Here is a 139,483-nt window from a genome sequence, read left to right as displayed (position 1 = left end):
GAAAATTCATTTCAGAAGCAAATGCATGCATGAAACGCATATGATTTTTCACAGTTTGATTCATACATAGAACATACAGTGCTGTACGTTCTGGCTTTGTTTCCTGACTGCCAACTGCATGACCACCAATTATTCTACACTCCAAGTTGAAGTTAATTTGCCTGTCACAGGGACATCACACTAGCTATTTCAGTTTGGTGCTAAAACCGCCAAGACAGGCAAAACAAAACTTGAACCCAGAAGGGCCTCTGGAATCTGATTGTTTACTCAAGACACAAGCTTCAAGCACAAAGAGACTATTTCCTTACAACTCATGACCTCTTGTCTGGTGTTGGGTAGAAAAAAATATGCACCATAAAATTGTTTGGGCTCTTTGTTGTCCCCACTACTACCACCAACTTAGTTAACCTTTTTCTCTCAAATGACCTCAACTTCTACTAATGGAATGCCTCTTCTAGAAGGAAATGTGTAAGGAAGGAGGAGCAGTGCCAGCAGTTGCTGCTGGACACATACAATTATAGCTCATTCTTCCTCCAAGGAATTTAAGGCAATATATATAATTCACTCCTCCCAGTTTATCCTCACCACATCTCTCTGAGTTAAGTCAAGCTGAAGGATAGTGATGGACCCAGTGACACCCACTAAGTTTTAATGACTAAGTGGAGGTTTGAAGCTGGGTCTTCCAAATTTAGTCCAGCACTTTGCTGTTGTTTTGGTTGTTGTTGATTCATTCACCCATATTCCTACATTGGGAAAGTTTACAAAAATAAAAACAAATACAGTCGGAATCATTTACAAAGAGAGACATAAAATCATAGAAAAAATATTCTTAAAATATAATTAAACAACCCATATCATTGAAGAGAAGCAATGTGGAGTGGTGGCTTAATCTTTGGATTACTACTCTGGGGAACAGGGCTCAAACCCTCATTTGGCCATGAAATTCACAGATCTAATTGAAATGAACTGTCAAAGCCACCTCTGAGTATTCCTTGATTAAGAAAACCCCATACAATTCATGGGGTGGTCATAAGGCAACAGGCAACTTGAAGACACCTTATAAACAGAATTAAAGCCTTTTCAAATTGATTCATTAAAATTAGAGATAAAAATCAGCAAAACAACAAATCATTAAAACATTGTGCCATTGAAAATCCCTGTAATGCATTACTAAACACTTGTCACAACTTTCCCTTGCCAAAGGAAAGACCATAAGGAGGAAACCACCCCTCTCTCCTTTAATTTGCCATACCATAGGATGAATGTATGCATGCATGCGGTCATAAGTTAACGTAAGATGTTTTCATTGAAGTCCATCGGAATATTATACACATTGAGTATCTCTTATCCAAAATGTTTGGGATCAGATGTGTTTTGTATTTCAAGATTTTGTTTTTTTAAAAAATGGGAACATTTGTATTTTATGTGTATCCATAATGAGATATCTGGGAGATGGGACCTATGTCTAAACATGGAATTCATTCATGTTTCACATATCCCTTTATATATAATATTTTAATAATGTCATGTACGAAAAATATAGGTGTATACTGAACTATCAGAAAGCAAAGGTGTCACTGTCTCAGCATCCTATGTGGACAGTTTTGGATTATTTCAGGTTTCGGAATTCCAGGTAAGGGATGCTCAGCCTGTAGTAATTCTGCGTAATGACAGGCAAATCAATGGGTGAGTGTGATCTAAACTGATGTAACAATAGTAGGAGGCAAGTGGGGTGACTGGAGGATTTACTCTAGGCAGAGCCAAAGAAGTAGTCCTCAGATGCTATAAAATATGCTGACCATTATAATAAAAAAGCACCAACAACCAAACCTTCTTCATATTCCTTCAAAAGTTAAGTCCTGCTGTGTTGTCTGAGACTTGTTCTCAGCAGAGTGATGAGAGGGGTCAACTTAAATGATGTGTTTATAAATGGAATCATTTAGTAAATTTTCAGAATGGCAAATCAAAAGTCAAACATTAATTTGCGAGGGGCGGGGGGGGGGGGTACAGACCAAGAATAAAAAGCCGATTGCAGCTTCTCTTTGGAGCTGTGCTACAGTAAATCCTTTTGAGAACTGAATACCCCAGGAAAGTGAGGATAAAAATCAAGATTTCTCCTGATGGTTCGTGCTCTTAAAAGACCACAGCAATTCTTAACTAATCATCTTTCCCCCAGAGTTGATTAGAGGTGCATCTGAAATAAGCTGAAATAAGGAGACCTAGCTACTCCAGCATCCTATTCGTCACACTAGCTAATGTCACTTGAACATGAGGTAAGACATTTAAAAAACAAATTGCATATAATCTCCCAAACTGTGGAGCTGGAAAGAAAGTGTGTGTCCGGGTTAACTGAATGTATCTCCTTCTATGAACCATCTTGGAGTTTAAAGTCATCTGGGGAGGCCCTGCTCTTGCTCCTGCCTCCTTCGCAGGTGCGACTGGTGGAGACAAGAGACAGGGCCTTCTCAGTGGTGGCTCCTTGGCTGTGAGATTCCCTCCCTAGGGATGTTAGATCAGCCCCTTCCCTCCTGACCTTCTGTAAGAAAGTGAAAGCATGGCTTTGTGATCAAGCCTTTGCAGAACTTGTGCAATAGATAAATATGGAATTACATGCAATGACTAATGATTATGAATAGCATGATTAATAGTGAAGGTATTGTTTTAAATGGTTTAATGTATTTTATAATTCTATTTTGAAATGTTTATTTTAATTTTACATTGTTTTAAGGCATCAAATAGGTGCCTAAGTGTAAAGATGCCTTGAGTCCTCTCTGGGGTTGAGAATGGCGGGGTAGAAATGTCATAAATAAATAAATAAATAAATAAATAGCACCTGCAAAATTAATTTCTTCATATGGCCTGTCATCCTCATTATCCCCGTCTCCAAGTAATTTGGTTCATAAATAAAGCACTCATTCCTAATAATTATCTTAAAAAAGTACATGGGGTTACATAATGAATGCTAATAAGATTAATCTTTTGACACTTAAATGTTTAAAAAATGTCAAGGACTGTTCATATCTTAATATACTTAAGATACACTATTTTAGGAATTTGAGAAGGAAGAAAAGAGACTTAGGCCTTACCTAGCAGAAGTAAGCCAAACTATGGTATTTTTGGACTATTTATTTGTCGTGTCAGGGCAACCAGTCAATTACATTTTACATTTTACATTTCTAACAGAACAAAACAAACAAACAGACAAAATACAAAATTTGTGAGTTTGGTAGTTGATTAAACGTCCTTTGTCCAGTAAGTGGCCACTTGGAGTGCCTCTGGTGTTGCTGCAAGAAGGTGGCAGGGCTCAGGTTGCATGGCAGCAGGTGGTCAGTGGTTTGCTCTTCTCCACACTCGCATGTCATGGATTCCACTTTGTGGCCCCATTTCTTAAGATTGGCTCTGCATCTCGTGGTGCCAGAGCGCAGTCTGTTCAGTGCCTTCCAAGTCGCCCAGTCTTCTGTGTGCCCAGGGGGGAGTCTCTCATTTAGTATCAGCCATTGGTTGAGGTTCTGTGTTTGAGCCTGCCACTTTTGGACTCTCGCTTGCTGAGGTGTTCCAGCGAGTGTCTCTGTAGATCTTAGAAAACTATTTCTAGATTTAAGTCATTGACGTGCTGGCTGATACCCAAACGGGATGAACTGGAGATGTCTCTGCCTTGGTCCTTTCACTATTGGCTGCTACTTCCCAGGTGGTGGACTAGAACACCTTCATTTCCTGGGCCCTCTAAAATCGTACTAGCACAGCCCGGACTTTTAAACTGCCTTGAACAGGCAGGATTATTTTAAATATCTATGCTATTGTGTGTGTGTGTGTGTTTTTTTTTTTAAAAAAGGGGGAGCGGGAAAGGTGTTTGGAAAGGGGGAAGGTAAGGGAGGTTGTAACGATAGGGGAGGGATAGGTGTTTACCTACATTTGGAAAACCATCATGGATAGAACTGGGGTGGAAAGGGAATTAGAGTGTGGGGGTGGAGGGTAAGGGGGTGATGGCTGTATAAGGGTCTTGACTTCCCATTCTACTTCACTGCATGCTCCCAGCAAGCTAAGTAATGCCGAGCCGGTTGTGAGTTAAATTTCTTTCTTTGTCTTCGGCTTTTCTCCATTTTTAATGTCTCTTTCTCTATTTCCTACTTCTAGCTATTATTTTCTTTCTGAGTTTCAGTTAGGTGTTTGATCAGGTATTGGTAGTATTTTTTCCAATCTGTTCTCTTAATGGGTTTTCCTTTGGAGTTCCTAAGGTGGAAAGTAAAAATATCCATATCCCTTACTTCGCTAACTTTGTTTACCCATTCTTTTTTGGTTGGTATCTCTTTTAATTTCCACTTTTTTGCATAAACCATTCTGGCCGCTGTTACCAGGTATGTGAGCAAGAAGTCCTTATTTTGGTTGTCCTTATTAAGTTGGCCAATTGAAACCTTCACACCTAGTTCCAACAGACAGGAGTTCATTCTCCCAACCTGGACTTTCCACAGATATATAAACCCAATTTTCCTTGTTTTCAACAGATCTCACAATTTCTGAGGATGCCTGCCACAGATGCAGGTGAAACATCAGGAGAGAATGCTTCTAGAACATGACCATACAGCCCGAAAAACATACAACAACCCAGATTGTGAATGGCTATACATTCTCTCCAGGCTAAGAGCGATTGTGTTCCAATTGGGGAGAAACACTGTCTGAAGAGGGAGGGATTTTGAGGAAACATCCCAATCTTCCCTATCATTGCATGCAAGGAAGCAGCCACTTCCCTAAACAGGTGCTAATAGATAGGAAGTTAGAGAAAATCACTGTTTGCTCAACACAATCTGTCCTGCACCTCCAAGTTGGTTGTTTACCCTCATGAGCAGTAGAGGATTCTGTTAGTGAAGTAATTTAATCAGCATTTTTACATGGAATTGTGGGAACAATATCTTGTCCCCAGGGAGATAAACAAATCTCTTGGTTCATCCCTATTTGGCCACTGTTGAACTAGAATCCCGGACAAGAGAGACTGATTGATTGATCAGATGCACTTGCACCCTGCCCTTTAGCCATAAAGCTCCCAGAATGGATTGCAAATAGTTAATTTGATAGACATTGCCCTCAGGCATATAAGCTAAATAATCCATGGCGTATCAGTGGAAAGGGATGAAAAGGGGAAATGAAGTTCAGATGCAGCTGCGTCCCAGGCACATAGTTTGCCTACTATGCAAACTATTCCAACCTAACAAATTAATCATTGCATTTTTCTTCCACTATAAATGCCATACCATTTTAATTATTGCAGTTGGCATCACTAAGGTTGATGTCACCCCAGTGCAGTAACTCATGGTGTTACCCCACAACTCTGTGCTAATTAGGAGTCACTGGTAAGGAAGAAATCCGACCCTAGTTGCTCTCTCCTCTCCCATAGCAAACAGGAGAATCCATCCCTAGAGATGGGGAGAGGGAGGGGTGCAGAAGAAGAGGAGAAAATTGTTTATGCCTTGCCTCATGCCTTGAACCCCTCCCTGCAGCGGGCATCCCCCCACCACAACAATCAGGATGCTCAATGCGTGGTGGAAAGTGAAGCAACAGTAGAAGCAGGTGCTGAGATGCTTGCACTATTTTACGTTATTTACAGTATTTATATTCCGCCCTTCTCACCCCGCAGGCGACTCAGGGCAGATTACAATGTACATATACATGGCAAACATTCAGTGCCACAGACACACAACATATATAGACAGACACACAGAGGCTATTTAACATTCCAGCTTTTTCATGAGGGTATTCTGGCCACCAGGGGAGCTGTCGCTTCACCGTCCATTTGTGACACTGATGAAGTACTTCCTCATTCTTTGCATGCTTGCTGGAGATTTTTATGGCATCGTAAATTAGCCTCCCCGCATATGCGATACCTAAATTTCCTGTTTGACAGATGCAGCTGTCTTTTGGGCTGCAAAGGTTGGCAACCAGTTACACAAATTGGTTGGGAGCTCACTCCAACCCAGGTTGGCTTCGAACTCATGACCTTTTGGTCAGTAGTGATCTTAATTCAGCTGACTCCCAGCAAGCTGCACCACAGTCCCGGTGCTTCCATCTCTCTTACTTTCATTCTTCCATCTCTCTTACTACCTCCCTCACCTTTCCTTCTGCTCTCAGAGTTCATCCCCCCCCCCTTACTTCTTGCACTTGCTGTCCTTTCCCTTGCACCCAAAAAGTGAGGATGGACTTGTTTCTTGCAAAACAATTTCAGCGAAGATTGCCCTCACAGTTTGCACCATATCTCAGTTCCTACATGGGTTACAGGTTTACTTTTTAGAAAATGAAAATTTGGGTGGTTTTCAAAGACTTTGAGAAAGAAGAGGAAATGCCAGCCAAGAAGATTAAAAACCTTTGGCTGCTTGGTGGAACAGCAGCTGCTTACTTGAAGGTTTTACACAGGTCAAGTCTTTGGATAGAAAGGGAGTTCCCAGCCATATGTTTGTCATCCCAAAGTGATGTCCGGCAACCAGACTGCATTATGCACTGTGGATCATTTACTAGCAAACCTATAAGCAGCTCCAACCAATGAAGGTGTAGCCTATTTCTAATCTTGACATGCTCCTTCCTTAAAAAGTTCAGCTTCCAAGGATGAAGCATAACCACCTGAAAAGATAACTTTAGCTTGAAATTCAACCAAGCTATTATCCAGAGCAACAAGATTATCTGCAGCAACAGCAAGTGGAATATTTCCAGGGACTTTTTCCTTTCTGGGTGAATCCAGAGATGGAGTGAATAGGGAACACAAAGAAAAAGGGGAAAAAAAACAAAGATCTAAAGACGTGGATTTTCCGCTGTGCTCTTGAATAGACAAAACCCTAGATAGCTGGCCCCACCTAGGACCCAAAATCTTGTCCTCACATTTTACTATTGTTTTGTACCCAAAGCTATGATGACCTAGTTTATATGGCTCTTATCCTTACTGCTGCCATATGAACCATGCACTTTATTCACTAGCCCTATCCTCTAAATTGTTGTTGCACCAATCCACCTACCCACAACAAGAAACTGAATTTTATTATTGGTTGTTGGTTTGATGCCTGTTTTATCTGTTGTTACAATGGGGTTGCTTTATTTTGTTTTATACTGTTGTTACACATTTTAATGTGTTACATTTTAACTGTGTTGATTGGGCTTGGCCCCATGTAAGCTGCCCAAGTCCCTTCAGGAAAATGGAGTTGTTGTCGTTATTATTATTATTATTATTATTATTATTATTATTGGAACAGACTTATAGCTTCATGCAGAAATGAAAGATAATCTAAAAGGGAGAGAGATGTGGAGGATACAAAAGATAAAAGGTGAAGGAAATGACACAGGACAACAGAGAAGGACAGAAACAAGAATGCATATGGACAGCACAAGAATTTCTAGAAAGAATGGAGAAGAAAAGAGAGACAGAAAGAAAGTGCACAAAGCTGGCAAGAAAGGGGTGGCAGAGATGAGATTTTGTGCCATGTAACTAATTTACAGCATTTTACTATATATATATATATTGGCCAGAAATTGAGAACTGTGTATTAAAAGACTATATTACAATTGTTTTTTAAATTATTTTTATTGCATTTATTCAATTTAACATAAACATTAAGTAAACATACCTTTATCACTAAATTATTCCTATACTCTATAACTACTACAAATTCTTAACTAACTATAAGTCAATTCAGACTTCTCTCAATTTACAAAACAAAATAATAATAATTAGAATCTGACCAATCCTTATAATCAAGTCACTCATTCACTCTCCAAATACAATATGATAGTAACATATATGCAACATGCAAATTCTAGACATGTCCCATCATTCAATCTTTTTTGTTTTGGAAACATAATGATGAGCGCTCTTTGGATATTGACCATGGTCCACTCCTGTTGTTTCTCTTTGATACTTTTTTTCCCCCTCTTCCCCTTACCCTTAGTTTTATATTACAATTGTAAAGAGGAAAGTTCGACTTTATACTTTTTAACAAGTATCCATATTTCTAAGAAGCAGAATTGCTACATCATAAAAATGTTTAAACTATTTCTATGACCAATTACAGTTATTAGATTAATAATAAGATTTCTTTTTAATTGCCTTTTCCATGTATATTTATCTGCATAATTTACAATCCAAATCCTCAACATAGTTGTTTGTTCCCATGGCAACAGGCCAACTAGAAAGATACAAAAAAGGACAATAAAAATAGAAAATCTTAAAATAAAGCCATTACACTGTGAAGGATTCATGTACTTCATGTTAGCATTAACAACTGATAACATCATTTAGATAGCACTTTATATTACTTAAAAGTGCTTCACATACTTTAAGTGTTTCCAGATGGAAAGCTGCTCATACTAGCAACTAGAAGGCACCTTGTATGTTTTATTCTTATATGATTTCTCAAGAACAAATAAAAAGACTGCAGAAACAAGGACCGGTTATAACTAGAGGACAAGGTTGTGTGAACCTGTTGCAAATTTCCACAAACAAGTCATGGTGATAGCATGATAAAGGCTATTTCTAGAACTTCTCATTTCAGTAGCAAAAAGCTGATGCTAAGAGAGTGGCCTTTGTAAAGAAACATCTTTAATGGGGAACCTCTATGTATGTCCTTCCTTCCCAGAGGTTATAAGATTTGCTACTCAAGTCTCTTAGGACCTCATCACATTAGCCTTGGACTCCATCCTAGGATGTTTCCAGGATGAAGCCAAGGCGGAGCCCACCAGAGCCCATCACATGACTCTTAGGGCTACTTCCAGCAGGGCTCCATCCTGATTCCATTCTGGAAGCATCCTAGGATGAAGCCCAGAGAACATGGGAGGCCAGTACAAGGGGGAAACTGGGCAGCAACACTTTCTCCCATGTGCTTTGGAAAACGGCAGGGCAACAGTTTTCCTCACTGCCCCAAGGATTTGCAATGCTGCTCAGCAAATCCCCCCCGGCTGTCGCCTGGCTTGAGGACCTCAATGTCATGAGGTCTTTAAACACTATGATTCACTTTCTTTAAAAATCCAATACAATGTTCCCTCGCTACTTTGTGGTTCGCTTTTTGTAGAGTCGCTGTTTCGCTTTAAAAGAAAGAATTTAAAATATACAGTACAAGTAGCGAGGGAACACTGAGCAGAAAGGCCCCGCCAATGTGCTCTGCATGCAGATCTGGATGCAGATCCGGGAGCCTCCTCACCCTCCCTTCCTGCCAACAGGCCCGGCCCAGGCGCCGCATCTGCTGCTGCTCCAGAAGTGGTGGAGGAGAGAGAGAGAGGTACCTCGTCACCTCCTGGGCCTCTTGCCGCTGCTTGGGCTCCACAACACCTTCACTGCCTCCTCAAATGAGGTGCCTCTCTCAGTCTCACTCACTCTCACTCACTCACTCAATTGGCTCTTCTTCTCTCCAAAGGCGGCTCTTCTTCCCTCCTCACCCTCTTTACCTTCCTCCTCCTCCTCAGCACCTCCCTTCCCACCAACAGGCCCGGCCCAGACACCGTGGCTGCTGCTACTCCAGAAGTGACAGAGGAGGTACTTTTTTGCCACCTGGGCCTCTTGCTGCTGCTTGGGCCCCAAAATGCCTCCACCTTCTCCTCCAGAAGTGGTGCCTCTTCTGCTGGGGCTATCTGCTTCTAGAGCAATTGAGGCGGCAGAGACATCACGGAGCCCAAGTGGCGGCAAGAGGACCAGGCGGTACGAGGTGCCCCTCTCTCTCTCCTCCACTGCTTCTGGAGCAGCAGTAGCCATGGTGCCCAAACTGGGCCTGTTGGCAGGAAGGGAGGTGCCAGGAAGAAGGAGGAGGAAGGTAAAGAGGGTGAAGAGGAAAGAAGAGAGAGAGGGAAGAGAGCGTCATGGAACATAACACTCGCGATAAGTGAGGGAACACTGTAGTTGGTGACTTCCTATCAACCTTTCCTACCATTTTAATAATATTTTAATAGGTACTTTCCTGTATGTTTTTAAAATGAAGGAATATCTAGATAAATAGGGAAAAGGGAACAAAAAGAAAGAGCAACAAATATTGGATAAAAAGGAATGTACATTTGACTTCCAACTTTCTTAATAATGGTTACATATTTTTGCTATATAAAATAACCTTCCCAATGATGAGTTCTATGCATACACTTATTCAGGATAAATCAACCTATTATCAAAACCCAGTTAATAAGTTATTCTGGGGGTTTTTTTCTGCAAGAAGTCAACAACAACAAAAAACTCCATAGCCCTTTGGAAATATTTCCAATAACCTTTCTGTAATAAGAGTTTATAATTGTTCAATTGAACTAGGTCAGTTAATTTCAATAGCCATTCGTCATATGTTGACAATATAGAGGACAAACATTCTTACCTTTTGCCTTTGTGCATATAACATAGTTTTGTTAACTCACAAAGATTTGTATGTTCTATGTGCCTTGATCCAAGCAATGAAATTGTCACTAAAACTCAGCATTTCAGAAACAATGAATAAAATATTCAAATTGTCAAATACTTTTTCTGCATCTAAAAATGTAAGTGCCATCTGTTTCTCATCATATATTTCTAAATATTTCAAAATATCTAAAAAGCCTCTAATATTATGACATAACAGTTTAAAAAACAGATTTGTCTCTATTAATAAAAGTCTATAAAATCATCTTTAATCTTTCTGCCAAGGTCATTGTGAGAATCTAATAGTGAAAATAGGTCTGTAATTCTAATAAAATAGGTTTGTAATTCTAATATTATGACATAACAGTTTAAAAAACCAGATTTGTCTCTATTAATAAAAGTCTATAAAATTATCTTTAATCTTTCTGCCAAGGTCATTGTGAAAATCTAATAGTGAAAATAGGTCTGTAATTCTTTGTCATTATCAACTCCTAGCACTCTTTCAGAATTTTAATTATAGTTGCCTTCTTCCATGTTTAAAGAATATTTCATTTCCAAGAACTGAATACAGAGTTTTCTGTAAAAGTAGTAAAAACTCTTCCACAAAACATTTAAAATAGACAACATAGGCCATCTGGCCAATGTGCTTTACTATTTTTCATATTCTTAATAGATTCAGATCTCTCTCTTACAGTTATGGAAGCATTCAACACCCGTTTCTTCAAGTCTGGAGTCACAACTATTTTTGTTTAGCTCAGATGTAGGCCTTCCGGGTATTTTGGACTTCAACTCCCAAAAATCCCAGCCAGTTTACAGGGTGTTAGGAATTGTGGGAGTTGAAGTTCCAAAAACCTGGGGGGGGGGGGTGAAGTTTACCCATACCTGGTTTAGCTAAACATTCCTCTATCTTTATCTTTTTCCCCCATTGTGGATCAAAGCAGCTTTATCTGTGTTGTTCTTTATATTATATGTGCAATGTGTAATATCAATGAAATGACTCCCAAATGTTTACATTGCCAATGATCAACTATTTTCCCCTTGCATTTTTAAATTTTAAAATAAAAATGGATGTGGTGATTTGATCACCGGCAGTGGGACTTAAAGACCTCATTCATTATCCTCCAGGATCCCTTTTTCAAGGGAGATACTTAAATAAGTATATTGACAAGTACCCAGAAAAGGGTGCTCAAAGAGATCTGGAAGCCAAGACATATGAGGAACAGCTGAGGGAGCTGGGTATGTTTAGTCTGGATAAAAGAAAGTTGAGAGGAAAATGATAGTCATTTTTAAATATTTGAAAGGATGTCACATTGTGGAGGGGACAAACTTGTTTTCCGCTGCTCTGAAGACTAGGATATGTAGCAATGGATTCAAATTGCAGGAAATAAGGTTCCACCTAAACATTTTAGTAAGAACTTCCTGATGTTAAAAGCCATTTGATAGTGGAATATGCTGCTTTGGAGCATGGAGGAATCTCCTCCTCTGAACTTTTAAAGCAGAAGCTGGATCTGTCAAGGGTGCTTTGATTGTGTTTTACTGTATGGCAGGGGGTTGGATTGGGTGGCTCTTGTGGTCTCGTCCAACTCTATGACATTAATTTTTGCTGGTGATCAGTGCACAAAGCATCTTCCCTGCTGTGGATCACTTACAGGGAATGACTGCTAGCCATCATTTTCCAGCCTGGAAGTCCAACCTTTCTAGCCGTTAGGCTAGTAGAGCTGTTCTAAGGATGCTCTTCAGAACTCTTCCACTTAATCATAAATTGCCCTCAGGTCCTATAACATCGAATGAGAATCTGGCTGCAAATTGCGATTTCTCTTGTTGAAAATAGCACCTCAAGTCTCCTGCCCAAAAGGTATCCAAATATCAAGGAAAGCTGGAGTAGTCTGTGATGTGGTGACTTAGCTCTCCCCTTTTTCCTGTTGTTTTTAGATACAGAAAGAATTCCCATGCTACAAAAGAGCAAGAAGAGGGTCTTCATGGATTTTGTTTTTAAAAAAATAGTCATATCACTGACTTCTTTTTAACTGCCCACCTGCAGTGTTCTGGTATGTATTGAAAACTGATTTGTTGCCAGGAATATCCAATTAGTAACATGACTTTTTCTAAGAAATAAGATACTATTTCTGTCTGCTTCTTTGATCTTTGGCTTTTCCTCTTTGTCTTTAAAGCAAAGGAAGCCAAGGAGCAAACTTGTGCTTCAGGCTATTCTGGATTTTCTTGCCTCTTGAGATCTTTGTGGGAAGGAAGCATTCTGGGATCTAAAGTTAAAACCAGCTGTTTCCTGTGTGCGCAGCTTTTTAAATTTAGGTCACTTTCTTAGAGGTTTCCCCCATTGTGGGTCAAAGCAGCTTGAGGAATGTGATTTAAGGACTGTCAGACACTATGTGACAACACTGGCCTCTGAAACTTCAGAGCATCAGATCCCATGACAGTTAGTGTCTGTGCCCATTGACGAGGCTAACAAAGACCCACCGAAGTATCAGAGGCTTGCATCAGAGTTTGGTTCAGAGGCAACTGGGCGCTGTTTATGCTCTAGATTGTAATCCAAACTTTCATTGAACTATTCAAGGTTCTGAATATGTTTTCGAGCTAGGGGTCAGCAACTTGGATAGTTCTTTTGCAGTTCAGACTGAATAGATTCAACTGCCACACAGACATGAAAACCACTAATCACCAATGGTTTTGTTTGCTCTAAGAGAACAATAATATTTTATTTGGTCTTGTCAGCCAGAATTGGACTAAGTAAGAGCCAAAACAGGATGGATGTATTAGGCCAGGCCATGATATTTTATCACTTGATGAAAAGGAATGTATACTGCCCTCCCCTGATCTGTATTTTTTTTAAAAAAAAAAAAACCCTGCTAGACTGGAAGTTAGAATCATAAAACTAATTAATCATGGGGTTAGAGGACACCACAACACCCATCCAGTCCATCCCCGCATCCATCTAGGATCTTCCTTCCACATTGAGTGCCTGAATACAGCAGACTAGTTTTAGATCCCAAAGAGCAGGCCTATGGACCCAGGCTGTGCTGTTTCAGACCTTACCATCATTTTGCTATGCAGTATCTACTGCCTGAGGCAACTACCTTTTTCTGAGTATACAGTCTTGTGGCTGGCTGAACAGCAGTGTAAGAAAAGAAGTGCAAAGAGGGTTCAACAAAGCCTTGACATATTATATTGTTGATGGGCCCTCAGGCAGTTATTATGATATACAGCTTTAAAAACCCAGTGTTGGGTTATTATCTATTTGCAAAATTATGCTGATAAAGGTTGTCACATGCCTTGGAGCATAGTGACAGGCTTGTAAACCAGTACCATGTTTTGGTGAATGACTGCTGTTTTGAAGGGATTGACAGCTTCTTAGAATGCCCAAGGCCCCCACCATGGCAACAGGGGAAATGTCATCAAAGAACAGATCTGTTGAACATGTTGCCTGTATCCACAATGAGGAGATTAAGATCTCCCTCCAGGCACTTCCTTTGAGCCCTTCCCCCTGCCTCTGTTCCCTCTCACAGCGGTGGTTGTGGTGGGACAGAGAGCCTGACAAGCGTGACAGAGGAAGCGTCTGCGGGTCAACTCAAAAGACACAACTGGAGAGGGCTTGAACCACAAGCAAAGTGCAAGGCAAAGGAAGCTTGTAGAAATGAAGATTCCCCAACATGTCAGTACAGAAAATACCCTTGGGAAAGTGAAGTTATTACTCTGCCCTCTGGTGTCCAGACCAAAATGCTTGCAGTATTTTGCTAAGATGCAAATCCCATTGCAGTAATATAGCTGCATTCTGTTGGCAAATGGATGAATCCCATCCAAATTCTGCTGAAAAGAGCACAAAATAGTATTGCCTAGCTAGCACATTGCATCTTTTCTCTCTCTCCTGAGATTAGTTCTGTCCTTTAAAATGACTAGTGGATTTTGTTGCTGTTGTTGTTTTGAAAGCCATAGCTATTTAGAGCAAACACAGTCAGAGTCCTTGGAATCGCTGCTGGAATTCAGTTCTTCTGCAGAAGCCAAAATGAAATAAATGAGAGACCCAAGAAAATGGTGCTTTTGGTCAGTTCTGGATACTTAAAGAGCAAACATGCTGTATTTCTTCTGCTTCCCTTAATTTTAGTGGGGCAGGCACAAGTTAACCTTCCAATAGACTGTGTGGTCTTCAAAATTATAAAATTAGAGGAAAATGTGACTAAGCAATATTATCTATATTTTCCTAAAACAAAAGGCTTCGTTAAGGTTCTAAAAGTATTTGGACAAATGTTTCAGGTAGTGTATGTTAGTGGGAATGTAGATGCTGTGTCTTCTGGTCACTTTCCAATTCAGACAATCCACATAGAAGAAAGGAGCCAGTTAGTTGCCAGTTTTGTCTACATCCTCTGCTTTCTGACTTCCCTGTAGGTACAAATCCATTGGGTGAACATTCCTTTTAAAAACCATTATTTCCATGTATTTGCCGTGCTTCCGGTTTAGTGCCAACCGCATAGTGTGGAAGACAGCCATGCAGAAATATCACCAGATGTCAACAAGAGCTTTGCCATTGTATTAATTGTCTTTAGTTAATGGGACAAACTACACCCTGCTGGCATGTGTTTCTTGCTTTAAGAAGAGTTACTGCATTCAATGTATGTTATAGCCAAGGACCACCCAGCATCAATTTAAGAAAATGTCCTGTTTGTAATATATTGTAGGCAAGGACCACACATGGATGTATAAATGATGCCCATTCTTGTGATTCTTAAAATGTCACACCAGCCTTATTAATGAGGTGAGAGCAATTGCCAAGGGAGAGGGGCTATCCTTTATGACTCCTAAACTAAACATTTGTGGAGGCTCTCACTGACATGAAGTTCAACCCCACTTCTTCTTCCACATCTCCTGAGGACCAGAGATTGTTTTTCTGATGTTGCTTTCTGTTAATAATGCTGTATAATCAGGTATAGCCTTTTTTTATCTTTACTGTATTTTCTTATCCAGAGCTGCCTGCATCTAAGGCTCCTGAAGGGATTCGATGTACCTTTTCCGCACTGGGCTTTGAATGCGAATGAAAGAGCTGGCAGACAATTATTCTGGCAGGTAACTATGACACACAACCTAGTGTATTTCAGTTCTTTTGAACATTCACTTCTGTGCCCAAGCTGGCTGAACCTTCAAAAAGAGTGGATTTTCTGGAACTACAAGCAGGGATATTGTTGGGGGCAGGGTGAGGAAGGAGAGAACATAACCTCTCCCACAAGAATCTCACCCCCCCGCCCCAAATTATAATTTTCCTTCAATTCCCAATTTTCTCACATTACAATAACTGAACATTTCAGTTGAACCTTTAAAAATACATTTGGAGGCATCTAAAAAGGAGGAAGACAAAGTTACCAAAGGAATATGTTCAGACCAATTATAAGGTCTGAATTATTTTCAGCCTCTTTCTTTGAAATCTTAAAAACTGGGATACTGAAGGAAAATTACAGAGGGACAAGAATTCTTACTTGAGCGGCAATGCTCTTCTTTTGCTTAGACCAGGCATCCTCAAACTGTGGCCCTCCATCTGTTTGGGCCTTCAACTCTCAGAATTCCTGACAATTGAACGAGCTTGTTTAGGACTTCTGGAAGTTGGAGGCCAAAACAGCTGGAGGGCCGCAGTTTGAGGATGCCCGATTAGACCTTTGGCTGCAAGGCATCCTGAATGTTTATTTATTATTTTAATTATTTACTCCATTTATATATTTTCTCCCCCTAAGGCAGTGGTTCCCAACCTTTTTTTGACCAGGGACCACTTGGCCAGGGAACACTCTCCAACATTAGTACTATAAGGGTTACAAATCAGTTTTTGATCAACTTTAGATTTGGTTTGGTTATTTGGGGTACTGATTCAGAAAATTGCATTGGATAGACCACATCAGCACTAGTTTCTGATACAGAACATATGCCATACAGTAGTCAGCATCTGCTCGCCCACAGAAAACCATATTTAATAATCTAGAGCTGATGTGGTCTATCCAAGGGAGCAGGGCTGGTCAGTGACAGGGAAGGAGTGGCGGGCATTGTGAAAGGAGCAGAAATAAAATAAAATATAAAGATGAAGGAGGCTCGTGGACCAGATTTTCATCCTCATGGCCCATAGGTTAAGAACCACTGCCCTAAGGAAATTCAAATCAGTTTCTAACATTATAAAGGCAAATTTCAATGCCATACATCCATGTGAAAACCAAAAGATAATAGCAAGACAGTAACATATAACTATAAATTAGCCTAACCAAATTAAAACATAAACATAAAAGAACATTAGAACATTTAGACATAAAGCATAAAGTCAAGCATGTTGCCATCTTTTCTGCTCTTAAACTGCTTTGTGCCCTGTTTCCATGTTTCTGACCTTCGGGTGGAAAAGTCAGATTACTTTAAGAAATGCCCATCATCTTGTGGTTTCTGCATTATTTGCAAGTTGACTGGCTGAACAAGACCATGTTGGGATTTCCTTTCATGAGCTCCATTGCACATTATTGTGGTGCTATGTGATTTTTTTAAATTTTTTTTTGCTTGCATGCTGCTCCCACTTCTGAGATACATTGATATCCTTCCATTGTCTGTTGCTTGTTTAAATAGCTGGTTGGTGCTCTGACATGAAGGCTTAGTTCTTCCTCATTGTTGCTTTTATCTGATCTTGATATTTTCCAGATCTGATGCTGCTGCTTGCATTCTTCTTTCTTTCATTTCATCATCAGTGAAGCATATCTTTATGAGCCTGTTCAGCTGCCGCATTGCAAACAGCTTGCCACATGCATCTGATTATACCCACTTTGCAAATCAAATTATCCCTTTGCCATTAAAGTGGCTGCTTCAATAAACTCAGACAGAAGCAAGTTCTAATGATGCCAAAATGAAGTGAAACTCCCCAAACTTTACAAATGATTCTGCAGTTTATAATATGCAGATGTTCATGTCATTTATAATAACATGAACATCTGTTTTCCTCTCAATTTCAGATCTTCCAGTGGCACCTCACTTATTTATATATCCACTGTTTTCTTTTTCATTTCCTAATTGCTCTCCCAACTCCAGCAGCACACTTTTATTTCAACGTGTGACTTATTTTTCCTCTATTCAAAAGAAAATCTAGCAACCAGCACTATTTATCCTCTTTTAAAAAGTACTAGCTTTGGTTCAGTGCTCTCATGTGAATACAGTGGAACTAAAATGTGCTGTGTGAAAGCAAGAGTTGGATTGTGTAAGATGCAATATAATAAGTTCATCCATGGAAGACATTTAAGTATCAAACTCATTCAGATATAGCCCCCAAATGGCCCTATTTGTATTACATAACAACATTTAAGGGGCAATGAAATATTCAACTAGACAGAATGGGAGCTACACAAGGAAGGTCAAGCTCATAGCAAACCAGATTCCTGGATACACAATTTACTTCAGCTTGCTTCTGTAACTCAGTGAATGGGGAAACCTGAAGGAAGGGTTGGGTTCAGGAAGGAGAGAGCTGGAGAGGAATTACTAGAGATACAGAGCTGGAATTACTAGAGATACAGAGAAAACCCTTAACAAATTGTGCCAAGAAAACCCTGTGACAGTATTGCCATGTGTTGGAAGCAACTTGAAGGTACACAACAACAACCAATTTTCAGTTTGATGCGTTGTTGAAGGCTTTCATGGCTGGAATCACTGGATTGCTGTGCGTTTTCCAGGCTGTATGGCCATGTTCCAGAAGCATTCTCTCTTGATGTTTCACCCACATCTATGACAGGCATCTTCAAAGGTTGTGAGGTCTGTTGGAAACTGGGCAAGTGGGATTTATATATCTGTGGAATGTCCAGGGTGGGACATTCAAATTTCAGTTGTGTATTTAGAAAGGAATAAAAGAATTCTTTGCAATGTAATTTCTTTATAGAATTTGTTTCCATTTTGTATTTAGGGCTTTAGGATTTTCATCCAAATATTGCAGTGCAACTGAGCAAATGCAAAAGTCAAGTCCTGCACAGGCATCTCACTGGATTCATGGAATTTTGAGGGCAGTGCTTATTTCTCAAATTTAATATACAGTTTGTTGTACTGTTGTTAAATATGTTTTACCACTTAAATTGTGTCTGTGTTTGCAATATTCACTATAGTTGGTCCCATAAAGCCCAGAAAAAGGTGCAACTCCATCCTCCAAACTTCACAGGAGAAAGACAAAGTATAAATCCAATCACCCAACCAGTTCAACAGTCAGTCCACAAAGCCATATGACCTAGAATATTGAGGCAGATAATCCACAATATTTGCTTTGAACTGGATTATCTGAGTCCACACTGACAAATAATCCAGTTCAATGTGGATTTTATACAGCTGTGTGGATGGGGCCTGAGATGACTATGTTAAGCAACAATGCTCTCTGTTTTTGTTTGGATGAATTCACAAAGAATAAATACAATATTCCAAGTTTTATACTCACATTGTATATTACTATATTTATTCATTTCATTCTTCCGTTCATAAAAGATACTCAACAGGGTCCTTCCCTGCCTATTCTATCTTCACAATAAGCATGCAAGGTAAGTTAGGTTTAAGACAGAAAGAACCTAAGATATTCTAGTGTTGGCTATGAGAAACCAGTAACCTCATTACTTATTCTGATTGTGAATATTAAGAGATTTGGCTAAACTATATTCCCTCTCTCTTTCATTTCTCTTTCTCATCCTCTACCATCATGACTATCAGCTTAGGGCCCATCCAGACAGGCCTAAAATGTGGGACCTGTCTCGGAGGCATCCAAACGATGACACTAATAAAAGCGAATTAATGCAGAGTAAACTGAGGTTTCCTTGGCTTATTCTGCATTAATTAAACACCTTTATGAAAGATCCATATTTAATGAAGTACTAGATGAGTCTCCACAGCCACCTTGCTTCTTCAAGCTTTGAAAATCCCAGAGAAGTGGGATGGTGCCCACCCCCTCCCCCCCAAGCCATTAATTCATCCTCAAAAACTACTGAAAATGGTCCCTGGCTGCCATAGAACCTCTCCTTGTGTCCTCGTGGCATGAGAAAATGACACCTGAGGAGATGCTCATCTCCTCAGACATTATTTTCTCATGCCATGATGACACAAGGAGATGCTCTATGGCGGCCAGGGACCATTTTCAGAAAGTTTTGGGGGTAAATTGGGTAGTTTCAGGGTGGCTTCATGCTATCCCAGTTTCAGTTGGGAGGGAAATCCTGGGGTTGTGGGAGGGGGTGGGGACTAGCACCCATGCCAAAGTGGGTTACTTTAACTCATTTGGGAGCAAGTTTTGGTGCTGTCTGGAAGCACCCTTAATTTTCATTACTTGTTGGGGATTAAGTGCTTTTTCTCCTCTCCCTCAAGCATGGGACTCATACATAGGGAAAGCAGGGGCATTTGGCCATGAAAATAGTAGAAATGTATTAACTTCCACTCTCCTTTTATTGTTCTTCTGATCAAAATCAGAGCTGACTAGACTGCATTTTCAAGCAAAACATCAGAACAACAAAAGATCCAACAACAAATCTGTTTTGCAGTATGTAGATTAGTCTTCACTTGGGATAGAAACCCAATTTCTGCCTGGCAGATACATTTGCTGGAAGGTAAGCCTGCTTGGCAACATTAGAATTTTCAGTGGAGCTTGCAAATGGTGGTAGGTGGAAGACTTAACAGATATTCCAACCTTTTCCCCAGAAACACCTTGAATACATACAAATAACTCCATAACCTTCCTTTGCTAGAATTCCAGTCATCATTGATAGGCAAAAAAAAATGTTGCTAACAGACTAAGAGCTATTGGGCCACAATGTGCAGACTGAGTTGGATGATGTTTTAACTTGCCGAATTGGTTTATATGTATTTTAAACTTATATGTATTTTAACTTATTGTATTTGTATGTTTTCTAAATTGTTATTTATTATCTAGCATTTAATTTTTGCTGTTAGCTGTTCTGAGTCCCTTCACCGAGGTAGAGAAGAACGGGATAAAAAAGTTCTAAATAAATAAATAACTTTTTGGATCATTTTTAAAAGGATTAACTAACCTATCTAAAGCAATTTTCAGTTAAGTATCTTTTCAGCTGCTGGGAAATATATTATTGTAATTATTTGAAAGAATTCGTTAATGCTTTTTCTATCCATCAGGGCCCCAGAGTGACATGTAATAAAATAGATGAAAGTAAAGTATGTAAAAATAAAATTAAACAAATGTTGATACCCGAAGGCCAGATAAAAGAATATGGTTTAGGTTTGCTCTTGTTGTTTATTCATTCAGTCACTTCCGACTCTTCGTGACCTCATGGACCAGCTCACACCAGAGCTCCCTGTCAGTCGTCACCACCCCCAGCTCCTTCAGAGTCAAGTCAGTCACTTCAAGGATACTATCCATCCATCTTGTCCTTGGTCAGCCTCTCTTCCTTTTTCCTTCCATTCCCAAGCATTATTGCCTTCTCTAAGCTTTCCTGTCTTCTCATGATAGTCTGTTAGATATCTGCAAATCTATTGCTGAATGGCTTTCAGAAAGAGGCACAACATGGAAGAAAACAAGAGGCTATTAATGATTATCTCTTGACTTATGTTATGTGCAGGATTGAAGACAATGTGAGAGCAACTAGTTACAAATAACTAACTGAAATTAAATTATAACTTTACAATTGCAATATAATAAGGGACTTTGTTTGTTTTGGGGGTTACCAAAAGTTTTATTTATAAGGATTATAAGGATGCGGACTTTCTATAGAGTAGAGGAGAAATGTCATAAAATTTGAGAAACAAACATGTAATAATCTACTTTCCAAAAACATTGCAAAAGCCACAGAAGTGCTGGGGGCCTTAGAACTATAACCTTAATTACATATTCAAACTAATTACCAGACTCTTGCCTGGAAGTGAATCTTTTCTGATACATCAAAGGAGTCAGGATGGTTATATTTTGCCTCTCACATCCTGTTTTGTGGTGCACCTGAGTCAAACAAAGGTAATTTATTTCACAATGTCTGTAAGGCCACTTAACTCACCCCTCCTAATAACTTGACATTAAGAGGAAGAATCACGAGGTTTCTTTCTGTGACAACTCAATTAACACTGTAAATGTGGTTAACTCTCTTCTGGGGGAACCAAACGCCTGAGAAGACCAAAAGGAACAAGTGACTCAATTAGAAATGCAATACATAAACATGCCATTTGTTTGAGCAACTTACAAAATGCTGTTGTTTTTTTGCCCTAGGTGTCTCTACAAAGCTGCATAGCCAGGCAAAGCAGTATAGTTGCTCTGTCTCTTCCTGTTTGAACAGAGGTTATTCAAATTCTCTGCATGGTATCATCACAAAAGCTGAACTGGACATTAATTTTTTGATGCAAGGTCATATACACTGTAGAATTAATGTAGTTTGACACCACACCATGGCTCAGTGGTATGAAATCCTGGAAGTTGTTGTGAGGCACCAGCCCTCATTGGCAGAGAAGGCTAAAGACCTTGTAAATCTAAAACTCCCATGTTCATTATTCAATAGCATTGAGTTATGGCACTTAAAGAGGTTTCAAACTGCATTAATTCTACAGTGTAGATGCACCCCTGACCTTACACAGTTGGGGGTCTCTTGCTCCCTTGAAGGGTAATTTCCTCAGGTGGTCTTTCTTATTTCAGGATTTCAAGAACGATTAACAACAAATTGCCAGCCAGCTGCTTCTCATTAATTTCTTTTACAATTACATCTGGAAACAAAAGGTGTGTCTGCACAGGACTTAATACAAAATGTATTCTTTGCACGTCCAGAGTCCTCGAGAAAGGAATAGAAAATAGGTCCACATAAGGAAATGTATTTCTAGCATGTATTAGCTAAGCTCCATTTGTATTATGTATGGCATTTTCATTTTTGCATTGCAGTGTAAAACATCCACCCTCAAACTATATATAAATATAAACAATACCTTCTGTCTCTCTTGATCAAGAAGAGAGTCTCCTTTTAGGGATGGTAATATTCAACATTTCTGTCCTCCCAAAAAAAGACTAATAATTTCTAGTTTTCTTCCCATGACTGAGAAAACGGGAGTATTTCAGGAAATGATTCTGTGCAGAAAGATATATCTGTATCTATATATATAATAAAAGTCAAAGTTTGTATGTGTGGGAGGACAGAGGGAGGATGGAGGTAGGACGGAGGGAGGACGTAGGGAGGACGTAGGGCAGAAGAGTTTGTGCTAGCTTTCTGATTGGCTGCCGCTGTGGTGCTATTTGCATATGGTCTCAGATTGGCCAGCTTCAATAGGAGCCCCTGGTGGAGAAGAGGGTTCATGGCAGAAACGGGGCATGACAGAAGGAAATTTGCATATGGTCTCTGATTGGCCAGCCTCAAATCCAACATTCCGAGATGAGAAAGAGAGGAAAGGAAAGGCCGGGGGCTAGGTCAGAACACTCCCAATACAGACCGAAATAGGCACACAGAGCCCCCATCACCCACTCTACATCCTACTGCAGTTTGGAGGAGTATGAACCATGGATGATGGGACTTGCAGTACCACCACTCACATTCTGAGACCGCTGTTAACCTTATCCAATGACTGATCAGGACCAAACTTCGCACATAGACGTCTCATGACCCACTTTACGTCCTGGTGTGGTTTGGCCGGGGATGGACCGTGGATTATGGGACTTGCAGTACCATTGCTCAATTCTTCAGACCACTGCAACCCTCATCCAATTACCAATAAATACCAAAGTTGGCACACTGAATCTCCATGACGCACTCTACATCCAGGTGCAGTTTGAAGGAGAATGCACCATGGACGATGGGACTTGCAATACCTGCACTCCCTTCCTAAGACCATTACAACTGCCAACGATGATGGATCAGGACCACGATTTACACAGAGACCCAGCATGACCCACTCTACATCCTGGTGCGGTTTGGAAGAATTTAACAATGGATCATGGGACTTGCAGTCACTTCACTCACTTCCTGAGACCACTGAGACCCTCGCCAATGACTCATCAAGACTAAACTTGGCACATGGAGCTTCAATGACCCACTCTACATCCTGGAGCAGTTTGGAGGACGACAGACCATGGAAGATGGGACTTCAAGTACCTACACTACCCAAGACTGCTGCAAAACTCATCTAATGATCAATCAAAACCAAAGTTGGCACACGGAGCCCCCATGACCCACTCTACATCCTGCTACAGTTTTGGAGAAGGGTGGACCATGGATGATGGAACTTCCAGTACCTTCACTCACATTCTGAGACCTCTGCAAACCTCATCCAATGACGGATCAAGACCCAACTTGGCACATAGACCTCTCATGACCCACGTTACGTCCTGGTGTTGTTTGGAACACTTTGGAGATGGATGATGGGACTTGCAGTATCTTTGCTCACTTCCTGAGACCACTGAGACCCTCGCCAATGACTAATCAAGAATACATTTGGCACATGGAGCTCCAATGACCCACTCTACATCCTGGTGCAGTTTGGAGGAGGACAGACCATGGATGATGGGACTTCAAGTACCTCCACTCCCTTCCGAAGATTGCTGCAAACCTCTTCTAATGACCAATCAAGACCACACTTGGCACACAGAGCCCCCATGATCCACTCTACATCCTGCTGCAGTTTGAAGGGGGATGGACTTTGGATGATGGGACTTGCACTACCTTCACTCATTTACTGACACCACTGCCACCCTCATCTAATGACTGATAAAGACCAAACTTGGCACACAGAGCCCCCATGACCCACTCTATATCCTGCTGCTGTTTGTAGGAGGATGGGCCATGGATGATGGGACTTCAACTACCTTCACTCGCTTCCTGAAAATAATGCAGCCGTTATCCGAAGACCAATAAAGACCAAACTTGGCATACAGAACCGCCATTACCCACTTTCTCTAATAACCCGGGCAACGCCGGGTCCCCAAGCTAGTATATAATAAAGAAGAGTGTTTGTATGGGAAGGACAGAGGAAGTGTGGAGGGCGGAAGGGGTATGTGGCAGCGTTCTGATTGGCTGCCGCTGTGGTGCTATTTGCATATGGTCTCTGATTGGGCAGCTTCAATAGGAGCCCCTGGTGGAGAAGAGGGTTCATGACAGAAACGGGGCATGACAGAAGGAAAGTTGCATATGGTCTCTGATTGGCCAGCCTCAAATCCAACATTCCGAGATGAGAAAGAGAGGAAAGGAAAGGCCGGGGGCTGGGTCACAACACTACCCATACAGAGCAGACTTGGCAGAGCCCCCATCACCCACTCTACATCCTACTGCAGTTTGGAGGACTATGAACCATGGATGATGGGACTTGCAGTACCACCACTCACATTCTGAGACCGCTGTTAACCTTATCCAATGACTGATCAGGACCAAACTTCACACAGAGACCTCTCATGACCCACTTTACGTCCTGGTGTGGTTTGGCTGGGGATGGACCGTGGATTATGGGACTTGCAGTACCATTGCTCATTCTTCAGACCACTGCAACCCTCATCCAATTACCAAAAAATACCAAACTTGGCACACTGAGTCTCCATGACACACTCTACATCCAGGTGCAGTTTGAAGGAGGATGCACCATGGACGATGGGACTTGCAATACCTGCACTCCCTTCCTAAGACCATTATAACTGCCAACAATGATGGATCAGGACCACAATTTACACAGAGAGCCCGCATAACTCACTCTACATCCTGGTGCGGTTTGGAAGAATTTGACAATGGATGATGGGACTTGCAGTCACTTCACTCACTTCCTGAGACCACTGAGACCCACGCCAATGACTCATCAAGACTAAACTTGGCACATGGAGCTTCAATGACCCACTCTACATCCTGGAGCAGTTTGGAGGACGACAGACCATGGATGATGGGACTTCAAGTACCTCCACTACCCAAGACTGCTGCAAAACTCATCTAATGACCAATCAAGACGAAAGTTGGCACACAGAGCCCCCATGACCCACTCTACATCCTGCTGCAGTTTTGGAGAAGGGTGGACCATGGATGATGGAACTTCCAGTACCTTCACTCACATTCTGAGACCTCTGCAAACCTCATCCAATGACGGATCAAGACCAAACTTGGCACATAGACCTCTCATGACCCACTTTACGTCCTGGTGTTGTTTGGAACACTTTGGAGATGGATGATGGGACTTGCAGTATCTTTGCTCACTTCCTGAGACCACTGAGACCCTCGCCAATGACTAATCAAGAATACATTTGGCACATGGAGCTCCAATGACCCACTCTACATCCTGGTGCAGTTTGGAGGAGGACAGACCATGGATGATGGGACTTCAAGTACCTCCACTCCCTTCCGAAGATTGCTGCAAACCTCTTCTAATGACCAATCAAGACCACACTTGGCACACAGAGCCCCCATGATCCACTCTACATCCTGCTGCAGTTTGAAGGGGGATGGACTTTGGATGATGGGACTTGCACTACCTTCACTCATTTACTGACACCACTGCCACCCTCATCTAATGACTGATAAAGACCAAACTTGGCACACAGAGCCCCCATGACCCACTCTATATCCTGCTGCTGTTTGTAGGAGGATGGGCCATGGATGATGGGACTTCAACTACCTTCACTCGCTTCCTGAAAATAATGCAGCCGTTATCCGAAGACCAATAAAGACCAAACTTGGCATACAGAACCGCCATTACCCACTTTCTCTAATAACCCGGGCAACGCCGGGTCCCCAAGCTAGTATATAATAAAGAAGAGTGTTTGTATGGGAAGGACAGAGGAAGTGTGGAGGGCGGAAGGGGTATGTGGCAGCGTTCTGATTGGCTGCCGCTGTGGTGCTATTTGCATATGGTCTCTGATTGGGCAGCTTCAATAGGAGCCCCTGGTGGAGAAGAGGGTTCATGACAGAAACGGGGCATGACAGAAGGAAAGTTGCATATGGTCTCTGATTGGCCAGCCTCAAATCCAACATTCCGAGATGAGAAAGAGAGGAAAGGAAAGGCCGGGGGCTGGGTCACAACACTACCCATACAGAGCAGACTTGGCAGAGCCCCCATCACCCACTCTACATCCTACTGCAGTTTGGAGGAGTATGAACCATGGATGATGGGACTTGCAGTACCACCACTCACATTCTGAGACCGCTGTTAACCTTATCCAATGACTGATCAGGACCAAACTTCACACAGAGACCTCTCATGACCCACTTTACGTCCTGGTGTGGTTTGGCTGGGGATGGACCGTGGATTATGGGACTTGCAGTACCATTGCTCATTCTTCAGACCACTGCAACCCTCATCCAATTACCAAAAAATACCAAACTTGGCACACTGAGTCTCCATGACGCACTCTACATCCAGGTGCAGTTTGAAGGAGGATGCACCATGGACGATGGGACTTGCAATACCTGCACTCCCTTCCTAAGACCATTATAACTGCCAACAATGATGGATCAGGACCACAATTTACACAGAGAGCCCGCATAACTCACTCTACATCCTGGTGTTGTTTGGATAAATTTGGAGATGGATGATGGGACTTGCAGTACCTTTGCTCACTTCCTGAGACCACTGAGACCCTCGCCAATGACTAATCAAGATTAAACTTGCCACATAGAGCTCCAATGACCCACTCTACATCCTGCTGCAGTTTGGAGGAGGACAGACCATGGATGATGGGACTTCAAGTACCTCCACTCCCTTCCGAAGATTGCTGCAACCCTCTTCTAATGACCAATCAAGACGACACTTGGCACACAGAGTCCCCATGATCCACTCTACATCCTGCTGCAGTTTGACAGGGGATGGACTTTGGATGATGGGACTGGCAGTACCTTCACTCACTTACTGACACCACTGCCACCCTCATCTAATGACTGATAAAGACCAAACTTGGCACACAGAGCCCCCATGACCCACTCTATATCCTGCTGCTGTTTGTAGGAGGATGGGCCATGGATGATGGGACTTCAAGTACCTTCACTCACTTCCTGAAAATAATGCTGCCATTATCCAAAGACCAATAAAGACCAAACTTAGCATACAGAACCGCCATTACCCACTTTCTCTAATAACCCGGGCAACGCCGGGTCCCCAAGCTAGTATATATATATTTATTGAGAACTGTGGGACTGTACACAAAGAAAAACATTGTTTCCAGTCAGATTGCCATTTTTCTATACAAAAAGCAGACATGTTGTATGACAAAAATTGTTCAAGAAAAATCTTGTGCAAAAATCTTACACAACAAAATCTTACAGCAGTGTATATGTGTTGCTTTTGAATGATAGATGTTATGATCACTTTTAGCAGTGTGGTTTTGATACAATTGTTGGACCAAGGAAGCAGCTGTGTTCATACATTACCTGAGGAATTACAATTTTTAAAGCAATAGATCTTATGAAATGACAAGGAAAAGTTGCAAAATTCTCACAGACAAGCTGCTAAAATGTGGGTTAAGTGCTAATGTTAGGTGAATTTAGAACTGGATGATAGACGGAGCCCAAAGTGTGTTCAGCAATGGCTGCTCTTTAGTCCATAGAAGTGACAACAAGAGTCGACAGCATTCTGTCCTATGTTCAGTAGTGTTTGCCATGTTTATAAGTGATTTGGGTGATGAAAATGACCTTTACACATGAAAGAGCTAACAAAATGATCTTTAACGGAGATCAATGTAAGGTAGTACATTTAGGTAGGAAAAATTAAATGCACAATTATAAAATGTATGACACCTTTCTTCATGGTAGTATATGAGAAAAGAATCTAGGGGTCTTAGAAGATCACAAGCTTGGAATGAGTTAGTAGTGTGATGTTTGTTGTTGTTGTTCATTCGTTCAGTCATTTCTGACTCTGCGTGACCTCATGGACCATCCCATGCCAGAGCTCCCTGTCGGCCGTCACCTCCCCCAGCTCCTCCAGAGTCAAGCCAGTCACTTCAAGGATCCCATCCATCCATCTGGCCCTTGGTCGGCCCCTCTTGCTTTTTTCCTTCCATTTTCCCAAGCATCATTGTCTTCTCTAAGCTTTCCTGTCTCCTCATGATGTGGCCAAAGTACTTCAACTTTGTCTCTAAAGCAATCGGGCTTTATTTCCTGAAGTGTGGACTGGTTGGATCTTCTTGCGGTCCAAGGCAGTCTCAGAACTTTCCTCCAGCACCAGAGTTCAAAAGCATCTATCTTCCTTCCCTATGATCCAGCTCTCACATCCGTAGGTGACTATGGGGAATACCATTTCTTTAACTATGCGGATCTTTGTTGCCAGTGTGATGTCTCTACACTATTTTATCGAGATTGGACATTGCTCTCCTCCCAAGAAGTAAGCGTCTCCCGATTTCCTGGCTGCAGTCTGCATCTGCAGTAATCTTTGTACCTAGAAATACAAAGTCTGCCACGGCATCCACATGCTCTCCCTCTATTTCCCAGTTGTCAATCACTCTTGTTGGTTTTTTTGATGTTTAACTGCAACCCAGCTTTTGCACTTTCTTCTTTCACCTTGATTAGAAGGCTTCTCAGCTCCTCCTCGCTTTCAGCCATTAAAGTAGTATCATGTGCATATCTAAGGTTGTTAATGTTTCTTCCAGCAATTTTCACCCCAGCCTTGCATTCATCAAGCCCTGCACATCGCATGATGTGTTCTGCATACAAGTTGAATAGGTTGGGCGAGAGTATACAACCCTGCCGTACGTCTTTCTCAATCTTGAACCAGACTGTTGTTCTGTGGTCAGTTCTTACTGTTGCTACTTGGTCATTATACAGATTCCTCAGGAGAGAGACACGGTGGCTTGGTATGCCCATACCACTAAGAACTTGCCACAATGTATTACTATCCACACAGTCAAAGGCTTTAGAATAGTCAATAAAACAGAAATAGATGTTTTTTCTGAAACTCTCTGCCTTTCTCCATTATCCAGTTGATATTGGCAATTTGGTCTTTTGTTCCTCTGCCTTTTCTAAACCCAGCTTGTACATTTGGCAACTCTCACTCCATGTATTTCTGGAGTCTTCCTTGCAGGATCTTGAGCATTACCTTACTGGCATGAGAAATAAGGGCCACTGTAAGAAAGTTTAAGCAGTCTTTAGCATTTCCCTTTTTTGGTATGGGGATATAAGTTGCTTTTTTCCAGTCTGATGGCCATTCTTGTGTTTTCCATATTTGCTGGCATATGCCATGCTTCACCTTGATAGCATCATCTTTTAAGATTTTAAACAGTTCAGCAGGGATCCCATCGTTTCCTGCTGCCTTGTTGTTAGCAATGCTTCTTAAGGCCCATTCAACCTCACTCCTCAGGATGTCTGGTTCTAATTCACTCACCACACCGTCAAAACTATCCTCGATATTATTATCCTTCCTATACAAATCTTCTGTATAGTCTCGCCACCTTCTCTTGAGCTCTTCAGCTTCTGTTAGGTCCCTGCCATCTTTGTTTCTTATCATGCCCAATTTTGCCTGAAATTTACCTCCAATGCTTCTAATTTTCTGGAAGAGGTGTAATGTAGCAACCAAAAAAGCCAACACAATTCTAGGCTGCATCAACAGGGGTACAGTATAGTCTCCAGATGGATTGAAGTAACAGAGCTGCTCTGTTCCGCTTGATCAGATGTTATCTGGATAGTTCCAGGCACAATCATTCAAGAAAGATACTGACAAGCTGGAACATGTTCAGAGGAGAGCAACTGAGATGGTCAAAGGTGTGGGAATGGCTTAGAGAACTGGGTGCATATACCTTGGAGGTGACTAAGAAGCAATAAGATGGCTATATTTACTGTCTGAAGGGATATCATGTGGAAGATGCAGTAATCCTGTTTTCTGGTGTTCCAGAGACAAAAACACTAACCTATGAAATCAAATTACAAATGCCACCTTCTTTCACATCTCAGTTGGGGTTTAAGGCACAAAGGTAACCTGCCATTGGTAAAGCAAAGCTGGATCAGAGGCAAATATAGTGGAGCATCTTATTTCCTAGAGTGGCTACTACATGCCAATAATAATAATAATAATAATAATAATAATAATAATAACCTGCTTCCATCTCCCCTAGGGGACTCAGGGTGGCTTACAAAGCCCAAAGAGTACAAAGTTAAAACATTAATCAAAGCAAAACAAAACAAGAACATATTACAACAAAACATAACATCATAAAAGCAGTACCATGCTGAGCAATAAAGTGCAGAGTTCAGGTGGATCTGAGTTTGTGCAAAATTCCTAGATAGAGCTATAGAGAAAGTGCGAAATTCAAAAAGGCAGGGCTTGGAGAATAATGTCCTTGGGCATTAAAATGTCAGAATTACAGAGCAGAGGGACATATAATTGACCAATTCTTTGGAACTGCCTAATCAAAGGCACATATTTTTAAGTTCTGGAAGTGATAGCACGCCTTGGCTGTTCTTGGAAGTGGAAACAGTACAGTTTTCATGACTAGCAGCCATGGGCTCATCCTGTACATCTCTGGAAAATTTTGAGAGCGGTTTTATCATCGATGTATAGAAAGGAAAAGAAGTCACACTGATTTCAAAGGATCCACTCTGGATAGGACTGGACTTAATCCATTGTGCATCCTAAATAATGGGGACTTCTTGTCAAGTTTTATTCAGAGGGGATTTGCCATTTCTTTCCTCTGAAGCTGAGAGAGTGTCTTCCCCAAGAGCACCTTGTCAGTTTGCACAGCAGAGTGGGGATTTCAACCTGGCCTCCAGAGTTGTAGTTCAATGCTCAAACCACTAAACCAGGCCACTTTTTTGGTACTGGTGCTTTGACACACATTTAAATTGATTGTGATACACATGTATTGATTGTGATACATATTGATTGTTTTAATTGTTTTAATTGTTATAATTGTTTAACTGCTGTTTTTATATGTTTTGTATTATTGTGTAGGCATCGAATTGTGCCTGTTTGTAAGCCGCCCTGAGTCCCCCCTCGGGGGTTGAGAAGGGCAGGGTAGAAGTACACAAAATAAATAAATAAATAAATTACATATGGGCTGTTTTAAATTGCATATGGCAGAACTGGCAAACAAAACATATACTTTTATTTCTTTAATTTATTTAAAACCACATCATAATCTCTATCTGGAGGTCTCAACTCTCTTTATTTACAGTAATGTGTAGACTTCCAAAATGTATACAGTATACAAAAGCATGTAATTTTCTTGGTTTTTGGTATTTATTTGTGACTTGAAAATTCCTTAATGTGATTTTATATAAAGCATAAGAAGTGAGGGAAGGAATTTGTTTTGGATTTATTATTATTTATGTGGATTGAGAGCACATTTTTGGCATCTGTTGTGTTGCTGTTGTTGTTGGCATTTTCATTTATTTTTCTTGGCTTGGAAATTTACCTGGGCATCATGCCTAGTTTTCCCCCCCAATACTGTACTGCTTAATGCAGCTCTTAAGGTGCCAAGGGCGGCTGGACATTGATAGGTATCTGAAAGTAAAAGTAATGGGCTGCATTACAACAACACAGAACCAAAAAAGTGTGAATATGCATTTTTCCAGTAAGCTACACAGAAAGTCCTCAGAGGGAAATTATCAAATAAATGCCATGAATCACAATGAAACATCATACCTCATTTCACTTGCATAAATAATGACATACTTCTTTAGTCTGCCTTGAAAGATCTCTATAATTACCATCCTTATATTTAATCTAGATGCATATATAACTTGCACAATCACTCTCTCATGGTCATTTTAGCATCAGAAGGACTCCATAAGTTTAGTGGCAGTTCTGTCCTCCAGACCTTCATAAAAGATATAAACCTAAATATACTTGGATGTGTTACTATGGGGGGGACCTTTCTATCAGCCATGGCTTTGATGTGGAACACGCCAAAAGAAATGTGATGGCATGCTGCCCTGTTATTATTACCACTCTCTGTATGTATGAAACCTTAAGCAGTTCCACTGAAGTTGTTATTTAAGCACAGTGTCACAGAAGAATCACATAAGAAAAAGCAAGGTTTGATGAAATGAGGGCAGGTAAAGTTGAATAATGGCAAAAGCAGGGGTGCTGTAGTAGTTGAGTCTTATGCCTGCATCTGCATTGTGGAAATACAGTTTGACCAACATGACTTACAAGGTTTTTAGCCTTCTCATAGTGTAATGATTTTTTTAATCTTCTGACATGTTATAAATGGGGATGTCCTTGAAGACAGCACCTCATACGTTTAATTCCAGGCCTATTCAAAGTTCTGGTTCCAAGCCTCTAAACTGGCAGAAGCATCAGTTTTGTTCTTTAGTTAATTTGTTTTTTCTTAAGGCCTTTCTCCAGTTACCTTTTCCATAAATTAGTGCAAACGTCATCTACAGCGGAGGATTTCTCAGCAGTAGCATGCGCCCTCCCTCAGAGAGGTTAGTTGGATACACAGCCATCCTGTATCTGTCAAGAAATTTAATTTACTTGGGGATTAAAATAGATTTTACTGATTGTATGTGCAAATTATTTTGAAAAGGAAGGAGTGGGTAAACCAATGCTGTACTGCAAGGCTGAAATACAATGAAAATAAAACCATTATTATCATCTTGTTTATAACCACTGGAGAATGTATTTTAATCCCATACATTCAATGTATACTAGGGCTGAAACCTTTTTGTGACTTATGCCACAGTAGTGATCCATTATGCCAATGAACAGCAGCAGTTTAGGATTAGGAGAGAAAGCCAACTTCATCACCAGGAAAAAGATGCCCTTCCAGTTTCCCAGGAGCTGGGGAACAAACAAATCAATATTTTCTCTTGACAGAAATGACTTCCTATACAGTCTCCTGTTGCTACAGTGTCTGCAACCATTTTAAGACTGCTTGCTGCTGCACCATTACTGATTGCAACAACCCCAGAAGTCCAGACCGCTATTAAACAAAGAAACCTATGGTAGCAAGGGCTTTGAAGAAATACTTGAGTTTTGAAAATGTGGGTAGCAACATTTTACATGTTTATGATAACCCTTAAAATATGCAAGTTTAGTGGGGTCTGAAGTTGCTGATTATGGTAATTTACAGAAAATAATCTATAGAACCACCCAATATTCATTGAACTGATATATGTGGTTTCACTGATCCATAATTTAACTTATTCACACAGGGTCCCCTTCCTTTACAAACTAATTTTTCTTTTCAGTACCTCTGTCATTCATCCTATTGAAAATAATATGGTTTGTTATTATCCACGAGTTCACATATCCATCTGAAGTCTAGGAATGTATCCTCATGGATATGGGGTTGTACTGTAATGTAAAAGTAGCATTCTATAAACTTTTGGTTGTCACGGTCTGTTGGAATTAAGAAGATTTTGCTCATTCTCTGAAAATACGTCATTTGTTTGATTGCTTGTTACCATTGTGTGAGCTGTTTAGTCATCTAACAGAGCTGTAGTGCTCAGATTCTGGAGTCTTGTTACAATGGTAACAAGCCAATCAAACAAAGGACATATTTTCAGAGAATCAGCAAGATCTTCCTCGCCGTAACAGACCACAATAGCCAGGCAATTGTGAAATGCTGCTTTTATATTACTGTGGCTTCAGCCAGAATTGTTCAGTTCCTAAACTGAGCAGGGTGAGGCCTCTGGATGTCAGCAGTTCAGGTCGCCAAATACTGAATCACACAAACAAAAATATTGAAGCAGCATGAAGTAAAAATAAAACTAGAGTCTGGAACTTGTAATTGAAACGTTTTTTAAGGAAAGCGCAGCAGGTGTATCTTCAGGAGGAATGCTCACACATGGCAAGGCTCACATCAACTTTAGCTAGGTTTGCCAGATTTTCAAAATACTACTAAGGGACACTTGAAATTGATGTGTGGCACTGATAATTGTGCAGTGTCCTACCTAAATACCAGCTACTGGGAGAGACTTGCCACCCCTGCTCTAGCTGACTGGAGAAAACATCCTCAAGAGGGAAGTGTACACTGAGCAGATTAAACAGGAGCAAGCAATCCTCTAGGTAACTTGGACCCAAACCATGTAGAGCTTTATAGGTAATGACCAACACTTTGTACTTTGCCCAGAAACTAACTGGCAGCAGTGGAGAGATTTTAGTATATGTGCAATATTCTCACTCCTCAATGTTCCAGTGACCAATCTGACTGCCATGCTCTGCACTAATTGGAGTTTCCAAACTATGTACAGAGGTAGCCCAGTGGAAAGTGCATTGCAGAAGTCAAGCCTTGGGGTTAGTAGTGTGTGTGTTACCTACCATCTTGAAATCCTTCAATTCTAGGGAGGGGTGCAGCTGGTGAAACAGCCAAACCTGATAATAGGCAGTCTTGGCCACTGCAGATATCTGAGCTGACATTTGGAGTGATGGATTCAGAAACACCCTCAAGCTGTGAACACAGGTCTTTCTGGGAATTGTAACCCCATCTAGGACTGGTTGACACATCTCCAAAACTGGTTTAGGACTCTTGAGAGTAAGCATTTCCATCTTGTCAGAATGCAGCTTCAGTTTGTTTTTCCTCATCCAGATCATTGCCTCCTCCAGGCATTCATTCAGAGGAGACACACTGTCCTTAGCTGGGCTTTTTTCAGAAGGCATAGAGAAATGTATATAGATTATCAGCATACTGATAACATTCTACCTCATGTCTCTGGGTGATCTTTCACTAGTTGTTTTATGTAAATGTTGAACATAACTGAGGATAGAATGGCACCTTGTGGTATGCCACATGACAACTTTTTTTTTGAGGAGCAGCTAACTCCAACCACCACCATCTAGAATGTACCTGAGATAGAGGACCAGAAAAAGTGCAACACAAGTGTATTATTACTACTACCTCCTATGCATCCCAGAAGTCAATTGTGCTAAATATCAAGAAATTGTCCCAAAGCACCTGCAGGGACACACTCTCTGTCATCAAGCAAAGATCATCCACTAAAGCAACCATAGTAGTCACAGTTTGGTATGCTGTTCTGAAGCTGGTTTGAAATGGATCTAGATAACTTGCATCATTCAAGATTGCCAGGAGTTGAGAGGCAACTACCCTCTCTATCTCTTGCCCCAAAAGAGAGAATTGATAGTTGTTTAAGTCCAGAGGGTCCAGGGAGGTTTGGGGTGTGATTTTTTTTTTAGAAGTGGCTGTGCAACTGCTTCTTTAAACCGGAATGGAAAATTTCTTTCCCTGAGAGATACATTAATAATGCATGGCAAGTGAGATCTAACTGCATCTACTCCCTTGAGGACCAGCCAAGAAGGACAGGAAATAAAGAGAAGATGGTGTCCTCCTTACTTGCCCTAGCAAATTCTTCACATCTTACCAACTGAAATAGATCCAATGTAGTCCTACTCAAGGAGTTGCTGGATACCAAGCCTGTAGCCGGGGGGCGGGGCGGGGGGGGGGGGGGGTAGGGGTTCAACCCCCCTCCCCCGAATTTTTTCAGTTTAAAAAAACTGGTTTACTCATGAATTTTAACTGGTTAACCAAATCCCCATGCTAAATCTATGAGATGCAAAAAATTAAGAGTCCCTCCAGAACTGCAAGCACTATCTCAAGCAAATATTGACAATTTATTCACACTGTCATTACTTGCAGCAATAGCCGATGTCGTGAAGCAACCAAGTTGGGAGGGACGGGACAGTGTTGAATGCTCTCATTAAGGAGGCCAGACTTGGTGGAGGTGGTTGACAGGGGCGGAGTTGCAGGCTATTGAAGGCTGCTCTGCCCCCTGCTGTGCTCTTTGCTTCAGCGTGAGCTAGGAGGCAGGTTTCAATCCCCCCCCCCAAAATTTTCAACCCCTCCTGAACTTTTTTTCTGGCTACGGCCCTGCTGGATACCCCTGCTAACTTCTGCTATAAGAGTGGCATCTAGGTCCTACCAGAGTGCCCTCTGAGCCTTCTGCTCCTCTCTCCCTGCCTGAACATTTGTAAATTATTGTAGCCATCAGTTTCACTTCACTTTCACCCACATAGTTTTCTCAGGTCCTCTTAAAGTTCTATTGGTCAAGGCAATCTGAAAAAAGGGCAGGGGAAAAGAAAAAGACCAGTTCAAATGGATACTCTCAGCAGAGAGAAAAAGAGACATGTTCCCTCTCTTCTGTAATGCTGAATTGAGAATTCTTTTAATTGGAAAATACCAGCTGAGAGCAGAGAAAGAACCATCCTAATTGGCCTCTATCAATAGGGGAGCATGTGGATTAAAAGGCCTGAAAAGGAGCAGAGAAAAAGAGTAGCAAGAAAAATGCTGTACCTTTCCTCAGTGAGAGGAAAGGTACAGTATATATTTGTGTATAAGTCGACCTCATATCTAAGTCAAGAGCAGAGTTGGGAGCCAAAATTATGGATTTTGATATCACCCATGGGTAAGGCAAGGGTCATTCTGTTGAGGAAAAAGCACTTGGGGGCGAGTCATTTCCCTGTCCTGGCATTCACAAATCCAGAAGTGGGACCATGGCAGAGTGATTAGAGGAGTCGGTGCTTCCTTCAGGTTCTTCTGGGACAGACTTATCTCCTGTCTTTGCCGCTCTACTGAGAAATGGGTCCTTTTTTATTAAGAAGGTATAGTATTTACATTGACTCAAGCATCAGTAGATCCAGGGGTTTTTTGGTCAATTATTTGATTAAAATTTCTAGGTTAGGCTTATACACGAGTCTATACAGTAGGTAATGGGAAGGATGGGGAGGAGCTAGAGGAGAATGGGGTAAAGAGGAAGATAGGCTATCTTGGTGGTAAATTGTATTAGAGCAGTGGTTCTCAGCCTGTGGGTCCCCAGATGTTTTGGCTTTCAACTCCCAAAAATTCTAACAGCTGGTAAACTGGCTGGGATTTCTGGGAATAGTAAGCCAAAACAGCTGGGGACCCACAGGTTGAGAACCACTGTATTAGAGGATAATGTGGTGAAATAATTTGCCTTCTACGGAATGGGTATTGCATTGTGGTAGAAGACTCGACGTTCAAAAGAGTAGCCTTGTGATCTAGAGTTATTTTCTGCTTGTGCAACTTAGCCTCATAAAGTCTTTTGATCTCTCATATTGGCTGACAAGAGGTGTCAGAAGGAGGAAATGTTAACAATATTTTCAATTAAATTTATTGGTATTTGTAGATGTTTTAATTTTACTGGTGTTCGAATTAGTTGATGAACATGAAACAATTACCAGATCTACAGGACAAGAAGCAGTAGTAAACATTGCTAATAAATCCCCTGTATTTTCCCCCCAAAAGTTTGGAGTCATACAATGTTAACACACAGTTTCTGATGTCAAAAATGTGGGGAATTTTTGACAGCTAATATGCACAATTACATTTTCAAACTGACAAAAAGCAATGACACTTCCCACTTTGCATTCAAAAGCAAGTCAACCTTTTTAAATGGTTGGGAAATGTGGAGCCTTCCAGACATAGTTCATCTGTAATTCCCAGCAAACCTAATTCTGCCTGCCAATGGCGAAGAGTGCTGGGAGCTGCAGTCAATCATCTGAAGGGCAGCATAATTGTTTCTCCCACTTTAAATCAAAGAGTATTTGTAATTGCATCTGTCATCCTTTATAATAATATATAGAATTGTTTATTCATGTGACATCAGCATGGAATGTGTGATTTGAACTGATGTGGGTGTCTGAGATTTTTAATTAAGTTAGTGCATTTGAATACTATTAATAGAACTAGAGCTTGTATACTATTTGTACACTGCACTCTGTATACATTATTTCCACAGACTTTATAGTGGCCTGGACCTAATGTTGCACTAATAGAAATATGCTAACTCCTTTCTACTGCAACCGATACTGCCTTCGTATTCATTCCAGAGATTTCCCCATGCTTCTGGACAGGGCCATAGACAGGGGAAAAAAAGGGGGGGGGGGTAAAAAATTAGTGAATCATGAATCGTAGTTCCATAACACAAAATAATTTAAATAGTATGGTTCATTCTATATTTTATATAGACTTAATTAAATCAATTTTCTGGTCTCCTTCATGAGGTGCTTCAAATTCCTACCATGCCTTAGCCTTTGCCAACTTGGTTGCTTCCACTATATCAGCTATTGCTGATGAATAAATTGTCAAAATTTGCAGTTCTATTTATTTATTTATTTAAAACTTTTATACCCTGGTCTTCTCAACCTCCGCAGAGGGACTCAGGCCAACTAACAGCTAACAGCAGAAAATCAATACACAATTACAGCTAAAAACATAATAACATCATAATAAGTTAAATACAAACAGAATACAAACAGAATACAGAAAACAATTCTAGAAGAACTTGTTTAATTTTTGCTTCTCATAGACTTAGCTTGGGGACTTAGTTAACCAGTTAAAATTCATGAGTAAACCAGGTTTTATTTTAACCTGAAAAAAATCAGGGGGAGGGGGTTGAACAGCCCCGCGTCTGGTCCCTTAGCCACTGGTAACTTGCCCTGATGAGTTTCCAGGAAAGAAAAAAAGTACTGGTGTCTGTCCTTGGCACACTAAGAAAAATTAATTGCTGGACACACACAGCACGGTTCTTTCTATTGTTAAAGTATAATAAATGTTATAATACACATTATTGGAGCTTGGGCAAGCTCATGAAATAAGTTTATAGCTAAAGCATATTCAAATACACATTATTGGAGCTTGGGCAAGCTCATGAAATAAGTTTATAGCTAAAGCAATATTCAAATATTGCTTTATTTCCGAATACTCTTAACCAATCCTATGCTAAACAACAAAGAATGACTTCGTTATTTAGCATAGGATTGGTTAAGAAAGAATGCCAGATTGATTACAGAGCGAGTTTTCATAGACTCCACTTGGGTCAGATGCATGACTTACGAAATCAGTATGTGAACAGTAAACATACTTGGGAGTGGGAAGGTATTATCACTGATAAGTGTATTATTAACACTGTGTTATCACAAAGAGTTTTGTTAGTGGCCAAACACCCTGGCAATAAGGTAGTTAACAATAACACTGGCTGTTGTGTGATAAGCATCTTTATTTAATATAAACATCTGCTCAGCAGTTTTAGTATTCTATTTCACCTTTGTAAGGGAATAAGACACTTTTATGGTATTTGGATTGGCTGACCCTAACAAATGGGTAAAACTAAGGTTGGACCCAACAAAAACAGGCTCAATGAAATCAGTGGGATTTATGGAACGTCTCTTTTATTTCAGTGGGTTTTCTCTTGTAGCTAATACCAGATTTAGCCTAAAGCTACTGCCCAAATGTGATTTTGTTTTCCTCCTCAAAGACCAACACTGCCTCCCTCTCCTCCCACTTTGACTTTTTGAAACAGGTGAGAAAGGAGTAGAAGTAATTGTTCCTATGGATCCCTGTTCTTGCTAACAGAAAGGATATCAAGATCAGCATCATGGTGCACTTCATGGAAGTCTTACACAAAGGCTTTGACCTTTTGGCCAGAAGAAACACCCAGACCATCTTTGAAGCATGCCTTCTGCTGGAAGATAAATTGATGAGCTTCTCCGCCAATGGGGAGTTATGCACCAGCCACAGGAAGACTGGTGCATAAACCTGAATGATGGCAGGGGTGGGGAGTATTAAATTGCCACCCTCATTCTTCTCCACATACCTGTTCTTGTCAAAGCAGGAAGGCAAATAATAAAATAAATAAAATCATATAATTAGAAGAGACTACAAGCGCCACCCAGTCTAACCCTATTTTGCCATGCAGGAACATATAACCCTCAACAGATGTTCATCCAGCCTTTGAGGAGACCGCATATTCCATTGTGTTGTCTGAGGTAGTAAAGTGTTAGCCTTCCTTATGGTCCAGCTCTCACATCCATTGGTTACTACAGGGAATACCATTGCTTTAACTATGTGGATCTTCATGGCCAGTGTGATATCTCTACTCTTCACTATTTTATCAAGATTGGTCATTGCTGTTGCACTCCAGACCAGGAAAACCCCTCTGACATTAAACACCATGCAGTTGAGTAGGAAAAACAATCCCTTTATTGTAGATAATGAAAAAGCAGTAAAGTAAAAAGCACTTTAAAGAAACAGGTAAATCCAATTATGTAGGAAAATAAATTGGAACAAAGTAGTCCAGGGTAATAGTCCATCAAAGTCCATGAAAAACAAAGGCAAAAACTTCTCTAATAAAATCCAGGAAACCAGGAAAAATGGATCCAAGGCATGAATATAAAATCATAGAATCCAAGAATCAAAATCATGAAACAAAGGCACTTAAGTATGAATCTTTCCAAGCAAAGCTTCCAAGAAACAAGGACGAGAACTTGACTTGATTCCAAACTATGCTTCCTCTGACTACATATCCTGTACTTGGGACTTTTATCTCCTCTTTAAGGGATGCCCCAAGCGCTCAGAAATTGGTTTCACTTTAGCTGTGAGTCTCTTATCTTTCTCTCTCTCTCTGAGCCTGGCAGAATGCTGAAGCCTCTGTTTGGCTCTTCTGTTTTGCCTAATCTCCTCCCATCTATCTATTTGCTCATTAATTTCTGCAGCTGGGCCAGGTGCCAAGCTGTTGTCAAGCTCCAAATCATGGGAATTCTCTGGTAGCAATTCAGGGAGCACACCATCATCCCCACACCCTTCAGGGACATTCTCATGAGAAACTACACTTTGAACAGGGATCTCCTGGTTATTCTCTGCTTCAATATCATTGACCAGACCATTGCCATCTTGAAACTCATTGTCATCACTCCCTACATCTAAAGCACCCTGATCCTTAAACACAATCACAGGCTGAGCTCCAACAATTGCTCTCCTCCCAAGAAGTAAATGTCTTCTGATTTCTGCGTCTGCAGTAATTTTTGTGCCTAGAAATAAAAAGCCTCTCACTGCCTCCACATTTTCTCTATTTGCCAGTTATCAATCAGTCTGGTTGCCATCATCTTGGTTTTTTTTAATGTTTAACTGCAACCCAGCTTTTGCACTTTCTTCTTTCACCTTGGTTATCAGGCTCCTCGTCTTCTCACTTTCAGCCATGAAAGTGGTACAATCTGTATTTCTAAGGTTGTTAATGTTTCATCCAGCAATTTTAACTCCAGCCTTCGATTCGTCAAGCCCCACATGTCGCATGATGTGTTCTGCATACAAGTTGAATAGGTGAGAATACAGTGTTCCCTTACCTATTGTGAGGGTCCAGTTCCAGGAACCCCCACGATAAGTGAAAAACTGCGATGAAGGAACACTATATTGTATATGTACACTATAGCTCCGCCCATTCCTCTCTCCCTCTTCTCTCTCTCTCTCTCTTCCTCTCCTCTTTTCCCTTCCTTTATTCCCCCTCCCTTTGCTGGAGCCACCCTTCTCCTTCCCTCCCTGCTTTCCCACTGGCATGGGGTTCTCACCCAGTCGTTCCCTCGCTACTTGTATTTTAATTTTTTTGAAAAACCACGAAATAGCGAGTCCGTGGTTAGCAAACCGCGACATGGCGAGAGAACACTATAGACAGCCCTGCCATACTCCTTTCCCAATCTTGAACCAGTTGGTTTTTCTGTGGTCTGTTCTTGGTTGTTATACAGATTCCTCAGGAGACAGACAAGGTGACTTGATATCCCCATACAACCAAGAACTTGCCACAGTTTATTATGATCCACACAGTTAAAGGCTTTAGAATAGTCAATAAAACAGAAATAGATGTTTCTCTGATACATTGATACATAGCTACATGAATAGATACATGATAATATATCTAGTTACATCCCTAATAGACTACTCCAATGCACTCTACATGGAGTTGCCTTTGAAGACTGTTCAGAAACTTCAAATGATTCAACGGGCAGCAGCCAGATTGCTCACCAAAGTGGCATTCAGGGAGCATACAACTGCTCTGTTATGCCAACGCCACTGGCTGCCAGTTTTCTACAGGGCACAATTCAAAGTGCTGGCTTTAGCCTATAAAGCTCTAAATGGTTCCGGCCCAGCTTACCTGTCTGAACGTATCTCTCATTATGAACCATCTAAGAATTTAAGATTGTCCAGGGAGGCCCTGCTCTCGGTCCCGTCTTCTTCGCAGATCCGACTGGTGGGGACGAGAGACAGGGCCTTTTCATTGGTGGCCCCTTATAAAGAATCTAACAAATTGATCTCAGTCACTGGAGACTAAATTACAAAGCTCTGTTCAGATCACTAATCAATGCTGCCACCATTAGTTTCTTCAAAAACTGATTAAAGTTGCTTTGGAAATCTTCATGGATAGAGGGACACTTGAGTCAGGTTTTGATGAACAATAATCAACAAAGTTTATTGATTATAACAGGAACAAATGCAGTTAAACTCTGGGCTGTTTCAGAAAGTTGTGTCTTAAAAGCGTGACGGTTACATGAATAGTTCTGTTTTTGTTACTTAAGGGATTCTTCTCTCCCTCCAACAACAAGAATCCTAACAGGACTGAAATCTCTGCCAGAAATTCTTCAGTAGCCCAGATGAACTTATCCTAGTTCTATCCTGCTACTACCCAGCTATTCTCCTAATACCTGTCAGTTTGCTTTAGCTACCCTGCTGGCAAACTTCTGGCTAAGCCTTTGCCTTTTCTTCTAACCCTTAACACCACTCCACTCTTAAACTCCCTTTCTCTTCAAACCCCAAACTCCAACTCATCTCTATAACTTAAAACGCTCCTTTTTTCCTCTCAGCTTCTCCTTAACTCCGCCCCCTTTTTCTCCACCAATCCCGGCCATTCACTGCTGGCTTCTTGACTAGGCCACGCCCCCTGCTCTGAACTACACTAAAATGGCCGCCGAGGCTTCGCTATGCCCACATCCTATCTGTATTAAGCTTTCAGGCTTCTCTAGGCCCTCCATCCTGGCTGCTAAAAGGTAAGGGTTCTTTACACCCCTCAACTATGGAACGCCCTCCTCAGGGATTAGATCAGCCTCCTCCCTCTTGACCTTCTGGAAAAAAAGGGAAAATGTGGCTATGTGAACAAGCCTTCAGAATCTAATGCAACAGTCAAAAATGGTATTCGACGAAAGTGAACATTGAAACGGCTGAGACGACGATTTTTGGACATTGATACTAACAATGAAGGCACTGGTTTTATATGTTTTGTTGAATGTATTTTTAATTCTGTTAATTGTATATCGTTAGGCATCAAATGGCTGCCTGGTTGTAAGCCGCCTTGAGTCACCTTCAGGTTCGAGAAAGGCAGGATAGACATATTGCAAACAAATAAATACATACATCAATTTATTTATTTATTTATCGTGTCAGGAGCAAACCAAACAGTTGTACTGCATTAAAAAAAACACAAAGTTTGCAAACTTGGCATTCTATTAAATGTCCTTTGACCAGTAGCTGGCCACTTGGAGTCCTCTGGTATTGCTATAAGGTCCTCCATTGTGCATGTGGTAGGGCTCACGTTGCACTGTAGTAGGTGGTCTGTGGTTTGCTCTTCTCCACACTCACATGACGTAGATTCCACTTTGTAGTCCCATTTCTTAAGGTTGGCTCTGCATCTCGTGGTGCCAGAGCGCAGTCTGTTCAGCACCTTCCAAGACACCCAGTTTTCTGTGTGCCCAGGGGGGAGTCTCTCATTGGGTATCAGCCATTGATTGAGGTTCTGGCTTTGAGCCTGCCACTTTTGGACTCTCGCTTGCTGAGGTGTTCCAGCGAGTGTCTCTGTAGATCTTAGAAAACTATTTCTTGATTTAAGTCGTTGACGTGCCGGCTGATATCCAAACAGGGGATGAGCTGGAGATGTCACTGCCTTGGTCCTTTCACTATTAGTTGCTACTTCCTGGCAGATGTCAGGTGGTGCAATACCGTAAACAGTGTAATTTCTCCAGTGGTGTAGGGCGCAGACACACCGTGATGATGTGGCATGTTTCATTAAGAGCCTCATCTACTGTTTTAGTGTGGTGAGATATGTTCCACACTGGGCATGCGTATTCAGCAGCAGAGTAGCATAGCGCAAGGGCAGATGTCTTCACTGTGTCTGGTTGTGATCCCCAGGTTGTGCCAGTCAGCTTTCTTATAATATTGTTTCTAGCACCCACTCTTTGCTTGATATTCAGGCAGTGCTTCTTGTAGGTCAGAGCACGGTCCAGAGTGACTCCCAAGTATTTGGGTGTGCTGCAATGCTCCAGTGGGATTCCTTCCCAGGTAATCCTCAGAGCTGGGGATGCTTGTCTGTTCTTGAGGTGTCTGTGTTTTAGATGGATTAGGGATCAGCTGGTTTTCCCTGTAATAGGCAATAAGAGCACCTAGAGCTTTGGATAGCTTCTGTTCAACCATCTCAAAGCTCCCTGCTTGAGCAGTAATGGCACGATCATCAGCATAGATTAAACTCTCTGTCCCTCCAGAAGCGACCAGATAGACAGATATATTTTTTGTCGTGTCAGGAGCGTCGCTTCTGTTGTGAGAGAATTGGCCATCTGCAAGGACGTTGCCCAGGGGACGCCCAGATGATTTGATGTTTTTATCATCCTTGTGGGAGGCTTCTCTCATGTCCCTGCATGAGGAGCTGGAGCTGACAGAGGGAGCTCATCCACGTGCTCCCTGAATTTGAACCTGCAACCTGTTGGTCTTCAGTCCTGCCCGCACAGGGGTTTAACCCACTGCGCCACTGGGGGCTCAGATAGACAGATGATAGCTAGAGAGGTGCTCCCTTCCCATTTTGTAAAGATAAGGAGATTCCATCTGAACATGAGGAAGAACTTCCTGACTGAGAGCCGTTCAGCAGTGGAACTCTCTGCCCCGGAGTGTGGTGGCTCCTTCTTTGGAACATGAGGAAGAACTTCCTGACTGAGAGCCGTTCAGCAGTGGAACTCTCTGCCCCGGAGTGTGGTGGCTCCTTCTTTGGAAGCTTTTAAACAGGGGTTGGATGGTCATCTGTCAGGGGTGATTTGAATGCAATATTCCTGCTTCTTGGCAGGGGGTTGGACTGGATGGCCCATGAGGTCTCTTCCAACTCTTTGATTCTATGATTCTATGATTAAGGTGAAAAGTACATGTCTGTGTTTTAGATGGGTTGGGAATCAGCTGGTTTTCCCTGTAATGGGCAGTAAGAGCACCTAGAGCTTCGGAGAGCTTCTGTTGAACCATCTCAAAGCTCTCTGCTTGAGCAGTAATGGCACGATCAACAGCATAGATGAAACTCTCTGTCCCTCCAGAAGCGATGATAGCTAGAGAGGTGCTCCCTTCCTTCCCATATTATATAGATACCCACCCCCAAGCGCATTTGAGGGTGAGCTGAGAGGGGGTCCCAGAAGAGGCCCCTTCCTTCCCTCCTTCCCTCAGGCAGCGCCTCTCCAACTTTCGCGCGCCGCTGGCTCCTCCTCGCGCGCGCAGGGGAACTTTCCGTCCCCAAAGCGCCCAACAGCCGCCCCGCGCACCTCAAGGTGCCTTTGGCGGTTGGTTGGTTGGTTGGTAGATGGGTGGGTGGCTGGGTGGGTAGGAGGGTGTGCGCGCGCGCGCGGGCTGGAGTGCGCCTGAGTGTGCGCGTGCGCGTGCGCGCGGCAGCCAGCCAGCCACCGCCGCTTGCGAGGAACGGACTGTTGCTCCTTCGTCCCTCAGACGCGCGCGCACACACACACACACACACTCACTCACGCGCGCATACACGCGGACGTTACTCCATCCTCTAGCCTCCCTCCCTTGTTTTGAGAGGTGAGGGATTAAAAGTGAGGGAAAGGCACAAGAGCGGCCGCTTGCCATGAGGCTGCCTTCGCCGCCTTCCTCCTCCTGACGGGAGCGCGCGGGGAGAGGACTAAGGAGGCGAGCGAGGGAGCGGAGGCGCGGCGAGGAGAAGTAGCCCAGCCCTTCCTTGCCTTGGGAGTGAGTGGCCCAGGGAGAGCGCTGGCTTGCCAAGGAGGGCTGGGAAGCGCGCCAGAGGCTGAGCCCAGCCCTCTCCGCTCCCCTTCTCCGTTTCTCCGCCTTTGCAACCCTCCCCGGCGGGCTGGGACTGCTGGATGTGAGGCGCCGGGGCTGTCCCTTCCTTCCTCTGCCTTCTGCCCGCCTTGGGCTTGCGATGCCGGCTTCCCTTGGGCATGCCAAACCGCGCACAGGATGAAGGCAGGTGGGTCCCCCCGCTTTCCCTCCTCATTTGAACGGCACCTCCCTCCCTTTCCCCTTCTTCTTCTTCTCCCCCCCCCCTTCCCCGTTTCTCTCCAGATGTCAGGAAAAGAATCATAGCAACAAGGCGGTGTCAGTCACCTCATTACCGGGGTCTCTCTTCCGAGATTTGTTTTTCTCCTCCTTCTGGAAGATGATGAATCTTTCGTGCAGCTGCCTTCGCTGGTCCGAGCTTCACAATTTGCACTTGATTGCAGCTCTTTAAAAAAAATAATTACAAAAAAACAACCCCAGATCCGGTTGCTTGAAGTGATGGGAGATAAACACAGATGGGGAATAATGAGGCCGAGCTGGAGGGGATGTAAGATGTGGTGAAATCAAGGGAAGTGATGCTTTTTGACCATTTCTGCCAGCCCAAAGCCCCCCACAAAGACAGAGGAGGATCAGCCAGGTTTGTTTACCTTTGGAAAGTGCAAGGGGTGCTTTTGGCGTAGTTGTCACTTCTCTTGTGGCAAATGGCAGAAGTGAGTTTCTTCATCAGTCTTCTTTCCCGCAGCTTTCTGTGTTTTCGAAGGCTTTCATGGCCGGAATCACTAAGTTGCTGTTGGTTTTCTGGGCTGTATGGCCATGTTCCAGAAGCATTCTCTCCTAACTTATCACCCACATCTATGACTGACATCCACAGACTCCTCAACCTCTGAGGATGCCTGCCATAGATGTGGGCAAAACCTCAGGAGAGAGTGCTTTTGGAACATGGCCATACAGCCTGGAAAACTCGCAGCAACTTTGTGTGTTTGTTTTTTCAATGGTCCCTGCTTCCTCTCTTCACCTGGTAGGTCAGTCTTCTAGAATGCCAGAGGAAAGTTCCCCACGGAAGACACCCCAGAATGTGCCCTATCGGGACCTCCCTCACCTGGTCAATGCAGACGGGCAGCATCTCTTCTGCAGATACTGGAAACCAGCCACCACACTAAGGTATTTATTCATGCATTTGTTTTCTTTCTCTCCATATTGGGAAAGAAGCACTTATGGTAGCATTTCTCAACCTGGAGGTCGAGACCCTTGGGGCGGGTCACGAAAGGGTGTCAGAGAAAACACAATATTTTCTGTTGTTCATGGGGGTTCTGTGTGGGAAGATTGGTCCAATTCTATCATTGATGAGGTTCAGAATGCTCTTTAATTGTAGGTGAATTATAAATCCCAAAAACTACAACTCCCAAATGTCAAGGCCTATTTATCAAAAACTCCACCAGTGTTCACATTTGGACATACTGAGTATTCATGCCAAGTTTGGTCCAGATCCATTATGGTTTGACTCCACAGGGCTCTCTAGATGTAGGTGAACTACAACTCCAAAACTCAAGGTCAATGCCCACCAAACCCTTCCAGTATTTTTGGTTGGTCATGGGAGACCTGTATGCCAACTTTGGTTCAATTCCATTGTTGGTGGAGCTCAGAATGCTCTTTGATTGCAGGTGAACTATAAATCCCAGCAACTACAACTCCCAATTGACAAAATCAATCCCACCCCACCCTCTACTTCACCAGTATTCAAATTTAGATGTATTAGGTATCTGTGCCAAATTTGGTCCAGTGAATGAAAATACATCCTGCATATCAGATATTTACCTTACAATTTATAACAGTAGCAAAATTACAGTTACGAAGTAGCAACCAAAATAATTTTATGTTCGAGGTCACCACAACATGAGGCACTGTATTAAGAGGTTGCGGCATTAGGAAGGTTGAGAAACACTGACTTATGGGATGCATTTTGTTATAAGGGAAGGAAGATTCAGACCACTGGTTCAGCTCCACCTGTGTTTCTACTGTACTGTGCAATTTATGTGAAATCATTCCTTGCCCTAGGAACCCCAGTGGTGCAATGAGTTAAACCCTTGTGCTGGCAGGACTGCTGACCAAAAGATCGGCAGTTCGACTCTGGGGAGCAGATGTCAGCTCCAGTTTCTCATGTGGGGACATGAAGGAAGCCTCCTACAGGATGGTAAAACATCGGGGCATCCCCTGATCAACATGCCTATAGGCAGTCAATTCTCTCACACCAGAGGCAACTTGCAATTCCTCAAGTCGCTCCTGACCTGAGGAAAGAAATCCTTGCCCTGAGGAACTTCTAGTGTAAATGTTCTCAGCATGTCCTGTATGTTGAAATTCTGCTCTATTGGGAAGGCCATCCCAAGTACTAGCAATATTGTTGCTGCAATAATGAGGAGTTGGCTATTAATCATTCAACCAGCCTCCTACTCATCAGAATAGACCTTATTAATTGCATGAGTAAAGCCAACTTGCATGAGTAAGGTTGGGAGAATATGGACATTTCTTTTCTCCCTCCCCTTAAAGCAGGCATGGGTAAACTTTGGCTCTCTGGGTGTTTGAGGCTTCAACTCCCACAATTCCTAACAGCCAGTAGGCTGTTAGGAATTGTGGAAGTTGAAGTCCAAAACACCAGGAGGGCCAAAGTTTGCCCATGCCTGATCTAAACCCAATGAAACCCCATGCTATGAGAAAGCTCTAAAATAGATCATTCTGTTTTGCATTTAAACTGAACCCTACTGCCTTCATGAGCTGTATGAAGAGTGTACTTAGTCTTCGTTATTTTTAGAACTACCAAACCATAACTTAAGAGCACTGCTCTTAAGTTATGGTATTTATATGGCTCTTCTTATTTCTCTTGTCAATAGGGTTTTGACAGAACTCAGAACTGGAGATACATTCAAATAATAGTCAGATTACTAAATAATCAGCCATTCCGTTAATCCCCCTTTCATAATCCACCAACATAATAGCTTCACACTTCGGTCTTGTGCTTCAACAACAAATATTGTACTTTGGATGGACATATCATGTAGATTATCCTCCTTATTTCAGCCTGTTCTCCCTTTTGTTTGCATTTGCTGGCTTGTTGAGAACACATGCTAGTTCTGATTATAGACAAGAATAACATGTAGGAAAGAGTGTAACTATTGTTCTGTACTTTGTCTTTTCTATGAGCCAAGCGGATAAGCTCTGTTTATTTTTATATTGCAAGGCAAGAAATCAATTTTGGAAAACGGTTACCCAAGGAACAGCTTTTCTGTCTCAGTAGATTTTGTTGCAGTCCAGCTACAGTAGTTAAGAAGCCTTGCATGATGCGCTAAATGTCTGGTGCCAAGTTAAACACAGGAATATAAAACTTCCATACTGAGTCAGATCAGTGGTCCATATGGAAAAGTAATGTGTCTGTCCAACAACAGTCAAAGAAGAGCAGCAGAGACAAAGCAATGGAAATTATTGAAAGTGATGTGTGATGTGGGAGGGGAAATCTTGATATCCCCTTGTAATAATAGCCATCTTCCCCCCAATTCCTCAGAGGAAGTTTTTGCTAACAGCAACTGTAATGTGCCTACTGATGTGATTGCCAGTCTTTTTGTTATCTGTGGAAGCTTCCAGGGCTGAGCGTGTATGACCCCCTGCTCCAATTCACCTGGCTGAGAGACATAATAAATGCCATGGTTTTCATCTGTGATATGCTGGAAGATACATTATTTGACTGTATAGGTCTCCTATAGTATGTCCAGGCATTCATGAAGAGTACTCTGTCCTGCTATTCCAAAGAGGCATTATTTGGTTCCCCTCATCCTGTGCACGTCTCAGATGTTTTCTGTTAAATTGAGTATCCCACATTGTTCCCATAGCCTACTAGATTTGTGTTTTTGCTTTAAGGAAAGACAGTGTATCAATGTGCATTCACAGAGGAAAATGCAGTGGGAATTTCTGTTTGAGGTTTTTGGTCTCAGCTGGTGCCTGCATGTGCTGCTGCTATGGAAAGGGAAACAGAGTGCAATTTCTTCTGTGTAGGCATGTAGAGAGATGTGTGCTTCAGGATGCATGTAACAGGTGTATTTTGTGTGCTCAGAACTTATATGGCCAGTCCATGATTACTCCTGTGACTTGCATGTATAAGCTGACTGTCATGCAGTGCTGCTTCTTATCGTTACTTCTGACTAAGCATGAGGAGAGGGGATTTGTGAAGTAATTGTTTATAACAGAGCTTCCTGTTCATACTTATTAGAATTCCAATCCTTCTTATGAATAAGTGGGTTTTATCCGGCCTGAGTTTGTGGGGGAGAGTCTCCCCCAGACTGAATGAATTCCACTTGGGTGTTTTATACTTAATGCAGTTTTGATGGAATAGGAATAGAAGAAGGTGGTTATAAAGAAGTACTTTTTGGCAGTGTTGATATTGTAGTTGTCACCCAATCCCCTGTACTGACAGCTTTCCAGGCTTGCTGTATTAGTGTTCCCTTTGGCATTAGATTGCAATGGATCATTTTACAGGTTATTGTGTTTGATACCTGGGTTTGATCTGACATTAAGATTACTTGATTCTGCAGTGAAAATCGTCCCAAAGGTGTGTTTTCATGTGGTGTTAGCCTCATAGGCTTAAATCTAGTTGCTTGTCCCAATTAGAGTAGATCTACCAAACAAATTACAGGGTAGTATGTTAGCACTTATGTAAATCCTATTGATTCAGAGGGTCTATTCTAGTAAGGACTAGCAGTTGAATTAAGGGCACCGTCTTAAAATTCTCATGCTTCAGTATTCCTTTTCTATACTGTAGACTGCTAGAAATTCCAAAGACTAGTTCAACCTGTGGTGACACGGCTCTCTTTGCCACCAACTCCAGCGGATACCAGCTGCCACTGGACATTAGCTGATCTTCCTGGTGGTTACTCCAAAGTGCAGCACTAATTTATCTATCTGGTTAGGAATCCATGGCCATAGGTGCAGTTTTTGGAATGTTGGAGACAGTGATCTTTTGATCTGACTGAATGTGAAAGTTTTGTGTTCCTCCTGGCTTTGCTTGTTTAGCCTGTGATGTAAAGCTTGTGAGCTGCAAGCATTGTTTGAACATTTCCCCAAAGCAGTTCTTCAAACAAAATGTACTCTTTCCTGATTCTGGGAGTGTTGCTTTCTTTACCATAGTACATTGTTTCCCATATCATTCACTATGACAGAGTCCACCAGTGGAATATCGACTCTATCCAGGGCCTGTCTTTAAGCTAGCAACCTTTCACCTAGAAACCCAGCTTGCTGAGCCCTCCTGCTCTGATCTCTACAACAGCTAAAAAGCCACTCTCTGCAATAGTGCTTCAGTATCATTTCAAACACATTTTCTTTGCAGCTCGTGTGGACTTCAAGATGTTAAGGATGTGCCCATTTTAGCAGTGTTATTCTTAAAGTCAGTAAAAGAAACCTACCCAGATTTTGAACTATCCTTTTAAAGTACCTATTGTGGCCCTGTTGTGACTATATATGATCTGCAGAGGATCTGCGGTAAACCCAAAGGGAAATTTCCTAGCACTGCTTGGAACAAGTGTCCTGGCATCATGCTAAAGAATGCCTCTGCTGAACCAATTCAGTATCAAAACAAGCTTCTTATGTGAAACCAGCCTGTCACGTATTATAATGCTAATTAATCATTAACTGCCCACAGTGTTCTTCAGTGAGTTGCAGAACTGCGTTCGCCTTTCATGTTTAATTTCTTAGCAAATTAGTGGTGTTCGCATGAGTCTTTGATCCAGAAATGAAAGGATGATAAAGCAGTGAAAGTTAGAACTTGGCATTCATTCCTCTCGGTAGCTTGCCTGTTTCGCGCAACGTGCACACCAAGCAGTTAATTGAGAGCAAGATTGGCCTACTTTTGTGACAACAAAGTAAACAGGATCAGTGCTGCTCACTTACAAGTGGCTGTTAAGTGTGTGGAGTCATTTATTTTTAGCCCCTGTTGTATTACGGGTGTGTGTGTGAGAGAGGTAGATTGTAGGCCACTGAATAATAATTAGGAGACTGCATCCAACTTTCACGGGACAGTCTTGAAAGACATGGAGAAATGGAGATAACATCTTTTTTTTCTGTCTTCTATTGATTTCCCTGTTTCATCTTTAGACGCTTTGGTCTGTTTGCCTAATTTGCAATGATTGGCAATAATAACAGGCAGCAGCCCCAGGCTAGTTTTAAAGCTCTATTCATTACATGGAGGGGGTTTCAAACATGGAAGGGGAATAATTTATTTCAGGAATAAGGGATGTGTGGACTGTATCCAGTGATTTCACCATTGGCTACTCTAGTTATGGCTGATAGCAGTTATAATTTACCAAAAACTGGACGCCTATATTTTCCCCAGTATGGACTTGTATTTGTGCAAAGTTTAGCAAGGAATTCCTGGTTGTTTCCCCTCTCAAATACACATTTGAAATTTTGCTATTGGAGGCACAGCCTTTTTGAGGATGACTGAAACTAACAACCTGTCACTTCCATTCCCTTTCAGACCAGTGTAAGAATCTGAGGGTAGGGAGGTCCATGAAACAACACTTAACAACCCTGCAAACACCTTTTACCCTTTTGAATGGGGTTGGACTGAAAAAATGACCTTTTAAATGGAAAAAAATGTGTTGGAGAAGAGTACCAGAATCCTTGGAGAAGTAATTAAGAGTCTGGAGGGCAGCACTGAACCCACAAATGGATTCTAGCAGACTGCATGATTTTCTTCCTGCTCTAAAAGTTTCCAGTTTTTAGATATTTTTCTGTAACATGTAAACTTTTATGTGGTAGCTGTTTCATACACACACTTGTACATGTGAAAATGAGTCAAGAAAGCCGCAATATATAAACCTTATCAGCTTGGAACACTGGCCCACACACTGCCTTTGAGGTTTATTAGTTTTGAAGACTTGCAGGTGACTTTCAGGTGCATAATACTGACATATTTCAAAACCAGGTGTGGTTTCCAACTCTTCTTGTTCATGCTTAAAAAATATATTTATTTATTTACTATATATTCCGCCCTTCTCACCCTGAAGGGGACTCAGGGCGGTTTACATAAGTGGCAATTTCCCATGCCCAAACAATAACAACAATTAAAAGTAATTAAACAACAATTTAAAACAACATTAAAACAACATATGTAAACATTGGATTACTTTTGCGCATAGACCCAAAGCCAGATAATCAAATAATCATAAACTACATAGAATAGTTTTGGTCAATGTACTGGGTGCTTTTTCCTCCTCTCGAGTATTTAGGTTATTTCAAAATTTGAAATTAAGCTAAGGTGAAAAATTAACAAGGGCTGATCTTCACCTAATTATTATTTTTAAGTGGATGCATTTCTATTGGCAAAGGAAACACAACTGTCCAGTCCAGTGGATCCTTGGTATCCACTGGGGTTTGGACCTCCTATAGATACCAAAATCTGTGGATACCCGAGTCCCATTATACACAAGGGCATACATAATGGTATGCCTTATATAAAGCGTCAAATTAAAGTTTGCTTTTTGGATTCTGTTTTAATATTTTCACACTATAGATCAGGGGTCCTCAAACTAAAGCCCGGGGGCCGGATGCGGCCCAAGGTCATTTACCTGGCCCTCGCTCAGGGTCAACTTAAGTCTATAACGAATCAAAAGCACACAACAACAACAACAACAATCTTTTCTCATCAGCCAAAAGCAGGTCCACACTTCCCATTGACATACTAATAAATTTATATTTGTTAAGATTGTTCTTCATTTTAATTATTGTATTGTTTTTAATTTTTTGCACTACAAATAAGATATGTGCAGTGCATATAGGAATTGATTCATGTTTTTTTCAAATTATAATCTGGCCCTCCAACAGTTTGAGGGACTATGAACTGGCCCTCTGTTTAAAAAGTTTGAGGACTCCTGCTATAGATAGTGGAATCTATAGATGCAGAATCTATGGATAGTGAAGGCTGACTGTATGCTTTAAACTATAGCCACACAGTGAAATTACAGAAGGAGTCAAACTTGAAAGATGTGGAGATCATAATAAATCCCATTCTCTAATTTTGGTTGCAGTGTGCCCCAGCAGCACCCTCATGATTTTTGTACTGCTGAACACAACTCACAGATTTGCAACCCTTTCTCCACAACACTACAGACTATAAAATATCCAGAGTGGTATGTTATGTTGTTTATGTTTGATGTTTTATAGTTCACTGCTTTTAATCTATTATTGTATGCTATTTTAGTTACATGTTGTATTTTATGCTTTGTGAGGCATTGAATTTTGCCATTTATTTTGTTGTGAACTGCATTGAGTCATCCTTGAGGTAGAGAAAAGTGGTATATAAATGAAATAAATAAATAGTAATAAATAAAGAACTTAAGGGGTTTCAGCACTGCAACATGGTGAATTCAGCTCTCCTACAGATATGGAAATATTATTATTATTATTATTATTATGTTGTTGTTGTTGTTGTTGTTTTGTTGTTGTTGTTGTTGTTGTTGTTGTTAGTCTTCAAGTCAATTGCTGACCTATGGCAACCCTAAAGTCAGCCTATTACAGATTTGTTAAGAAAAGATTTGTTTTTGCCTTTCTGTGAGGATGAGTGTGTGACTTGCTCAAGGTCGCTGACCTTTCATGGCCGAATAGGGATTTGTACTCAGGTCTCCAGAGTCATGGTTCTTGGACTTCTTTGTTTGTGTAATATTATTTATTTATTTACTAGCTGTACCCGCCATGCGTTGCTGTGGCCAATCTTCCCTCCCTCTTTCTCTCCTTCTTTCTTTATCTCCTTCCTTCCCTTTTTTTTCTTTCCCTCTCTACTTCACTTCCCTTCCTTCCTCCACCTTTTCTTTCCCTTCCTCTTTTTCCCCTTTCTTCCTTCTCTACCTATTCTTAGACTGCAACTCCCAACAGGCCTCCTGATTGATCTACCTACCTACCTATCTCTATCTAAACTATCTATCTGGAGGATTGGTGGGAGTTACAGTCCAGGAATAGGAAATTGGAAATATGCAGAGATTTGGATACTCTCAAAGAAATCCAAGGAGAAGAATGCTTGCATCATGGAAGCCGTGCATTTGGATCATCCTCCTCTCCTAAAGGGTCTCGTCTAGGGGATGCTGGGAGCTGTAGTCCAGAAGAGAGTGTGGAAACGCTATAGTGTGCTTTGTTTGCCGGGAGAGTCGTTTTTGTGCATGCGCTGTAGTGTATTTTTGCATTTTTGGCTTTTTAAGTCCCTTCCACTGCGTTTTTCAGTGTTTTTATGAGTGATGGTCACTAATTGGCCTGATAGGTGTATTGTGTCCAAATTTGGCATCAAGTCGTCCAGTGGTTTTTGAGTTATGTTAATCCCACAAACTAACATTACATTTTTATTTATATAGATTTAAACTTAATTTCTTGCTTTTCTCCAAAATTTGGGATTTACAAGACAAAAAGAAGCAAAAATAAAACAAAGGAAGTTTATACAGATATGCTTCACTTAATGAAGCCCACATTCTTGGGCTTAACCGTTTCAACAGAAAGTTTGGTACCAGAGGTAGAAACAATATCGAGATAGGTTCCTACGCCATAAAGAAGAGTAGTTCAACATGTTTCAGCAAACTTTGTATTTAAAACTACCATTATGCAATGTGAAATGAAACTATTAGGTCAGGTAAGCTTTGCATAAGTTAACAAAACTTCTTGAATCCTCCAATGATCACTAGAAAGTGTCTTTTAAAACATATCCTGGAACATTTTTTTTCTTTAAACAGCCTTCACTTTTCTTATAATTTCTGATTTTGGTGGAGACACTTATTAATAGAAACTTACAGGCTTTTTTAATATAGCAGGGTGGCTGGTGAGACATGATAGTCTGCTTTTCCTCCGTCTTCATACATGCTGAATAAGTGATTCTGGAGGGAACTGTTTACCTTGTTTGTTTATTGTAAGCACACATCAACACAATAGGATCTCTTACAGCCTTATCACATGAGGCAATTAAAGCATCTTAGGGTGCTTCTGCCCCGGTTCACCCATGGAGCTTCATGGCACCTATCAAACAATGTAGGGCGACTTCTGATGGGGCTCCATGGGCAAACTAGGGTGGCAGCATGGTGAGATGCTGCTGCTCCCAACACACAAGTCACCTTATGTTCCATAAGGAACAATGGGGCTTTGGCGGAGTGGCGATACTTCCCCATGTAGGATAGGGAAGCATCAGCTGGCAGCCAGGGTGCCCCGCTGCCACCATGATTTGCCACAGAGATGTGATGAGGTCCCTAGTTCAGAAGCCCATCCTTCCCCAAGTTTAGCTTGTATTGTTTGCTGCAGACATACTTCTGCAGTCCAACACAGAAAGTGTTCCCTTTTCCAGTCCTCCACTATTTTCCCAGTGTTGATAGCTTTCTAAAACTTTCAGATGGTCAAAAGTCAAAAAACAAGGGACCCATAACAAGTCTTTGTAAAAAGAAAATTCTTTATCAGAAGTTTTGTTAACCAATGTATGCTTATAATGCCAGATAATACTAAAACACCTGATATATGGAGAACAATATCTCTTTCACTAGTCTAGTAGCACCAAGCAATTAGAGTTACAATTTTGTCTACTTTTGGAGTAAGACTGGCCCTACCCCAGAATTAAGTTGCAATCTCAATAATTTGATTTTGCTTGTCATTAAAGGGCAGCAAATTATCAGTTGATATATTATAATTGTATTTTATTGCAGATTTAACATATGAAATCTTGTACCTCAAGTTCCAAAATAACATGACTGACCTTGAATAGTAATACATCTTGAATATATGCAAGGGCAGGGGCTATTTCTACTATTCCTCAGGCAGAAAACATGTTTTGAGTAGACTCCATTCAGGAACAAACATTAAAATCATATTTCTATTTTTTTTAAAAAGTTGGCCATTTAATGAGTTTCAGTGTTATCCTTCTATTTATCTAGCTCTTTTACAATTAAGATAATGTCACAACTGTACTCTGATCCTGGCCCTAGAGATGGAGTTATCCAAAACACTGAGACTGGACACAGCAGTCACAATACTAAAAATAAAAAAAAACCTGGACTAATAAGAATAAACAGTAAATGACTATTTATGGGTGAGGTTGTTTTCTTTCTTGCATCAAGTTTTCCACTAAAAACCAATGAAAGATTTGTTTTTTATGGAGTGTTTTTGCTGGAAATGGAAAAAATTATCAGAATAATGAGGCCTGACTGAGCAAGACAGGAAGCAAGAATTCTGTGGATAAGGATAACTTTTCAATTGAAGCTGGTACATTTCCTCGTCCCTTGGGGTGGATTCATACAAAGGAGAATCCAAGGAAAATTAACAAGGCAGTCATCACAGTAAAGAGGAATGCAGTAAAACCAGGGAAATGAAGTGATCTATAATATACTGGAGAAGGCGGCATGGGTTGGGGCCGTGAGCCTGTTAACCAGGAATGGGATGTGGATTTATTCCATTTTGAGTCTTCTGATACGTTGCCCCTCAAAATGATAGTTGTGTACAATGATGAACAAGTGAAAAAGGAAATTCTCCTTCTCCCACTATTTCTTCCCATTTTCACTAGATATTGAATGTTTGCAGTTCAGTGGTTGTCTGTATGCTTTTCTACATACTGAAAGTAGTTGGAATCTGGCAGATCTTGGGATGATTTTAGCCCATCAGAAAAGGATTGATGACTCAAATTGTTTATACACCCAGCACTTATTTATTTATTTTGAGGTTTTATATACCGACCCTCTCACCTTCAAAGAGGGATTCGGACCGGTTCACAACATGTATTAACATACAAAGAATATACAATAACAACACAATGCCACTTCATTACACGATTAAAATATCAGCACCATACACATTAAAACATTATCATCACAGTTAAAAGAGCCAAATCGTCCAACACCGTCACAATCCCATTCATCATCCTCCTTTCATGTGGACAAAAATTAAATCAGTTGTCAAATGCCACGTTCCACAACCAGGTCTTTGTTAGTTTCCTGAACGTCATGAGGGAGGGGGCAGTTCTGATCTCTAATGGCAGGGAGTTCCAAAGTCGAGGGGCCACCATCGAGAAGGCCCTGTCCCTCGTCCCCACCAGCCGTGCTTGTGCAGGCGGTGGGACCGAGAGCAGGGCCCCTCCAGACGATCTTAGTGGTTTTGATGGTTCGTAGGGGAGAATACGTTCGGAGAGGTAAACAGGGCCGGAGTCATTTAGGGCTTTATAGGTAAACACCAGCACTTTGAATTGTGCTCGGAAGCTAATCGGCAGCCAGTGGAGCTGGTGTAACAGCGGAGTGGTGTGCTCCCTGTACCCAGCACCCGTTAGTAATCTGGCTGCCGCGCGTTGTACTTGCTGCAGCTTCCGGGCAGTCTTCAGAGGCAACCCCACGTAGAGAGCGTTGCAGTAATCTAAGCGGGATGTAACCAAAGCGTGTACTACCGTGGCCAAGTCAGCCTTCCCAAGGTACGGACGCAGCTGGCGCACAAGTTTTAATTGTGCGAATGCTCCCCTGACCACCGCTGAAACCTGGGGTTCCAGGCTCAGTGATGAATCCAGGAGAACTCCCAGACTGCGTACCTGTGCTTTTAGGGGGAGTGTGACCCCGTCCAGCACAGGCTGTAACCCCGTACCCTGTTCGGTCTTATGACTGACCAGGAGTACCTCTGTCTTGTCTGGATTTAGTTTCAATCTGTTGTCCCTCATCCAGTACGTGACAGCGGCCAAGCACCGGTTCATGACCTGAACACTTCATATCCACAAATTCTGCATCCATGGATTCAAGCATCTATGGCTTAATTTTATTTGGTTTACTTTTAAAATACATTCTTTAAAAGAAAATAAATCCAAAAAGCAATCCTTGATTTTTTCTGTTTTATATAAGGGGCACCATTCTACTCTATCACTGTATAGAATGGCAATTTAACATCCCTGGATTTTACTGTCCACAGGAGTTCAGGAACCAAACTTTAGTGAATACCAAGGGCCCACTTTAATAGCAACTCTAAAATGACAACCACACTCACTGGAAAAATATTTGGCTATTGAAGAAAATTTGGGAAAATATATTCCTTGGCTCAAAATATACTCAAGGGCACCTGGGTCTTCAATGTTGTTTGTATTGGTTTTAGTTGTTACATCTTGGGAAGATTTAACAAACATAATGTTTATCCATCCAATATATACTTTGAAAAGGGCTAAACAGTATACAATGTTATTTATGTGGTATGGTTATTTAAAATCACTTTAATTTGTACATTAAAATAAATATTGGTGGCCCCAATTTGGATTGGAATAATTGTTTATGGGTAGAAGAGGTTGCTTTAAACCTTTCTCTGGTCAAGTTGTATTTCAAATTTTGCTCTCTCCCCAGCTGACAGTCTGTTTCAAAACCCATTCAGCTTCCCCAGTTGAATCCCCTCTTGGGAATTAGGACTGCGATTGCTTCAAACCAGACTGGGGTTGTGTACATTTACGTTACTGTAAACATGAAAATGTAGTATAGGTCCTTTGGGGCACAATGTTAATTGGATTGCAGAGGTGAAAGTGGCACTGTCTCTGTGCAATCAGATCTAACTGTACTGAGAAAAGGCATACTCTGTGAAAAAGCCCAAAGAAAGAATGCAGATTAGCAGGTGAAGAAGGGCTAGCCAAGAAGAAAATGAATGACTGACATACAAAAATACTAAACATGATAATTCACTGCTGAAGTCCACCAAGTGATTCCAAATATTACTCTACTTTTCATCTGGAAATAAATGCATGATGATGCTGATCATATGGTGGAAAGAAATATATATATTAAAAATAGGCTATAGTCCAAGAGAACCCATGTGTATTTTGAATTTCTTCTCAAGTAAATTCACTTCTAGAAAGATTTTACACTTTGCTGATATGTTTAGATTATGATGGCCAGATAAGGAGAAGGTTCCACAGGAAAATACATTACTTTGTTTAGAGATAAGAATGATTGGTAACCTCTTTTAAGGAAAGTACTTGACCTAGCAAAATCAAAGGTGGTTACATATCTTACATTTTTCTTGGGGTTTGAGGCTGTAAAATGAGGTCCTATCTAAAAATGGAGAGTAGATGTAATTTGCTGGTCTATCAGTAGTTTTAGTCAGTTTATGTGCAGTAAATAAAAATGTTAATAAAGTTTTCCTATTGTTATTCTGTACCAGCAAGGTTTTAAACATGTTTGTCTAACTATATAAAATCTATACTATAGAGGAAAGTAGTGTCTTCATCTTGCTAGGATGAAGAAAGTTCTCAGCACTTTACTAGAAAGAAATTTATTTTGCTAACCTAGCAGTACATTTGGAATACCTAAAGTTGAATGCTAGAACTTTGTTTAAACTTTTGGTTAGGCATTACACACGGGCTATACGTTTTAAAAATACTTAAATTGGTAACGGCATGATTCCCTTCTTATCGAGAGCACTTCCAGGCCTGGAGGAAACTGTTGCAGAACCATTATGCATACTGATGTATATAATGAGCATTATCGTGGTACATCAGATGCCAGACTACAATAGGTAATTCCTATACTTTGTGATTTTGTTATGAAAATATTGCCTTCAAATGTGGAGAAAATATTAATTATATAAAGTGAGTTCAGCTCAGTGTAGATTATGTTTGCCTCAGTGTTTACTCAGAAGTAAGTATTATTGAATTAGGGTATGATACTAACGGAAGGAAATGGGCTTGCAGTAGGACAGCTGAAGCTATTTTGAGTCCATACACACCACAGGCAAGGGATGCTGGTAATATTTCTTTGAGCACAACTCAACTTTGGATATGACCATGGGCTTAAGGAATTTTAGATCTGGCAATACTCAGTTCTCTTGCTTCATCTCTTCTCTGATGCTGTTTGGACTTTTTTGTTGGTTCGTCTCAGCTGGCAGAATAGATGGATCAGCAAATCCCTCTGCTATCTATTTTACCCAGCCCTAAAGGTTTATGCTGGCATAAGACTGTTTCAGCCAATATATGGCATATACCTATTCCTCATCTTCTATAGTTAAAACATTCCGAATGGTATCCTGTTAGTGACATGCATCGGTGTAATGCCATACTGTGCCTTTCCTTGTCCTTTTGTTGTCATTGTTGATAGAGGTAGGCAGAACCTATCTGTCCAACCTGTCCAAACAATGTATGTTCTTGCCTCTATGCATCCCCTCTGAGCTATTTAATAGCTGGGGATCTAATGGCTGGGCAGGATCTCACTGTGATCCTGCAGCTAGACAACTGAAGAAAAAAGCATATGGAACTCCCTTTGAACATCGAGAAGGAGGATTCTATCTTCATGCCTCCAAATGCAGGCCACAGATGGATGCTGCCTGACCCCAACCCTTTCTTGGCTTCTTGGGCATCCAGGAACCATGGAAATAGTTTGCAAACACAGGGACAGGGAACAAAAAGTCTATGCCATAGTTGCCCTGGCAGTGGGGTTGAAGATCTCAGTGTTTGAGTTAGGATTGCACTGTAGTCAAACTTAATCCCAACTTTTTGAGTATATCCTTTAGAAGTTTTAACTGTGCATTTAATATTGTTGTTCTGGTCTGCTTAAATTCCACTGTTCATCAACAGCAGTGCTTCATTCATTCAACCAGAACTCTGGTTTTCAGCTGTATTTTTCCAACTTTGAAACTGAGGACTTTTTATAATAAAGGGTGGAATAATGGATTTTTCAGAATCCATCTTAATCTATGTGCAAAAGGGACAGTGATTGTAGAATATCAGAATAACAGCTAATAGATAAGAGGCTGTTTACCAGATGAAATGTGCAGTTCCACCTGATTAATCAATCAGTTACCCAACTGTAAACAGTCACTCCTGTAGAGACTCAGTACATCTGGGGTCACAAAACAGAACTCAAGTGGCTTGTCCTTGCTGCTGTTGCTAGATGAGTAAAATGCACTGGCCTTTTTGGTAGTGTTCATAAAACAGAAGAACTAAAAGGGAGAAAAAACAACTCTGGTTTTACTTCGTAATCCATAGCAGGATAATCTACTTAATATATGCATATATAACCATTCTCAGATCAGTCTACATAATATTTCATATGCAGAGACAGGAGCATCACAAAAAGATTTGTGCAGAGCCCATGTCTCAAATAGTAGCTATCTAAATGCCCCCAGCAAGCCCGCACATATGTATGTGAGCCATGTATCCTGTCATCTTGAATAGACCAACCTCTATGACACAACAGTGTCCTGTCATCTTATCAGGGCTAGCAAAAAGAAGAAAAAATGCATTATGAATACTGATATAGAAGACCTTGTACAGAAAGATTGTAGAAAAGAAGGTCACATATAAGATACAATGCATGTTTTGCAAGAGGGGGGCTGAGATTCAACTGCTCTCACTTCCAGACAGGGCTGGAAAATATGCTTTACCTGAAAATCTAGACAGTCATTGCCGTTCAGTAGATAGTCTTGGACAGTGGTCTAGGTCAAAGTCTTGAGAAGGTTATTTTTAGGACTCTGATGTTGTGGTCAATGCTCCCCCCCCCCCCCCCCCCACACACACACACACATACCCAAGACTTTCTATGTACATACTGTCTGGTGCAATTATCTAGCCATTTTTCCATGATTGTGGGTTAAAAATCTGCAGATATGTTTGGGTTTTTTTTTTTGGTTGTTTTTTTTTTTTTTTGCAGATTGCTATATTCACTGCCACCTCCCCATATCCCCCCCCCCAAAAAAATATGGGTTTTTGACAAAATCAGCATTTGCAATATTTATTCATATTCATGCTTTTTCAGTTTTCAGGGATCTTGCACTTGTAATCCTCATGAAAGTTGAGGGCTGACTATAATTAATGATAATGACTACAATATGGGTAGAGGTACACATATAGTATCCCACCCCTTATCTTTGAGTTTGCTTTTTGCAGTTTCAGTTACCCATGGTCAACTACAGTGTGGCTGTAGTCCTCCCTAGGTTTGTTTTCTTTGGTTTCAGTTATCAGCAGTCAATCACACTAAAAAAATAATGCAAGGTAAAAGGTTTGGTTCTATCCATGGTTTCAGGCATCTACATGTGATCTTGAAACATATGCCCATGGATGAGGGAAGGCTACTTGTTGATTTCAGTGTGACATACATAAGCAATAAGTTCTCCACTAAATATTTTTGTCTGAGATGTTTGTGAACCTGCATTCATATACCATGCATGTATTTCCCAATGAAATTACCAGGATATGTATGTAAATAAGTACAAACTTCTAATCATGATTAGTCATAATTATTATATTTGCCATTGTACATTCACTGTAAAGAAACTGTACAAGCACAGACAAGGATAAAATTAGTAATTTTCAGGACATTCAGCCTTTGCACAGGGATTTTGAAGTGAGTTATAATTTCTCCTTTTGATGAAAGAGAACACCCATAACGCAGAGCTCTCCTGTAAATGAACAACAGATTGAGTCTTAAGCTGGAATTGTTATTTTGGCAGTGCTGTAGGTGTGCATGTATGTTTTGGTTCAGCAATCGCCAGCTATGCTACAAATTAGGTCTGATTTCCTTTTTTGTTTTTAGTTTCATTGCAGAAATGAATCCTAGAGTTCTATGTTTTGATCACATATGAGAGAGCTTTTTCTTTTCTTTTCTTTTTTTCTTGAGACTGTCATTTTATGGCTCTGTCCTTGTAATTAATCCCAATAGTTAACAGGCTGCTATATGTGGCTACAGTATAGTGCTCTTGTTGGGCACCAGTTTATCCCTCATCCAGGCAGACAGGATCTTTAGGAATAAAAATGATTTTGCCTGCCAATGGAAGGACAATAATTTTGGCATCCCTGAGAGCAGAGTTCCAGAGTCTTGGGGCAATTACCGAGAATAAATTTTCTCATGCCTACTCCCAACTTTACTTGTGATGACGGACCATGAAGGACCACTCCTGGTTATCTCAAAGCCTGGACAAGCCCATTCACGGATTATGTTTTGCCATATAGCTTGGATGACTTTATAGATCATAATTGTGTCCAAAACAAGTTGACAGCCAATGGAGCTATTTGTTTTCCCCAGAAAAAAATAAATGGGTAAAAATGATCCCAACAAATATATTGCATGTATGATGGTTACATTTTTCTGCAAACAATAAAGGTTGACATGCAGTCAAAACAAAACTCCACCTTTTGAATTTGTATATTTGGCCTGGTATTGTCATATAAATTTGGTTTGTGTAAACACCCCTGTGAACATAAGTTATTTATATATTCTATAATACATTGGCATTCTTGTGATGATCAAAAACTATTCCAGTCTAAGGCTTTTTATGTAACTTGTTAAAATTTGACAGGATAAAGAATAAAATGATATTTTAGATAGGATATTCAGACTCCATTGGCTGCTTTAGCTCCCTATCATATATCCATCTGTACCATACATTTTCTGCAATTAAAAAGTAATCTATGATGAAAACATGAAAAAACTCCAAGCAGAAAATGTAAAACATACATAGATGATATAAGCAATCTGACCATAAATATATTTATTTATAAGTCATCTCCTCTGAATTTGAAGAAATATTTCATAAAGGGGGATTATATATGTAATATACCTAAGTGGGCAGCTGTAAAAATTATGCATATGTGAGCAGCCTAATACATTTCTCATATTTTGGTATTGCAGCTCAGATTGAGTTAATGATACTCTGGATATTGGGTAACATAATATCTGGGATAAAGAAAGATAAATGCCAAGTCAGATACCAACACAAAACCATGACATGATTACAAACACATTTCACCAACTGTTGACTCAGCAGGGCTACTGAAAAATTCTCCTGTCTTTTCGTATGTAAGTATATATGCAGTCGTATGAATTACAGAGGGCTGGTTGAATGGATCACGCTTAAAACCAGAGATTTACACTTTCCCTCAGCTATAAGAAAAAAAGTATTAAGAAAAAAGTATTGCCTCACCTGACTACTGATTTGACGCTTTCCTTTATATACACTGTCAGATCTGTGTTGAGAAGCATAGCTGAGCACTCAGTGCTAAAGTTGAGGTTTTTTTATATGCTGAGAAGATTGCTCTTGTGGACAATTATTTTGCTTAATCTCTGTAGACCATTAAAAATGCATTACTCCCTCCCTCTGCAGAAATAAATCAATACTTGAAATTTCAAGTATATCATGTAGTATACCCTCTGCCTTGGCTCTGTACAATGTAATAACATTTCCGTTCTCTGACCCCAGACTTAGCGAAAGTTTTTTTTTTTTTGTCCTGAAACAATTCATTGTGCCAAATATTACTCATTCATATTTGTGAAGCTAACTATCCTGGTGGAATATAGGTATGAAAGACTCCAAAGGTGAAAAAGAAATAGGGATACCAACATGGAAAAACTGATGTTGTGCAGCACATATTCAAGTGGTATTTTGGAGTTCTGCCCTCTTACTGAACAGTCAAACATCTTCATTCAATAGGGATGAATCCACACGAGTATTGTCCTATCCTGGTTTGAACTTGCCAGAGTCACACTCATGTTATATTTGAACTCAAATTGATCTGGAAAGCCACATGGTTTCTCCTTCCCTGACACCACCTTGGTATGAGAGAGCATTTCTGGCATGTCTACATGTTCAGATTATTTTAGGTCACTTGACTGCAGTGACTGATTTTTTCCCCCTCTCAGGCATACACAAACCTCAAACAATAGCCTTCCTCATTTTCCTGTCTACTTTGCCACCCACCTATACTCATTGGATAGTTTCCAGTTAACTTCCCCTTCTGCCCAAGCGAGTGAATTAGCATGGGAACTTAAAATGTTGCAGAGTGTGTTGAGGCTTTAATTCTCCCAGTAAACACAGACACACATAAGCACACACAGAGAGAGAGAGCACAGAGGGCAGGTGGTATGGAGATCAATAGTGTAAGGGCAGCAGGAAGAGGTTTTGTTGTCTCTCTGTCCTGTCCTCTGTCAGCCCCAGAGACTCATATAGCACCCAACTGCAGTCCTTCCCCTCTCCTGACCTATCCCCTTCCTGGCTCCACTCATTACAATGAGTTACTAAATGATGGGGGGGTTAGGGTTAGGGCATGACCCTTCCCCAATCCCATTCCCCTTGCCTACCCATGAACTGTACTGAGTCAGTGAATGAGTGACTGTCGGAAAGGTGGACTGTACTGCCCCTATCCAATCCCTTTTCTCATCATCTACCACCCCAGTTAGTGAGTGAGAAAGTGAATGAATGAATAATGGGAAGGGGGATGATGCAACTGTCTGGTCTCCCTTTCCCTTCTATCCCCACTCCCCGTGAGTGAGTGACTTGAGCAGGCCCACACTTGTAGCCATGTCTACCATGGTGTCATCTGGAGACTACTGGGCAAACAGCTGAACTTAATAGATGGTTCTTCATGGACAGTTTACTGACATTATAAAGATAAATGTATGAATTGGGTCCAGTTCAGCATTTGCTGTGAAGCTGTACATAAATGGCTAAAATTGTGATGTGTGTTGGCTTGAAATCACTTTCCAATTTCTTTTAGTTTATTTCCTCCACCTAATCCCCAAATTTCTGGGGATATTTAATTTTTAAGTATGCAAACAGCACATGTCAGCTATTCTGTTTTAGAGTTGATCTAGTTAATGCAGTGAAACCTTTCAAATAAAGAAGATTCTGCACATTTCTCCCACATTCTAGCATATTCATAATAATAAGGGGTCTGACCTAGAAAAATGCAAACTCATTCACTCACATTTCTATTCTGGATGTAAACTGTCATGCACAATAGGGATTGTTGAGAAAAGAATTAATGCAAAGATATTACGATATTCAGAGCTTGATGCATATGAATCAAATGTATCAAGATCTTTAGCAATGCCCCAGCTGTGAAAGTGAGAAGGTAGCAAAAGAGCTCTTTTAGTGGTGATGCCTTTGGAATGAACTTTATCTGTTCTTCTCTCAGGCTCTCCTCTTAGTGGCCTTTATAATGAACTTTAAAATGTGGCAGTTTTCCCTGGCTTTCATCTGATCTGATTCTGATGTTACCTTTGGTTGTTATTACTGATTATTTCACTTTTTAATACTTTTGATGGCTTCAGTGATTCTATATATCTTTCTTTTTAATTTCTCATGAAGTCCTGGTAATTAAGAGCTAGGGTTTAAATAGTGGATTGGATTAAGTCATGATTACAGAAATCACTGAAACTTGTGTAAGGCATTTAGAAGTCCCATTATTTCATTGGGTCTGTTTTAAACATGAGCAAATCTGCGTGTGGAGGCTGGAAATGTTACTCTTCGACTATAACTGCCAGAATTCTCTGGTCAATGTGCTCAGGAATTCTGGCAGTTATAGTTAAATTCTCAGAGTTGCGGTAACATAAGTAATTTGTCCAAACTGTTCTAACTGTTCTGTCACAAAAAGGTGCAAAGATAGAACAGCTGCAAGGAAAAAAATTGATTGGGAAGCAGCCTCTCTGCAAACAAAGGCTCGGATTTGTTTGGGGTTTTTTGGTTTCACTCAGTTAGTTTAGGAAAAAAATGAATAGCTTGTAAAAGTAAATTTAGAACAGAGATATTGGGAAAAATACCCTGTATACTCATGAATACGTCTAGAAATTTTAGTCAAAAAATCAACCCCAAAAACCTGGGTGGACTTTGCAGGTCAATGTGGGTACAGTGCATTAATTCTTTTTTGAAAAAGAAATGAAAGGCAAGAGCATAGTCCATCCCAAGATAACTTGAAAGAATCACCAATCCTCCTCTGTGACACAGGTTTTGACGTTTTTGGATGCCTGAATGGAAAAATGGCAATGGGAGTGGCTGGTCCCCTAAGGCAACTTTGGTGCTTTCCCCTCACCGCAGAATGATCCTTGACCTATCCACAGGTCATAGCCAGATCCATAATTTTGGCCCCAAATCTGCCCTCAACTTATATGTGAAGTCGATTTATACATAAGCATATATGGTACTCCTTCCCACCTCTGCATATTTAAACTGTGGAATTTGCTACAAAAAGATGCAATACTAGTCACTGACTTGAATCGCTTCAAAGGAGGTTTACACAAATTCATGAAGGATAATCATGGTCCTGATGGAAATTGTGATCCAATACACCTGGCAAATACCAAGTTCTGGAAGGGTGGTCTGCGTAAATCACCACTGAAGAAGAATTAGTCCACAGTTCTTTGTTAAAGCTAAAAAAAATCTGTATAGTCATGTTAATAATTTTGGCATCTCTACAAAATATGCTGTCTTTGTCTCTCTCTAGGAACATTTCTCTTCCAATTTCCCTGAGTGAAATTCTTAATCATTGCAGGCTGACAAGCTAGTAACATAATTACAACCTGGCCTAAGAGCAATGGACAAGACCTCATGACTGCCAATTCTTTATTGTCACCTGTGAAAAAGTTTCACCTGTTGAATTTTCAAGATAATTTGCTAAAGAAATAAGAACATGATAGGGTATTCTTTCTCTAGTAATTTGAGACCTCTGAAATATTTCCTGTCCTCTGTATTGAATTATGCCTCTGTGGGTGCTTCTAGAGAGATCTAAAAACCCGTGCAGAATCGGGTTAAAAAAACCACTTCCACATAGGTTCTAGTCTGCACCCTCAACCCAAACCCCGGGTTTTCCTTGAGGAGTGGCTACATGCCATGAGCCATGAAGCCACCCTGAAGCCCCTGATTTCACCCCTAAAACTTACCGTTTTGAGTTCCCTTAGGGTAGTCGTTCTGAACCTTTCTAATGCTCTGACCCCTAAATACAGTTTCCCCTCGTGGTCACTGTGATTTGCTCATATGGTACATTCCTTACTTCATAACTGGTATTTTGCTACAGTTATGAATCATAATGTAAATATCTGGTATGCAGGATGTATTCTCATTGCTACAAATTGAACATAATTAAAGCAATGGGGTGACAAGGGTGGGGCACAAGTGTAGTAAATACATAAATAAATAAATGTGACGATTCTTTCAGAAGCTATGTCAAATACCACTCATGTGTACTACTTATTTAAAATTCTCATACCTGCATAATCTCCCTGCTAATTTTAACCAGGTTGTGTCATTATAAAGAACATGATGTAATCATTTGACTGCTGGAACTGGGCTCTTCGAGTCTACAATTTGAATCCCCATTCAGCTATGAAAATCCATTGAGTAATCTTGGGCCTCTGCTGAACTTGTTGACCGAAAAGTCGCAGGTTTGAATCTGGGGAGTGGCGTGAGCTCCCGCTATCAGCCCCAGCTTCTGTCAACCTAGCAGTTGGAAAACATGCAAATGCATGTGGATCAATAGGTACCACTCTGGCAGGAAGGTAACGGCGCTCTATGTAGTCATGCCGGCTGTGCCATTGCGCCTGGGGGCTATTATTCTTAATGAAGGAGGGAGGACGTGGCATCTTTCCCCAGGGGATTGCTTCTTGCCCTCCTATAGGAAACTGGAACTCCCAAAAGCCCAAAACACTGTAAATAACTCAAAATAAGTTTTATTGATCACAAAGTTATTTCTTTAAAACAATGAGCTGGAAACTTGAGAGGGGTGAAGGAAAATATATGTTACAGTCTCAGTTAGTCCTGGGTCCAAGGTGTTTGAAGCTGAGAAGCCTTTCCAAGTTTCCTCTTTCCTCAATGGCTGTGAATGCCGGAGCAAACCACAACCCCAGTTCAGATGGCCTATGTTTGAAGACTCAGGATCTTCCTTTGGTGCCAAAAGAACCGGTTTGAAAGCACTTGAGACTTCCAACATTGTTCAGGTTGGTCTGAACATGAAGCACAAGTCTCAAGGATAAAAAACCTCAGAACTGGTGCTGAGAGGTAATTTAAATCAGGGTCTTTTAGAGTCAAGTCTATTACTCACATCCATCTGGTACAAACTCTGATGGCAGAATGAAAAGAAAGGAAGCACTCCCCTCCTGCATGAAGAGGTGGAGCCAAACAGTACTGATTGACAGCTATAAGTAACCAATCCATACAACTATACATATCAGGGTAAAAGGGGCAGGATTAAGCATGATACAACAGTTTAAATCTTGCAACTAACAGTTCTACACATAGGTGGCGCCACTTGCGCCGTCACACCGGCCACATGGAGGTGTCTATTGACAGCTCTTCAGCCTAGAAATGGAGATGAGCACCAACCCCCACAGATGGACAGGATTGGATTAATGTCAGGGGAAAACCTTTACCTTTACCTAATCTTGCGCAGGTTACACACTCACAGTCAAAGAGAAAGGCAAAGACCTACTCTGAATAAATCTTGCCAAGAAAACCCCAGGATACGGTTGTCATAGACCTATGTTGCAAAGCTCATCGGATTGTCCTCCTGCACACTTGCTTAAAGCCAAGCAAATTGTGTATATGGCAGTCATTTACTATATTGGCTTCAACAGAATTTATTTTCAAGCTATTATGCTTAAAATGGCAAGTATTTATTGACTTTTAGCCAAAATGGGTGGTTTAATCCATTCTCTTGCAACCACATGCAGAGATGGTTTTTATGAAGTTCTGAGTGCTGCTGTATTCTCTCACTTATGAGAGGGATTTGGAATTAGCATAATTCTAGCATGTGCAAAAAGCCGTTGCTTGCTCTGGTTTCTACTTGGAAGTTGTATCAGAGCCTTACGGCCATATAATCACAATATCTGAAGATGAAAAGAAGCATCAAAACAAGTATTCTGGATAGCATGAGATCCAACAGGGATCCTAAGATTGATTTGCTTCTATTGCAGTGGTGCTCAGAATCACTTTAAGGCAATATTGCAAAATTGATTGACACACCAAAGGCTTACAGCCAAAGTAGCCCAGCAAATGCTGGGTGAGTGCTTAGAGGGCCTAGTGTTATTGAAGTTTCCTACATACCAAAATATATGTCAGGGTGGAGTACCATAAATTGCAGATGGGCTCCTTAAAGCTAAGTGTTCTCTACAGTCATTTTCAGGGATTCTTTTCAATTAATGGTGTGCTATTCTGTTAATTCATGAGAAAGGGATAAAGAAAATAACATGTAAGAGTTTCATGTGTCCACCCATGAGCTCCCATGATGTCAAGAATACTATTTATTTAATTCATACATTTCCCCCAAATCTGTTTGGTCCAATTAGTAAATCTGCATCCAGCCTTCTAACTCCTAATCTGATCCTTTGTCTGGTCTAATTAATTTCAAAGACACTGTAATTTCAAAGATGTCAGTAATGCCTGATGTGTATCGGGGGTGATATAATGCCTGTCAGTTTCATTTCTGCTATGTACAAGAATGACGGCCCTCTATTTGATATGGACATTACAGAATTGCCGAATTCTAAATCCTTTAGATTAGGGCTTCATAAACTTTTTCAACCCTTTTTACCCGAGAAATTTTTACGCAACCCCAGATACAAAGGTATATGAAATAGGAATACATATATATAGGATTGTCAAATCTGTGGATACAGAGTCAACTGTTTTACATCAATAAAATTAGTGTATGTCTAATTCCTAAACACATAAAATCCAAGCCCCTTTAGTAAAATACAGTGAGACTTCAGTATCCACTGGGGTTTAGTTTCAAGGCCCTTTATGGATACCAAACCTCATGGATGCTCAAGTTCCATAATATGCAAGCATGTAGCAAAATGGTGTGCCTAATATATATATATATATATATATATATATATATATATATATATATATATTCATTCAGACTGTAGATGGTTGGTTGCATCCATGGATGAGGGCCCATCCTATTCCAAGCCAAGCTCTACAGGAAGATTAAGGTGTATTCATTAAAATAAATTAAAAACTCACACTGATTTCCTTCAAGAAAGCGGGTGCAGTTGGGGAGAATTATGGGCATTAAACGTCTAAAGTAGCTGGCAAGGATTTCCTCCTCTTTCTTTGCTCCCCTGCCTTTCTTAGACTCACATCCTCCTCCATTGCCAGGCTACTATTTTTCCTTCAATCCATTTGGCAGCCTGCCTCAACTGGCACCCTTTTCCTTGCCTCAGCAGCTTGGGCTTGGTTTCTTCTCCTTCTCTTTTGACCTGCAACATTCATAAAGGTGACCCGAAATGTGGTCCCGACCCACAGTTTAAGAAGCTTTGTTCTAGACCACTGCTTCTCAAATTGTGGGTCCCAACCCCAAATGGGGTCCCCTTAGCTCAATGTTGAGGTCCCAAAAATCTGGTAACAATAAAACTTATTTGTTCATAACCTAATGGCAGTTTTACATGTTTACACTAATCTGTTGTGCAAAGTTTCCAGTGGACTCTGCAGAAGATGCTACAGCTGTACTTCATAAGAAGGAAAATCAGCCTATTTTGCAAATGCTGATTTGTTATCAGTAAATGTTTGATTTTTCTACTTATTATATATACATATATACCAGGTTCGTTTAAAAATTTATTGGAAATGTTTAAGAAGCCCTACTCCAGTTCAGAGGGTTTTAAACTGTGGGTTCTGACTCCAAATGGGGTCCCCTTAGCTCTATGTTGGAGCCACAATATATTTGGCAACAGTAACAGGTTTCTGAATGCCACCTAAACTTTTACATTAATCTGTTAGCAACAAAGTGCAGTGTTTACAGTGGACTCCGCAGAAAATACTTCAGCTGTACTTCATTAAAAAAATCAGCCTGCTTAGCAAGCTTTTCAAATTTTGATTTATTACCAGTAAATGTTTGATTTTTATACCTATTATATATATCTATAAACCTGGGATCATGTAAAAATTTCTCAGGTTGAAAGGGGTCACGAGTGGAAAAAGCTTAAGAAGCTCTGCTCTAGTTGTAAGTGTAATAGACGACGTCATCATATTGATGTCTCTCCCCTCTATTTTGTTCTGTTTCACCAGCGACCTGCATGCCCTCCATTCTTCCCCCATCACATGGGGGCATCGGGGCAAGGCACACTGGCACCCTGCCCCTGCCCCCACCAGATAGGAAAAGGGCCAAAACTGCAGGTAGCTCTGTCTGAGCTACCCAAAAGACAACTTACCTCCTATTATTGGTGAAGAAGCGTCTTGCGACGCATCCTTTCCATTTTGGCCATCAATGCAGTGGGGCCATGGCCTGCGTTATGTGATGGTGCTCAGCAGGCTCTCCACCCAAAGAGAAGCAAGGAGTCATTTTCCCCTTGTGTGATGAGGTGGTTTAAAAGCTGTAGCTCCCCAAAAGGATTCCAGCTGAGATTTGCAGATTTTGAGCACAATGAATAAGTGGATTGAAACAGGAGAAGCCAAAGGGTCTTGAAGATTTGAAACTATGTGTTGTTGAAAACAATACTGATAATTAAAAAGCACCAACTTGTTTGCCTATATATTTCCTGCTTATTAACACTGTACTTTTTATCTTCATGATTTAGGGGCCTGGTGTTTGTTGCTCATGGTGCTGGAGAACACTGCTGTCGTTATGATGATTTGGCCCAGATGTTGACAGGGAACAACTTTTTCGTATTTTCTCATGATCATGGTGAGTGCCCTTAAAAGAGCAGTTGGTTGAGAAAACCAAAAAGATGAAGTGCTGGGGTCTGTGACATTTTTAGAAAGAGAAAGCATTTTATTAACGACTACATTAAGACAAGTGGTTTGTTTTCCCACATCTTCTTTACCTCATTGCTTTGTCCAGTGTTTAGTGTGTGTGTGTGTGCACGCGTGCCTTCAAGTCACCTGTCAAATTATAGCGACTCCGTGAATTTCATAGAGAACTTTCTTAGCAAGGAATACTCAGATGTGGTTTTCCAATTTCTTCCCCTGAACAGCCTATAACACCAGATACTCATTAGAAGTCTCCCATTCAAAGTACTAACCTGACCATGCTTAGTTTCCAGGTACAGACAGAATCTGGTGCCTTTAGGATCTTTAGGCCCTCAGACTATTATATTCAAAATCTTGAAACAATACAAAGTTTGGGTTGATTAAAATATTTTTTGTAAAGTGTAAACTTGACTTTGGGTCAATGTATATTTGATAGCCGTGGAGGTGAAATAAGGAAAAGTTGAAACTTGGGTTCTACAACTATGATATCAAGAATGGATCAGTTTTCTTAAAAGTTTTCATGCTTCATTTTATTGTTAATGCTGCACCATGGTTCTAGTTGCTCCTGGGATTCTGATAATATTTAGGGAAGAAAATGATTGCATCTTTTGATGAGAGTACAGCAGACCCTGAGTTACAAACATCCAACTTACAAATGACTTATAGTTAAGAACAGAGGCGAGACAACAGGAAATGAGAGAAATCTACTCATAGGAAGAGAAATTCACTTCTGAAAGAGTTACCATGGGGAAAAGGTGTCTCAACTGAAGCTTTCTCATCAATCCTTGTTTCCATAACAAGCCATTTTTTTCAAAATCCAAAAAAGTGAGATTAAATCTTCTGAACAGGGGAATAGACAGCAAAACAAACAACACTTCTCTGTGCTATCCAAAGCTTAAAAAAAAGAAAAAGAAAAAGGAGGTATGGCTCAGGATGCTAAAAAGATGGTCTTTGCTGAAAATAAATTTTAGCATATGAATGCTCTTTAGGCCTTCTTGAGAGGCCACTTCAAATCCATGTTTTAGAAATGTCTGAGACAGGAAATCTAAGGGATTTTTACCAAAGAACATTTTTTAGCATCCTGAGATGTGCTATTCCGCCGGATTCCACTGGATGCTCTCCAGTTTTTGTTTCACTTACTAATCAAAGCAGACAGAAGAAAGTTAGGACCAATATTTAAAGTGTGTTGTCCCAGCCATAAATATTTAGGCATTACATAAGAGAAGCTTCTTTCCTTAAATTTTTATTATTGTTTCGCTCTCCTGAGATACCTCTTCCCCCCTTCCTTTTTTAAAATCACCTCCAGCAGTTATTTGAGAAAATTCTGAAAACTTCACGTAAGTTCTCCATGTTTGCCTTTTAAGGAAGCCCCCATTATTTCATTGGACAGTTTTATATTGAACACATGCAGTTTAAGCAATTTAATTCATAATTCCATTTAATGACTATCTGGAAGTGTGCACTCCAACTGTATCCAGGCTGCATCCTCCCAGCTGGTCCCAGACCCATTGTTAATGGCATTTAACAGTGACTATTATGCTTCAAATGGTATAGATGTACTGCTTCCTCATCTATCAGAAAGTTGCAGGCAGAAATGCATTTTGAAGTTCTTCATTAGAGGAAGTTGCTAGGCAATACAATTTTGCCACTCCAGATACTAATTTGTCTTTTCAATCCACGAAGGCCTAAAATATGGTTGTTTTTTATTTGTTTTCAGTTAGAGCTAGAATTTTGGAAATATAAAAAATGGTCATTTATAAAGAGAATAAATTCAGGGACATCTCACAACCAAAGCTCCATATAGATACCATAAGCCATATTATGAGCAATGACAAAGGACGAAACTACACATAGAGTATATTTGGACAATAATATCATGGCTTGATAGACTGAAACAATACTTTTTCCTGTACACTTAGTGCTCATTCCCTTGTTTAACTGCCAGGTCATCTGTGACCCAGTAAATAAACCAGGAAATGTTCTCTTAGGTGTTGCTTCCTTATTTATTCAAACCATAAATTATGGTTTCCAACTTTAAAGAGATTAAGATATTAAAACATAGTTTGAAGCTGTTTTAGTCTCCTGGCTTATTATGAAACTTAATCATTTCTTGTACCCAATAAAACGAGTAACTCTTGTGAATGAAAACTTCCCATATGGTTTACCTAGTCATGTTAGAGGGCTGCATCCATAGACAAAAGGTTTGTTCACATCTCAGCTAATTTATTTGAAACCTGATTGTTCAAGCTATCTGATTATATTAAAATATTTTTAGCTAATATGATTTAGAAAAAATAGCTATGGGGGACTCTCTGGGTTGATAGGTTTTAATACTTACCCTTCAATGGTTTTTGCATCCAAAAGTTTAGGGTGGGATTTCCACTAGGTAATTGTCAGTGGAGAAAGCTTAAACAAATCTGTCAAACTCAAGACCCGTAGGCTGATTCTGGCCCTCCATGTCATTTATGTGGCCCTCCAGATGCTGGACTACAACTCCTGTATTCCTCATCATTAGACAGCACAACTAGTGCTGATGGGAGTTGTGAAACAGTAACATCTGAAATAGTCTGTTCTGTTTAATCAGGATAGTGGAGTTTGAATTTAGATACAAGACTTGTGGATATGATGTCTGATTTTAAAATGTTCATTAACCTTTCCCTAACCTCAGAGCCACAATTGGGTTGCAATTCTCTATCAGTGCAATTAGCTGGCCAACATGCTGTTTCTGATTCCAATTAACTGACTTCCAACACTTTCTCTGCTCTAAACTGCTCTTTATTTACATTTCAGTAATTTACAATAGCACATGGTCAGGATGAAAGAGACAGAACAATGCTGATTGCTTATATTTTAACTAACTTTTATCACCTCATTAATTCAGAATCTACCCTGCCGGTAGTGACAACACTTCACTTCCTCTTTGTTCTACGCATGCTCCTTCACATTCTGCACATTCCGGCGGTTTATTTCATACACTGCTGGCAGCATGGGTTTTTACTTGACTGATAATTCATATTCCTGTTGCATTAACATTCTCATTATCCTCAGTCCGCATGGCAGATAACCAAAAGTGATGGGAGTTGTTGTCCAATAACATCTGTGCACCTGAAATGGGTAAAAATTAAAGAGCACTGACCACTATGTAAAAGAATATATCTGGCCTCTTGTATCCAGAGATTGTCTGTCCATTGATTCAATGGCCCTTTTGAGGAAGCTCTCAATGAAAATGAGTTTGACACCCTGGCTTAAACCCTTCCCTGTCCTGACAGAATCCTACTTTAAGGATTCCCTGCAGTTTTTGTGTGTGTGAAATGCTAAGAAGATAATTGTTTTAATTACTGGTCATTTCCTATTGTATTGTTATGTTCTTTCATGTCATTATTTGTATTTTAAGGGCCATTGCAAAATAAAACACTATGTGGACAAAGGATGCTTCAGTGAATCCTGGAACCTTGCCACATGGCCCTTTTGGAGTGTGCCATTTCACAGCGGGACAGCTCGTGGATCCTAAGCGTCAGTCCCCACATACTCCATACCTGGAAAATTGTGGACCTTCCTGGAAGGTCCACGTGTTCCCAGGTATTTTTAACCCAGAATAAACCTGGATTTCTAAGAACTCCATCATATTGCTGAGGGGCAGTGGGGCAATTTGCCAGCCTTTGTGGTAAATCAGCAAGACAATCCCAGCACCCAGTACCCCACTTTGCCCACAGCGACGCTTTCCCATCACACATGGGAAAGCGTTGCCAAGTGGCTTCCCCCTGCACTGATGCTGTTCCTCCCCACAGTGCATGTGAAACCTCCTGTGTCCCGAGGGAAGCATCCTATCATGTTGTCAGGATGCTTCCTTCATGGAGCCGCAGGAGAAGTTGCCCTATGTCATGTAAGGGCGTCCGGCGGGCTCCGAGGAGGAAGCATCCTGGTAGCATGCTAGGATGTTCACTTTCCTCTGTGTGATGAGGTTGCAAGTTTACTTTGGGCTAAACTGGATTGGCCTGATGCATTATTTTGATGCCTCAGGCTAATCCATTTTGCAGCCCACATGTTAGGGCTGTGTAGAAGGGGCCTAAATTGAATTTTAGCACTATAACTGTGCAGTGTCAAAAGGGTGCTGAAGATTATAAAGCTCTTGCCATGTGGTTCTTGGGGCTAGCTAAAGTTTTACAACCAACAAAAAGGCTGTACATCTGCTGAAGTGTTCTTCTGCTATTGGGGCTTCATGTTGGAACCATAACTTATGCAAGCTTCTTACCACGTTTAGTAGGTTGGTTGCATGGACAGACGGAAGCAATAGTTTCCAGGAATGTGAATAAGTTCCTGCTGAATGCTTGGCTGTTTGGTTCCTGTGAATATATAACCACACAGGTTTCTGATCCATCTTTAAAAGAACACATTTACACCCAGAACATTTGTTTAAATGCTAACTAGCCCAAATTTCCATACAGTGGGCTTGGTGATATAAATACTACTTACCAGAATCAAATCATGGAGCACTTGAAAGGAAATTCTTTTTAAAAGAATGACACATCTGGAAACTGGGGAGAGTGGGGAAAGATGCTTGTATTTGCACTACGTGATGAAATGTGTATTCTCTCTTTATCTCTTGAATCTCTTTATGCTAGAGAATAATGAATAGTGTCTTAGTCAAGGATGATCATTGTGCTTTTTTTAAAAAAAAGATCCTTGAGTTCATGGTTTCCAAAACATTCTGTTAACAGTTTGCACCTGGTAAAGCTGTTCCATTCACCAGTTTCAGTGAGTCAGGATACATTATCAAGGCATTATGCTCTTCTAGATGTTTTTGGATGTGTCACCAGATTTTACTGTATAGCAAAAAAAAAAAAAACTTTATCCCTGGAAAAGTCATGTAGAAGAAAATGGACTGAGAATGCTTCATTTTGCTATGTGTTTCACAATGAAGCTCTTTTAGTTTTAAGGAGGAAAACAGGTGGTCTTTAAAAATTTTAATTGTTTTCTCCAGTTATGCAGTGAATATAGAATCATAGAATCATAGAGTTAGAAGAGACCACATGGGTCATCTAGACCAATCTCCTGCCATGCAGGCAAATCACAATCCAAGTACCCCTGGCAGATGGTCATCCAGCTTCTGTTTAAAAGCCTCCAAAGAAGGAGCTTCCACCACACTCCAACATCTCATACAGATGCTTATTATGTCTAAATAATGTAGTTCCCCACTTTCTAGGTTTCTTCTGTGGTTCACTGAAGTTGACAAAGTTAGTGTTGCTTGAATGACTTTGTTCCATTCTTCCTCGGTTAAAGGTAAAGGTTTTCCCCTGACATTAAGTCCAGTTGTGTCCGACTCTGGAGTATGGTGCTTTCTAAGCTGAAGAGCCAGCATTGTCCGTAGACACCTCCAAGGTCATGTGGCCGGCATGACTGCATGGAGCGCATGGAGGTCATGTGGCCGGCATGACTGCATGGTTTTCCCCTGACATTAAGTCCAGTTGTGTCCGACTCTGGAGTATGGTGCTTTCTAAGCTGAAGAGCCAGCATTGTCCGTAGACACCTCCAAGGGCATGTGGCCGGCATGACTGCATGGAGCGCCATTACCTTCCCGGCAGAGCGGTACCTATAGATTTGCATGTTTTGAACTGCTAGGTTGGCAAGAGCTGGGGCTAATAGCGGAAGCTCACACTGTTCCCTGGATTTGAACCTGTGACCTTTTGGTCAACAAGTTCAGCAGCTCAGTGCTTTAACCCACTGCACCACCAGGGGCCATCCGTACTTCCTCATTTTCACATATTTGTGGTTATTTTAAATAGAACCTTAATTCTAAATATCTTTACACTTGTCATTGGTTTTCTCCTACAACTGTACCATTCTTGCAGTTCTTGGATCACTGATCAATTTACTTAACATTTCTCACAATTTGGGGAACAGTTTTGTTTTCTGGACTCCTCCCCCATCCAGGTGAAAGTCTGCACATCAAAATACCCTTTTTATATTTCTCTCTGATCCCTAATAACTAAATATGTCATGAGACAGCCTGGATCCAGGGATCTTCTTTGGATATGTAATGAAATGAAGCCACACTGAGTTTTACAATTTAATGGAAATAATTTTGGCAACCTTAAGATTAAGCTATCATGAGGGCATAGGGCAAATTTGTTCAGTTGGTGTTTGTCTTTGCCTTAGTATAAAGCTGAGAGAATGTGACTTGCCCAGAGTCATCCAGTGGGTTTCATGGCTGAGTAAGGATTTGAATGCTCAAACAGCTTACCAACTGCTATATGTTAACTTAGAGCTATATGTGAAAAGGTTTTTACTTAAGACTTTGTTTGAAGTTAACCCCAATCTCCAGGGAGTGTGAGCTGTTTATACAGGGATAAATTATTTTTAAAAGTCCAAAATTGCTTTTGGATTGTTATAACTAATACAAGGACAGCACTATCCACTTAAATGAGTGATGGGTGTATTTATATATCTGATCACTCTATCTAGGTAGATATACTAGCTTTAGCAGATGCATGCATAGTAACCTGCATTTCCCCTTCCATAGATAAATAGATAGCTCAATAATCTTTTCTTCCTTCATAAAGCTGATGACAATATTCATATCACAATTACTAGGTTAAGCGATAAAAACTTGCTGAGGCCCAACAGAAAACTCAGGCCCAAACTACATGATATGTGCAAATATAACCCTGGTGGCTAGCATCAGTTGAGTACTCTGTCTGTTATCTGAGATGCTTGGAACCAGAAATGTTCCATATTCTTATTAAATATTGGAATACCTGCACATACATAACATGATTTCATGGAAATGGGATCCAAGTGTAAACTCAAAATGCATTTCTGTTTGATATAGTATATCTTATGAGCATAGCCTGAGGGTGATTTTATACAATATATTTGAGTCCCCTACTGGGGGGAGAAAACCGGTATACAAGTGAAGTAAATGACCCCGTGGCTGGGTTGTAGTAGGTTTTTTTGGGGCTATATGGCCATGTTCTAGAGGCATTCTCTCCTGACGTTTCACCTGCATCTGTGGCAAGCATCCTCAGGGGTTGTGAGGTCTGAGGATGCTTGCCATAGATGCAGGCAAAACATCAGGAGGTAATGTCTCTAGAACATAGCCATATAGCCCGAAAAAGCCTGCAACAACCCAGTGATTCCAGCCATGAAAACCTTCGACAATACATTGACCCCCGTGGCTTCTTCTGGTGAAAATCATGTTTTGTTAATCGGCTTTGACATATAGAAATATAGAGAAGGATAGGATAGGAGATAAAGGATATAATGTGGCTAAAAGGCTGCAGAAAGGGGATACACTGTAGGCAGGAGCAACTGAGAAGGATTCATTTTATTTGTAAAAAGCTGGAGGTTTGTTGTCTCTGCAAGAGATCCACTGCTGCAGATCTGGTTCGCATATTCACTGGTATGAATCAGTGCATATCTATAGACCTTTAATATATAGGGGGTTGGCTGCTGGTCCATTGTGGGGGGTCACGGAGAGAGACTTTGCGGAAAGCGAAAAGAAATCATTATGTCTCATTTTGTTTAGGTGTCCCTGGTGATCTATAAATTTCTGGGGTGGGGGGTGCATTGTTCAACAACAATACAATTTGAGGTGGATGCCTCAAATAGTAAGTGCTAGGAGGTAACAGTGGTAGATTTCTGGTTGTTTTTTCTAACCCCATAGCTATCTCCCTATGCTGGAGCACAGATTTATTTATTCCATACCTTCCAACTGTCCCAGTTTGTCAGGGAAAGTCCCAATGTATCTTTTGTCAATGCATTTTTTCAGTTGTTTTAAAAACATTTCACTTTTTCTCTCTGCCTTCATATTTCTAAATTTCCTACAAAGTGAGTTCAAAGTTCACAATTAGCTTACATTCAATTAATTTTGCAATGGGGAGAAGTGGGTGGAATTCTGATCTTTTTACCACCAGAGAAAATAAAACTGCTGCATCCCATCCTAGTTTGTCTGTTTTCTTTATTAATAAGCTTGCCATCTTGACCACACTCTAATGTTGCTTGCCCACACATGTCCCAGTTTTCATCTGTGAAATATTGGAAGTTATGTTATTCCACATAGCCTATTATACACCCTCTGAACCAACTCCTCGTCTCAGGAGTGGAAAAAATTTGCAGTGGTGAAATAAGATTCGACTGCCAGTAGAATTATTACCGGCAATAGTTAGCAATATGGACCTGATAATTGTTTCCACACATTCTAAACTGCTTCAATGCTTTTAATTTTCCAAATTAGAAACAATGGCCTGTTGCTTAGCACTTACTTCTTTGAACTCAGCGTTGGAAAGGGTCCAGCATTTCTCTCAATCCAATATTTGAATGACAGATAATTAAGAATAAAGCATAGCAACTCTGAAATGGCAGGTGAAGTTGATATTGTTTGACCTCTGCATAGGGTGGTGTTCTGTGTGGGTGTAGTCATGGAGTAATGCAAAGCTTGCCATCCGGCAGGTACAAATGACCATATGCCCCTATTATTAGCAGGTTCCTCTAGAAGTCAGTCCTACGTTGCTTCTCTTTTATTGAGTCCAATAGGCTGAGAAACAGCCAGGTGGTACCAACTGTGTTTCTCAGTATTACTATTCCTTTACAGCCTCCAAAATGAATGTTGTTTTCCTTTTACAGTTCAAAAGGAAGGAAAAGGTGGGTTCTTTCCCAGTGTCTAGGAGCCTTCAAACATCTATTTCCTTTCACCAGCAATGTACCTTTCTAATATTGGCATTTAGCATTCCTTTTTTTAAAAGTATGCATTGTTAACAAAGCCTTTTGCGTTTTTTTTTTTTCATTCTCTTAAAAGCAAAAGCAGTGGGTATTGGGCATTTTCAAAATATTTGGGATTATTCATCAAAGCAAAAAAAATAATGATCTGAAGATCTTTTTAAGGCCCATTGTTGTTGAAACAGAGAAGCCATTTAATAGTGCACTTGGGTAGCATTTGCAAAGGCTATTTTATAAGAGAAGGTCAAAGGCACTGAATTTGTTGAGGCTGTAGGAAGCATGTGTGTGTGGGAGGGGATCACTAGATGAGCCATTCCTGGCGTTTCTGGTATTGTTGAGTTAGTTTTACTAGAAGAAAAACAGAATAAAATAGGCAGTTGGTGTGACTCAGAAGTCTATTGAATAAAATAGTACTTTATTTATTTATTTAAAACATTTATATTCCACCCTTCTCACCCCGAAGAGGACTCAGGGTGGAGCACAGCATATATACAGCAAACATTCAATGCCGGGACACAAATTCTTAAATCCATACATAAACATTAAAAACATTGATCAAAATATTAAAATACACTATTCAATAATGCATTGCATGCAAATGCTGAGGGCAATGTGTATGTGTTTGTACAATAAGGCATTCATTTAGGTATAAGTAAGATAAGGTAATGGCGCTCCATGCAGTCATGCTGGCCACATGACCTTGGAGGTGTCTATGTACAACGGACAACACTGGCTCTTTGGCTTAGAAATGGGGACAAGCAGCATTTCCCAGAGTCTGACATGACTAGACTTAATGTCAAGGGAAATCTTTAGCTTTACTTTTTTAAGATAAGGAGAGCCCTACTGGATATACTGCCTCTGATTCTAGAAGTAATATACTGCAACTGTTAATGATTAATGACTTGCAGCAGTGACCGATAATTTGTCTTTCACTAATTTGTCTAATTCCATCTTAAAGAGTTTTCAATGACAGACCGTCACCTCATCGGGATGAACTGCATTCCAAGTTTAACATATGCTTTTTGAAATAATAGTTCCTTCTTTCAACTTCACTTGATGGCCGTAGGTTTTAGTATCATGTAACAAGAAAAAAGTTTATTTTGACAAGAAGAGGATTTCTATCTCTCTTTTCTTCCATACATTATATAATTTTATATATAAATCATGTGTTGTCGAAGGCTTTCCTTTCATGTTTTTGTGTCCCTAGTTTTTTCCTCCTAACCTAATTCACCTCAAACATTGCAACCTCTCCTCTAGAAAAGTTGCTCTATTACTCTATTTGTTTTCTGTATCTTTTCCAAGTCTGCAATATATTGTCAACATGTTTAATTATCTTTTTATTTTAAATTATTATTTTAAAATTGTGTTGCTTCTCTGTGCTCTTTTTCTGTTACATCAAGTTTCCTGGGAAGCTGCAATATTGCCATTGCAGAGGGAAAAATGGGCAAGAAAAATGGAGATATTTGATAACTGTATCCTTGAATGATGACAGTCTTCTAACCTGAAAAACAGCTAATATTTTGGCTATGACATTATGGTCAACAATTTAATGCTCCATAAATTTTTGTGGGCAGTCCATTTTTGCTGCCTTTTCCAGCCTGGCAGTAAGCCAGAAAAGCAAGAATTACTTTAAGGGTCTTGTTAGGATTGCTGCTTTGAATTTGCTGAATAAAATGTGTAGGATATAATCAGCTGCTGATGTTGCTTTCCAGTGCTGGCAGTGTGACTCCATCTACACTTAGGACCTCTTCACATTGAGGTCCTTGAAGCAGGGGACAGTGGGAGGGCAGTGGGGCAAATTGTGGGGCAGTGAGGCAAATCTGTCGCATGGTGTCCCGCATTGTCCACACCACCTGCTTTCCCATAATACACCAGAAAGCATACCTTTACAGCGTGCTCCCACGTCTCCATGATTCCAATCTGAATGTGGGTAGCCTTGCTGGAGGTAGATGTACATCATGTGATGAGATCCAGAAGGCTCCTTGTCGGCTTCATCAGTGAAGTGTGGTAGAACAGAGAATTTCAGTAATGTGATGGGGTCCTAAATATCAGGAGTGTGAGCTATCAACTCTTTTCCAGAAAGCCCGATTACATCTTCCATTTCATTTTAGTGGAGCCCACACAAGAATCCTGCATGCACACGTTCTGAAAATGAGGGATATATCAAGTAGTGTTAGTCTATATAGCAAGACAATTCATACACGTCATTAAAAGAGACAGATGCAGTAGTAGGGCTTGTTTAAAGCATTCAGATAATTTCTGAGTGTGGAGGCACTGATAGGGATCGGGACAGGAAAGCTGCTTTCTGTAAACAGTCAAAAAGATTAAATTTTGTACATAATATTGGTCCCAAGACTGTGATAAAATCTTCTGACATTATCTGATATCAAAATAATTTTTATCATTCTTCCTCCATAGAGTTTTCCCTAATCTTGCTTTGCTGTGGAACTCTCACAATTATTTTAATTCACTGTTTCTTCACATACCTGAGAAGATCCTGTCTGTTTCCCATTTCATGGACTTGCTCACTTTAGTCTATTCTAGTTTCCATTGCTACTGCTATTTCTTCTGTATCCTATGCACTTGGGCTGACCTAGATTCCACAGAACCTGTTGAGAAAACCAAACCTTTGGCACTTTGGCTTAGATCTTGCAAATGTTGTCTCCAAAGGTACACAATATACTTAATTCAAATTACCTATGCTCTTGACTTTTCTGTATTATCTATGGACCTCTATGGAGCGAACATCTATTTTGGACCTTGCTTTGTGCCCTGAATCACAGCAGAATAGATTAATGAAGTAATAATGTGCTCCTTCAGGTATATATCTGTTAGGAATTTGGAGCAGAGAGCTACACAACTAAGCAGAGGTAATTGGTATACTTTATCAGCAAAGAAAGCTTTTAGATAGGTAATTTTCAAGCATTTTTGTTGTTTTATGGAAGGCTTGGGGAAGGTATATTGTCTAGGAAATTCCCTTTCACATATTTTGGGTGGCAGCAGAAATTAGAAATATGTTATTTCTTTAGGGTCAGAGGATAGGACAGGAAGAAATAAATAAAAAATCTACTACCAATCTCTCATGTCATCAAGAAAAATGTAACCCCCACCCCATTCATCTTCTTTTCTTAACTTGTGAAATTGGATAAGTCCATTCCCTGCTGCAGCACAGTGATGGTTAATTTTGCATTCTGCATTTCTCATCTTCCAGCCTAAATATTCCAAAACACATCTTTATGTTGCATTGCACAGTATAATGTGATTCCTGCCAAGAAGAGAGAGAAAGACAGAAGGTCCCTCTACAATAACCAGGAACAAAATCCCATGAAAGACTACCAGATGAATATACAGATTGTGATTAACTGGGTTGTCATTTTCAAACTTTTTTTTTACAAATACAAGCACTTGTCATGATAGCTCAGCAAAACTCCAAAATCTAAGAGATTGGATATAAAATTCAGAGACGGTTCTCTCCCATTTGTTTAATTGCTATGGAAATGTGGCCACCCTGAATTGGATCAGAAACAGTTTCACGAGTGCTTAATGAAGATGTTAAATAGAACTGAGCTGAAATTCACCCATTTCAGTATTCCATTCAGAAACAGAAAAATGACAGTTTGTGCGGAAATGTAAGCCAGCTAGTATACTATAGCACTGTGGTCCCTTGGCTTAGCTCAGTGTTGGGCTCATGAAAAATTTGGCAACAATAAAAGGTTTCTGAATGCCATCCATTTACACAAATCTGTTAGCAACAACAAGCAGTGTTTACAGTGGACTCTGCAGAAGATGCTTCAACTGTATTCCACAAAAAGGAAAATCAACTTGTTTAGCAAGCCTTGCAAATGCCGACTTATCAATAAATGTTTGATTTGTATATCTGCTTTATATACCTGGGGTCATGTACAGCACCATCACACTTTATACCTGAGTGTCTAAAAGAAGTACAACTACTTCCAAAAGATACATTTATTCCTGGAATGGCTTTGAATAAAAACACACCTTTTTTGTCTAGATTACACCGCAACTTGCTAACCACTTCCACACAATAAATACCATGAGATACTAGTTTAGAACCTCCATTGCTACATCATGTGATAACAGAGACAACTGGGCATCATCAAAATACTTGCAAATGTATTGTCGAAGGCTTTCATGGCTGAAATCACTGAATTGTTGTACGTTTTTTCGGGCTATATGACCATGTTCTAGAGGCATTCTCTCCTGACATTTCTCCTGCATCTATGGCAAGCATCCTCAGAGGTTGTGAGGTCACAAACTCTGAGGATGCTTGCCATAGATGCAGGCGAAATGTCTGGAGAGAATGCCTCTAAAACATGGCCATATAGCCCTAAAAAACCTTCAACAACCCAGTAAATCTTGGATGTTAATCAGCCCCTTCATCTGGTTGCTTCTGGTGTGAGTGAATCAGCTGTCTACAAAACTACTTCTTGATTTAAGGCATTGAGACACGAGAGAAGCCTCCCAACAGGATTGCAACACATCCGGGCATCCCTTGGGCAACGTTCTTGATATTGAGGATGCCCATCCATATCTATATGAGATTCCACAGTCATAGCATTGTAATGCTGTTGGTCTTTGTTATGTAATAGGCATTCCACATCGCTTGCAATGGGCATTAAGGCAAAGCAATGGTCTGCCAGCCTCCCCCTGTAGTAGGAACAGGGGACATGGCTATAGCTTTGCAATCAGTCATTGGAGTGTGGAGAGATTGCTTTGGCAAGATGATTCAACACTGAATGCTTGTTAACTGCACACAGTTACAGTACTGCAGAGGCACTGCAATGTTGCCTTTGAGAGAGGAAAGCAGGGCAATATTAATATAGAAATATACCTGTAGAAGGCATTGCTGAGAAAACGAATTGCTCTGCCCTAGTAACAATTTTGTTGATGCTCCCTGGCAGTTTGTTCAGTCTCTGTCTGAGTAATCTCATCTGTTAATGGGTTTAATCTATTTGTGTAAGCCTATTCATCATCTCAGTATCTGCATTCCCCATCCTTTTTGCATGCTGTTGATTAAACTAAGAGAAAGAATAGCTAAATTAGCCTGGCTTCTGTCAAGCTAAGTGCAGATTGCATTTTTGAACCTGTCATTTAGCAACTGTCACTCTAATGTTACTACTACTAATAAATTACAACCTCTCCATAGGATAGTTCGTAATGTGTACTTTTCAAATGTCTTGTATTCCTTTAGGACTCAGTTACTAGTATTCTAGTATTAACAACTGGACTGGGAAAGTCCTTTAACCTCATACTAAAGCAGGATTTTCACTGCCATAAAATGGAATTTCACAATGCACATTAACTTTGTTGAACTGGATTATATGATAGTGTATAACCTAGTTCAATGCAGTTAAACTGCATTCTGAAACTTTATTACATAGCAATGTAGATCCAGCCTTAGTTTAAGATAAACCTGAATTTATTTATTTAGTACATTTCTATACCGCCCCTCTCAACCTTCCGGCGACTCGAGGTGGTTTACAGGACAAGAATTCAGTGTCACCAAGGACACAATTACAATATACAATATAAAAACATCAGCAACAATAAAATCAAACATTATAATGAAACATACTTCAATCGATAATCATTAAAACAGTGTCCAGTTCCGCCATATAGTTATTCCATTATTATATCTGTTACTCCGTATTTTCAAATGCCTGCTCAAATAGCCATGTCTTAAGATTTTTCCGGAATGATAGGAGCAAGGAAGCTGATCTAATTTCCCTAGGAAGGGCGTTCCATAGCCGAGGGGCCACCACTGAGAAGGCCCTGTCTCTCGTTCCCGCCAACCATACTTGTGATGATGGCGGGACTGAGAGCAGGGCCTCTCCAGTTGATCTTAAAGTCCTTGCAGGTTCATAATCTCTCACAATACTCTTCAACACTGTATATTTATACAAGGATTACACAGAAAAATGGGTGGATGAAGATAGCCCAAGACAGTAGAAGAACAGACTGTAAAACACATTTCTTCAAACCCATGATTGATGTCTGAGGAAGACAGCTATCAATTAAGTGATATTGATTACAGGGAAATAGAAAGCTGTTTCTAGTTCATAAAACACAGTAAGTTCATGGACTAGTTGTTGCCAAATTTTTCATGAGGTCAACATTGAGCTAGTTGTTTGTCTAATAATGTAGATATATGTTTCAAATTGTCTTCAGGGGTTTCTCCTTTGTTAGCTTAAAGTAGGTTCCTATCATGCTAATTAAAAGTAATAGAATCATAGATTTCATAGGTAACCTCAAGATCTATCTAATTCCACCCTCTACAAGTCCACAGCTAAAGCATTCTTGCAAGATGGCATTTAAAAACTTTCAGTGAAGTTGAATCTACTACCTTTCAAAGTAGTCTGTTCAACTGTTGAATAACTATTATCATCAGAACTTATTCAGAATGTTTAACTAGAGTTTCCTTCACTCATTTGAATCAATTATTGGATTCTATCCTCTGGAATAATAGAAAACAAGCTCATCCACATGGCAGTCCTTCAAATATTTAAAGATTACAATCACATCATATCTCAGTCTTCTTTTCTCCGGACTTCCTCATCCATTCTTCATAGCATCTTATTTCCATGCCCTTCACTATCTTGGCCATCACAGTGGATTCATATTATTCTTAAACTGCAGTGTCCACAACTGGTACTCAGTCATACTGCAATTAGCCAACTGTCCAGTAAAGCTTTACATTCAAACTTCTTTCATTTTAAGTCGAGGCTGCATCTTAAATGATAGCCGTCATAAAGAGCATAAGTTAGCAATTATGTGGTTGGATTCATGACCACAGTTGAAAAGAAAAGACAGATAAGTCGGGAATACTTTTACAATGATTTCTATGAACTCTCCAGCTCAAGACTGATAAGGGGTTTGTTGGTGTTTCTAGACCTCTCCACAGCCTTCGACCATGGTATCTTTCTGGAACACTTGCAAGGGTTGGGAATCGGAGGCACTGTACTGCAGTGGTTCCGGTCGTACCTCTCAGGCAGGTTTCAAATGGTGGCACTTGGGGATGGTGCTGTTATGTGTTATCCCACAAAGCACCATTCTATCTCCAGTGCTCTGTAATATTTACATGAAGCCCCTGGGAGAGATCATTTGTAGGCATGGGGCCAGGTGTTATCAGTATGCTGATAACACCAAAATATAGTTCTCCATGCCTTCAAAAACAGCTTCACCTAAGGATAGCAATGCATGTCTCCTCTGAATAAATGCCTGGAGGAGGTAATGGGCTGGATGAAGAAAACAAATTGAAACTAAAATCCATATAAAACAGAGGTGCTTTCCATCAAGAGTCCTCATCCGGGGATGGAGGTGTGTCAGCCAGTTCTGGATGAGGTTAAACTCCCCTTGAAAGACTGTGTTCGCAGCTTGGAGAGTTCTTGGATCCGTCCCTCCAAATGTTAGCCCAGGTAGATGCGACAGTCAGGGGTTCTTACTATCAGCTTCAGCTGATTTGCCAGTTGTGCCCCTTCCTTGATTTGGAGGACTTGGAAGATGGTAATACACGCACTGGTAACCTCAAGGTTGGATTTCTGCAGTGTGCTTTACTTTGGGTTATCCTTGTATCAAGTTCGGAAACTCCAGTTGGTTCAAAATCTGGCAGCCAGATTGGTTACAGGAATATCTAGGAGTGAGCATATTGCACCTATCCTAAAGTCATTCCACTGGCTTCCAATTAGTTTCTGGGCAAAGTACAAGGTGTTGGTTTTCTTCTTTAAAGCCCACCATGGTTTGGGTTGCCTTCTCCCATATAATCTGCCCCCCCCCCCCCCCCACACACACACACACTTAGATCTTCTGCTGGGCATCTGCACCAACCAGCCAGAACTTGACTGGCCACCATCACCCAGCAGACCTTTTCATTAGCTACCCCATGACTGTAGAATGACATGCCGGAAGAGCTCTGACAGTTAGATGCTGTTGGAATTTAAAAACCATCTAAAAACCTTTTTCTTTGGGAAGGCCTACCCAGCCAGTTGAAAGTGTGAATTTTAAACTCATGTCATGTGTTTTGGTCTCTGTCCTGTGTGACTAATGTATGTTTTACAGAAATGTTTTAATCTGTATCTTTTATGAACTGAATTTTAATGTGTGTTTGTAGAATTTTTATATAGTATTTGTGTGTTCTTAACTGTGCTGTGACCCACCTTGAGCTGTGAGGAGAGGCAGTTATGAAATAAAATTATTATTATTATTATTATTATTATTAGATACATAACAAGATTTGTACACAGTAAACAAGATCACTATGCTGACTTTTTTATTTGATCATGTCAGACACTTCCCAAGTGTCTAGGACTGTGATGTATCGGTGAATAATGCGTACAGATCCCAATAGGGTGGCCTTTTGCCATTGTTGTTGTTGTTGTTGCTGTTGTTATTGCTAGTAAAAGACATAATGTAATTTTGTACAAAGAGGATTTTGTTCGCTGTTTTTCAAGAACCCCAGGCTGCATCAAATGAACTTCAAAAAGGTTCCCTTTGGGTGTTTCCTTTGGGTAATGTCAAGCAGATGTCACTCAGTATCACTCTGTGATCCCACAGTGGTGTGCTCCATCCTGACCTTCAGTGTTTTTCCATTCTTAGTGCAAGGAAATTGAATGTTGGAGTTCAAAGAGTCTGACATCAGGAAAGCACTGGAGTCAGTTTTGAAGGCAATATCACCTGCAGTTTCCCTGACTTGGAAAAAGACTTCCTACATATACAAATGTGCCTCTTTCCTTACTGTGTGTAATGTACCCCCAAGGTTCAATGGAGCAATGTTTTCAAGCCAAGAAGCAGCTGGACCACACAGAACTAAAAATAAAGAGACAATGAAGCATCACATATAAGGTCTGCTGCTGATAGTGGAATGAATTCTCCAAAGACATTTGGGCTTGGAGTATTGACTTACTCAGCATGTATTCGCTCCCATTATTTTTGGCATCAAGCTGAGAATTCAGTTCCAGTGGATCAGGAGTCCTTTTAATTCACATACCTTGCTTGGGAAATGTGTGAATTTTTATTATATGAGTATGCTGAAATGAAATAAACTGAATTCTGACATTTATCAATTCCTTGTAGTGTTTTGCTAGATAAAAGTAGGGCTACTCCAGGGTCCTGGAGTACAGTGAGCCCTTCGTATACACTGGAATTTTGTTCCAGGACCCCCTATGGATACCAAAATCTGTGAATGCTTAAGTCTCATTATATGTAATGGTGTAGTAAACCAAGGTTTTCTTTTTGAATTAAAAATATTTTCAAGTTTTGGATGGTTGAATCTTTATGGGCAGAATCCATAGATACCTTGAGCTAAATATATATAGGATGGAATGAAGACTCAGTGACCTTCTGGATTGGAGCACCTATAAAATCCAGTCAGACTGGACAATGTTCAAGTATCTGAAAGCAGCATCTTTCCCATCACTGGGTAATACATTGATGCAAAAAACATTTGAATGTTTTGAGCTTATGGCCTTCTGGAATATGACTGTTGTTTTAATGTTCTAGTTTGGAACTATTGTATTGGTAATATCACAAAGAGGAGGAGGAGTAGATTCCTGACTTTGTCAAAGTTAATATACTGTATATTGATATGTTCACTCCCAAGTTTATTACAAGTAGTGCATAAAGATGTTCAGTTCCTGGGATCTAAGTCTGAGGAAGATCTATATCCAATCCTTGGACAACAATTACTGATCAGTAATGACAATTTCTCAGTTAATGATCCAGTGTTTGACACAGTCCTTCGAAAAATGAATTATTGGTCTGTAGTTCTCATCATATCTCAGGCAGTATGGCTACATGCTGACTGGAAGTTTCTGAGAATTGTTTCCAAAATATAACATTTTAAAGCTATGGTGTATAAGGCAGCTTCCTATGATCCTAAAATGCCAGTACACATCCTTTCTCTGCTAATTGGAACTCATGATGAAATAGTGTGCATGTAAATGTCCAAGAGAGCTGTTTCAGGGTGCTTAATCAAATTTTCAGACCTTCTGTTTGTGTTTGTTTCTTCTATGCATTCAATTCTGGTATTTGTTAAACCTGGCATTTTTTAATACCTGGGCACAAAAATGGTGGTGGCAACAACAGCTACTTGATGCCCCAACAACAACAACATGAGCATATATGATAATTAAGCTTTGGGGAAATGTTTTGCTTCTTTCAGCCCCTGATTCTGGGCCTGATAATTGACTTTTATAGGAATTAGAATATTTTGGGGAAGTCTCGCCTTACTAAGAACCACAAATTGAGAAGAAGAAATAGCCTGTTGGGGAATTTTCTCCTATTTCCCTCATTCCGCTTTCCAGTAGTATTGCTTTCACAGAACAGCCAAGAAAGGGTCTGCTATGAAGCCGGCCTGTTTTCAAAACAGCAGGAAAGGAAAGGAATGACAGATTGTTAGGTCTGGCTGGCCTCCTAGTGTTTTTTATAATTATTCTGCTTTCAAGCATGTGTGTATCAAGAAAAAAAAAGTCACAGGATTGTTCTATGAGGTAAACTATCTCATCGCCAGCTGTTATTTGGCCATAGTCTCCATTCTGTTGGCTCCTCCATAAGAGTACCCTGAAGGTATAGTACCAGGAAAAAAAAGGAAATGCCACTTTCAAATGTGTGGTTTGGGATGGGAAAGCAGTGCTTTGAAAAGCACAAAGCTTTTTTGCATCTCTGTTCTGTGAGCACAGTTCCCAGCCACCCCTGCCAAAATCAGAAGCTCGGCAAACAAGGAGGCTTTAAAGGGAGAACAGTGCATTCAACTGTTACTCCATTTTATACCTGTAGTTACTGTTAGGAAAAATAATGCCAATATTAAAAACAGGATTCAAAAAAGTCAACTCCCTTGTGGCCCAGAAAACGCTTATTTGAAACAGAGAAAGCTACAATGAACAAGGGTAGTCAGCAAAAAAGAATATATCAAAAATAAAGATAATGGTGAAATCTATTTCTTTTGCATTTTAATTCTAACTGACCTACTTCATACTTCTTGATCTAGATTCTAGATTGAAATGCCACTATTCTTTGGTTTACAGATCTCCAAATCCTGTTATAATTCTCCACTAAAAGATTTTTCAGAATGACATACTTTAAGGAAAAATAAGTACTGAAACATATATTAGAGTAAGATACACAATGCTCAGTCTGTGTCAGTCTGTAGTGAAGGGCAGATATAAGGATCTTTGCTAAATTAAGTTTTTTTACAGGTGTTGTATGGAGAAACTATAGGACAGTGAGAAATCCATCACTCTCATTGTTAATATATTTGAATGCAGTCTTGTCGAGTTGGACCTTAAAAATTGGGTGAACAGGTAGAATAATTAAATAAGAGGCACAAGTCAGTGCGCTTTTGGAGTTGGCTTGAGCCAGTGTTCCTCCACACCTGATCAGTCTATTGAAAGGAAAACTCAGACTTGCTTTGTAATCTCATACTCTGACATGTGATGCCTCAAATAACTTTCAATATTCTAACGTTCACACCATGGAGGTGTTCGCAGAGCAAAAAAAAAAAAAATTATATGCAGTTGAGTCCTCCAGAGCAACCCTATTGTGATTCTACCACAGCGGAATGCTCATTAATGTATCAGACTACATTTCTATCACTTCGTTTTTCAACAGTTCCTTTTTTTAATAAAGAAAATTCTGTTTTTAGTTAAGGTGCTTTTCCTTGCATTTTTTTTACAGCAGCAGGGATGCACAACTGACATCATTCTGAAGGCCATTTTCCCACTTTTTTTTTTACCCCAAGAGAGCAATGACACTTCATTGACTGGGAAAGCATTGCAGCATGCTAACTCATTGTCTGTCTTAAAGTGTTATTTTAACCTTTTCCACACAATTCTTTCTTTTTTTTTCCTTTTGTACACTAGGAGTAGCCTTTCCATACACTGTTTCTCTTAATTTATTTCCACCCCATAGCATGCTGTCTTTTTTCTTCTTCACCTAATTTGCAGTATGATGGCAGTCTTGTGTCTGGGCCAGACTGCAGGGGGCTGGGACTCTTCAGTTGGAACACTCAACTTTTGTACAATTTTAAAAACCTGTGTGTCTGTTTCCCTTATTAAAAAGAAAATAAACTCATCTCTTCATATGAATGAGTTTTGGATCCAAGGATTCTATCCACCATTGCTCAAAAATATCTGGGGACAAAATAAAAAAAACCCAAACCTTGATTTTGCCACAACAAACACTAAGCTAGTGTATGAGAATTCTTTTTAATAATCTCCAACCATTTCACAGATCATCAGATTCTCTCTGGCACTTGGCCCTCATTTCAGTTGTTTGCTGTTTTATAAAGGGGGTGCCATTTTACTTAAACTTGTTTATAATGGAATTTGAGTATCCATCGATTTTGCTATGACGTAGGTATGGGGTGTACTGGAACCAAACTACAACAGATACCATGGACCCACTTAATAACAACAATGAAATGACAACTACATATGCTGAAAAAAGATTCATTTCAGTTTACTTTTTTAAATTAATTGAAAAATTACACTGATGTTTCACTTTTAATTGTAATATGTTTGTATTTGTCTGATCAATAATTGTTTGGGAACTACCAGATGTTGTTGAATAGCAACCCCCCCCCCCCCACCACCACCCTTCTTCACAATTTGCTCTAATGGTTAGGGCAGATGAAAATTGGAATCTATCAATATCTAACAAATCAAGAGTAAACTTCTTTGAGAAAGGCTGGGTTTCAAAAAGTTGAATTAGAATGTAAAAAATAATATTTCAGGGAATTAATTACACTAAGTTTCTCTTCTGAAGCTTTATTGAGGAAGGAGAGACCAGATAGAAACCAGTTCTTGTGGAAACAAGAGTAAGATGGAGATAAAGGAAAGTTAACTTAGGAAATCCTGGAAGAATAGTAGAAGCCAAGATGAAGTACTTTGGCCACATCATTTATTTATTTATTTATTTGTTTGTTTGTTTGTTTATTTGACTTGTATACCGCTACTCCCAATTTGGCTCGGAGCGGTTTACAGCAGTAGATTAAAATAATACAATTAACTTTAAAATACAATAAAAACAAGAACAGACATAGTCCCGAGTTGTTCACCCATCGAAAGCTTGTCGGAAGAGAAAGGTTTTATAGGCTTTCTGAAAAGCAAGTAGGTCTCGGATAGATTGGGTTTCAACTGGCAAGGCATTCCATAAATAAGGGGCTACAATCGAGAAGGCCCTCTGCCTAGTAGAGGGCAGATGATAAGTCCGGATGTTGGGGACTTCAAGCAAATTTTGGTCTTCGGACTGAAGTAATCTCTGGGGTTGGTAGGGGGATAAGCGGGCCCTCAGGTACGCCGGCCCCAGACCATATAAGGCCTTAAAGGTTAATACCAGCACCTTGAAAGTAATCCAGTACTCAATCGGTAGCTAGTGCAGCTGTTGTAGAATTGGGGTGATACGACACCTTGCCGGCACCCCGGCGAGAAGACAAGCCACCACATTTTGCACCAGCTTCAGTTTCCGGATCACTGACAAGGAAGGCCAATGTAGAGGGCGTTACAGTAGTCAAGCCTCAAGATGACCGTCGCCTGGATCACCATAGCCAGGTCATTCCTAGATAGGTAGGGAGCCAGTCGCCTAGCCTGACGTAGATGAAAAAATGCAGATCTGCTCACAGCAGAGACCTGGGCCTCCATTGTGAGCAGAGGGTCCAATAAGACACCAAGACTTTTTACAGAAGGTGACGGACGTAGTGTCTCGCCATCCAGGGTAGGCAGCTGGATCTCCCTCCCACCCGGACGGCCCAGCCAAAGGATCTCTATCTTCACTGGGTTCACCCTCAACCTGCTGGCATGGAACCATCCAGTAACGGCCTCAAGGCACTGATGGTAACTTTCAGGTACAGAGTCCGGCCGGCCCTCCATCCTCAGAATGAGCTGAGTGTCATCAGCGTACTGGTGGCACTCAAGCCCAAAGCACCACACCAGTTGGGCAAGCATGATATAGATGTTAAATAATAGAGGAGAGAGAATAGCTCCCTGCGGGAACCTGCAAGTTAGCAGAGATCTCTCGGAAACCATCCCTCCCCTCACCACACACTGTCCCCTATTCTGGAGGAAGGAGGACACCCATTTAAGGGGTATCCCCCTAACCCCAGTCATGGCTGGGTGGTGGGTCAATAGATTGTGATCGACCATATCAAATGCTGCTGTGAGGTCCAATAACACAAGCAGCGCTGATCCGCCTTGATCCATCTGGAAGCGAAGCTGATCTGTGATGGCAACTAGCACAGTCTCCGTCCCGTGCCCCCTACGGAAGCAGGACTGGAAAGGATCAAGTCCGGCTGTGTCATTAAGGAACTGCTGCAACTGTTCCTCTGCTGCCCTCTCAACCACCTTGCCCAGAAACGGAAGGTTCGAGACTGGGCGGTAGCTAGAGGGAACCGAACTATCTAAGTCTGGATTTTTCAGCAGCGGAAATACCATCACCTCTTTTAAACCCTCTGGAAAAACTCCTTGCTCAAGGGAGCTATTTATTATATTCAACAGAGGTTCAGGTAATCCCTCCAGGCAAGATTTTACTAACCAGGAGGGACACGGATCAAGGGAGCAGGTGGTTGGCCTAGTTGCAGTCATGATCCTATCGACAGCCTCTGCATCCAGCTGGGTAAACCGGTCAAGGATGTGCCCAGTGAGTGGCCACGGAGTCTCAAGTTCACTTACTGTATCAATCGTGGCAGGGAGATCCCGGTGGAGAAGTGATATCTTGTCTGCGAAGTAGCTCTGGAAAACCTCAGCAGAAGGGGCCAGATCATTATTGTTTGGGACAGAAGGGATTGTTGTCAAGGATCTAATAATCTTAAATAATTGTGCTGGGTGTGAGCTCGCAGATGCTATCAAGGAAGCATAATAAGATTTGTTTTGGCCTCGGTCATAGCATGCTCATAAGACTCTCTAAAATTCTTATAAGCTGATTCTGATTCCCCCATCACGGAGTTCCCGCCACATGACCTCTAGCTGTCTCTTCTCCCATTTCATCGCACGGAGCTCCTCAGTGAACCAAGGAGACCGATTCTTACGGGGTCGGAGAGGGCGTCTAGAGGCGATCTCGTCGAGTACATTGGATAATGTAGTGTTCCATGTATCCACTTGCACCTCCAGTGAGTGGCTGACAGGTTCCAAGGCCTTCAGAGCATTCAGGAACCTGACTGGTTCCATAAGTCTCTTCGGGCGAACCCAAATAGCTTCGGCGCCCATACCAAGTGGGGTGGTATGCTCAATACGGATTCCTAGGGCGCAGTGGTCCGACCATGGAACCTCCAGAACGGAGGTTCCATGAGAAGAAAGGAAAGCTAAGAGAAGACAATTATGCTGGGGGAAATGGAAGGAAAAAGGAAGAGGGACCGACCAAGGGCAAGATGGATGGATGGTATCCTTGAAGTGACTGGATTGACCTTGAACGAGCTGGGGGTGGTGACGACCGACAGGGAGCTCTGGCGTGGGCTGGTCCATGAAGTCATGAAGAGTCGGAAACGACTGGACGAATGAACAACAACAAAATGTTTCCTCCACTTTTCCCCATATAATGGGGAAAGGGGCTGGCGAGGCAACCCTTTCTTTGGAGACTTTTAAACAGAGGCTAGATGGCCATCTGTTGAAGGTACTTTGAATGTGCTTTTCCTGCGTGGCAGGAGGTTGGATTAGATAGCCCAGGTGGTCTCTTCCAACTCTATGATTCTGTGTTCTTACTGGTAAATCTATACATTAAAAAATCACAAATGTTGCTTCAGGGCCACATTCTCAACTGGCGTACAGATAAAAAAAACGGTAGCTTGAAAGTAGAGCAAGAACTGCATAAAAAATCTCAGGTACAATTCATGGCATTTCCAGGTAAGGAAAGAATAAACCATTGTATGAATCACTGGGAGTTTGCTGCCTGTCTGTGTAGACAACACTGTACCGGGAGGAACACTGATCTTGAATCAGTGTAAAGCAATCCGCTATTCTTCTTTTTTAACAAATAGATCATCCTTGTCTTTTGATAAATGATTGTGACATGTATGTGAGAATCCATAGGTTAGAGTTCTGGTATTTTGCATCTTGGGAATAGTGTACATGTTTATCCATGTTTAATAATTTAAAACACATATAGAAGGAATATGTTGTATCAAAACTGTGACCTACTTCTGTTCAGAAAATCCAATTGTTTTGGACTACATTAGAGGCAGAAATATATGTATCTCTTTTCCTAGCTGTTTATGAAGACAGCATATTTCCATGGTAACAGCATTTCACCAATGTGAACAACTAATTTCGCGATGCTTACTTCTCAACAATATCAGATTTGAAAGGCTGCTTTTCCATTTTTTTTAAAAGGCAATTGCTGATAAGTGTGAGCTCTGTATCTGCTGGACTGATACCCACAATTTCACTTACCCACATCCAAAAGAAGTATATTCTCTCTAACCATTTTCTAAGTCCTACAACATGATTCTAGCATATGCTATTTTCAGTGGTTTCACATTTCCACAGTAAATCCAGAAAAGTATCCCCAGTGGTTAAGGGGGTCATCCTGTATTTGCCCTTTCAGCATGAAGAAGGCAGCTAGTCTGGGATCTAATAGCCTTAGGAAAACATAAAGATGGTAAGAAATTAGTTTGGTTTGCATTTTAATACAGCCCGGTTTATGAAAGTTAATATATGAAGTGAAATACAATTTATGTTTTTGACTACTTGGCCGTCTGCAAGGATGTTACCCAGAGGACACCCGGATGTTTGATGATTTACCATCCTTGTTGGAGGCTTCTCGCATGGGGAGCTGCACCTTACAGAGGGAGCTCAACCTGCTCTCCCTGGATTTGAACCACTGACCTATTGGTCAGCAGTCCTGTTGGCACAAGGGTAAGATAACCTTAGAGGTTATCTGTGCTCTATGGTTTGTAATCACCATCCAGACCTCAGACTGATTCCAGGATTTCTTATGTAATCGTCTGCACAACTTTCTCCTATTCCAGTTTGAAATTGCATTAAATAGTCAGTATAAAAGGGGTCATGATGTTCCAATGGGATTCTTGCCAAAAGAAATTGAAACAGATGGATTTTTCTATCCATATAAAAATGTCTCTGTTGACATTTCTTCTAATTTGTCTTTGCTAATTTTCAGGAACAAGTGCAGCACAATATTTATAAAGCAATGCACTATCCATTCCTGATTATTGTCTTGTTGGATTTTCAGAGTTTAGTCACATCAACACTGTTATTAAGTGTGTAATGGTGTGTGAGTTAGCAAGTGAAAGTGGAAAAACTAAGATGTGTTGAGCCTGTTAAAATGTTTACAAGAAACTTGCAAACCATTGACTGTGCTTTCATTTTTATAGCATCTTTAGTCGTACAAAGTGCTTCAGTAATATTGATGTTCGTTATATGGAGTTTTAAAACATTCAAACACTTTGTCCTCATCATGGGAAGAATATTTCCAGGAATCCTGTAAAGATTATTAACCTGGTTTCCCTAAGGCTTCCAGGATGAGCTCATAGCGGCAGTGTGCTTTCTTGAACTTTACAGCATCTGGTTTTCACAGTTTTAGCTGCTGCACTGTTAGCTCAACATGTTTTCTCACACATACAAAATTATATTTGAGAGAATAGGTATTGTATCCAAGCATTAACCCATTTCATTATGGGGTGAAAAGGTAAGCATGAACTATACAGTTACTGCCAATGCAGGATTTTTGCAATGTTTGGAACCTCTTTCTAAATTTGAATGAAGTGTTACTTTTCAACTGGTGATATTTGAGCAACCTAATATACCTGTTAAAGTAACATCAGATGGAAAGCATTGTCATGGAACATTGATGGCCAACCCCATTGCATCTCCCCCAATTTTGACACTTAACGTTGTTTAGATTCAGAATCTTTTAAAAACAGTGGACAAAAAAAAAAAATCATCGGTGGAAATGAATGAGCTGGTCAACTTGTGTAGCTCCTCTGTAACCTGTGTTTTTCTGCGGGTATTTGTCTGAACTCTTGAATTTTAGCATTCCATTCCATGTTTACAGGATTGATAGATTATGGTAGAGATTTAATACTAGTAGTTCATGCCATTTCTTCATACAATCTGGTAATCACACAAATCATTGAAAAATATTACCAGTGGATTTTTGTTTCCTATGTTAAATTCAGAAATTACAAATACATACCCTTGTACTAAATTATATGAACTTAAGGAAGGGTTTACTTTTAAGGTAAAAAAACAGTCTGTGCCAACAACTGCTAGAAAAAAGAAGATCAAATGCTTATGTTTCCACTACTGGAGTGGAATGTTTTTATTATACTTGCAACATTATTTATTTTCACACATTGTAAGACATGGATATTGCCCAGGCATTGGGGCTTAGATTAAACTGACAGTTTTTCATCTTTAACTCACATATAAAAATACCCACATTACATTCTGGTAAAAAAAAAAAAACCCCAAAAAAACAACCCAGAACTTTATATGAAAACAGATCAGTTGTTACAGCTGGACAACAAAAGTTTCAGTTGGATAATTATGTTTATAGAGGCCCCCATAGTTCTGTGATAAACAAACGTATATGACTTATACAATGACACTCTGACCAATCATTCGCTATTTTAACAGAAAGCCAAAACATTTGTAAAAATATGCTGCTTTAAAATACCAAAATCCCCCTTTTCTAGATGTAGATAAGGTTTCTTTGGTAGGTCTGCCATTCCACCTTCTCTTCCTTGTGTACAACAGAGTGTAATCCAGCCAGAGGATGTGTAATACACATGGGAAACTTGTCTTTAATTTTCAGGAGCTGTGCATAAAACTGTGCTGAAAATAAGTATTGTGATTTAAGCTGATTTTTTATGTTTTAGGGCACCATCATCTTTGTTTTTAGAACTGTGTGCACACTTTTTCACAAAACTCACTATAAAATTAAACCATGGGGTTAGGATTTGGCATGTATTTTGCCCCATGTGAAACCTACATTTTTTTAAAAAAAATAGCAATTTTTAAAAGTCACTTTGTCTAATCTGGTGAAATACTTCTCATTAAAAAGGAATTTGTTTACCATCTGATATTTTGCTCCACTTGGTTCAATGCTAAGGAGTCATAGGGGGTGTAGTTTTACAAGGTCTATGACTCCTTAGCATTGAACCAAGACTGTTAAAATGGATTCATTCTACAGCAGTGGTTCTCAACCTTTCTAATGCCGTGTCCTTTTAATATAGTTCCTCATGTTGTGGTGACTCCCAACCATAACATTATTTTGTTGTTACTTCAGTAAAAAATAAATTTAAAAACCTGAGTTGACTTATACAAGAGACAACCTAAGTAGTGTACTTTAACTCTTATCATAAAAGGAACCATTTCCTTCTCTCATAGAGTGGTGAAAAGCAAGGGCTTAGCATGGTCCTTCTCTATTTTCTGCTCTATGGTGCCACTTCTGGACTTGAATGACTGGGCAGGAAATTGTTGGTGGCCAGAGCTGGTAGATCCCTGAGGCAGCACTGGCTCCCCCCCTCCCCCCCAATTATATGAAATGAACATAAACATATCCACAGATCATATCAAAACCCATATTTTGTGGTCGGCTTATCCACAAATATATATAGTAGTCATCTGAAGAAACAGTTCTGTGTACAGACCGGACCTATTGATATTGTTGAAGAGGTTCCTACAAATGAGAACACCCCTCCCCTCATAGGGTTTTGTGTTCTTGTGTCTATCCTTACTTAACAATATCGAATTGGAACTGTCACTCTAATCCCACTCATGGAGACAGACATTCACTTGCTTTGTAGACTGTATATTGTAGCAGTACATGTCTGATGTGTCACAGGAAATAACAAGGGAGGAGGTGGTAATTTGGACATGGATCATATCCCAGCTAATGATCTGATGTGTTCTTGAGCCTTTCGCCTGCCTAAGAATTCTTTTCAAGAGGAGCTAACTGCATACACAAACGACTTATCTCTTCTTAATAAGTCAAAATAGTATAATCTGAAATGGACCAGTAGTTGAATTTAAACATCGCACCGAATTATACTGACATGATAACCTATGGCTAGCATCTGTCTGGCAATCCTGAATCAAAAACTATAGTTTGAAAAGGAAAAGCAAACCAAGGTTTGTATTAACAGTGTTTTGGTGAGATATCTGAATAGGCAAAGTGTGGTTATGTTGATTTCTGTATCTGAGCAAACTACTGCACGAATAAACAAGTGCAAGGAGTAAGAAGATGAGTTGCTTCAAATAATTTTCTTGCTCTTGGCTGTGAAGTTCAGATTGCAGTTTGGGTGAACAAAAATTTGGCCTTCCATGTCTAATTTAAGGCAGATTTTGGCAAAAGCCAGAAGATCCTATTGAAGCCTCAAGAAATCTTAACAGATGAAATATCAATTGGTAATTGATTCAGAAGAAAATCTGGCTGTATTTATTCAACATACTGCATAACTGGAAGAATTTTCCAGAGACAAACTTGTGTTGCAGTCATATCAGAGCAAGTATTTTGTGAAGAATTTTGGCACTATTTGCAAAAGAAAAGAGTGTGAAATATTAAAGCCAGGATATGAGTGAATCAAAGGCAAGTCTATGCTCAGTCCCTTTTAAAGTGTACTCTCTAATACATCATCCAAATTTTTGAAAGGAACAAGACAGGATTCTGTGTTTGCTATGGCACATATTGGTTTATAACCCATCTTTGGATTATGTAATGTAAACAGAATGTAAAAGAATCTACCAGCGTGCTGTGAAACGGCAAATTTCAACAGTTCTGCTCAGCAAAGCTAATTGAAGTTGTAGTCCAGGAACATCTGAAGAACTGTCACTGTTGTAAAGTATTGGGCTTGAATCAGATTTTCACCCTGGAGGCTGGCTTCTACTGACCTCTGCCTATTGACCTTCAGTAAAGTTTGGTTAAACAGTGCTTTCTAAGTTATACCGAAGTCCTTTGATGCAGTGATCCTATTCCTTCTGGACTTGACATCCTGCTCTCTGTATGCTTGCTTGCATATGCCATATTACCAGCACCCTTTGATTGCATATGGAAAGTATCTATCTCTCACTCAGGCGACCTCATAACAGCATCCTAGGACTCTTCCAGCCTGTTTTGGGGATGAAACCCTATGCTGGCCATCACACAACATTGTGTGACTTTCAGTGGAGGCTCTGCCTCCGACTGTCATTGAATGCATCCCCCACAACACAGGATACTTCCTGTGTTGTGCTGACTCCAATGGAGCCAGCACGGATCCTCTGCAGAATGGCAATGCTTCCCATGTGTGATAGGGAAAGTATCACCAAAAGGGAGCTGTGGGGGGGGGGGGGGTGTGTGCAAAATTCACCCTGCTGAAGTCAGCTGAAATGGGATGTTTCACCTGGTCTTTGTGACGAGGCCCAGGAAGTGGTCTTCTGTTGATGTTGTCCGTTGCAGTGGTTCTCAATCTGTGTGTCCCAGGGTGTTTTGGCCTACAACGCCTAGAAATCCCAATTCATTTACCAGCTGTTAGCATTTCGGGAGTTGAAGGTAAAAACATCTGGGGACCCACAAGTTGAGAACCATTGCTCTGGTGGGAGACTTGTTCTTTCATGAAGGCACATGGTGTATAAATGTATATGTTCCTACTGAAAATAATGTATGCCATCCCAATTTAGGTCAGTCTGCATTTTATAACTAGAATTTAAGACTAATAATAAAAAATGCAAATTAAGTGTCTACCAGCAATATTATAAAACTGCACTTGCTTCAATTATGCATTCTAGTTACCTTTAAGTGCAAGTTCGGTGTTCATAAATCCAAGGCTAACATAAGAGTAAGAGAAACACAAAGTTCCAGTTTGTTTGAAGGCTAGCCTGTGTGCAGCAACACATACGTCCACCTGGGCATGGCTACATCAGGAGTACAATGTTAGATCTATTTCTGATTGAATGGTGTGATCTCACTCCTGTTCTAGCAATACTGGATTCCTGAACATCTGAATAGGGCTTTTTACTAATAGGCTTTTTACTTTTTACTAGATTCGCATATCATTTGAAATACTTATGAAGGCTTTCAGTTTCACTGCACATTAGAAGGTTGACAGTGTAATGTTGGTCTGACAAAGTTTAGTCCTGTGGAGAGACTGAAAGAGAGTTGATAAGGGTGCATGCTTTCTTGAAGGTTCAAAGGTTCAATCATCTTTAGTTAAGTCTGGAGGGTGCTTTTGTCTGAGGTTATGTATATTGATATATTGAATGGATGGATAAATCACAGGTAAACCACAGATAAGTCACAGGTAAAACATAGCTCTGGATAGCCTCTGTCCTGCTTCTGGCAGTCTTTGTTCTTTGTACAGTTTTTTCAGTTCTCAAAAATTGGTAGATTATTTCTCAAAAATGTGAGGTATGAACTGTCAACTCTTAGGTAAGTATTTTGGTCAATAGATTATTTTTTTTATAGAAAGGTGCATAATTTTGTTCCTGTTCCCCCAATAGTCATGTCCAAAAAGTGGATCTCATTAGAGTGATAGTATCAAACTGAGAATTAGTATTTATAGAGTTGACCCACCCCCAAAAAAATCTCCTGGTAGAAAAACTCTACCAGGAGCCTGTATTCTTTTTATAAGGGCTGGTAGTGGAAATAATGTGATTCTGCACTCATCTTTTCTTTTGATCAATATTGCTCACAAAAAGAATTAGTTTGTCCAGTTCAGTGCTGATGTTGTCTGTGGGGATATTTTACAAAGAACCCGTCATTTAAATATTTTTATGTAAAATTTGTATAGTGAATTTGGACTCCAATACTTAGCAGAAGCAGCACTGGCGGGCAATTTTTCCTCAGTGGAAAATGTGGAAATGTTTGTCTTCATTGACTTGGATGATTATTTTATTCTACCCAGAATGGTAAGGGGGGATAGAACTTGCTGGGAACTTACCAGAGGAAAGGGTTTGGATCCCCAACGATAAGGCAGAAATGATTTTATCTAAAAAATTGTTTCTAATTCTTTTTTGTTTTTCCTTTTCCTACCAAGACAACAAAACAATAATGTATGTGTTGTGCAGGCAGTAGTCTAAAAATATCTCTGCTCTCCAAAACTGTGTGTCTAGTGGGAGGAGATCCTTCTCAATATGTTGAACTATGTGAGGTTGGCAAAAAAAAGTAATATTGTGAAGTCTAACAAAAAATAGACTGTGCAGAAAACAAAAAAATGTGTGTTCCAGCAAAGAGACATCTGTAATATGAAAAGTCGAACTGATAAGCCCTTTTGCCCAACATTGATAATGAAATAAAAACCTGCACTGTGCTGACTTCTTCACTCAGCATGGTAATGGTAAGTTGGCTAGTCCACTGTGTAGTCATGATACATTTTGGCACAGTGACCCAAAATATGGTTTAGAAGCAGCAAGCTGAAAACATAATCTGGTGTATGTTGCTGTAGTCTGCTCACTGAAACTCCATATTGGCAGTTTCCTATTGCTACCTCAGGCAACAGGGTGCTCATGAGAACATGTTCTTCTGTTTCCAACAATGGAGGATGGCTAGGATGGATCCAGGCTGTTTCTCTTGGTTCTCTCATTTCAGTTCTGTTGTGCATTGTGGCAAAACTGGGAAGAATTCCCTTTGGTCTCAACTGCTCAGGAACTCCCATGTGAATCTCACTCAGCCCCACAAGTGGACCAGACCTTGCAAAAGTGCCTGGCAAGCCAATGGGGTGAAAGGTAGACAAAGGGGGATAAAACATATTCTAAAGAAGTAGCCTTGTTAATCTGTTATGAGAAAAACAACAAAGAATCTTACATGTGCATAAAAACCAAATTGAGATATCCAGTTGTAGCAATTTAGCAGTGGTATGATCTGTGAAAAATACCAAATAATCTGTTACCTGATTTTTCCAAGCCCATGAAAATGAAAGCCAACAATCAAAACCCCACTTGTCTCTAAACGGAAATAAATCCCTTTTGTAATAAGCTTTTCCCAAACAAGCAGCAATGTTCTTAAAGAGGCGGGATTGTTCCTAATTTCTCTAAATTAATGATTTCCAGTGGAGTGGCCATTTTTTCTACAACATAAACAACCAGGAATCTTTTAGCTCATCTTAGGGCCCTTGTACACTTCCCTAAAACCCAGGTGGAACTAGGTTATTTTAGGTTGACCAAGGATGGCATCTAGCACCTCTTACCCAGTCCTCCATTTCCCCAAGAAAACTTACTGGATAGGCCTGCCCTCAATAGTATCTGGAGGAACATAGAATAATATCTGGAGGACCATAGAACTCCTACTTTGAAATAGAAAAACAGAGTTGCCCATTTGAGGTTTTTGCAATGATTTACCTAGATTTTGCCTGACATTAATTGGATTGCATAGTTCTTTCTTGCATTCCTCAATTGGAACGCAAGATTTATACATAAAATGTAGATTTATACATAAAATGTAGTATTAGAGATTTACCTCGAAACTTCCTGTATGTGTTCCATTTTTTCATGCTCTTGACAGTGCCTCTTTGTAAGCATCTTTAATTATGATGCTATTATTTCATCAACGGTTGCAGATGGCATCATGTTCTGCACAGCTGGGACTGTATACTCAGTGATACTCTTGGCTCCTTCTCCTGCTTGGGTACAGTGGTGAAACCATTCAGTGAAAAATCTAATCCAGTGCTACAGGCATGTAGCCGGGGGGGAGGGGGCATTCAGCCCCCCCCCCCCCAAATTCTCATGGTGGTTCACGAAAAGGCCTTACTGGTGCATTATTTAAACTGTTATGTTTATTCATATCATAATCTGATCACCATACTCAATATATCCCATATGCATGGGGGTATTGGGGTAACGATACAAAAGGTTTGCTAGGGTAGACCCTCTTTCGCTCAGACTCAGCCCCCCCCCTTCCCCCCGAATCGAAATCCTGGCTACGGGCCTGCAGTGCTATGATCTTGCAGAATTCTGCCTTTTCTTTTCTATATTGACAGATAAGGTATTCATGGCTAACTATTCACTTTCTATCCAGTATTGACATGATACCACTGAAAGGATAGAACTTGCTCCTGGTATCCTTGTACAGTAATTTGGATGTTTGCTAAAGTATACAGCACAGAAATTATGGAGGAGGAGAGAACAAACAGCTTTATTTCCAACTCTTCTGTTTACTGTTTTTAAATAATTGCCAGATTTATACACATGACTCCAAATGTTTATTTTCTGTCTCTGTAAAAGATGTATTGACTTTGCATGTCCAAAAAGATCACACCCTTGACATTTCCAGATGTTGATACTGTGCTCCACCCTTGGCATTTCATTCTGTTTGTATCTGATGGTTGAATTAACATCATTTCTGCTTCTATGAATAATTAAATGTCATGTATTTTGTTAAGACCATTTCTTATGCAACCATCTTCCTTTTTAAACATTTCCCCTTATTTCTGTGTTTTTATGCTGTTGTCAATTTTATTGACATTGTGTAGTCTATATATAAAACTTAGTGGCTGAGTTTCCATATCCCAATCTCCTGTGAACACCAGCTACCCTAAGCATGACTGTGCCCAGATTCCATGTTGTTCACTGTCAGTGTAAGCCTAAGGAAATTGCATTAATGTTTTCCCAAATGGCTCATTATCTAAATATTTTGCATGGCTTTCAGGCCATCCAGGAAAGAGAGGTCACACTGTGTATATGCATTTCAGTTCTTTATTTAAACGTGAAGTAAACATATGTGCAACTAGGGAAATGCTGGCAAACAAGAGCATTTGTGTGAGAGTTAATAAATGATGAGTCTGGTGGTCAGTAGTGAAGGCCCCTTTCTTATCTCTGGACATGGTTATCATGTCTCTTCCCACCCTTCACTTCTGCAGGCTAAACATGCCCAGCTCATTAACATTCCCAGCTCCACATAGTACTCTTTAAGCAGTATTTAAAGAGTGAACGTATCCCCAAATCTGTTATGCTCTTCTGGTTACACTTGAATGACATGACTTAGGTGCTTATCAGGCTAGTCATTTGTTTTGGATCATTACATTGGAAAAAAAAACACTTTTAAAAAAATTCCAAAAGTAGCATAATGGCAATGTACCCTTTTACATCACCAGTGCATTGGTGCTTCAGCAATCTTGTTTTCACTTTCTTGCACTTGAAACACAGCAGTACCATTTATACCACTGTTAGCTTTGCCTCCTCATACCTGATTGCTATGTTTAAAAAATACCCAAGAATTGTGCAGGTATGCACTTATGTAATGACACTATTATGAAACCACCCCAAATCACCACCAAGATTATTTATTTATTTTATTTAAAGTATTACTATGTTGCCTCCCATCTCCCAAGGCAATAAAAACAATTAAAGTGATACAAAAACAAAATTTTAAACACATCAATATGTTACTTTCAAATTCCTAAGAACAGTCTTAAAACAATTCCAGAATCCAATGTTGAAACCATTAAAATGACAATTTCAAACATATGGAATATCATTTTTCCTATGCCCTGCAGAAACCTAAAAGAGATGGGGACAGCATAATTTCCTTGGGTAGGGAGTTCCACTGTCCAGGTGCTGCTATGGAGAAAGCCCTGTTATGTGTACCTACAAGCTAACTTCATGAGGTGTTGGGGCTTACAACAGGACCTCCTCTGAGGATCTCAAATTTCTGACAGGTTTATATAGGAGCACCCCCCCCCCCAACCAAATTCAAAACCCATGCACTTGGAAAAGTGAACACAATCAACTACACTTTCAAAGCATTGTTCTATTCTTTCACCCAAAACTAAACTTTTGAGAAAAAGGATTTCCAATGGATTATTTTAAATAAGAAAAGTATAAACATAATTCCCAAATGGCCCAACAGTGGTGCAGTGACTTTCCTTTGTTTCATTTGTCTTTACCATCAGCCTGCAAGCTGAGTCACTGATAGTCTAACTTTATCAGTAGAAAGCTATGCCTCAAGAAAACATTTTATCAAAGACTACGTAATGAATCAAGTTGGGCAAACTCTGAAGACCCATTTACCTGTAAAAAATTCATCTCTTGGGTTTTCATCACTTGGTGATTGGTAACGAAAATTATGGACATTTTTGAAGTGTCATGAAGTCCTAACAACAATTGTATCTATGATGTTTGCTATACAGCATGGCAAACATATCTGCAGGGGATACATTGCCAAACTTTGTGTAGATATGGGAGTCCACAGATAATAGAGAACCTTATTAAAATGAAGGGTTTATGGCCCAGAAATACCATAGAGTCATGCTGGAGGATAAAAGTGGACATATTTTGTAGGACATTGATAACGAAACCATGGATGGAGTGGCTTTGGGGGGGGGGGGAGTGTCCTGCTGTAATTATTTCTTCCAGTAGTTTATTTGCTGCCTTTCCAAATGAGCATCCAGATAGACAGACAGACAGACAGACAGACAGACAGACAGATAGATAGATAAATCAATATTATTAACATTAAAAAACCACTAGGTTTCTCTCTGCAGGGCAGTTAGTTGTAGATGGGTCTGTACAGGGATAAGAAAATCTTGCTGGAGCTGACATTAAAATCTTTGTCTGCCTGCCTCTTTCCCTCTTTTTCTAGAACAGGCAATATTTGGGGTATGCCTAACTAGTAGATCCTGGGGCTCTTCTGGTCTATGTCATCCTCCTGCCCTTGCACTATTCCCATAGAGAAGTAGATGGTAAATACACAGTCAAATCGTGAGAGCCATATCCACACATGACTTTCGGTCATGTGGGTTGACTTAACAAGCTCCTGTAAAAAGCAGATGTCAGGAGAGGGGAAAGCCCAAAAGCATCTGGCTGCCATGAACTCAGGGAATATTAGAAAGATCCAGCTGTTCACCCAAGCTACGTCATGCTTTTCTTCCACCTGGGCAATGTTGGTAGACAGATGGCTTGGAATGGGGAGCAAAGGGCAAGAAAACATACATTTCACCCACATCGCCTATTCACTATGTATATGCAAATATAGGTATTCAAAAAATGGGGGGGGGGGGGCTTAAATTCATACAATCTATGGTCCCAAACATTTTGGATAAGGGAGACTCAACCTGTATTAGAAATTGCTTAACTACGCACAGAGAAGCAACATTAATATTTATTTTATTTATTTATTTATTTATTTGGAGTGCTTCTACCCGGCCCTTCTCAACCCCTTAGGGGGGACTCAGGGCAGCTTACAAAAGGCACAATTCGATGCCCAACAGTTCACTTAATACAATATACAAAATACAATATAACGACAACAGTTTATTTATTATGGTTCTCCAGGAAGATATGATGGTTAACATCCTTTCAACTTTCTAGCCAGGAGATGCTTAAAATGTGAATATTCCAGCTCAATTCATTTTGTAAATAGAACTTAAAAAGGTAGAATATGCTAAAATATGCACATATTTTGGGGGGAAGGTTAGAAAATTCAACCATACATTTACATACCATTCCTCATGCCAGAGCATATTTGATTATGAACATCACAGCTGGATTAAAAGGCAGCAGTGTGTATAGTTTGTGAATAGAAACAATCTACATCCCTGGAAATATGTAAATACTAAAAAAGGGGGAGAATTGCTTCATTTAAAAGGAATGGTGAGAAACAAAGTTAAAGTGAATGAGGCTGTTAGGAAATGGAATAATGCTGTCAAGTATGCCAGTAGAAGGATCATCATCTGTTATATATAATTATACTAAGAAGGAGAAAAAACACCAGCAATTATCTCTTCTGGAGAATAATCTCAGAGAAACAGAGAGCTGAGTTTTGGATCCCAGAAATTCTAGGTGAAGTGGATGAAAGTCTACTGCATACCAAATGGAAGGTTATTGTTATAAATGTCCTTTCTGACCTGGAAAATACTGGAATTAGATTGAAATCACTACTTGTAAAGCAATAGTTTCTTCCTTGGCAAGAGGCTGCAAAATGCATCAAAATGTTGACCTCATGATCACAGCTTCATATTTCTGAGGGACTGTTTCAGGCATTGAATTTTACTGTTATGTGCTTTGTTTTTAGTCAGACTGTGATCACACAACAATCAACCGCACTGTATTTTATTGAGAACATTTGAAAAAAGGCCTCAGTTATCAAAAAAGTACATTTTAAGGATGAAAATAGGTCATCGCTTTCAAGGTTGGAAGTCTGGGATTTGGGAGCACCAGGTAAAAGCTATGGATTCCAAATTGGTACTCTTAGAAGACCCATAGACCTGCTACCTTCAATTTGATGGCCTTAAAATATCTCATAATACAAAGTTCAGTCACTTCCAGGTAGCATGAACAGTCATTGTATTGACTTGGGATAGTAACTGTAATCCAGACTATCCAGAGAGCACCATATTGGGGAAGACTGGCTAAAAATAGCAGCAACATCGATAAGTAAGTTGGCCCCAAAGTGTTGACTAAAAAGCTGTCAGGTAATGAGCTAGAAAATCTTAACAAAAAGGGGATCTTACTCATTCAGACTCAAAGCCATTTCAGGTTATTATGGGTTTTAGAATGCCCATGTTTGCACATATGTACATAATGAATTACTTTGGATATGGGACCCAAATCTAAACATGAAATTAGTTTGTGTTTCATATATACCTTAGATACATAGAATGAAAGGTAATTTTATACAATAACTTATCAATAATTTTGTACATGAAACAAAGTTAGTGTAATTAACCAGCAGTGAAAGTACTTTCCTGCAGAAAGTCTAGGAATTTCTGTGGACTTATTTACCATATTCATGTTCAGAAAAGTTATGGTGAGATCTTGATTTATTCTGTGGTTGTTGACTTCTGAAACATCTTGTTTGATCAGTTCTCATGACCCAGAATCCACATACTGTAATTACTCACCTGCTGCATTTCTGTGATTTCATCTTCTTCTCCATTTTTTTTAACTCCAAGGTATTGGGAGTCGTAGTAATATGCCCTCTGTTCATTATACTGCATTGTCAAAGGCTTTCATGACCAGAATCACCGAGTTTTTGAAGGTTTTTCGGGCTGTATGGCCATGTTCTAGAAGCTTTCTCTCCTGACGCTTCTCCAGCATCTATGGCAGGCATCCTCAGAGGTTGTGAGGACTGTTGGAAACTAGGAAAATTGGGTTTATATACCTGTTTAAAGTCCAGGGTGGGAGAAAGAACTTGTCTGTTGGAGCTAGGTGTGAATGTTTCAAACTGGCCACGTTGATTAGCATTTGATGGCCTGACAGTTTTTAGGTGTGGCTTGTTCCTGTCTGGGGGGATTCTTTGTTGGGAGGGGATTAACTGGCCCTGATTGTTTCTTGTCTGAAAGGAAGCATGTGAACCATTTCAACAGAAAGGAAAAAACCATGAAAATGAACAAAATCTGGCTACCAGTATTAAAAAATCTCTAATATTATAACAGTAAATAAAGAACAAAATTCAAACACAGAGGAAAGTCCAGACAAGAAACAATTCAGGGACAGTTAATCACCTCCCAACAAAGAATTCTCCCAGGCAGGAACAAGCCACATCTAAAAACTGTCAGGCCATCAAATGCTAATCAAGGTGGCCAGCTGAAACATTCACACATAACTCCAACAGACAAGAGTTCTTTCTCCCACCCTGGACTTTCCACAGATATATAAACCCAATTTTCCTAGTTTCCAATGGACCCCACAACCTATGAGGATGCAGGCAAAACGTCAGGATAAAATGCTTCTAGAACATGGCCATATAGCCCGAAAAACATACAACAACCCTCTGTTCATTGCTTCTTACATTAGGAGTCAGGTGGACTGTCTGATATAGCACTATAGTTTTGGGAGTGAGAAAATAAGTAGTTTTGCTGTAACTGTTGTTTTTAAACTTGTTAAAGTGCTGTACTCCCTTCCCCAGCCCATCCATCACTATTACCTTCTAGTCTTGCAATTCCAATGATGTGTACAATGGCCTAAAGAGCATAACTTAACGTTAGTAATTTGCTGCATTCATTTTAAAATCTGTTTTTGAGTTATAATTAGGCTGTGGATGCTTTAATTGAAGAAGTTGAATTACATAAGTGAGTCCGAAAATATATATATGTGTACAGGCAAGAGAAATGATTTACCAATTGTCCCCCTGACTAGTGGTGACAGGAATATCTGAATAGCCTGCATTCACCCCCTCCTTCCAGCTTGGCTATTCAGCATTTTTCCCCTTGGGGAATTAGAACTGCAGTGATTACAGAGCTGTAATTTTGGCTCCATAATGTGGCACTGGGCCACCTCTTCAAATCAGTTTATCATCAGTGCCTATTGCTGCTCTCTAGTTCTATTCCTCAAGGGATAATTATGAATTTCAATAGCTTGGTGAAGTAAATAGACATTTCTGGCAATCGATAAGGAAGGAGGGGCTAATGATTATTTTTTTCTATATTTAATTGTATTTGGCCATATTCCTGTACATAATCTGAAATCAGTCCTTATTCAGACTGAGAACATAGAAACACCCCCATTGGTTTAAACCAAGCCCATCTAGTATAGAACCCACTTTGTCATAGTGATCAGTCAAATTGCCTCAAGGCAGCCTACATATCACTCTGTCATTACACTGCACTCCACTCTGCAAGGTAGCTTAAGCCCAAGGCCACTGAGAAGGGTTGGTGATCACCTGAAAATATGGAACTGATTCTAATAGTGACTGGAGGCTCCCATGTTATTGGTGCTTCAATTTTGCATTTGGCTAACTTTAAAGGCGCTATCCCAAGTGCTGAACCTATTGGGGTTCAGCACCCCTGGATGGCTCCTTTAAAACCTGCATTAAAATCTGAAGTAAATTCACCACCACCCTGACAAGGTAGCCACCAATTGCCACTGCATGGTACTACCCAATCATAGTCTAGTTTTCAGAAATGACTGCAAAATAATTTCCAGGAAATTAGGCATAGGACTGCATGAGATCAGACTGTGGGTCATGTGTGACTTTAGATCTGTAGGTTGTTCACCTCCTTTTTGAAATAGTGCACTCAATTACTTGGGTTTGGCTACCAGTCATTAGTATTTAATTGCATATTGCTTCTAAACACAAAGATAATATTTTTCTGTCATAACTAACCAATGTTGATATGTATATCTCTTATGAATTAATCTCACTCTTTTTACTGCCCTTGAGCAGTCAAATTATTGGTTATGTTACTAGGAACGCCTTACCCAAGAGTATTCAGAAATGATCAGGTGAGGGTAGCTACTGATCTAAGTTAGATCCCAATTTCTATTTCTGATAAGAACACAATTCATTCATTGCTACAAGAGGTAGCCTTTCCTACCTCTTGTGGCAATGAATTCTTCAAATCAGTTACACAGTGTGTTAGTAAGCATTTTTTCTGTTTATCCTGAATCTCCTGGCAGCTCATTTCACTGCATTTTTACTTTTCTACACAATCTGTCAGTATATGAACCATTTTTATCCTTAGTTTTCTTCTCAAGAGATTATAAAGACCATAAGCCCTTCTTCATAGACAAAAGGGCTGAAATTCCCCAGTTGTTTTATTTGTTCTGTTTTTGTGTATTTTCCACCTGCATTGATGTGACCAAAAACAGAAATTGGAACTCCAAGATTCCTGTTGTTCAAAAAAGAACACTCTCAAGTTATGCCTATCAGAGAGAGCCATATAACAGATTTACTTTGTTTCATGCACAAAATTATTTAAAATATTGTGTATAAAATTATTTTCAAGCTTTGTGTATATGAAACAAATGAATTTTGTATTTAGACTTAGATCCCATCTCCAAGTTATCAAAGGTCCCCCATGATCTTCTTGCAAACAAACTAGTAAAATGTGAAGTAAACAATACTACTGTTGGTGAATTTGGAATTGGTTGAACAACCAAACCCAAAGGATGCTCACCAATTGTTCCTATTCATCCTGTAAAGAATTTACTAGTGAGGTGCCATAGGGTTCTGTCCTAGGACCATTGCTGTTCATATTGTTGTTCATGACATTAATGAAGGTTTAGAGGGCATGCTTATAAAATTTGCAGATGTCACCAAATTGGGAGGAATAGCTAATACTCCAGAAGACAGGATCACAATTCAAAATGACTTCTCAGATTAGAGAGTTGGACAAAAACTAGCAAAATGAATTTCAACAAGGAGAAATGAACGCAGAAAAAAATCTAAATGCACAAATACAGGCTGGGTGATACCTGGCTCAAAAAGAGAACACATGAGAAAGACCTAGGAGTCTTTGTTGGCAACAAGTTGAACATGAGCGAACAATGTGATGCAGCAGTCAAAAAAGCCAATGGGATTTGGAGCAGCATCAAAAGGAGTATAGTGTCTAGATCAAGGGAAGTAATAGTGCCCCTCTATTCTGCTTTGGTCAGATCTTGCCTAGAATACTGTATCCAATTCCATGCACCACAATTCAAGAGGGATATTGACAAGCTGCAACATGTCTAGAGAAGCACAACATAGGACCTCGTCACATGGGCAGGGGCGGTGCTGTTCTTGATGGCGTGGCATGGAGGCGGTCGTTTCACCTTGCCTCAATTTGCCTCACTTCACCCACCCACTAGCGATTACACAGAGTGAAGTGAGGTGCACTCACAGTGCATACAGCTTTCCTCCTCTGCCCAGGCCTGGAGCTGGCATCATGAGAAGCCTCCTGTTTTGCCTGGGTTACAGAGGGAATCCACATGCATCTCGCTTTCTTGCACTGGCCAGAGGGCAAAGCAAGGAGAAATGAGATAAGGTGAAATTACCACCTCCATGTCTCACCTTTAAGAATAGTGCTGGCACTGGGTGTCACCTATGGGACAAGGTCCTAAATGATCAATGGACTGGAAACCATAGTGGCTTAAACAGCTGGGTACATTTAGCCTGCAGAATTTTATTTATTTATTTATTTATTTACTTGTATACCGCAGTTTCTCAGCCCAACAGGCGGCTCAACGCGGTTTACAACAAGGATAGGAATCAATTAACGATATACAATTTAAAACCATAAAAGCATAATATACAATATTGACACAACAATAGACAACACAATGCATCTCATAACTAGAGTCGTGATCCAATCCGTCATCCAGAAGAGAAGATTGAGAGGGGACATGATATCCATATTCAAATATTTGAAATTATGTCATAAGGAAGAGGCAGCAGACTTGTTTTCCACTGCCCTGGAGATTAGGACTCAGAGCAATAGATTCAAATTACAGGAGATTTCACTTGAACATTAAGAAGAACTTCCTGATTGTGAGAACTGTATAGAAGTGAAACTCTGCTTTGGAGTGTGGTGAAGGCTTCTTCTTTAAAGGCTTTTAAACAGAGGCTTGATGGCCATCTGTTGAGGGTGTCTTAATTGTGTTTTTCCTGCCTGGCAGGGAGTTAGAATGGATGGCCTGTGTGGTCTCTTCCAACTCTATGATTCTATATTCATTCAAGGCAGTTTATAGAAGGGCGACATTTCATAGATAGATTAATTTAAATTGAAACTTACATAGAGGGGCTAAAATGCCACACAAGAGATTCCTTTTTTTTACTTGTTGCTTATATACAATAGTTAATATCCCAGTGTTCCATTTTACTCAAGTGACCATGACAATGAAATTATAGTAAAAGCCAATAGTGATTCTTTCTAGCTTCAACTGCTTGTGTACTTTGTCTCTGTAGTGTAATCTCCACACTTTTAGTCATTTTGTTAGTAGTCAGCTATTTCCTTCACTCCATTCCCCCATTTTGGATCAAAACAGGTGCTGTCTTTGAATGAAAAATGTCCCTTTCACTCTTCCCTGTACTTCAACATCTCTTTTCAATTCAGATATTTTGGATACATTTGTACATAATTCATAGGAATTTTGTGGCGTTTTTGTGCATATGCACCTATGTTAAAGTACTTGTGCAGCATAATAACTTACACACATTATTTATCTGTCATTCAGCCAGTCCTTCTTTCTCAGGACTGCTGAAAAGATACATCTCAATCCAGCATGATAGAGGAATTCATGGGAACTGGTTTGTAGATATGACTATCACCCTAGTATTGCTGGGAACCAAATCTCTAATATTTATTCGTAAAACTATTCAATGCTATTAAATTTTAACTCAGCTTGAGTGTTCTACAAGACTGTTTGCTTGCAGCAGACATCTTTGGATTCCCCTTGTGTTTACATATACACTGTAATATGATCATTATTTATTTGAAAAGCATTAAATGATATTCTAAAATAGTTGGGTGACACCAGATTCATAGACTGATAATGCATATTACTTGAATTAGGATACTGTTTGAATATCTCTTGTTCAAAATGCTTGTGGCCAGAAGTAGTTTGGATTTCAGATTTGTTTGGATTTTAGAATACCTGTACTTGTATATGCTAATGAGACAGTTTGGAGATGGGATCCAAGTCTAAACAATAAATTCATTTTTATTTCATTTATACTTTATACATGTAAACTGAAGGTCATTTTGAATGCAATATTCTTAATTTTGTGCATGAAACAAAGTTTCCATATATTGAACATTCAGAAAGTATACATGTCACTATCTCAACTATCCATGTGGACAAATTTGGATTTTGGAGTATTTCTGATAAGGGATGCTCAACCTGTATATCAAATATATCAACATGTCCCTCTGTTGGATTTCAAATGCAATCTTGCCTAGAGCATCTTTACTTTAAAACTATTATTTTGTATGTAGTAGGTCACTTTTCATTTCCCCTTCACAGTTGGCCATGGGAAGAGTGAAGGAGACCGTATGATTGTGTCAGACTTCCATGTATTTGTCAGAGACTGCTTGCAGCACATTGATCTAATGAAGAAAGATCACCCAGGTCTTCCCGTGTTTCTTCTAGGGCATTCCATGGTAAGCACACTGCACTATCCCTACTTAATTATATTTCTTGGCCTCTAAGGCAGTAGAAAAGGCAAGAAATTTTGTCACTACAGTCTTCTCATTCTCTGTTCCAAATCCCTTTTTCTATTATATTTTGTTTTGTTTTTCATTCACATGAATATACAAATAAATCTTGAATGCAGGAGTTGTGTGTACAGAAACACACACTTCATAAACATATGTGCACACCCCAGTACATATTATCCCTTGGTCATCAACTAGTGATCAAATTGAGATATAAGAGGTAGGTAATACACAGGATTTGGGGTGCTGTGATGTTCTATAGAGACAATCATTGTTGGACCACAACTTTCATCATCCAGCTATTGTTTGTTCTGGCTGTTTCTGATGGAAATTGACGTCCAACAGAGTACAAGTGTTGACAACTGAAGAATTTGTTCTCTCTATTGTTACAAACACGCCAGGATGTCTGGAGAGACACAATTTAGAGTACACTTTATGATCAAGAACTAATGTAAGCCAGTTGTTTTGGGGGATGTCCCACTCTTTGCAGAACAATGGCTTTCTCATCCTAGTTTTTCTCTAGCATTCTGAAAAACTCTTCAACATTGGGCAAGTATAATGATGACTTCAGCTCAGTATCAATTAGCTTGTTGATTTAAGAACAAGGAATGTTAGTTAATAAGCTAGGAGATGTGTCCAAGTGTCTACTAGGTCCTATAGCAGGGGTGGACAAAGTGTAGCCTTGTGAGCTGCAAGTGGTCCCTGTACCTAATGTTTTACTGAAAGCCCCCCACCTTCCCCACAACTTGCCCCAAATCTTTTTGAAACATTTGGTTCAATGAGAAAAATTGAAGTATTTGGGATGGTTGTGGGAGAAGTCTAGTCCATGAGATATCTGCAAGGGGTATTTGGTACCTGGCCCTTGTGTAGTTGCTTACCTCAGTGCTAGTAGTATCAGTTTACCATTTTGGAAAAGTTGAGGTCAGAGGAATCATGTGCCAGAAGAGGGCAATTGGAGGGAACTTGTGACTGATAATAATGTGGCAGTTGGAGCAAGAGCTGACTCTGCTTCTTCATTCACAACCAAACACAGAAATTACAGATAGGGATGTAAGTCTGCAGCTAGAGAATCTCAGCTACCTTTTCAAAAACACCTCAGTTGTCAGACCCCCGTAATAGTGAAAATAAGCTTGAAATGTTATTAACACTTAGAAAAATCTCAAACTCTGAAATGATTTCTGAGCCTGGCTTCAAGTGATCTGGGAAAAGGAGCTTCAGTGCCCAGCATAGCTTATCATAAGCACATTTGTGTTTCAGAAAAGAAAAATAAATTATGCCAGAGAAATAATAAGCAGTACATGCACAAACCTGTTCTTATCTCCCAGGTCTTTGTCTTACCTTAAAACAGAGAAGAGATTTGATTCCCCCAAACCCCGTTGCCTGGCTGTTTAGATGCACAGCTGTTATTATGGCTTAAATCTTTATTACTTCTTCTTTTTCCTAAAATATTTTCATGCTGTTGGCCATTACCATGTTTCATGGCATTACATCTGAAAGATCAATGATATTTGACCAAGAATGTATTAGTAAAAGAAAGATATATCCACTGGAATCCACTGGAATTCAGCCAGAGTTAGTGTTGAGTACAATTTTGTAACTGGGGAATTTGAAACATTGTCTTCTCCAGTTTAAATACCTTCTGCTTGTTTAAATTTGACTAAGGTCCCTTCTACAGTGCCATATAATCCAGATTATCAAAGCAGATAATCCACATTATCTGCTTTGAACTGTATTATATGAATCTTCACTGCAAATAATCTGGATTTTATATGGCTGTGTAGAAGAGGCCAGCTCAAAGTATCACTTCCCTAATGATGCAAGAGACATTGTAAATCCCACATTACTTATGCCCAAAACTGGAGAGGGCTCTTGTACTTTTAAGGGTTGGATTAAATAGGGCATTTCAGCATCTGTTGCTAGCCAGGCAACAAGCAATGCCTGCTGAAATTTCATCTTTCAGCAACTATTCGAGGTACATGGGCATTGACCAGTTTCAACTCTGGCAATCCTAGCTCAAAGTCATTATTTGCAGTTCTCTCCTTTTTAAAATAAATTTGTTTGCAAAATGAAGGGTTGGTTGAAATATAGTCACCTCAAAGAGCACTCTCAGGAAATACAGTGTTGAATGTGGCCAAAAGTTGATGGCTTTATGAAGATTCTAATTGGGCGGCACTGTCCCATTACTTTTATTTTCTCTGTGACTTTTCTTTTACCTCAGCTGCCTTGGCTATCTTGTCTCTATGTCTTTCTCTGGATTTCCCGCTGCTTCATTGCTTAACTCACTGGAACTCTCTTAATGTAAAAGCATTTCATTCTACTTTGAATGTCTTCCTTTATACTTTGTATACTCATGAAAGTAATCCTTTTTTTGACAAGCACAGCCCCAACTTTTCCAATATTATTGTTTTACACCTTGGAAAAGGGGAAATAAAATAGTGTGCTCCTCTCTGCTTTCTTTTTCCTATACTTTATAGAAATGTTATTGTGTTGGATATATAGATGTTTGGACTTGGATCTCAAAATGAGTTTAATGCTGTGCCTGAGGATATGCTGGCTTCTTTGTGCCACTGTGCTTCATATTCTAATGGTTATAACCATCCTAGGATATCTTTTGAAATATACAAATGCTTTTACTGAAACTTGCAGGTGAATTTCACATATGAGGCACAGTTCTACCCAAGATATTGCATAAAAGCTATTGCCAACTTCACAGTCCCTATTATATTCTTTTTAATTGTTGCATTTAATGTTATGTGAAAATGAAGTCTGGCCTAAATTTGCCTTTCTTTCTCTGTGCCGAAAGAAATACTAGAGAATAACATTTCCCTAATTTTAGTATGTCACTAATACACATTGGCACAATTTCTAGGGCAGAGACCTTGTTATGGTATCTCCTTATAAAGTGCTCAGAGCCCATCTTTGCTCCAATCAGATAAATTCTCATGATAATCACTCAGTGTGTTGCTTTTTTTTCATTGCAGGGAGGAGCCATTGCCATCCTTACCGCATGTGAAAGACCAAATGAGTTTTCAGGCATGGTATTGATTTCTCCTTTAGTAGTTGCAAGTCCGGATGTAGCAACACCAATCAAGGTAAAAATAAATACAAAAAACAGAAATAAATTTCATTTCAGACACATTAATTAAATGTGAACTGAGCTTTCCACAGTTTCCAGCCAGTAGCTCTTTCTTTCACTAGTCTTACCAATACAAATGGATCTATGCTATATAGGTTTAAAGTTTTTGATAAAGCTGAATTCAGAGGAAGTCTTGTAAGGAGTACAAAGTGTAGAAGCACAAGCCTTATATATGTATTGCAAAATCCTAGCAACTGCTTTTTTCTCACTAAAAAAACAGCATTCAAAGAAAAACTGTGGTTTGGAGTGAAGAAAAATGTGAAGACATAACCCCATACTTCTCCTGATACGTTACTTGTCAAACTTCCTCCTCAAGGTGTTTTTCTTTCATAAGGTTTCAGTTACATTGTTGTGGTTGGAATGACACTGTGGCTGGAAAGATACTTCCTATTCATCATTCCATCTCATAATATAATGCTTCAATGAGACTGAATGGTTTTGTATTGGTTTTTTAGGGAGGTTGGTGTCAATCTAGTTTGAAATAGCTGGTTTTAAATATACAGATACTTAGTTAGATATGCAAATTGACTGGTCTTGAGATATCAAAAGTGTCAGCCAGTTTATTTTTTTAGCAGTAAACAACATCAGATATTGTTCTCTGTTATACTCTCATATTCTCAAATATTTCTCAATCTTAATAGTTTATATACATTCTGTTGCAGTGGATATTACAGAATATACCATTATATGTGACAGCATTTTAATGTATACTATGATGGGCTATTGTAGGTTTTCCGGGCTATATGGCCATGTTCTAGAGGATACTATGAGGATACTATACCATTCATAACTGGAAGAAGGTACCTTGCAAGAACCACCACTTGTTATATATCAAATCAGTTTCTTAAAGCACTTTCCTCCCCTAAAACCCATATTTTAAGAAGCTTTGTAAGCAAATTCTGGTACTACTGATTCATTACCACCACTCAGGAATTCAGTGCAATAGTTTTAAGATCTCATCCTGCCTTCAGATGTTGAACTGTATTTTCCATCTGCCCTATCCAGCACGATTGAGGCTGAGGTTCTATTAGAGTTCTTCTCTGATAACTTTATGAAGGGGAAAGCATTCATCAGCCTTGTCCCAAACCAAATACAGGAAACAAAGTAGATGTTGCTGGGCACAAGCAAAAGCCAGGGAAAGCATGCAGAAAAGACATGCCTTCATGCTAGTAAAATCATCAACTGTGTCTAGTGACTTGAAATTAGAGGATCAAATTTATGTCTCTGTAGGCACAGTTATCTCCATTAGTATTCCCTTGATCTGAGCAGAATTAAATGTAGCCAATGATGTAGCGGAGAAAGAGCAGGCACAGACAAGAGCATTACCAGTTTTTAGTTTTACAACAGGGGCAATGACATCTCCCAGAGTGCTATGCACTGATCTTCTATGTGGCTTATAAACCGTACAGAAATAGAAAATCATGAAGTAAATAGAGCAGGGGGAGAGCGAGAAAAAGAGAGAGAGAGAGAGAGAGAGAGAGATTGCTACTTAAAGGAAATGTCCTGTATCAGTCCCCATGGAAACACTTCCTCAGACTTGTCAGCATTCACACTTTTCTTTTATCAAATAGCCTGTGTGATTCTGCCCAGGTAGTGCTGCAGGGGCAGCCCTGATAAGATTCACAGAAATCTAAAAGGAAACTCTTCATCTTATTCAGCACCCTCTCCAACCACATTTCTAAAAAAGCTAGAATTTTAAATCCATATGGATACTTTACCCAGGCATTAAGTAGTCACAGTAACAGCCTATGCACATAACATGCTGCCTGCCCCATGCCCCCTTTTAACTAAAAAAAGAAATTGCTTGCTGAGGTATGATCTGGATTCTGTCTAGTTTGAAGCAAAAAGTGTTACCTCTTTCAGTCCTACCTATTCACAAAATAAGTATTAAAATAGTGAGAATAATAATAAAAAAGATAGAGTTGTGAAAGACTCTCTCTTACTGTTTTTGAAGACTTTGCAAAGATGCCTAGATTGGATAAGGGCGACCCTCCGTCTTCAGTTCTCAAGTATGCAAGTACATCTGTATTGCTAGCTGCTCCCTGAAACCTTTTGCTCTTATTTTAACCACAACGTGTTGAGTGAAAGCGAACCTTATCACAGTCCCATTCTCAGTTTCATTAGCATGCACAATATGGGTTAACTGCCTCTTTAAAAAAATCCTAAGATTGAGACAGAAAGTGCCTTTATTAGGACCAAACAAAATGTTCCAAATTAATGAGCAAACTTTTGAGTCCATGATCAGGCCTGTTGTCACTAAAGCCCTAAAACCTGTATTGTTCAAAAGATTATTTAGTTTTGGTTCAAAGACTTGAGGCTAAACCACATTCTTTGGATTCCTTTATAGAAAGCAAAATCAACTCAGCTCTCTTGGTATTTTTAAATATTTAACCAATGTTTCTAGGCTCCCCCACCCCAGCAATTCCTGACACTAGCTGCAACGTTTTATTCCAACTTTAAAGTGGGTTCCCTTTTTATTCTAAAATATATTAGAACAATATTTTTCCTTCTCTCCTCCTTTCTTGGTTTTTCTATTTATTTTCTTTTGTTATATTGCTGTGGTGTATCCATGAAATGGCACTTTTCTACTATAACTATTTTTTAAAAGATCAAGCTCCTACATCACATTCATAATGGTTTAAGGAAGACAGAGAAATTTCAACTATACAGGCACCTGTACTTTTGATGGCTTCTCTTGGAACTTCGATATCAATGGAGGCTTTTATAAACAGTAGCAAGGTCACTACATTGCCTGTAAATGTCTCTGAAGACTGAAGCTGCTCTGATGTTTGGCATATCAGAAGAACTTCCATTGTATTCTTTTATCTGTTCTTTAATGTAGCATAATTTCCCAACCCGTAACAGCTTTGATGCAAGAGGGTTACAGAACTTTATGGGACTGATTTCATCTAATGGATTCATACACTATCAAGATCATTTGGTTCATTTTGCATTTTTGCACACAGTATCTCAGGATACAGTTTGTTTTTATACAGCTAAATGACAAAGACTCAGCTACTTATTTATCTACTAGTAGTGGGAGAAAAAGGCTTTCTCTTTCTTTCTCCCGGCATCCTCATGATCTGGTAATTCTGGGTTTTGCTTGTTTATTTGTTTGCATTTCACTCTTAGATGGCTGATGTACAGTAAATTTGCTGCATACATTTCCCACATTCTTAATGGGAAATGTGCTTGTTAGAAAAGTGGTGCATCCTAGACAGGTATTGTAAACTGCACAAACAATTATTTGCATTGCAGCTACCTGGAATAAGAAGTAAAGAGTAGTGAGAAGGCGCAACAACAAACAAACCTCAGATGCGCTGATGAATAAAAATATATCTCAGTATCACCACCTTCAGCAAGCATCTCTTACATGTAATTTTAGGGTCAGGAAGAAATGTAGATGTCCTGAAACTGTTCTCAGGGAATAGAATCAAAGAGTTGGAAGAGACCTCATGGGCCATCCAGTCCAACCCACTGCCAAGAAGCAGGAATATAAAGGTGCATACTGCACTGTATTTGTCCCTTTAAATGGCCCTGTTCTGCATTATTTGGAGTCAATATTTTTGTTTGCACTTTAGAACAAGTCCTTGGTCAGAGTGCAGTGATAATGCAGTGGAATAACAATAAGTGTCTCTCAAACAGTTTCCGCCACTTGCAAAGCTGATTCCTGTTGTTCTGTTCTGTGCTATCTAAGTTACTAATTCTATTCATCTCTCTTAGGTTTTTGCAGCTAAAGTGCTTAATTTTGTCCTGCCAAACTTGTCCTTGGGAACTCTTGACCCAAATATGGTAACACGGAATAGGAAAGAGGTGAGCATTTTACTAATCTTGCCAACTACTGTGATGTCTGAATGTGTTTCCTCAGCACTGTCCATTTGCTGTTGGTGCAGCAGTTTTATTTGAACCACAAATCCTTGATATAGCCCAATGATACTTTTGAGAATGGAATGTATCTGCAAATAGAAAGAAAGATATTAGTATTGCACCTTTCCTAAAATTACTGTTTTGTTACTCAGGACTGTGAAACTAGGAAAAAGAAGTTATAAAAATGTATTTCTGATCTGTCAGGGAACAACGAATCCTATTTAAACTCCATACATTTGGATCTGAGTCACATCTGAACCTAGCAGGATCCTTCACGTGCGTCCATTGCATACAATAGAATAATTATTATTTTGAATGGAGAAGCACTGTTGATACATATTCCCATGGTATGTCCCAAAGGAAAACATGATTCAGTCATAGCCCACATGTCTTACATCACTGGTAGGAACCTTTGCTTGACCTGAATACTTTGTTGTGGAGATGGATCATCAAGGCTTCAGTGATTTGAGCCATGCACCTGCAGTTCACATGGATACTTTTGCATCAGATACATTCACACCTGCATCAGGCACATGCACTCCCTGTAGTGCAGTGGTTCTCAACCTGGGGTCCCCAGATGTTTTTGGCCTACCACTCCCAGAAATCCCAGCCAGTTTACCAGCTGTTAGGATTTCTGGGAGTTGAAGGCCAAAAACATCTGGGGACCCCAGGTTGAGAACCACTGCACTGGAGGGAGTGCATGTGCCTGATGCAGGTGTGAATGTGTCTGATGCAATGTGTCTGAACCACTGCTCTAGTGACTCTCTACCTGGGGTCCCCAGATGTTTTGGCCTTAACTCCCAGAAATCCTAACAGCTGGTAAACTGGCTGGGAAGTCTTGGAGTTGTAAACCAAAATACCAGGGGACCCACAGGTTAAGAACCACTGCTCTTGCACAAGCCAGACACAACCAACACCTTATTTCCTTCTTTTCCTCTCCCCCCTCCCCTTTTGAGACCTGCTGTGGGGCAATCACACTTCCTCTCTGTCTGCTGAGGCTGTTGTCTCAGCATATGGACAGAAAAAACACTAAGCCCTAAAGCAAAGAGCAGTTGTTCTCTTCATGGGATGGTTCTGTGGGGCTACAGAGGGGTAGGGGTAAGAGGGCTAGTACAGGAATTGGGAGATAGTCCTATAGCATGGTAGGCTGCACCCAGATGGCAATCTGGAGGTTCCCTAGCACCATGTAAGTATCCAGATTCAGCCATTGGCTCTGCCAGAGAAAAGTCTCAGATAGTAGGTTTAGGAAAGATCTTTGCATGAACACTTCTTAGTATCAGAGAACAATATTAGAATATTGCCCTGAAGAACAGCTAGTGATCTATATTATTGGAACAGCTGAAATCAATGATCTCTGTTTAGAATAGTTCCTTTATGACACCTTAGCCAGAATTCTATATTTTCTACTGTTTTAGCTTCATAATTTAAACAAGAGTGTGAGATATCATCAGAACAAAAATGCTGTAATAAAATAATAGTTGCAAGTTCTTCAGGAAATTATACAATTAACAGCACATCCTTTCTTCTTCCTCCTCCACCTTAATATGATAGCTAATTAGTTATGCCATTGGGTTGTTGTAGGTTTTTTCGGGCTATATGGCCATGTTCTAGAGGCATTCTCTCCTGATGTTTCGCCTGAATCTATGGCGAGCATCCTCAGAAGTAGTTATGACATTGTCAGAAATGTCTGCTATCAGTCCTTGTATTTTGCAAATATGGTACGGAGGTATCAGTCACTCTATGGAAGAATGCATCTTCAGTGACACTCCTCTGTGTGTTCCCACTAAATGGGATTGCTAATAGGGTAAAGGCATTTTCAGTGCTTTTTTTCATGTCAGGAGCGACTTGAGAAACTGCAAGTCACTTCTGGTATGAGAGAATTGGCCGTCTGCAAGGACGTTGCCCAGGGGACACCCAGATGTTTGATGTTTTACCATCCTTGTGGGAGGCTTCTCTCATGTCCCCACATGGGGAGCTGGAACTGACAGAGGGAACTCAACCCGCTCTCCCTGGATTTGAACCACTGATCTATTAGTCAGAAGTTCTGCTGGCATAAGGGTTTAGTCCATTGTGCCATCAGAGACTCCAGTGGTGTCACCTTAGTTGTGAAATGCCTCCTGGGATGGTTACTCAGGCCTCATATTGTGCTCCTTTCTACGCCAAATAAACAATTTTTTTTTATTTTCCTGGGTGCTTTCATTCTTATGCAGTGTTTTATCTTATGGTTCTGTTCTGATGCATTAATCTTTTGCTTCTGGTGGTTACATGTGTTTCAGTGTATAACATGGTGTTATGCCATTTGCCTATTTCATTTGTTTTAATCTATATGGTTTAAAATTTTATTGTTAACATTATTTATTAAGTGGTTTACAAAGATTCTTAGTAAATAAATGAAAGGATCTACATGTTGCTTGTAGCTGTCTGCAAGGATAGAAGCTGCAAATGAGTACTCTAGTAAAACCAGGGAAGTCCACCAGGGCCTTAAACATCACTACAGCAATGAGCAAAAGGAGAGAGGGCTGTTCTTTGGAGGACAACACAATGGAAGTGGAAGATTAAATGAAGACAGCATAACCTAGCAAAGAATCACAGAATAGGATTGTAGTCTGTTAGTAAAACGAATTGAATTGACTGGCAATGGCACTATGGATTTTTTTAAAAAATAAGAGAATATAACCAATGTGACAAATTCATTTGCAACAGCCCACATTTCTCTCAGATACCTTGCAAAGAAAAATTGTTAACTAGATAGATAGTGAGACCTGAGCAGGGTTCAATACCCTTCTCAGCTGTGGAAACCTGCTATGTGACCTTGAATAATGTACTCTCTTTAGGCCTTCGAGGAAGGCAAATTCTCTGTACAAGTCTTACCAAGAAAACCCTATGGCAAAGGATCACCATAAGTCGGGAACAACTTGAAGGCACAAAACAACAGTAACAAATTCCTTTTGACCTGAGTTCCATTACCTACTTGAAGATAAAGGATTTATCTTTATCATGATCACTAGCAGGCCTGTAGCGAGGGGGGGGGGGGGGGTTAGGGGTTCAAACCCCCCCCCACCCCCGAAATTTTTCAGGTTAAAAAAAATAACTAAACCTGGTTTACTCACGAATTTTAACTGGTTTACTCATGAATTCCATGCTAAGTCTATGAGATGCAAAAAATTAAGAGTCCCTCCCTGCAAGCACTATCTCAAGCAAATATTGACAATTTATTCACACTGTCATTACTTGCAGCAATAGCCGATGTAGCGAAGCAACCAAGTTGGGGGGGGGGGGGGTGTTGAATGCTCTCATTAAGGAGACCAGACTTGGTGAAGGTGGTTGACAGGGGCGGAGCTGCAGGCTGTTGAAGGCTGCTCTGCCCCCTGCTGTGCTCTTTGCTTCAGCATGAGCTAAGAGGCAGGTTTCAACCCCCCCCCCCCGAAATTTTCAAACCCCCCCACCGAAATTTTCAAAACTCCCCCCCCCCCCCGAAATTTTCAACCCTCCCCAAAAAATTTTTCTGGCTACGGCCCTTATCACTAGTAATCATTCTCACAAGCACTATCTAGCACACAGATTCCTCCATTTTCAGCACTGCTGTTCTAGCAGGCATGCACAGCAGGAATGTCTTTATTCATTGTACTTCTGTTTAGTTCCCTTAATTCTTCCAGAACTACTTTTGAACTTAAAGAATTGAAATCTTATTGCCCTTTGTCTTGATCCCCATACAACCAAAAAGGTGGGAGTGGTTTTCTGAGATTCTTCAGCTGAACAACAGAAACAACATTGAAGACAAAATGTACACCTATGACTCCAATACTGTCACTTTTCTTATTTTTTTACATATTTTACCTGATGAACTTTGAAAGCTTGCATCATGTGTTTTGTGCAATATGGTTAGCCACTAAAGATATCGCTCTATTGTTTTGTTTTGCTGCATATCCAACACAGTTATCCCTGAATATGTTTTACAGGAAATTAGGCTGAACCATTTTACTATGTAGTTTTATAACCTATGCCTAGCAATTCAGAAGCCTTGTCATATGTGCTGACATCAGATTTTCCTAAGAAGCGACCCAAGAAAGGTCTGCAACCTGATAGAAATAACTCTCCTAGTATCACCGGCAATCATAACTGGCAGACTATAAGTTCAGATTGTGCTGGAGTGCGCTACTATTTACATGTTGAATATATTCATCTGGCAGACCAATTTCTAGTCTCTATAAATAACATTGGGATGTCCTCCAAGAATTTCATGTCTTGTTTGTGTTCATTGCAGTTTGGTTTTGCAAAGCAGGAACTGAAACGTAAATGGTGAATTTGAGATACTTTCCTTCATTTTTTCCCTTGCTTATTAAATCTGATGCATGATTCCAAATATGTTATGAATGCATTTTTAAAAAGGAGCAAATGTGTTATGAATGCATTTTTACAAATGGCCATTGATGAATATTCTCATCTTCATCTGCTGTGTTTTTCAAGGCATTGTTCTTGCTACAGCTGCATTGATGTAAGACTCTGCTTCTTCGTTATTTAGGCCTAGCCTGCCTTGGCCTCTGGCCAGCTCTAGCAGAACTGCACACCCACTAATAGCCCCACATTGTGATTTGCCACCTCTTTTTCATCAAAATATACTCATATGACTCAGTAGACCAAAACTATATGAGCATTACATACAGTTCATTAGAAAGCTTATTACAGCAAATGAAGGGTGTAACAACTAGCTTAAGAAAGGATCCTTATAATGGTCCTCCCCCAATCTCTCTCTAGATATGTGTGTACACACACACACACAAACACAAAGATGTAATTCTGTAGTTTTGAATTAAAGATTCATAATATTTTTTAGATTTATTCATTTATTAATATATTTATAGCCCACTGTACATTGTAAGAACACTATAAATGGAAAATTAATGCAAATTAAAGCAGCCAGTAATTTAAGCAATTTTAAAGTACAGTTCAGACAAATCAGAACAATTTTATCTCACATACTTGTGCAGATTGAACAAAATCACTACACACACACTCTCCAAAGACTTTGGTAAAAAGCAGCTCATATTTTAACTGCACAGTGGAATGAAGTAACACTGGCACCTCTAAGAGCTCTTCTACATAGCCATATAACCCAGAATATCAAGGCAGAAAATCCCACAATATCTGCATTGAACTGGGTTATCTAAGTCCACACTGTTATATATCCCAGTTCAAAGCAGAAAATGTGGGATTTTATTCAGCTGTGTGGAACGGGCCTCAGGCAATTGCATTTCACAATGGGGGCACCATAGCAGGCTTTGACTTCAAAGCAACTCAAGAGTTTCCGATGGTTCTTGTATTATTAACCATTTGTTTTTCCTCCTGCTTTAACCACCCTTCCACTATAAATACCGCTTTGTTTAATCTTATAATTTATGTTGACTTTAATTCAGTGAGAACACGGTGCAGAATTATCATGGTATAGAAATGGTTAGATGGTGCCAGGGGTCATTTGTCAGAGGCCATAAAGAAAATAACTCATCTAAAGTCAGAGGAGACAGACAGAACAAAGGAGTCAGTTTGCCAAGAATGTGCACCTCCTGATATCAATAGTCACTCTGAGCCCGGTGATAGTATGCTAGCTGAGACCCAGTGTTGCCGGCATTACGCTGATAGCACAACTGTGGTTGTGAATGAGGGAAGGGAACATGTGTCCGACCACGTGTCCGACCACGAGAGGGGGGGCGGAGTGAAAGCGGGCAAACTGAGAGACGCAGGGAGAGAAAGTCAGGGAGATACTTCATTGTTGCATTAAAAGGGAGGATAGAAAGGAGGGCAGAAATACAACGAGTGGTGTAAAATTAATATAATCCACTGTACTGAGCAGTTTCAGATAACGGAACTGGCTGTGAGGTTTTTCCAGGAACATAGAATTACTGAGCCCCGGATGTGGGTTGGGAACAACATGGAAGTGTTTAATAATCTCTTGGGGTTATATTCCTGATTTGTATCCCTCTTTAAGGTCTTCCCAGACCATTTCCCAAACCGATGTTTATCATTTATCATTAAACACCTGTTACATTCCTTCACTGTTACATTCCTTCATCTATGCCCCCCCCCCCCCCCCCTGCATGAAATTACTTCAATGGTATTCTCCTGCACCTGAATTCTGCAAACAGCGTTCCCAAGGCACCATTCTGGAAACAGCGTAACGCCAGCAGCACTGGGTCCCAGCTATCATACAATCAACCTGAGCCCCCTTCTATACTTCCATATAATCCAGTTCAAAGCAGATAAGCTGGATTTTATGCAACTGTGTAGAAGGGGCCTCAGTCCATGAAACCAGGGATTGCAGGAGTCTGCAGACATCATTCATCATTCATTGAGTGACAAAGAGACATTGAGAGATTGCACCATTCCCAGCAGTTATTAAGTAGGCATCACTTACCAGATTAGGTGCCCAATGTCTGAAGACAGTTGCCTATACATTTCACAGCCATTTCCTGGCAGCTTTTTTGCTTTCAACCCTTCTTCTTGGTGACTAGTAGTCCTCTTTAGAGTCTGTATTTTCCTGATCTTGGACTGGCTACAATTTACTAATCCATTTTTACTTCTTGCTGGGGTTGTTTATTTAGACTACCGACTTGCTGAATGACTCATGGGTTGACTGACAACTACTCTACTGCTTCTGTCTTCATCATGCTGGATATCTTGCAGCTGAACTTGACAGCTCTTGCAATTCAACCACCTGGTTCCTGGGTCACTCAGGCCCCTTCCACACAACTGAATAAAATCCCGCATCATCTGCTTTGAACTGGATTATATGGCAGTATGGACTCAGATAATCCAGTTAAAAGCAGGTATTGTGGATTATCTGCCTTGATATTCTGGGTCATATGGCTGTGTGGAAAGGCCCTTTCAGAACCCAAAGTTTGTTTTTGTTTTTGTAAATTCTCATAATTATTACTGATATTAGCAATTCCAGGCCAAGTAGCATATTATCACCCTTTGAGCAAAACCCAGGTAGTGATTTAGAGGTCTGAAAAGAAATCAGAGTGGCACCAAAAATAGAAGATGTGAGAACAAAGTAATTGCAACTACCCAAACGTCAAATACAGCTTTCTCTATTTGTAGAAACTACCCAACAAAAGGCATGTGTGAGGTAATAGTGTAAATTGCTCACTACGTTACTGTAGTAAAAAATGTTAGTAAGTACTAGGAAATGGATTGAAAATATGAAAAGGGCTTGACAGGCCTCAGGCTTCATGAATCTAATTGGTTTTTTCACTAGGCACAGCAACTAGATCATGCCTAGTGCATAAGACATTCTCTTAGAATTAAAGGCTTCTGAACTTGTTCTGAAAATTTAAGGGAACAAATAGCCCTTCTACATAAAAATCCACTTCTGCTTATCTCACTTTTTTTCATTTGCAGCTATATGTTGTTTAAAGGGGGGGGGGGTGTTTTTAGTTGGCCCGTCCCTGAATCAGTGTTGATGGCACAAAGAAACATTAGGGAATGGGTATCACCATAATTTCCTGTGTAATTTCTTCTTACTCTTGGAAAGAGGGACTTGGTTAGAGCAGACTACCTCTCGTCTGCTCTAACAAGGTCATTCCTGTGTTGAGATATGCTCACCATGATGAAAATATAGAGCTATAAGAAGATGTTATATAAGAGGTTCGACTGTTTGTTTCTCTGGTTTAGTGTTCTGTACTTTGAGAGGAGAAGACAACATTTGCCTTTCAAAATCATAGGCAATATTTTTACACTTGTGGTGAGGCATTGAATGTTTGCCTCTATGTTTTTTGTTTGTTGAAGGTCTGCCCTTTGGGGAAAAAGGATGGAATAAAAAATAAAGTATTTATTTATTTATTTATTTATTTATTTATTTATATCAGCTGTCTGATCCTTTTATCTGGACATATTGGGGACTAAATCTGAGATTTTTCTTATAAGAATTGTATACACTGCCATTGAACTGTGTCTCCTCCCAGCATTCTGTCCTCAGGGTAGATTAAGAATGAATTTTGCTCAGAGGTAATTTGAAATCAACCATTTTGAAAATGTTTTTTTAAAATAATGTGAGAAATTATCAAGACAAATTTGCACCATGTTAATTGGAAGCAGAAAGGGAGCGATTAAGAATGCAGAAAGAAATATTTTGTCGTACATTTGTCTCCTTAAAAATGTAGAGATTTTCTTCAAAAGCCATGACACAAAACATTTTGCTGACAATTTCAGAGGTCTCAACTTTATTTATTTATTTATTCAACACATTTGTATCTTGCCTTTCTCAGCCTGGAGGCAACTCAGGGCGGTTCACAGTTGGCAAGAATTTGATGCCTCAACAATTATAAGCAAATAAAATAATCATAAAATACTGTTAAAACATTTAGCAAAAAAATATATAAAGATATAAAACCGTGAAGCAAAAACTGAAGGCAAAACCATTGTCAGTGCCTATTCTGGCTCTGTTCTTTCTTTATGTACTTTCATTGAGACTGCTCCTGTGCTAGACAGGTACATCATGTGCTCAGTTCATTATGGTTCCAGTAATGGCTTGTTGATTTGTTCAGCATAAAACAGGGTGGGGTGAGTACAAAAAAATGAAATAAAATTATTAGGCCATCTCTTGACATTTGTGGCTTTTTCTGGGGGTGGTGAAGAGGATTTGTCATATGAATGTATCTCCATTATTTTACTCTGTTGGAAGAGAAAGTCTGGGCCCTTCCAGACAGGCAATTATCCCAGGGGCACTTACACTTTGTGGGGTGGGTGTCCAGATGTTCTTCTGGGACTTCCTGGGAGAACACCGGGACACTGTAACCCCCTCCCCAAAAGCTCCCCAAAACAGCATAAAAAAACAAAAGAACTTACCTGGCCTCCATGAGATGACTGCCAGAGTTCTCCTGGTGCATACAAATGATGCGCCAGGAGAAGGGGGAGCAGAAGCGATTTTCTCTCTCCCTCCCCCCCCCCCCCCCTCCTGGCACATCATTTGTACATGTCAGGAGAACTCCAGCAGCTGTCTCGGGGAGGCCGACTAAATTCTTTTGTTTTTTTTAAAGAGCTTTTGGGGGCTTTGAGGGAGGGGGTTGGTATTCCCACAGTTTTCTGGACTAATTTAGCTTGGAAAACCATGGGAATGCTCTCCGGACTGCAGTCCAGACATTGGAAGTAGTCAAATCATGTGGAAAAATAATGTGTCCCTACAATAAATGACATTTATCAGGAGCTGATTATTTGCAATAGAATGAGATATTAAAATGATGTTTTATTCCACCAGGTTGAGTCTTACATCTCAGATCCCCTGGTCTACCATGGTGGCATGAAAGTCTGCTTTGTTATCCAACTGATGAATGCTATTGCCAAAATTCAGCGTTCACTCTCCAAACTGACTCTTCCCATCCTGGTGCTCCATGGCTCACCTGACAAACTCTGTGATATCAAGGGCTCTTTTTTGCTCATGGATACTGTATCAAGTCAAGATAAAACACTCAAGGTCATCTTGAATTTATATTTGTTTGTTTGTTTGAACAAGGAATTGGGAGTGCAGTTTACTGGGTTTTGGATTTTTCAGATATGTAAATATTTTTCATCACTAAAAAGATGGGGTTTGGTAGAGAGGCCCATGAGAAGACATTTCTCTCTCAAAATAATTAATTTGGATGTCAGCATCCAAGACTATTTAAATAAAGTCCTCTCCATGGCCTAAAGTGATGAGAGATGGGGAATGAAGGCCTGTTTGCAGCACATGGGGCATACTTTAACAATGAATTTATATTTGAGAAAAACAAGAATAGTTACCCCATTGATGTGATAATTCATAAAGGAAAAGTCAGAATGCAGTTAAAACTAAAAACAGATAGTACAGTGACAAGATTTGAATTTAGTTTTGAAAATGTACCCATCTGGTGACCTGTGGCCAGTTAAAGTTGTGCTTCCAGATGCCCAGGCAATAGAATGTCAATGAAGTGTATTCCTTTTCATCTTTAGGTTGCAATGGTTCACGTATGGTAATATCCCTTTGATTTTGTTAAACAACATAAGATTGGGAGGAGTTAAAAGCCATTTGTGGACAAAGCAATTGGCTTTTACGACATGACTCAAAAAGTTACTGAAAAGAAAACCCAGAAACAAATTTAGACCAAATTTTCAAATGAAAAATAAAGAGAAAGGAATTGCAGAATTCATATATAGCAAACTAATAGAAAAACAATACAAATGGAAAGGTACACTTATTGAGGTATGGAAAGAGGAAGTAAATAGTAATCAGAAAGCTATTGATTAGTAGATTAACTCAGTATCTATTTGATTGACAAAATGAGCCCAGGAACCATAGGAGCCTTAAGTGTTGTGAATGAGCAACTTTCTAGTATAGATGGTTCAGATACTTTCGCTTGCAGTAAGAGCAGCTAAACAAACCACCAGCTGTACATTTCTCATGTCTCCCCCAAACAGGCATGTTCCCTCTCTAGTTTCTCTCCCAACAAATCAGAGCAACAAACCAAAAATAAACCATACACTCTTTTTGTAAATGTTGGCAGTGTTCTGCCTCTAGTTTGTCTCCTAGAAAACCAGAGAAAGAGCTCTGGAGATTTTTTTTGAAAAACGTTGCCTGGGAGTCCAACAGCACACCACTCAGGACCAATAGGTCAAGGTTGGCTCCCTGGCTTACCTGTTTTTTAAACATAGCTATTATTTAGCAGAAGATGTAATGATGGGCAGGCACTAATTTAGATGACACCCAATATGCAGATGAATTGCAAATAAGCTTGTCAGGCATTCCCAACCCTGATGGCCATTGTTAGAAATAGTATGCCACTGAAAACCAGTTGTGGAGGAGTATACTACTGAATACCAGTTGTGGAGGAGGGGGGGGGGTGTCTATATGTCCTGCTTGTGGGCTTGAGATCTACTTTTGTAGGAACCCCAACTAGCGTTAGTCCCATTATTCCTATTTAACAAGAAAATTGTTTCTTTCTTTGAAGGAGCTCTTCCATCTCCACATACACCCCATTTGTTGCCCTCTGTGTTTTGCAGTTGCCTCCATATATGTAGATTTGTTTGTAGCCCTTGCCCCTAGATGTTTCACCAACTACATTGCCCTCCCCAGGCAGGTCTCTCCTCGCTTATATATGTTAGATTTTATTATTGTTGTTGTTATGCTTATTTATATTCTGCTTTATCTTTCCTGAAAGAGACTCAAAGAGGCTTATAATTAAAAGAATGACAACATAATTTGAAATATACAAATATGCAAACATTGAAACAGAATTAAATATAACAGTCTTAAAATTTACAGTTTTGAAGCCCCTAACTTTTCTTTTTCATTCTGCTTGCAGGTGTATGAAGAAGCTTATCATGCCCTCCACAAAGAGCTTCCTGAGGTGACTACTTCTGTTTTTACAGAAATACAAACATGGATTTTGCAGAAACTCTCAGCAGTTGAAGAAGCCCATGGCTCTTAAAAAGCCACTTTGTCAACTTTTTAAATGGTGGCTGGGATATTCTGGAAAGGGGAAACTTCTTTTGTTTTGTTTTTCTACAACCTGGGGGGGGGGGGGAGAGGACATAATTTCTTAAAGGGACTCCTGAAATAGGTTATTTTTAAACAGAAATTCCTGTGGCATTTTGGGGATGAGAGAAACTTTGCAGTCAAAAGAGTTATTCTGTCAGAGGGGAGAGAGGGGAAGGGCACCAGTACCGGATTCCCAGTAGAAGTGCTGCTTTAAGGGGCTGATCTTAATCTCTCTCCAAAAAAATCCAGGGCACCACTCTCCCCCATTCTTTGTTTTTCAAGGAGTTCCTGAGGTGCTGAGCTATTTTTTTAAAAAAAATACCGCAATAATCTTTGGAATAGCATTAAATTTTTACTCCTGCTGGAGTAGAATTCCTCCCTTCTCTACTTTCAAGATTGCATAAATACACAAAAGAAATTGATTGCCACGTGGAAGTGGTGTTAGGAAGGAAGTTGAGGTGGCAACTGGGGCTTACCATGTGTGAATTTAAAACGAGCAAAAAAGCATTGGGTTAGTGTCTGGGCTGGCCAAAGGGTCTCTCGGAATATTCTGCCTTAGGAGATAAGAACCAGGAAGGAACCCAACAGGTCATTTTAGCAAACAGCCCTAATGATCTTCAAAGCTGTTTCATGGTCACCCTAGAACTGGCACCACCGAGGAACCATGTGGAAGGAAAATATTGAGTCTAAAGGTGGTAAGCGCACTATGGGATGCTGCTTCCAGAAACCAAAACTTTCTTCTGTGCAAGAATTGTAAATACTTGTTAGGGGGCTGCTCTCCGTGTTACTTGTGCTACTGGTAACTTAAGATGTAAAGTCAAAAGTTATATTTAAAGAGAAATATTATTAAATATAATATATACCGTTTCTATAGGTTGCTCAGAGATATCTAGTGGAAAAGTAAGGGAGCAGTATATCAAATGGGTCCAGGGGCTGCCATTCGTACTCCTATAGGGTACTTCCAAACAAGAAAAATGTAACTCTGCCATGTTGGTGAGTTGAATTGCTGCTTGACCACAAAGGAGTACTCCCTGTTTTTCCATAATGTTCACACTATTATTCCCATTTTTAAATAGGAAGGACAGGACAGAAGTAACTCACTTGTTATGGGCTTGTATTTTCTCCTTCTCTGTTCCTTTATGCTTATTTTGAAGAAATTAGAGGGAGGACAAGAAACCAAACTTATGGCAAATGTGTGTTTGGGAGGGGTTTAGGAGCCACAGATAGAGAAAAGGATCCCAAGAAGCAGAAGGAGAGAGAACAGGTTAACAGGTTAGTGATGTACATTGCACACATAGGATGCGCAAAGAAGAGTAAGTGGTAATGAGAAATTGTGGCAGGGAGATTCATCTGTTGGACACTTACATTTGTGTATGTGAGAAGCATTGTGGTCTGTGTGGACTAGAGATAGCTGAGAATTAAATTCCAGTTTTTCATCACATAATTCTGTATTGGAGAAAGTAAAACCAATTAATCTCCTCATCCCTGGAGTGAGTGCTCATTTTAGTTCAGACCCAAATTTAACAACACTTGGACATGTTGAATTTGAAAAGAAGCAAAAAATGAGATTTGCCCATTCCTCCTAGAGAAGGGCTTGAATTTTATGTTCCTGTGATAAACTGTTCTTGGGGATGGGATCGGGGTAGGGTTGGACTTTTAGAAACAAGGCCCCTGTATTAATCTCATCAGGATTTGGGTGTGAGCTTTATCAGTGATTTCGTTGCTTCATTAAATCAGAACAGCAATACCAGGAAAATGAAAAAAAAAAAAGTGGCCCATAACTAGTCTAAACACCTAGCCAATGTGACCATCATACTGTATATTCTTGTCGTTCTCATTTTACAAGGAAAAATACATCAGATTAGTTTTATTGCAGATATTTCCCCCAGAAAAAAAGTCCCAATTATACTGTTAAACTAATCTCCTGTATAAATGATTAAAAGAGAAACCTGTTTGTGCTAAGACTTAAATTACTAGCTTTTTGGGGAGAATCTCATCAGTTTGAGTCCTGCTTTTCCCATGCATTTCTTGCAGGAGACTTACCACTGTGACTAAGGACTGTTTCAAAACGTGTGACTTTTTTGCTGAGAATGTCCTCGGCTCTGTTTCGTGGGACACCACTATCTCAGTAACAATGAAAGATATTCTGCAATCTCTATTATCGTGCTTTTCCTAGTCTGTATGTACTTTCAGGGTAAAAGTCTAAAGCTGTGAAGTGCTCTTTATTAGTCAAGCAACCAATATATAAGGAGGCATATGCAGTGTTAGATTCTAGAACAGATGTTTGCACAGAACTTGACAAATTCAGTTGACAAACTTACAGGTTCGCTTTATGATGGCACCCCCGAGCCTTTGGGGAAAAACTGTAGTGTCTGGCTTTACTTGGGGGATATCTGTATACTTTCTGTTAAGATTAAGATCCTTTATCACACAGAGGCACTTTAGGCAAGGTGGAAAGATAACCAAAATTAGTTTACTGCAAACAAGATGAATAAAGGGTTAACTCCACCCAGAACTATCATAAGGTAACTTAAAACAATACATCATAAAAGGAGCCTTTACAGTCATCTCTCTAGATTCTTCTGCCTCTGATGTAAAGCGATGATTATAAACTGTCTCAATCTTCTGTCTTGTGAAGAATAAGCTGGTCATAAGCTTCTGTTGTCCTTTGGACTGTTAGTGTAAAAATACTGCTGAATGCAGGTGCTAAGAATGCCTGTTTTGGCATTCTTAGCAATCCCAAGCCTAAGTCACAGTAGCTCTGCTGTAGAAAGAGGAAGAGTGCAGTCAGAGATCTCTATACAGGGAAATGGAATAGATCAACTAAGTCTGAGCTCTGGGGGGATTTTAAGCTCCACCCAAAACTAATACAAAGAAAGATATCTACACTATTGGCAAAACCTAAACAGGGGGAAATGAAGCAAAGGAGAAGAAAAGGCAGAGCTAAGACTTCACACGCTTCCCTCTGCATAGCTATCTGTGCATGTCTGGGGGCCTGAGGGGGGATTCTAATCCCATATACTAAATCT

At 40.2% G+C, this 139,483-nt stretch overlaps 1 protein-coding gene across 2 annotated transcripts; it reads left to right on the top strand.

Annotated features, from left to right (window-relative positions):
• The first annotated feature begins 45,645 nt into the window (after positions 1–45,645).
• Positions 45,646–137,936, top strand: MGLL (monoglyceride lipase). 2 transcript variants are annotated; one of them, XM_060766188.2, is made up of 8 exons: positions 45,646–46,197; positions 47,030–47,168; positions 73,295–73,401; positions 117,776–117,912; positions 120,948–121,058; positions 124,826–124,915; positions 134,220–134,435; positions 136,279–137,936. In XM_060766188.2, the coding sequence occupies exons 1-8, from the start codon at positions 46,188–46,190 to the stop codon at positions 136,402–136,404; spliced, it is 936 nt and encodes a 311-aa protein (XP_060622171.1). In that variant the 5' UTR covers positions 45,646–46,187; the 3' UTR covers positions 136,405–137,936. The 2 variants fall into 2 exon arrangements, with proteins under 2 accessions (XP_060622171.1, XP_060622172.1); XM_060766189.2 differs by lacking the exon at positions 45,646–46,197 and adding an exon at positions 46,334–46,644.
• Positions 137,937–139,483: the final 1,547 nt, after the last annotated feature.

This window comes from Anolis sagrei, chromosome 2 (genome assembly GCF_037176765.1).
Source record: "Anolis sagrei isolate rAnoSag1 chromosome 2, rAnoSag1.mat, whole genome shotgun sequence".
Lineage (NCBI taxonomy): Eukaryota > Metazoa > Chordata > Lepidosauria > Squamata > Dactyloidae > Anolis > Anolis sagrei.
The sequence above is the reverse complement of the archived record's forward strand: the minus strand, read 5'-3'. Positions and strand labels throughout refer to the sequence as shown.

What these genes read in the sequence shown, in the direction of transcription:
- MGLL (XM_060766188.2), top strand. An exon ending in ATGTAGCAACACCAATCAAG is followed by an intron (nt 121,059 to 124,825) that starts GTAAAAATAAAT and finishes CATCTCTCTTAG; the next exon opens with GTTTTTGCAGCTAAAGTGCT. An exon ending in TAACACGGAATAGGAAAGAG is followed by an intron (nt 124,916 to 134,219) that starts GTGAGCATTTTA and finishes TTATTCCACCAG; the next exon opens with GTTGAGTCTTACATCTCAGA.